Consider the following 125,327-nt stretch of genomic DNA (forward strand, 5'->3'; position numbering starts at 1 on the left):
AAACGAGTCTTCCAATCATTCTCATTGCACTGTTTATGCTGTCGTCGTTCCCCTCCACCGCACAGTTTTATATTCTTTAATATTTTGGTCAGAAGCCTTTTTTATTTAAGTGTTTATCTAAGTATTAATTAGGAAGATTAAGGGTTTTTTTATGCATGTAAATCTGCTTTTTCTTCTTTTTTCTGTATTTTCTTCTTTTCTTTTTTCTTTCTTTAATTTTCTTTTTGTAGTATGAGATTGTAAATTCTTTGTATATGTGTGTAATTTAAATTAATAAAGATTATTTTTAAAAGAGAGAGAGAGAGATCCACAAGCAGGATTCGAACCCACGGACCCTCTCCCCTGCTGCGGTTTCTGGGTTTCAGAAGCATTGCTGCCCTGGACTGTGGAGCCAGAGCACAGCCCCCTTGGTTAGCAGCCATCCATAGTCTTCTCATGTGGCAGCAGGTTCCATAGGCTAACGTTGTGCTGCGTGAACAAGGCCTTTCAGCTTCACAGGGTGTGGGTGAGTTTCAGCATCACGAGAGCCAGGCCAGGTTTCATGAGCTCCAGACGTGCTTTGAAGGTACCCGGCCTGAGGACGAATCCGCCGGCTGCCAAAAACTGCTTCGCTGGCATGGCCCATATTTATTTACTGGGAGGCAGCCTCTGAACTCCTGGCTGCTCTCTGAAAACAAAAAGCTTCCTTTTTCTCAATGGAGAAGCCAAAGCAGAACCCAGGGATGCCTGGGAGCAGGAAGAATCTCCAAATATTGCAGCAGTCTAACCGTGAAGGTGGAAGGCAGGTCGCCCACATCCCTCTGTTTATCTCTGGCGAGTAAGATTGTCTTCCATAAACACGGCCTTAACAGGGAGTGACTGTGGAGGCCAATTCTGGATCCACACATCCTTCCACAGTGGGGACATTGGTTTCCAGGCAGGAGTTGATCACGGTGTGGATTTGCCAAGTGTGCCTTCCTCCTAGCACATTTCTCCCTCGCGTCCTGAGTTCGAGTGTCTTCAAAGCCCATGACACCTTTGGTAAAGGCTGTTCTCCAATTGCAGAACTCGTAGGCCAGTGTTTACCAGTTGCCTGTGTTTATACTACATTTTTGCCTTGAGGCAGTCTTTAAACTTCTTTTGTTGACCACCAGCATTACGCCTTCCATTTTAAAGTTCAGAATAGAGTACAGTGGTACCTCGGGTTAAGAACTTAATTCGTTCTGGAGGTCTGTTCTTAACCTGAAACTGTTCTTAGCCTGAAGCACCACTTTAGCTAATGGGGCCTCCTGCTGCAGCCACGCGATTTCTGTCCTCATCTTGAAGCAAAGTTCTTAACTCAAGGTACTATTTCTTGGTTTGCGGAGTCTGTAACCTGAAGCATCTGTAACCCGAGGTACCACTGTAGTTGCTTTGGAAGAGGATCATCAGGCATCCGTCCAACGAAGTTGATGTTGAAGAATCATTGCTTCCACACTGGTGATCTTTGCTTCATCCACTACACTGATTTTAGTTGGCCTGTCTTCCCAAGTGATGTGTAAGATTTTCCGGAGACACTGTTGATGGAATCTTCCGAGGAGTTGAAGATGGCGTTTACAAGTGGTCCATGTTTCACAAGCATATAGAGAGGTTGGTAGTGATCTTTGCTTCTTCCAGTACATCCAGACAGGGGCTGAGCCCCCAAGAACTCACCCCCCAGATCACTATCCAGCTCCTTCCTCCCTTTGGCCGAGCAACAGAGATGAACCCCCCGCCAACGTCGCCTCTGTCTTGTCTGGATGGATCTCCGGTTTCCTGGCCTTCATCCAGTCCCTTGCCAAGGTCAGGAACCAGTTCAGCTTATCCTCCGCCTCCCCTGCTTGTGTGGGCAATGCAGAATCGCAGAATGGGAGCATTGGAAGGGACCCCGAGGGGTCATCTAGTCCAGCCCTCAACTGTCGCAAAGGAAGCATCCCGGATAGGGGCCATCCATCTGTGTGTCATCTGTGCGTGGATGACAGTGCATCCCCAAACTGTAGAAGACCCCTGCCCAGTGGTTTCACACAGATGCCCAACAGAATGGGGGGGGAGCTGTGCAGAGAAGGTGCAATCCTGCGGAACTCCCGCCCACAGGATCCTAATATCAAAACAGCCTCAAAACACCACCTTCTGGAGCTGACTGCAAAAAGAGACACCCCCCCTCACTCCTAACCCAGACAGAGGCTCCAGATTCCATATTGGCTGATGGCCTGGAAAGTTGCTGAGAGATAATAATAATAATAATAATAATAATAATAATAATAATAATATGCAGGGTGGGTGCAATCATCCCAGTGCTGAATCCAGATCTAAATGGGACCTCCTCCAAGATCCCAGATCCGTGTGTCTGGATCCCAGCACAGAGGTTCTGGGATCTAGTGGGGCCGTCAGTTAAGCAATTCTTAAACTGCTGTGAGCTAATGAGCATAAAATCCTTCATTAGATTAAGCCCTGCTTGTGTGACAGGTGTTATTTATTATTTATAATTAATAAATAAATAATAAACATTATGATAATAAATAATAAATATTAATATTATTAATATTATTAATATTATTAATATTATTAATATTATTAATATTATTAATATTATTAATATTATTAATATTATTAATATTATTAATATTATTAATATGGCTACACTAGATTGTAATCGTGAGATGAGAGGCAGCGTATTTAGCTATAAACCTGCTCTAAGGCAGCCTCCGCCCACCTGACGCCGAGGACTGCAGTTCCCACCAAAGAACAAGTGGGGGGGGCAGAGCCACTGCAGGCCTAGTGGTTAGAGTGCTGGGCTAGGACCCGGGAGACCCAGGTTCAAATCCCCACGCGGCCACGCAGCTCCCTGCCTCGCAACCTCAGCTACTCCCCTGGGCTGTTGTTGTGGGGAATAAACGCTGGGGGAGAGAAAGGCGTGTGAGCTGCTTAAAGCTCCTTGCGGGGGGGGGGTGGAATGTGAGCGCAATAAATTACGGTAATAAACCTCTCTGCGATCCCTGCATTGCAGGGGTTGGACTAGATGACTCCTGGGGTCCCTTCCAACGTTACATAAAATGAATACGCCCCCCCCCCCGCCCAGAACATGACAGAACATGACCCCGCCGACTGTTGTCATTCCCACGCGCTGTTTTTGTTCTTTCCTGGAAATATATTTCGCCTCTTCTGTGCCTCCTATCCTGAACTTTCCCCACTAACACCACTGCCTCCGCCAGCCCCAGCTTTCTGGGGGGCGCCGGCTTGGCAAAGGCTGTTCTTTCAGCCGGGTGGGGGGGGGCGTCCGCAGCGCGCCATCCGGGGGCCTCTTTGGCTCTGCACTGGCCCGCCGTCGGTTTTGTCCCCCCCCCCCGCGCGCGCTCCCCGTCCCGCATCTGGCCAAGCCATCATCCCCCGGCGTGTGCCTCCCCCCCCCGACTCCCCCCCCTCCAGCTCCTGATGGCTTCCCCAGACTTGTTATTGTTCCGAGGGAAATCCGAGCCGACGCCTTTGGGTGCCAACTGGAGGGGAGGGCGGGGGGGGGAGCGGCTGGGCGCGAAGCTGACCGCTGAGAGAGACGGGGGGGTGCAGCTGAGGGCGCGAGTGGGGAGGGACGCACATCCCACACCCCACACCTTCTCGCCTCTCCACCTCCCCAACTCCTCTTGGCGCAGGAGGCAACTCCCAATAAAACATTTTAGGGGCGGGAGGGGGGCAAAGCCAATGGGCATCGCCTTTCAAAAGGGGTGCAGGCATCACGTCATGTGATCGATTAGGGGAGCGGGGCTTACCTGTCCTGTCCCCCCCCCCGCCCCGATATTTTATTCAAGTTGGCATCCTTGTCCCGGGGTGGGGGTCGTCCTGCTGCTGCTGCTGCGACGGGGGGGGGGTGAGAAGAGGGCATACAAGAGGCTCCCCCCATCCCTCTGACCTCATCGCCTGTTTGAGCCCCCACACCTCTCAGTCCTTGCAGGTTATATGTACTGCCCAAAGGAAACTTTCGCCAAACGTCCCCTCCGCACTGCACAGAGGCCCCTCAGTAGCAGTTAGAATGACAGAATTGTAGAGTTGGAAGGGACCCCCAGAGGTCATCTAATCCAGCCCCCTGCAAGGCAGGGATCTTTTGCCCAAGGTGGGTCTCGAACCTGCGAACCTGAGATTGAGAGTCTCGCGGTCCGCCGACCAAGCTATTTTGCTGTTTTTCATTATTCTTCCATTCTTGTTCAAACTTGCATCCAGGAGTCGGACTGGATGATCCTTATCCCTACATAGAATGCTAGAACTGTATAGAATTGGGCACACCAGTGGTCATCTAGCCCAGCCCCCAGAACCACAGATAAGAAATCCTCAAGAGACGTGTCTTTCCAACCCTTCTATTTCTAGGATCAATTTCCCTGCCCAGGAGTTGTGGGTTACGTGCACGCTTCTCCCCAGCCATTTCATCAACACAACATCCCTGTGAGGCGGGAGAGAGGCTGAGGGCAGGAGGTCCACCTACTACTACTACTAATAATAATAATAATAATTAATTAATTTTATTATTTGTACACAGCCCATCTGACTAGGTTGCATGAAACTTGTCACAGCTCCACTCTCTTCACGCCTCTCCTGGTACGCCAGGTTCTGCACAACTTTATGGGGGGGAGGGGGGTCCGGCTCATGCATGTGATGTCACGTGGCGGGGTGATGCTTGTGCTATTGTGACCCAAGAAAATCCTTAATTAAAACAATAACAAAAGCAACAATTATAATAGAGAATATTGGGGCTGACTGACCCCCTCCTTGAAATATTAGGGGGGCACCCCTGGGAGTAGGGGAGCTTGCTGCGGCAGGAGAGGGAGACCCCCGTACCTCTTCCCCAGCCTGACTCCTCTCTGCCTCTTGGTCTCCCTCCCTCCTCTCCATCTTCAGCTTCTGCTGCTGAGTCTGGACTGCTCTCTGCCACCAACTCTCCCCTCTCACTAAGCCCTGTCGCCTCTTCCGCTTCCAACATCTCCTCTTCCCAGTCTTCTCCCTCTTCTCCCTCCTCCCTCCTCATCCCACCACCAAGCTCTGGGCTCTGAGCCTTCTTCCCCTTTGGGGTTCCCCAGCTGGTGCCCCCCGCCATTCCTCTGTGTCCAGAAAGTGCCTGACACACACACCCTCCAACATTTCTCCAAGGATGTCCAAAGGGGGACATTCCGGGATTGGATCGGAAACCAGGATGGCGTCTGTAACTCCAGAGCTGTTCCTGGAAATTGAGTACACATGGAAGGACAGAGAGTGGAATATAAGATGATGATGGTGATGGTGACGATGATGATTACTTTAATTAATTAATTGTACCGCCCTATACCCACAGGCGGATCATTTGTTGTTGTTGTTTAGTCGTTTAGTCGTGTCCGACTCTTCGTGACCCCCTGGACCAGAGCACGCCAGGCACTTCTGTCTTCCACTGCCTCCCGCAGTTTGGTCAAACTCATGCTGGCACCTTCGAGAACACTCTCCAACCATCTCGTCCTCTGTCGTCCCCTTCTCCTTGTGCCCTCCATCTTTCCCAACATCAGGGTCTTTTCCCGGGAGTCTTCTCTTCTCATGAGGTGGCCAAAGTCTTGGAGCCTCAGCTTCACAATCTGTCCTTCCAGTGAGCTCTCAGGGCTGATTTCCTTCAGTATGGAGAGGTTTGATCTTCTTGCAGTCCATGGGACTCTCAAGAGTCTCCTCCAGCACCAGAATTCAAAAGCACCCATTCTTCCAGCATGAGTTTGGCCAAACTGCGGGAGTGGAAGACAGGAGTGCCTGGCATGCTCTGGTCCATGGGGTCACAAAGAGTCGGACACGACTAAACAGCAACAACAATGAATTGTTGGAGGTGGGCATAAGGGTCATCTAGTCCAACCCCCTGCAATGAAGGAACACAAAAATGGAGTAGCTTTGAATAGAGCTCGAGGTGACCTCAAAACCTCAGTGCTCCACCATAGGATGTAAAAAGTGAGCCCTGCAGGCCTCTGCGTGGCCACACGAAGGAAGAGCTATGGAGATTCAATTGGTGTGTGTGAACACGCGCACATATGGAAAGGGGGTGTTCTGCAGCAAAATGTTGCAGTGCAGAGTCCTCATTTGATGACGCCCTGTCCCCTGGTTTCCCTTCCAGGTCCCTGACCCCCTCCTGAGCAGCCAGTCAGCAATTCTCAGCCCTCTTGGGGCAGGGTTACCAGACGTCCCTGGTCCTCGGGGACAGTCCCCGGATTTGCAAATCTGTCCCCGGGAAACGTTGGCAGCGGCAGCCTCGGCAGCCTGGCAGCGCAGTTGGCTCTGGCTGGCTTCAGGAGCTGCTCGCTGCTGTGGCGCCTGCCATTTTTCCTCAGAAGTCCCCATATGATGTGTCTTGTGTGCAACACATCATATGGGGACTTCTGGCAAGGAAAAATGGCGGGCGCCATGGCAGCAGGCAGCGAGCAGGTCCTGAATCCAGCCCGAGCCAACTGCGCTACCAGGCCCACTGCCAAAGGGGAACCGGGGGCGTCCGGCAGTACAGATCTCCTGCCTCCTTCCCCCTTTGTTTTGACTGATCAGGGGAGGCCCGGGAGTCGTGGCCGGCCAGCCATTGCCCAGTTTTTTAAAAACTCTGCACATTTATGTTTCACAGGGTGCGAAAGAAAGGCTTTGCAGCTCGCCTGGCAGAGAAACCTCGCACCAGTGCTGCACGCGACTCCTGAGCCTCCCCCAATCTGTCAAAACAAAGGGGGAAGGGGGCAGATCATCGGGGAAGGCTCGGGATATGCATGTGTGCTTGGGCCCAGGGTCTTTTGCCTCTCCATCCCCACTACTGACTCAACTGTTGCTACGAAGAAGAAGAAGAAGAAGAAGAAGAAGAAGAAGAAGAAGAAGAAGAAGAAGAAGAAGAAGAAGAAGAAGAAGAAGAAGAAGAAGAAGAGTGTCCCCGGATTCATTGGAAAAAATCTGGTAACCATACCTTGGGGGGAAACGCAGGGTGGTCGTACTTTCCACAATTTCCCCATCGATGTGATTCCTGCACTGCAGGGGGTTGGACTAGATGACCCTGAGGGTCCCTTACAGCCCCACAATCCCACATTTCTGTGATTCTCCCCCGGTGTCTCTGCGCAGCTCTCCCTTCCGGCCCTGGGAAGGGTGACCAAGAGTTTCCCAAACTGGTCCCTTTCCAAAGAGAGGGTGGGATGGATGGACCCCCGTTCCTGCGGCTCCTCCCCCCCCCCGGCTGCCACTGCTCCTGGGGGGGTGGTTACCCCGAGTCTGTCGGGGCTTCTCTCCCCCGACTACACTACCATTTTATTTTAAAAAAAAATCATTTGGCTGCCAAAACGGGAAGGGGAGGAAGTCCCATTAAATGTTATTGGGCTGCGCGGGGAGAGAAAGAAAGAGCTACTGGGATCCTAGAAACGCAGAAGTTGGAAGGGATCCCCAGGGGTCATGTAGCCTGACCCCGACCCCATGCAGGAATCGCAGCTGCCATTTTGCAAAACTTAGGAAAGAGGCGCGGGGAGAGGAGCGCCGGAGAGACGCGACGCGAGGCGACCTTCTCCCGGGAGCCAAAATTCCACTCCCAGAAATGACCCACATTCCCGCAGGGAGCGCACAGCTGTCAACGTTTCCCTCTTTTTTTAAGGGAAATCCCCTTATTCCGAATAGGATTCCTCGCAAGAAAAGGGGAAAGTCGACAGCTCTGATGGAGCGCAAAGAAGCGCGCAAGGCGCTCACGGAGAAACCAGCTCCCTCCCCAAACCCGATCCACGCTATTTTGGGAATGTCGGGGATTTGGGGAACGTCTTCTTACTAGGGCTGCATCGCGACCCCCGCAGCCAGCCGGGGAGGCGCTTGGCTGGCGAAGGAGGCGCGTTTTTCCAGCAAGGCGCCCCCACTGGATTCCGCTGGCTCCTTTCTCAAAGCCTGGAAAAACTTGGAAGCACCTGCCGCCTCCTCCTGTCTGGTACGACAGCCAACGCCTCTCTGGTTCCCCAGAGCAAACCTTCCTCTCTCTCCTGTGAGAATCATAGCATTGCAGATTTGGAAGGGGTCCCCCCGAGGTCATCCAGCCACCCCCCAGAGATGCAGGGCCAAAGAGTCCCTGGCAGGTGGCCGAGGGAGTCTGTTCCGCTGGGACGGCTCTTAGGAAATTTAGGGAATCTCCAGGACCAAAACCAGGAATAATAATAATAATAATCGGTGCTTTTGGGGTGTACGCAGGGATACGCATACCCATAAACATTTTGTGGATCTTTGTACTTTTGTGCATCTACTGTCTTTATTTTCCCTGATTTGAATGATAAAATGGTGGTTTTCTGGAGTCCAAATGAGAGTACCCCTAAACACTTTTAAGGAAAAAAGCACTGATAATAATGATGATGGTGGTGATGATGGTGATGATGATAATGATAATAATTGATAATGATAATATACCCCGCCCATCCGACTGGGTTGCCCAAGTCACTCTGGGTGGCATCCAACAAAATATAGATGTTAGATTAATAGACGCAATTCCTGCACTGCTGGGGTTGGGATAGAGGACCCCTAGGGGTCCCTTGCAACTCTATAAGAATATGATTCCATGACTATGATTCTCCAGCAATAGAAGAGCCACCGCTTCCTCCTCCTCCTCCTCCTCCTTATTATTATTAATTAGAAATAATAGAAATAACAACAACAATAATAATAATATACCGCCCTATACCTGGAGGTCTCAAAAAATATCACAACCAAAGGCCTGGTTCAAAAGGAACGTTTTTGTCTGGCACCTAAAGCTGTAATAATGAAGGTGAACTTCCCTGGGGAGAGCATTCCACAGACAGGGAGCCACTGCAGAGAAGGCCCCGCTCTCATGTTGCCACCCTCCGGACCTCTGGAGGAGGCGGCACAGGACGGAATGTCTCAGAAGATGATCTCAGGGTCCTGGTCTGTTCATATGGGAAGAGGCGGTCCTGGAGGTATTGCAGTCCTGAGCCATTCATGGCAGGTATGATAAATTTCAAATCGCTGTCCAAATGGCCCTGGCGTCTGCAAGGAACGCCAGAAGCTGCCACCACCCACTGAGTCAGATCATTGCTCCGGGGAACTCAATATAGCCTCCACTGGTTGGCAGCTACGGCTCTTTGGGGATGCTGTCAGGAGTGTGCAAGTCGGAGTTAACTTTTTATTAGCAAGCACACGATCCGCACAGGAGCGCCAGGCCCAGCAGCCCATCCCTGGTAGGTCTTCCCCATGGATCAGTGGCCAGAACTAAAGGTCCCTAATCCATCGGAGACTGCGCCCGTGTGAAGCCAACCTCTCCTGGCTTTGGAGGCAACTGCCCGGTTCATAGAACCATGGACCCCTCAAGTTGGAAGGGACCCCGGGGTCATCTAGTCCAACCCGCTGCGAGAGGGCAGAGAAGGCCTTTTTTGGGGGAGCGGGGTCCGATCCAACTTAGCAGGCCTTGGATTTTAAGCTTCGAAGGAGCTCTCAGAGGAAATAATTTGAGTGGGGGGAGAATTCCCTGCTCCGTCTCCAAGAAGCAGCAGCCAGAAATTTTGGGTAATAAAGGGATTTGGGAGCAAGCCAAGAGACTCACTTATTTTTATTAAGTCCTGAGCGAGGATCGTGATTCTGTTACGGATAGCAATTCCCCGAAAAAGAAACCTGGCCCACAAAATTTCCTTTTATCTTTAGCTGAGATTCCTGCACTGCGGGGGGGGGGCGCTAGATGACCCTTGTGGTTCCCTTCCAACTCTACAATTTTATGAATTAATTAAAATGCACTGGTCATTTTGCATACTCCTCCCACCCACCAGAACCCAGGTGTCCTGCTCAACAACACGCCCCCCCCCGCTCCCGCCAGCTGCGTCGGACGGCCAGCTGTTCGCAATTTCGCCGGCTGGAATTTGCAGCCGGAAAAAAACGACTTTTTCCAGGCGCGACCTGCTGAGGAAGGGGGGGAGGTGTTTTGAGGGGAGGCGCCGCCCCCTTTCTTAGGAAGCCAAGGCCTGGCGGAGTCATTTGCAAGGAGCAAGTGTGGGGTGGGAGTCTGGGGTCTAGAATCTGCTTGCAGATTCATTCCGGGGGGGGGGGAATCGGGGGTGCAGCCTTGCTGGGGGAAGCAAAGAAGGGGTGCATTTCATAATTCAGTTTTTAAGCTATAATTCTTGCACTGCCGGGGGTCGGACTAGATGACCCTTGGGTCTCTTCCAACAGTTCTATGATTCTAAAAGCAGACAAGGCGGGCGAGGAGGGGCGCCCCCTTTTTTAGGATGCCGAGGCCTGGTGGAGTCATTTGGGGGGAATTAATTCTGCGGTCCAGAGGCTGTTTGCACATTCCTTCCCAGGAAAAAAATTGAAGATGGGGATCCCAAGCTTTGCTGTATTGTGGGGCGGGGTGTGGGGTGGGCGAAGCAAAATCAGGCAAGGCTGGGGTGGGGAGGTGGGAGACGCATCCTGAACCAGCCAAGACTCCGCCTGCCCGGGCTGGAATTCCAAAGGGGTCACCATCCAAGCTCGAGTCCTAAACCCAAATTATTAAAAAAAAAAATTATACACACACACATCACAGCCTCCTTCTCCAGGCAACGGGCAGAGATGAGTTTAGCAGAAAGACCAGCCTCGGCTTCGGCCCCACAAACTGGATGAACGTGGAGGGGGGACGCCGCCTCGCCCGCGGTGCGCTGCGATGGGACGTGTGAACCGTGGCGCGCGCGTGTGCCGGCAGGGGACACGCGCGTGGGTGGCCAGGCGCGCCCCCGCCTTTGACGCGCGCCTCGGCGGCATTCCTTCCTATTATATATATATATCTATTTATAGGGCGCCCTCTCGGCGCGCGGCCCCTTTCCAGCCTCGGGGTGGGGAAGATGCGAGGGTCCCCCTCCCCCGAGGAACCCACGTCCAGGTGGGGAGTAGAGAGATTTGGGGTTTAGAGTTGGGAAAAAAGAGGCACCAAAACGATAAAGGGGTTGGAGTGACTCCCCTGTGGAGAAAGGGACTTTTTAGTTAGAGAAATGATAAGTAAGGATTTGAGAGAAATTTATACAACTATGTCTGGCCTGGAGAGAGAGAGAGAAGTTTTTCTCCTTCCACACCGACTGGGCCCCGGACACACTGACCAGATGCTTGGAAGCTGTGGCTGGATGGTTTCGTGGGAGCCGATTGAAACTAAATCCTTCGAAGACAGAAGGATCGGGATGGCATGGGGATGAGGGACCAACTCCCTTCTCTTGGGGGGCCCAATTAGTGCCATTGCCTTCTGTTAAGAGTTTGGGTGTAATCCTTGACGCCTCCCTTTCCATGGAGGCGCAAGTTACAGCAACAGCCAAGGCGACATTTTTCCACCTTCGCCGCATCAAGCAGTTGGTCCCTTACTTTTCCCGCCCCGACCTGGCCACAGTGATCCATGCAAAGGTCATCTCCAGGCTTGACTACTGTAATTCGCTCTATGTGGGGCTGCCCTTGAAGCTGCCCCAGAAGCTCCAGCGGGTGCAGAATGCTGCAGCGAGGCTCCTCACGGGGTCTCTGCCATGGGAGCAGATTCACCCAGTGCTTTTCCAGCTGCACTGGCTCCCGGTGGAGTACAGGGTCAGATTTAAGGTGCTGCTTTTGACCTTTAAAGCCCTTCACAGCCTAGGACCCTCGTACATACGGGACCGCCTCTCCCGGTATGCCCCACGGAGGACCTTAAAGTTCATAAATAGCAACACCCTAGTGGTCCCGGGCCCTAAGGAAATTAGATTAGCCTCAATCAGAGCCAGGGCCTTTTCAACTCTGGCTCCGGCCTGGTGGAACGCTCTGCCTCATGAGACCAGGGCCCTGCAGGATCTGATTTCTTTCCGCAGGGCCTGTAAGACAGAGTTGTTCCACCTGGCCTTTGGCTTGGAGCCAATTTGATTCCCTCCCTCCCTCTCTTTCTTTTTTCCTTTCTCCTCCTGTGATGAGGCTGCATTTTAATGTTTTAATGTTGTATTTAACCTTGTTTTTTAAGTTGTATTTCAATCAACTTGTTTTTATTATTGGTTGTTAGCCGCCCTGAGCCCGGCCTTGGCTGGGGACGCCAGGGTATAAATAATAATAATCATCATCATCATTCATAATGCTGGAACTGGTGGCATTCAAGGAAGCTGAATGTTGGAAGATTCAAGACAGATAGAAGAAAGGACTTCTTCATGCAGTGCAGAGTTAAACAGCGGAACTCCCTGCCACAATGGCCACCAACTTGGACGGTTTAAAAAAAAGGATTAGACAGGTTTGTGGAGGAGGAGAGGGCTATGGAGAGTTGTTCTTGCGCTGGCATCCCACATGAAGGTTTCCCATAATAGGCATCTGAGTGGCATCTGTGAGAACAGGATGCTGGACTCCACGGGCCACTGGCCTGAACCAGCAATTTCAAACACAGTAACTTCAAGAAAAGCACAGATCAAGTCACTCATTGATAGAAGCAAACCATTTGCCCATGTACAACGTTGCAATGCCTCCTTTAATATTAATATTATTACATTATTGTAAGGGTTGGTTTTTTTGGTATGCTCTTAGAAGGTTGCATAATGTTAAAAGGGTTAAAAGGCCGTGAGGGAGGCAGCTGCGACTCTCCAGAAGGGACCCTGCACTTCTGAACCTTAAACAGATCAGGACCGCAATACATCAAGGTCCTCTTCCCTACCCAGACCCTGAGTTCATCACCCAAGGTTGTCCTTCGTGTGCCTCCTCCTCTTGTGGCCTTCTCTGCAGTGGCTCCCCTGCTTGCGGAATGCTCTCCCCAGGGAAGTTCGCCTGGCCCCTTCATTGCACACCTTTAGGCACCAGGCAAAAACGTTCTTTTTGAACCAGGCCTCTGGTTGACCTGATGCAACACCCCACACTGTTTTAAAATGTGGCTCTTGGGGGGGTGTTATTGGGCTGCTGTTTTTATTCTGATTATATACGGTACATTGTGATCTTTCCTGTGAACCGCCTGGAGACCTCTGGGTATAGGGTGGTATATACCCTATATATACCCTCAATTAATAATAATATTAATAACCTGTCCCTGCACGACTGGGGACATGTTAATGTGATGTCCTTCTCCTTTTCTCCCCTCCCAGTTGCAATATGAGGAAAGGGAAGTGAATTTCTCTCTGGCCACTCCTTGGGCACCATCCGAGGCCCTCATTTTATGAACCACAAAAAGGAGGGTCAGAAACAGCGGCCAGGAGGGATGCAGCCAACACCTGTAGATGGAAATGGCCTGCAGGACCGCTCTTCCTGGACCAGCCTGCTGGGCTAAGGCAGCCCTGAGGCGACTCTGGTTCCTGGAGAGACAGTTGGCCTGGCTTTCCAACCGGGTGAGGCCGGTGGTTCTGCCAGGAGACGATGGCAAGTGTGGCAGGGAGACCCAAGGGCAATCGAAGAAACATTTAAACTGAATCGCACCGTATCGTCTGGTTTTTTAAATTTGCAGAGTATGGATAGATCTTTTCAAAACGAGAGCACTGGCTATTATTATTCTACAGTTCTCCATGACATACTGTTGTGTGAACGGGGATTTTCAACTCTGGAAAACGTGGAGTTGAGAGTTTGCCTCAAACTAGACAAAAAATAAACGAGATTATGCAGCCAAAGGAAGCTCACGCCCCTCGCTGAGTTTGGATGCCGACTTATAAACACCCTTCAGCTGGCCTCGGATGCAGATTGGATGTGGGTTAGAGTAGATGACCCTTGGCGCCCCTCCCAACTCTGCAGTTCTGTGATCTGAACAGGCCTGGATTGCTCTGGCTGGGCGTTGCATCCTTCATGACTCACAACAAGCGCAAGTTTGTGGAGTCACACAGAGCTCTTTGTCAGGGACATTGCTGGGACCTGGAGCCAGCAGAAGACAGCTCAGTGAGGTGGAAATGTGTTTTTCTCCCTGATGTCATTGTCTCCGTCTGTGCGCATTTCCTCTTGCAAGCAGCTTGGCTCTGGGTCTGGAGGGAAGGGCCTTCCACTATCCTTCCTGACAAAGAGCTCTGTGTCAACTCCGAAGTCTGCACCTCCCCACTGAGAGATGGTTGACCTGGTGTTATTCGTATATTTGTCTAGTTTTCAATTAGCTATTTTTAAACTCTCTGGTGACGCCTGGGCAGCAGGCTTCCTGGGAGTAAGGGCATGCTAATGTCCAACCACAGGCATGCATGGAGATTTTCCTGCCAGTCTCCCCATTACAGGCAGGCATTCAACAGGAAAGCCTTTCAGAGTTTTGCCTCTCATTTAGCCGCTCCTCCTTCACACAAGGGAGAAAGGTTAAGGGATCCCAAGGGTATATATATGGGTGGAGTGGGGGCTCAGCGCTGCTTTGCCCCCCATCAGAGGGCCAAAATGGTGGGTTTTCAGGCCTCCTGTGGGGAAACTCAGTCCAGATTTCAACATGGGACACCTAGGGCCTCAATGGTGCCATTCCATCAAATGGGTACGGTAGAGTTTTCAGGTGGCTGTCAGAAAGGAGGTCGGTGGGTCTTGCAAACAGGCTTGGCAGAAAGATGAGCCACTTATTTCTGGAGTCGCCTGCCGGGCATAAACCCAACAGGTGAAGTCCCCCCTACGCTCTGATTTTATCACTTGGTTTATCCCCATAAAAACATCCGTGTGACAGGCAGGAGACCAACAGGCACAGTTCCCACCCACCCCCTTGGCCAGGAGGAAAAGTTTCGCCGCGACAGCTATTAAATGCACAGGAGCTCTGCCCGGAAGAAAACATGGCAACCCAACCCTCTCCTGACACAGCTCATCCTGAGCTCTTTTTGGAGTCGGACCCTGGAGGGGGTCCAACTAACGGGGTGGGAGGGGAGGGGCATATTTTCCTGCCTGTCTCTTCCATGCATCCTTTTGCTAAGGGGCAAATTTGCATTTTGGCATCAACAACCCGGCTTAGACTATTCTCTTTGCCAGCAGAGTCCAAACCTTTCCCTTCCTTGAAACTCAACAAAAAGGGGATCTGTGGCCCCCAAATCCCCCCCCCAACAATCCTGCTTATACTCAGCATTCTGGGTCCCTGTAGGCTGCAGGGGGCGGGGCTGAGAGCCCCTGAGCTGCCCAGACCAGGATCTATTATTTCCTGAAAGCCCCATTGCAGCACATACGTTCAAGACGACGCAATTGTGGAACTGGGACCACCAGCGGTCATCCAGCCCAACCCCGGTTTAGAAAGAAAAGCCACCGTTGAGCAGCTCTTAGGTGATGACGGGTGACAGTGATGAAATCATTAGCCAATGAGTTCCGAAGGTTGCTCATGGCATCCCAGGAGCAAGGAGGGCCTCGCCGGCCAGCTGCTCCCGCGCGCGCCCCCTTCCGGTTGCAGCGAAGCCAGCGCTAGTGCGCCCCCTGCAGGTAGCTGCCCGGGAGACCTCCAGTGCATCCTTGGCTCCTCTGAGTTCAAAAGGGTCCCTGGAGGTCAAGCGGCCGGCAAGACCCTCCTCAAAGAAGGAGCTGTCCAGCCTCTCTCTGGGGCCGCCTCCCGCAAGGGGGAGCCAGCACCCCACCTCTCCTTTGCTCCCAGGGACCAAGCCTGATGACAGCAACACCCCTTGCCCCCCCCCCCTCAGAAGGAGGTCCGGGGCAAACCGTAAAATACTTATTAAGGAGGAGAAGGAAAGGGACGGAGCAGGGCACCTGTTAGAAAGGGGGTGCATCGCACAGCCCCACTGCAGCCCGCCCCCAATTTAAGTGGTGGAAAGCAGGAAAAGTCGCTGCTTTAGTGCAGGGGGGGTCGCTTTAAAATGCAGCTCTTGTGCACTAGAAACAGACATAAGTCCGGCAGGTGCTGCGGGCATCCCCACACCTGGGACTGCACCGGTTGATCTCCCGCCTGTCTGTTCCCCGCAACGCGCAGAACGCGCAGAAGAGGGAGCAATTCTTCGAAAAGTGGGGAGGACCCACTTATGGGGGGTTTTTTGTGGGGGGACAGGCGTCCATACCCCCCCTCTTGCCTTCTCCTTCTTCTCATGGTGCCTTTCAAAGGCAGCTCTGACGCCTAGGAAGCAGGCAGAAACCCGCCCGGTGCCGTACGGCAACCCCCCCGTCCGTTTTGCGGGGAGGCTGCACCGGTTGGTCTCCTGCCTGCCTGTTCCCAGGGTCGGGCAGAATGTGCAGAAGGCGGGGGATAAATCCGTCGATTTAGGGGGGCAGGGGTGCCCATGCAAGCGCCTCCTCGCCCTGCGGGGGTGTGGGGAGCGGGGGGGGGGTCTCGGCGGCCAAGGAGCTGCTTCGGGGGCCGCCGCCCAAAGGCAAACAACCTCCGCCCGGGCGGGCGGCCGCGCACACTCGCTCACTGTTCGGGCGCACAAAGGCCGCCCTGTCTGGGCAGGCGGGGGGGGGGCGAGGTAGACCGGGCAGCAGCGGAGGAGGAGCAGCAGGAGCGAGGCAGCGGCGGCCGCAAAGACCCCCCTCCCGCTGCAGAAAGGCCCCCTCGCCTCTTCTCCAAACTGGTCTTCGGAGACCCCCCAAAAAATCCCCACTGCTGAAGGGGGCTCCTGCGCAGTAGCCAAAGGAGACTGACCCCCAAGCCAACGCTGGAGGACACCCGCCCCCCCCCCCCGCAACAGCAAAAGGTGACTGCTTCCCAGAACTCAAGACTGAAAGGAGCCCCCGGCAGAAGGGAAAGGGGACTGACACCCCCCCCAAAAAAAAAAAACAAGGGGGGATGGGAGGGTCGCATTAGGAAAAAAAGGGAACTGACAGCCCCCCTCAGAAAAAATCCGAAGGCTTAAGGGCTCTCCCTCTGCAATAGCAAAAGGGGGTACCCTCCATACAGGCACATTTCAGCAACAGCCCCCCCAAAAAATCAGCGGGGACCCTCAGACTAACTCGGAGCTTCTCCAGCGCTGAGATTTCGGATCCGCACTTTGGAGGCGACCCTCCTCTAATCTCTTTCCCGGCATGGTTCTTTGGGAAGGGGAGAAATACAGTAAACAGACTCCACAGGTGTTTTTTTGGGGGGGGCGAATGAAAATGGCGCAGGTCACCCCGTCACCCCCGTTCCCAAAAGGTAATTGTTTATGGCGAGATGGGGGTTCATGAAATGTACACCCGACGACAGCCCATACCAGGGCCACCTTTTTTGGGGGGGGATAGACGGAGCAACAGAGCCAGATCACCACGTGGCGCTGGGGGGGCACTGCCACCTGGTGGGCGCGGGGCGAGCTGCATAAATTAGGGGGGGCAGAGATAGGATGAGTGACAGTCGGGGAGCGTGTCCCCCCAAGTCACACCAGCGCTTCCTCGAGCAGGCTGACTGTAGGCCAGGTAAAGAGACCTCTTGCGCCCCCCAGGAACATCTTGCAGCTCCCCAAAACTTGGGCAACCTCCTCTGCAGTTAAAGCCGCCCCCCAAGTGCCCCCTTCCACGTCCTGGCAGCCTGTTAAACTTCCAGCCCCGCAAGAGCCTCTCGGTGCGCGGCTGCAGCGACACCTGCAAACGCTCTTGGCGCCGGAGTCCTGAGCGCAAAAACTCGCTAGAATCCGGCAGTGGGGAGTTTGGTCCGGCTGCGGCGCCTCACCTGCCCTCCTGGGCGGAGGGACCCCAACATATCCCCCCTTTTCACCGCCACAAATTCGCCCGCCACCGTTTCCAACGGGAGGTCTCCGTGCGCCCGTCACCCTGGCCTCCTGGCTGCTATCCTCACCTGCGCGCCATCGCCCTTCTTCCCGTGGGGGACCCCAACACACACAGCCTAATTCCAAGAGGGGTCTGCAGAAGAACCGTCAGCGCCAAGTCCCCCCCAGCCGGGGTCTTCTGCTGCGCCAAAATCCGGACCTCCGTCCTAGACGGCGCGGTCTCCCCAATTCACATCCATCCAAATTGCAACCCCCAGGACTCTAAGCACCGACCCCCCCCCACTCTGTCCAAAGAAGAGGGCGCCCCCAATTCTGGAAGAAGAAAACTGACTCCTTCTTCCTCGACGGGGCGCACAAGCCAGGCCCCCCAGCCGGCGCAGGAGACCTTCGGCGCGGGCTGGAAAGCGCGCCGCACCCGCCACTCCGAAGTGCCAGTCGGACGGTGCGTCCGGCGCGCTCTTACCTGCTCGGGCGGCCAGGCAGGGCAGCAGCAACAGGAGCAGCCGCGCCACCTCCATGGCGAGCGGGCGAGCGGGCGGGCGAGCGAGGGGCGACGGTCAGCAGCGGCCCATGCGGACGGGGCGGGCGCGGGAGGAAGGCAGGCAGGCAGGCAGGCAAGGCCGGCGGCGGGCGGCTCGCTCCGTCGGTCCTCTGCGCCGTCTGGCTGAGGGAAAGGGAGGCGCGGCCGCTCTCTCGCTCCAGCCCCGACCCCGCCGCAGCCCCAGGCAGCCTGGCTCCCCCTCCAGCCCTGCCTCCGGGCCGCCTGGACGGCCCCCGACACGCCCCGGCCGCCAGCCCCGGACGGCGCGGCCACTCCCTCCCGCCACAGACCGATCGGAGCCGGCCAGGTGTTCCATGAAGCTCCACCGGTTGGATTTCTCCCCGGCCTGCGGATATCAAAGGCAGGCAATGTTGGCCAACAGCAGGAACCCCCACCAATCCTAAGCCTGGCCTGTCCCCTCCCCTCTGGGACCCCCTGGACTTCCAGGGGTCGCCCCCCTCCAAAGTCCTCTGCATCAGTTTATAAATCTCCGTCGTGACGCCCCTCCCCTCCCCGTCTATCTTGCCAGCTTCAAACGCCTCCTCTGGTAGGAAAGGTTCTCTGGTCGGCTGGGTTTATCATTAAATATGGTTTAAAATAACTTTGCGCGTCATTCTTTTACCTTTATTGTGCACATACTTGATATTTTCATATGCCTGCTTCTGTGTTTGTGTGTGTCATTGCTTTGGAGAAAGCACTCTGCACATGCCCCGGGGTGCCCTTATTGCTCATGCCTCACACCCGCTGGCTCCTGTCTTTCTCTACAGACCAGCAACATTCCCTCGGGGCCCTGGGCAGAGTGAGGTCGCCTCCCAGCCCCAACCTCCTGAGATCCTTTTCCTGGAGCTGCTGGGATTCGAACACAGGACCTCCTCCCTTGTGGGCACAGCTGGTTCCCTCTGTGGCCTCTGGACTCTCACTTGCAGCTGGCCTGGGAATGCACCAAGCCGGCCCGGGTGTCCAGGCAGGACTGTCGACCTGGCAGCCCCTTCCAGGCGTTTTTGGACTGCAACTCCCATCAGCCCCCAGAAGGGCAGTGCCTGATGGGAGTTGTAGTCCGAAAGAGCTGGAGTTGGGCAACCTCCAGGCTCTCTGACTCTGAGCTGTTAGCAGTGGTTCCTGGGGGGTCCCTCCCAACTTGACAATTCAATGCTTTCTCTCTCCGGCTTCATTTAGGCTCCCTCAAGAGTCTGGGATGGGCTTTTATTTTATTTGCTATTTATTACATTTGTAATAATCAGACAGCATCTTAAAAAGCAGAGACATCACCTTGCTGACAAAGGTCCGTATAGTTAAAGCCGTGGTTTTCCCAGTAGTGATGTATGGAAGTGAGAGCTGGACCATCAAGAAGGCTGATAGCCGAAGAATTGATGCTTTTGAATTCTGGTGCTGGAGGAGACTCTTGAGAGTCCCATGGACTGCAAGAAGATCAAACTGATCCATTCTGAAGGAAATCAGCCCTGAGTGCTCCCTGGAAGGACAGATCCTGAAGCCGAGGCTCCAAGACTTTGGCCACCTCATGAGAAGAAGAGAAGACTCCCTGGAAAAGACCCTGATGTTGGGAAAGATGGAGGGCACAAGGAGAAGGGGAAGACAGAGGACGAGATGGTGGGACAGTGTTCTCGAAGCGACCAGCATGAGTTTGACCAAACTGTGGGAGGCAGTGGAAGACAGGAGTGACTGGCGTGCTCTGGTCCAGGGGGTCACGAAGAGTCGGACACGACTAAACGACTAAACAACAATAAGCAAAGCACAAAATGGAATCATAGAATTGGAAGGGGTCCCAGGGTAATCTAGTCCAACCCCCTGTGATGCAGGAATCTCACAAAGGATCTCTGACAGACATCCACCCAACCTCTACTTAAAACCCACCTCTGGAGGGAGACTGTCCCACCATCCCAAAGCTCTTCCTGTCACAAAGTTCTTTCTGATGTTGAATTGGAATCTCTCTTCTTGGCCCTTGAAGCCACGGGTTCGAGTCCTACCCTCCAGAGTAGGAGGAAACCAGCTTGCTCCGTCTTCCCTGGGGCAGCCCTCGAGAGATGGGAAGAAGACTCTCCTATCTCCTCTCACCTGGAGATATATATATTTATATATCTCTGACTGAACTTCAGGAAGAACTTTCTGGTGGCAAGAGCTGTTCCACTGTGGCAAGAGCTCTAGCATCCTTGGAGGTTCTTAAGCAGAGGTTGGGAGGGCATCTGTCATGGATACTTTATTTTTTTTTAAACATAATTGTTACAAAATATAAGCAAAATATTGCAAATACATACATACCTATTTCAAATGAGCACATATGTATGAAAAAAGGAACAAAAGAGAAAAGAAGAAGAAAAGGGGGGAAATAAAGAGAGGAAGAGAGGAAGAAAAGTTGGAAAATTTTCTTCCAAGTTTATTCTACAAATATCTCAATACAAACATAATAATAAAACTTCATTGATTGACTTCCATGGCTTGCACTGCACTTCCTATATACATTTTAAGCAAGGTTGTTATCTGTTATTCCGTATTTTTCCCATACAAGGTCACACAAATACTCTAATCGATAAGTTTTCTAAATCTTTCCTAAATCTGTCACCGGTACTTTAGTGGCGATTCCTGTGTTGCAAGGGGTTTGACTAGATGACCTTTGGGGGGTCCCAACTCCAACCATTGTATGAGTCTTCACGAAGGGCCTGCCACAGAGCAGTAGGTGCCCGTTTGGGAACCACCGCTCCCCGCAGTGCCAGGGGCCGTATTCCCCCAAGTGAGCCTATGGGTCTCAGGGAATGTGGGGTGGGTGGTCTCCCAGAACCTTCTCCTTGCCCAACTCGGTCACACTGCCACATCTGCCAGGCAGGAGCGCCTGGGTTCCACGGTGCCTGGCACAGAGTCCTGCCCTGCCCTTGACCACCGCTTTTGCCCAGGGAAGCCATCTCTGGGCAGGCTGGGCGTGGCTCCCTCGCGGTGGCTTCCCTGGCCAGCTCCTAAAAATGGCACTATAATCAGGGTCCCTGTAATTAGCCTCTCGGCCTCCTCTCTCTGCGGGAAGCGCAAGGAGCAGCTCAGCTGGGAGGGGGGCAGCGTGTGGGATGCGAAGAACAGAAAGGAGGTGCCAATGGGGCACATTTGGGGGCGGTTGGGCCCTGAGGACTCTGCAAGGTGTCAAGTCAATCTGGTTCTGCATATCGGGCCCCGGAGCCCATCTCTGACGACGTGCAAGAGAGGCCCAGGGGTATTTGGTTTCATTGACTGAATTTCTACAACACCCTTTATGTGTATATATATATATTTGTGTGTGTGTGCGTGTATAGATATATATAAGGGACGCGGGTGGCGCTGTGGGTTAAACCACAGAGCCTAGGACTTGCAGATCAGAAGGTCGGCGGTTTGAATCCCCGCGACGGGGTGAGCTCCCGTTGCTCGGTCCCTGCTCCTGCCAACCTAGCAGTTCGAAAGCACACCAGTGCAAGTAGATAAATAGGTACCACTCCGGCAGGAAGGTAAACGGCGTTTCCGTGCGCTGCTCTGCTGGCCACATGACCCAGAAGCTGTATGCCGGCTCCCTCCGCCAATAAAGCGATATGAGCGCCGCAACCCCAGAGTCGGCCACGACTGGTCCTAATGGTATATATATGAAAACCAAAGTTTCACAATCACATATCCAATATACAGTGGTACCTCTGGTTGTGAATGGGATCTGTTCCGGAGGCCTGTTCGCAACATGAGCAGAACGCAACCCGTGTCTGCACGTGCGTGGGTTACGATTTGCCGCTTCTGTGTATGACGTCATTTTGCGCACCTGTGCATGAGAGAGCGATGAAACCCAGAAGTAACCCTTTCTGGTACTTCCAGGTTGCCGCAGGACGCAAGCTGAAAATGCTCAACCTGAAGCAAACGTAACATGAAGTATGACTGTATGACTGGACACAGATTTGACCTGCGCCTCCATGGACAGCTGTGAGTCCAGACTGACTCCCAGGCTGCGCACCTGGTTCTTCAGGGGTACAGTTACCCCATTCAGGACCATGGAGTCCCCCACACCCGGCCGCCTCCTGTCCCCCCAAAACAGTACTTCTGTCTGGTCAGGATTCAACCTCAATTCCGAAGCGCATCTCTGCGCACTTGTAGACAGTGACTCGCCTTTGCCGTTTCGTGGCCCCTTCGCTCCTTCCCTCCTGGCCAGCCAGCCTGCAATTTCCACCCTGGCCTGGCCCTAATTGCAGCCCTTGAGAGCTGCCTGGATCCGGCCAAGAGACGTCTATCTATATCTATTCTATGGGCCCACCTATTTTCTCTCCCTGGGTAGCTCTGAGCTGCAGATGCAGAGGGGAGGGGCAGCCGATCACTGTTCAAGGCAGCCCGAGGCCTGGTTGTGGGGCCGGTCAGCTTGGGGTGGGGCTGTGATGGAGAGGGGCAGAGAGCAGGCACCCCACCCACCCCACAGCTGCCCAGATGGAGGGAACTGGCCAGAGAAAAGCAGGGGTCCCTCCTGCCCAGTGCTAAAGTCAGCCGGAGTTCCTTTGGCGAGGAGAAGGCGGCTTCAATTCTGTGACCTCTGTTCACACAGAATTGCAGTGGCCTATTAAAATGTGGGGTTTTTTATATTTTGATTATGGATTTTGTGGTTTTTATATTTTGATTTTATTCTGCAAACCGCCCCGAGACCTGCGGGTATAGGGCGGTATATAAATTCAATAAATAAATAGAGTTGGAAGGGACCCCGTGGGTCATCTAGTCCAACCCCTGAAAGTCAGGAATTGAACCCACAACCTTGGCGTTTTCAGCCCCAGGACCTCGCCTGCTCTGCTCTTCCAAGCCCACATTTCCAGCACTTAGGGGAGTTTTTAATTTCTGATGCTGTGTTGTTTTTAATATTCGGTTGGAAGCAGCCCAGAGTGGCTGGGGAAACCCAGCCAGATGGGCAGGGTATAAATAATATATTATTATTATTATTATGTGAGAGGCAGTGTGACACAATGGTTAGGGTGCCTGATAAGGACTCGGGAGAGCAGGGTTCGAATTCCCGCTCCATCCTGACAATCTATGTCAGGGTTAGGCAGCCCAATCGCCTTCTCAATCCGGCCCACGGATGGTCCAGGAATCAGCGTGTTTTTACATGAGTGAAATGTGTCCCTTTATTTAAAATGCATCTCTGGGTTGTTTGTGGGGCCTGCCTGGTGTTTTTACATGAGTAGAATGTGTGCTCTTATTTAAAATGCATTTGTGGGGCATAGGAATTCATTCATCCCCCCGCCCCAAATATAGTCCGGCCCCCCACATGGCCTGAGGGATGGTGGACCGGCCCACGGCTGAAGAAGGTTGCTGACCTCCTGTTCTTACAGTGGCCAACCAGAGGCGCCCCCCCCCCCAGGGAAACCCTCGAGGAGGATTCGAACCCAAGAGCCCCGTCTCCTCCTGGGGTTTCCAGCAGCCGAGATTCAGAGGCATTGAGCGTCCCGGAGAGCTATCCTAGCCAATAGCCACTTCCTCTTCTGCCACCTCGAGAGGCAGTGTGGTGCATTGGTTAGAGGCCAGGGGTTCCAGTTTGCACTTGGAGACCCGGAACACCCATGGGTGAGCATGGGACCTGCCCAACTTCTCAGGGTCGCTGTGGGGCTTGAAGGAGGGCGGCGGGACATGAATGCAACAAACGCGTAATAGGTCGTGGGAAGGAAGAGGGGCTGCCTTGGCACATAGAGACTGCGGAACTCCCCGCCACAAGGGGCAGCGAGGGCCACGAAGGTGGCTGGCTGGAAGAGGAGCCTTCGGCGCATCTGCAAGAGCCAGGACACTTCGGTATCCCTGCCCCCCTCCCATTTTATGTCTCTGGGGTGGAGTCCCCCAGGATGGCGAGGCCAGGAATGTCCTCTCGGGAGGCGGCCAAGCGCCCGGGCTATTCCTGGCAGCGGGCGGGGTGGGAGCGAGAGGCCGCAGAGCCGCCCGGAGCCAAGTGGGACTCAGCGGAGGAGCGCCTGAAAAAGAGAATTTTTTTGCGTGCGGGGGAGATGTCCAGGAGGGCCGCCGACTCTCCCCGCAGACGGGATGAGGGTCTGATATCTACATTTTTAAAAGAGCAAAAATCTGTACAAGCCAGCCGATTCCCCCCGCCCCGTTGTGTCGACACGCTCTGCACATGTTCAGAGGCAGATTACGCGAGCGCATATATATATATCAGGGCTGGAAACTCGATCTTAAATGGGGCCCGGGTCTCCTAAATGCGTGGACACGCTCTGCACATGCTCAGAGGACAGAAGCTAAACCCGATTGCGTGCGCGCGTATATATATAATCCATCCTAGTTGTTGTTGTTTAGTCGTTTAGTCGTGTCCGCCTCTTCGTGACCCCCTGGACCAGAGCACGCCAGGCACTTCTGTCTTCCACTGCCTCCCGCAGTTTGGTCAGACTCATGCTGGCAGCTTGGAGAACACTGTCCAGCCATCTCGTCCTCTGTCGTCCCCTTCTCCTTGTGCCCTCCATCTTTCCCAACATCAGGGTCTTTTTCAGGGAATCTTCTCTTCTCAGGAGGTGGCCAAAGTATTGGAGCCTCAGCTTCAGGATCTGTCCCTCCAGTGAGCAGTCAGGGCTGATTTCCTTCACAATGGATCAGTTTGATCTTCTTGCAGTCCATGGGACTCTCAAGAGTCTCCTCCAGCACCAGAATTCAAAAGCATCAATTCTTCGGTGATCAGCCTTCTTTATGGTCCAGCTCTCACTTCCATACATCACTACTGGGAAAACCATAGCTTTTACTATACGGCCCTTTGTTGGCAAGGTGACGTCTCTGCTTTTTAAGATGCTGTCTAGGTTTGTCATTGCTCTTCTCCCAAGAAGCAGGCGTCTTTTAATTTCCATCCCAAAAGCCAGCCAGCGGGCCAGCGAATGCAGGGACACGCTCTGCACGCGTTCAGAGGGGCGCGTGTATATTTTGGATGGAAGCTCCCATTTTAGAAGGGGCGCGAGGCTTTTGATGCGCCCCCGAACGTCTTTTGGGAATGGTGAGTGGGGGGAGATAAGGATATTGGGGGGGGCTTCCCTTTTTTGCCCCCCCCCACTGAACAGCTGCTGCTGCGTGGTTGCGCTTTGAACGGTGTTTCCTTGGGTTTCTCCCCTTGGAGAAAAATATATTCCTTTTTTTTTCCTGGGTGGGGGGATTTCAAAGGAAGGTGGGGGGGTCCCTCTGCACCCACCGGCGCCCCCTCGCTCTCCTCCCCGCCTCCCACCCCCTCCTGCCAGGGTCTGCGTGGCCTGCCGGGCCCGCCAGGTGAGAGGGGGCAGGACAAGGCCCCCATTGATGGGGCGGAACAAGACCGGCTTTGTGCCGCCTCCTGGCGGGCGGCGGTTTGCAGGCCGGCCTGTGAAAACAGCAGCTCGGGGAGGGACTGAGCGCCATTCATGAGCCAGGATGGAGCCGGGGGGGGGCGGTGAGGCAGCAGCGAGGGGGGGGCCTGGGGGTCAGCCCAGGCCACGATTCCAAGCTGCGGGGAGGGAGAGGAATTGCGCCAAGGGAAGCCACCAAAAGACCATTTTGCATTTTATTTTTTCTAAAGGTGGGGGTCCTGCGGATTTAGGCGGGATGCTTCCTGCTGAGGTCTGTTTTGGCGAGGCGGGAGGAGCCGTATCCATCCTTGGGAGGTTTAGAAATATGTCAGGAATTTCGAGGGGAGGGAGAAAGGCTGTTCTGCAAAAGAAAAAGCAACTTTCCCTTCCAACTGGGAGACGTAATTTTGGGGTTGGGAAAGAGGTGCCTGTCCCTGGAAATGGGAACCCTTCATCCTGCCCCCCCCCTCCGTGTCTTAAATCTGCGGGAGGCAGGCTGCGGTGAATTGGGCAGCAAAATGCTGCGGCGCTCTGCGTGCGCTCAGAGGAAGCAGTCTAGGCGCTGCTCCGCGCAGACGAGCCAAACTTTCTTTCGAACCTGTTGCGCGCCAGTTAATGGTTGTGGGGCACACAGGAAGAAATTATAGAGTAGTGGGGCAGGGAGCGTGCCCCATAGACTGAAGGAGGGCGATGATGATGATGATGGAGAGAGGAACTAGCCCAAACCCCTGAATAAAAAGTAACCAGTGTTTCCCATCACTCTTTTTTTTCGGCGGCGAGGGGAGCCAAATAAAGGACAGGAGGGGAGAGAAGCAAGCCCACCCCCCGCCAGTGGACGAAATTCCAGGTGTTTAGGAGCCAGGAATGGGGCAGGGCTCTTGGAGAGGGGGCGATCTGGTGACACGGAGGAGGCGTCCCCTGGAATACCCTCCTTTGCAGGGTGGGGAGAGGAAATGAGGGTGGCAGGTGGGAGACCAGACAATGCCGCCCCCCACCCAAAAAACCCTCATACGCAGCTCAGCTCATGGGGCACGGCTGCCCCCTAGTGGCGGAGGGGGAGACTGCTTTGAGAAAGCCAGACTGTGCTGGACTTGCGTTAAGACGGGGAGGGGCTCAGCGCAAAGGGACTCTGGGAAGGGCCGAGCAGATGCCCTCAGCTGAAGCCCCCCAAGGAGGATTCAGGCACAAGACGCTTCTCCCCTCCTGCGACTTCCAGAAACCGAATTTCCTAATCTCTTTTCAAGCAGTTCCTATTGGTGGCAATCCTTGTCTCCTGTGGCAGGGAGTCCCATGCGCAGCACTAAGGGCTTTATTTCACCTGAATCTTCCAGCATTCTTCTTCCTTGAAAGTCCCCAGTCCTGCAACCTTCCTTCCAAGAGGAGCCACTCCTTCACCCCAGGGCAGCCCTTTCCTGAACTTTTCCTAGCTCTACAACATCCTTTTTAGGCAAGGAAACCAGAAGAGAACACAGGACTCCAAAGGCAGTTGCACCGCAGATTTAGAGAACAGCATTAGGATATTGGCAGATTTGGAAGAGTCGAGGCCATGAGGGCAACTTAGTCCAGCCGCCTGCAATTCCCCCCACCAACATGGGATTCGAACCCACAACCCTGGGATTAAGAGTCCCGTGCTCTGCAGTCTTCTTTCCTAATGATCTCCAGCACAGGGGCTGCCCTCTTATACTGCCACTCTGCCTGAGGAAGAGGTCTGCAAGAGGGAAGGTTGGCAATCCCTTGCAAGACCACCACGGTCAGGTTGTGCATCCGTAGGAGTGACCAGAGGAGGAATGGCTGCTGGGAGGAGCAGAGATGATGGCGAATATTAATTGAATTTGTTTACCGCCATATGCCCATAGATCTGAGGGCGGTTCACAACTTAAAATTATGAGGAATGCCCTGGTTGCTTCTCCACACCTGGATGCCTTCGTCTCCCCCAGCTGCAACAAAACATGTCTCTCCCATTTCTGTCTCTACTACAGCAGCTCTTATTATTAAATATACCAAATATACCAAGAAAAAAGCACACCAGGAACTCTGGCCAATATAAATTTCAGTAGTGCGAGTGGTCCCTAATCGCAAATCAATTGTAACAAAAACTAATCCATTCAAAAGTATGTATTCTGACAAGGATTCCAAACTCAAATAGAGATTACAAACTCAAACTCATAAGGACATGTATAACACAATAATTCGCTACAGAATCAGAGATAAGAGTTTATGAGTAGAGATAAGTTCACGTAGGTCCATAGTCAGATTCGACATGAAGGTCTTAGTTTCAATCATTGAGCAGAAGTCAGAAGTCAATTATGGATCAGAAACCAGGGCAGGGCCCTGTTTCGATGTATTCACCTTCATCAGCTAATTTTAAGGGGTTGTGTAAGTTTTTAAGGGGCAATATAAGTGTGGGTAGATTGACTATCGATGTGCGAGTAGGGACCACTCCCATTACTCAAATTTGTACTGGCCAGAGTTCTTGGTGTGCTTTTTTCTTGGTCTACTACGGCAGCGACAGCAGCAGGGACTGCAGCCTGCCAACCCTTTGAAGGCGCACTCCATTGAGAGACAGACGCCCATCAACTATGACGTCAGCTCTTGCCTTTTTGCTAAACTAGAAACTCTGCCTCCTTTCTTCGTAAGGGGAGGGGGGGGGTCTCTACCCCCTCGGTCATTTCGGTTGCCCTTGCCCCACCCTACAATATCCTCCCTGAAGCGAGGCAACCAGAACCGGCACAGGATTCCAAATGAGGCTGCCCCATAGATTTGGAGAATGGCCTTATTAGATGGGCAGATTTATTCCCAAGCCCTTTCCTCAGGTTTCCTTGCATGGGGGGGGGGGTTGGCCCCCACCCAGAGGGTCAACCCATTTACTTTGGCCTCACTACTGGTCTGCCAGCTCAGGTTCGGACCCCACAGGCATTATATAGGGTGGGCCTGCGAGCCACTGCGCCCCCCCCGATGTTTCTGGGAAGCCCGTGGTACAGAGAGGGCCAGCCCCCCCCCCGTTCCCAAGCCCCCTGCCTCTTTCATGCATGTTCGCAGGCTCTCTGTGTGCGCTCAGAGACTCTGCTACTCGTTGGCATGCAATCCCATAGAAAGGGTCTGGGGAGCAGTTTTGTTGCTCCTACGCCAGAGTCAGGGCATGGATGGGGTGGGGGGAGAGACTGATAAATTAGTGGAGAGCACACACACACAAATGGAGAGGGGGAAGAGGGAGCCCCCCCTCCGGAAAGAGCAGCTTTTATTAAAATCAACATGTTCCAGAAGCAGAGATTCAAGTTGGGGGGTGTGAGTTTAATAACAGAAATAAAATTAATGGGGGGGGGGGAAGCAGCGAATGAATATGGGCATGCTGAGGGAGGGAGGGGGGAGGCCAAATAGAGAGCAGAGCCATGCATGTGGGTCACCGCCAGCCCCCCCTGACCAGGACACCCCAAGGAGAATGGAGGAGGAGTAGGGACCCAAAGGGATATGGGGGGGGGAGCACTGGGTTCCTCCCCACCGACCTTGAGGTCAGATGTCTGGGTGGGGGGTGGGCACATGAACCGCATCAACCCAGCTCTGCCCCCCCAATAATAATCATAATTTTATTATTTATATGCCGTCCATCTGACTAGGTTGTCCATGATATTCTTGGGGAGGAGGCCAAATGGGAACATCCTCAACCATTTTTTGCGGGGGTGGGGGAGGGGTTCCTGGCATAGAGAGAAACACATGCATGGGGGGCTCTCTTTTGTCCCACCCTCCCTCCCTAAACTCCACACCTCCTTGCATAGATGAGGAACAGGGCCACGTCCAAAGTGCTAAACCAGAATTTTTTTGGGGGGTGGGGGGGAAAAGAGAGGAGAGGGAAAGGGGTTTGCTTAGGCCTCTACCTGGGGGGTGTGGGAGGGACAAGAATCTAGGAAACCGTATTTTCTGATAACCATTATTGAGGTAAAAACTCGACCCCTTCCCCCTACAAGCTTAGCATTCCCCAAATACCTTAGAAACCATTTTTTCTTTTTTTAAAAAAAGTGCCTCTACTTTGGGGGTGAGGGGGCTGTCGGCGGGAGGTTACAGTGCCCCTCCCCACATTCTCTAAAATAAAGTCTGTCGTGGGAATCCTCTTTGGGGTCGGGAGCTGCGCCCCAGAAGCCCCCCGCCCGGCCCCTCACAAGCACTGTTTGTCTCCGTGGGGCAGAGGGAAGACCTCACCCCAAAAGCCTGCAAAGCTCAGAGGTGGGCAGGGGGGGCTGCGCAGGAGACCCACGCCAAACACAGTACCATGCCTTTAAAAACCCCGTCGAGGGAGGGGCAAGGAGGTGCTCCCCCAAAGGTAAACTGCCCCCCAACAGCCCTGGAGTGTGTCTGGGAGATCTGGCCAGAAGGCGACCCCTCCCGTGTCCCGAACCCCTAAAAATCCATCACAGGAGGAAGCCAACATCACCTCACTTGGGGGGCTCTTCTGGAGGCGGTGTGGGGGGTGTGGGGCAGGCGTGTCGGGGGGGGGGAGTGGCAGCTGATGGGATGGCCGTTGTCGTGGCGAAGAGAGAGGCGAGTGAGGGCCACCCAGTCCAGCCCCTGCCGCGATCCCCACAAAAGCGCCCCCTTTCTTTCTGTCGGCAGGAGTGACTTGGGGGGAGGAGGAGGAGGGCGGTCAGGACATCTGGTGGGGGGCTTCCAGCATCTCCATGAGGAAGGTGTCGATGGGGGTGTCCCCAATCAGCTTGAAGAAGAAGAGGTGCTCCAGGCACTTCAGCCCGATGGATCGCAGCGCAGGAAGACGCAGGAGCAGTTTGGCAAACCTGGAACAAGCGGGGAGAGGCGTCAAAGTCCCCGGCTGGCAGCGGCGGAACTCCCTGCCACAGGACGCAAGGGGAGCCTCCCTCGACGGCCGCCCTGCCCTCTGCAAAGGATCTTTCCACGGGAGGGGAGCGAGAATATTCCGGGGGGGGGGGGGGAGAAGTTATGGAACTGAGATTTGAAATTTACAGTATGTTACACGCCAAAAGAAAGCTATGTGAAAATGATGAGCCGCTGGTATTTAACTCCCAGTGAATTAGCAAAAATGCATAAAACAGGGTCAAATGTATGTTGGAAATGTAGGGAAAAAAGAAGGCAACTTTTATCACGTGTGGTGGACATGGAGGGTATGTGAAAATGATGTACCATTGGTATTTAACTCCCAGTAAATACCTGCCAACCTAGCAGTTTGAAAGCACGTCAAAGTGCAAGTAGATAAATAGGTACCACTCCGGCAGGAAGGTAAATGGCGTTTCCGTGCGCTGCTCTGGTTCGCCAGAAGCAGCTTAGTCATGCTGGCCACATGACCCAGAAAACTGTGGACAAACACCAGCTCCCTCGGCCTATAGAGCGAGATAAGCGCCGCAATCCCAGAGTCGGCCACGACTGGACTTAATGGTCAGGGGTACCTTTACCTTTTGCCTTTTAATTAGCAAAAATGCTTAAAACGGGGTCAAATGTTTGCTGGAAATGTAAGGAAAAGAAGGCAACTTTTATCACATGTGGTGGACATGTAAGGTAGTAAAATAATATTGGGAAATGATATATAATGAATTGAAAAAAAAATGTTTAAAATAACTTTTTCTAAAAAAACCCAAAGCTTTTCTTTTAGGAATCCTAGGTGCTGAAATGACAAGGGAGCATAAAAGACCATTTGTGTATGTGACCACAGCTGCACGGATGTTACTGGCCGAGAGATGGAAAGAAGATAAAGTTGCTACTAGAGAAGAATGGCAGGCGAAGTTGATGGATTATACCAAATTGGCAAAAAATGACCGGAAGAATAAGAAACCAGGAAGGCCAAAATTTCAAACAAGGAATGGGGGAAATTTATAATTTATCTCAAAAACCATTGTAAGCAAAACTGTTAGCAGGACTGGAATAACACTTGCGGCATGATGGTGAACTTTGGACATAATGGAGATGTAAAATATTTGTTGTTGTTTAGTCGTGTCCGACTCTTTATGACCCCATGGACTAGAACACGCCAGAATATTTGGATTATAATAAAAGATGCAGGAGTAAATGATTAACAACAGGACCCACAAAGGGGGGGATTGAAGTCCAGGAGATTCCCTGGAATCGTGTTTTTATGTATTAGGTCCAGTCGCAGACGACTCTGGGGTTGCGGCGCTCATCTCGCTTTATTGGCCAAGGGAGCTGGCATACAGCTTCCGGGTCATGTGGCCAGCATGACTAAGCCGCTTCTGGCGGACCAGAGCAGCACACGGAAACGCCGTTTACCTTCCCGCCAGAGCACTTTGACGTGCTTTTGAATTGCTAGGTTGGCAGGAGCAGGGACAGAGCAATGCGAGCTCATCCCGTCGCGGGGATTCAAACCGCTGACCTTCTGATTGGCTAGCCCTAGGCTCTGTGGTTTAGAGCACAGCTCCACCTGCGTCCCTATGTATTGGGTATGTGATTGTAAAATTTGGTGTGAAAACCGAATAATAAATATCCCGGGGAACTTTGCCACAGGCGCTGTCTGCGGGGCCTTCTCAGCGCAGCCCCTCACCCCAAATCCCCGCCTGCCCGTACCTGCCCTGTTGCTCAGGATACTTCTGTTTGCAGTAGGACTCGAGGGAGGCGTAGACCTTCTCCCGCAACAGCTCCACCTCTCCGGGGTTGGAGAGACCCTTCGCATCTGCCGGACAGGGAGACGGAGGCGCTCAGGAGAAGAGAGGGATGAAGACCCTCCCTGGATGCAGGCCTCTTGCAACCCACCCCCCAGGACGAGGGGAAGGAAGGGGGCCGTGCACCCCCCACCCCTGCTGCCCCCAGGCCCCTCCCCTGCCGCTCACCTGGATTGAAGAGGATGATGGCCCTCAGGCAGCCCAGCTCCGTCTTGTCCATGCGCATGTCTCGCATCTTGGACACCAGCTCTGTCAGGACCCTGGCGGGACGGAGGGAGGGCAGGGGGGGGTCAGCAGCAGGAGATAAAAGCCCCACCTACCCACCCCCATCGAGGGCGGCCGCCGGCCCCCTCCCGCCTGGATGGGCACCTGTCAAAGATGGCCCCCACGCCGGCGCTGTGGGCGCTGTTGCGATGGACGTGGAGGCCGGTGGCCAGAAGGATGCCGTCCTTCACGGAAATTGAGCGGTGGGAGAAGGAGGCAATGAGCAGCTCGTTCCAGCCTGGGGAGAGAAAGGAAGGGGGGGTTAGTAATGATAATAATAATGATAATAGTAATAATAATTTTTATTTATACCCCAAATACAGCATTAAAACATTGAAAACATTGAAATGCATTAAAATGCAGCCTCATTTCAAGGGAAAATCAATTCAAAAACGTTTTTGGGGTTTTTGGGCCAGAAAAAAAGCCAGAGAAGGGCGGGGGATTCGCCTAATTCAGGGGTGTCCAACCAGGTGACTGCGATCGACAGGTCGATCCCCAGGTCACCTTGGTTCATCGCGGGATCCTTATCGCTTGCGTTGTTTAGAATCATGTCTCCGCTCCCTCACTCTTGTCTCCTGTAGCATTGTGTTCAGATTTATTGCAATTCTTCACACTTACTGGTTTTTTTAAAAAAACCTCAACAACTTTGGGACCCCCCCCAAAAAAGTCAGTAAGTCAACTCTGACCTGCTCCCCTAAAAAAGCTTGACAACTCTGAACTCTCCCCAAAATATTGGGTGGATCACTGCCTTTTTTTCTGGGAATAGATCACAGTTTATTGGGAGTTAGACACCCCTGGCCTAATTCAAAGCATTCCAAGATGGCGGCCATCCCCGTCTCCAGTGGGAGTGAGTTCCATAAGGCCATAAGTTGAGACTTAACACAACAGAAAATACTATTTAGAATCTATTGGACTCCACATCTAATGTAGCCCGTTGCAACTTCCGAAAAGTTCGACAACTGAGGCGCAATTGCAGGTCGGCAAAATCCATTGAAAAAATGGAGAAACGAAGCCGTTCGACTTTGGAGGCGCACTTGGAAAACGGAAGAATTCACTTCTGGGTCGTTGGTGTATGAAAGCCAAAAGGTTTGACTTCCAAAGTGTTTGATAACTGAGGTTCCACTGTATACCCATTGTATGGAAACTGACAATGTGGGACAGGAAAAAGGGATTCTCCATTCGCTAATATGCAGCGTTTATCAACCACAGGCCATAGGGCCCCCAGTATATTCCAAAGGGGCCACAGGTTAAATTATATAAATTATATAATAATAATAAAAATAAAAAATAAAACATGTTCTGTTTACAAAGAGAATAGTGCCCACCTTCTGGTGGTTCCCTCCCTGTGAGAAGCAAAGCTACAGGGAACCAGGCAGAGGGCCTTCTTGGTGGTGGCACCTGCCCTGTGGAACGCCCTCCCATCAGGTGTCAACTATCTTTTCCCCTTTCTCCTCCTGTGATGATGCTGCATTTTAATGTTTTCATGTTGTATTTTAATCTTGTTTTTTAAGTTGTATTTCAAGCAACTTGTTTTTATTATTGGTTGTTGGCTGCCCTGAGCCTGGTCTTGGCTGGGAATAATAAAATTATTATTACAGTTGTGCCCCGCAAGACAAACGCCTCGCAAGACGGAAAACCCGCTAGACAAAAGGGTTTTCCGTTTTGGAGGCGCTTTGCAAAACGAATTTCCCTATGGGCTTGCTTCGCAAGATGAAAATGTCTTGCGAGTTCCTGCGGGTTTTTTCCCCTCCCCCCCCTTTTCCTAAGCCGCTAAGCCGCTTATCAGCTGATCGCTAAAAGCCGCTAAACCGCTAATACGCTAAGCTGTCAATGGGCTTGCTTTGCAAGACGAAAAAACCGCTATACGAAGAGCCTCACGGAACGGATTAATTTCGTCTTGCGAGGCACCACTGTACCTGACATTTGACATCAGAAGGCAGCCTCGTTTAGTATGGTAGGATGGGGGGAGGCAACAGGAAGGAAACTAGGTTGGGAAAAGGTTGAGAAACTCTGCCCCAATGGTGGCAAGAGAGACTGAAAGGGATGAAGGGGGAGAACAGGAATGCAATTCCCCATCACCCAGGGCTTGGCAGCTTACAGAGGCAGACTCTATTTGGATAAAATGCAGTGGTGTTTGGCAGAGGGTCCCCCGCCACTCCCCCCCGACTCACCCGCCCGCAGCAGGATGACCTGGTCGTCGAGGGGCAGCTCTGAGAAGTGGGGGATGCGCTTGGCCCACTCCACCAGGGTGAAGAGCTGCTTGTCGGCCGCCTGGCAGATGTTGGTGACGGGGTCGTTGGGCTGCAGGACAAGAGAGAGGGAGGAGGCCGGGACGGTGGGTGGGCAGGTTTCCGTCAGGAGAAACGCCACTCCCCCCCAAAAAAGACACCCCCGCTGCGCAAGAGACCGGGACCCACCCCTGCTCAGCCCCTCATACCCACTCCCCAACCCAGCTGGGTGCCCCTCCATGCCCTTCCAGCCCCCCTAGTCCAGCACCCTATTTATTAGATTTAAACACGGCCCTTCATCACAAGAGCTCAGAGGCCAGCATGAAAGCAGCACTCGAACCCAAGACCAGCGCCCTCCTGCGGCTACCAGCAGAGGGGTACTGGGTGCATTTGGTGCCACTGACAGTGGAGGCCGAGCATGGCCTTTGGGGACCCCCCCATGAACCCAAATCTGGCGGCAGGCAACCCTCTCCCCCTGCGGCAAGGAGTTCCGCAGCTGAACGATGCACTGCCAAAGTATTCCCGGCGAACCAGCTCCCCTCCACTGCCCTGGGGCACCGCAGCCGCCCCCCCTGCCCCCCACCGCGCCTCATTTCCCTCTCCCCCCGGCGGGTATTTACCTCGTTGACGTCAAACGTCCGGGGCGAGCGTTCTGATCCCGCAGCACCACCACCCCAACTCACCGAGCTGCCCCCCGTGGCGCCGCTTCCCTCGACCCCCTGGTCGGACTTCTGCTCCACGGCCAGCTCCGCCTCCAGGATCTTCTCCACCGGCATGTCCTCGTTGGCCCCGCCCCCGGCCAGGTCCCCCTCCCCGTCCTTGTCCTTGCCGCGCTGGCGCTCCTCCTGCACCGCTGTGGGGGCACCGCGGGGGGGGGGGAGAGAGAGAGAGAGAGAGAGAGAGAGAGAGAGAGAGAGAGAGAGAGAGGCGCAGGGGTGAGGGACGAGACGAGGGCAGGTCCCAATCCACCCCCCCAGGAAAGCAGAGAGAGAAGGGAGAGGGGAAAGTCGAGGAATCACCCCAAGCACAAACTTCATCCCTCTCTCTCTCTCTGCCTCTGGGTCAAACCCGTCAGCTGAGAGAGAGAAGGGGATTCTGGGTAGGCGGGACGGGAGGCGCCACCACCAAGGAGGCCTGGTGGGGCGAGGCAACGCGACCCCCGCCACTGCTCCCCCCGAACCCAAAGGGAGCACAGGCGGGGGTCCCTGCCGAGGGGGAAGGGGTGGAGGACGAACACAGAGATCAACCGCTGCCGCCACTGGGCTGTTGGAACTGCTACCCCTGGGCTGCCTGGACCACTCCCCCCCCCAACCCAGTACCCTGTGGGGGTTTGGTTCCACGGCTCCCGTCAACCTCTGGGTTGCGCTGGCCAGAGTTCGAGTCCAACCAAGTCTGGATGATGCTGATTTGAGGGACGGAAGGCTCTCTCCCCAGCTACCTCCGGGCCCCACGCTGTTCCGCTATGCCCTGGAGCCCAGCGCTGCCTCAGATGGTGGGCTGCAGCTGCCTGGGGGCTCCCACATCTGCCCTCCTTCTCCTTGACCTTCTGCAGTCAAAGCAGCTGCCCGCTAGCACAAGACAGGAGTAGGAGCAGTGAGAGAAAGGAGGGGGGGCAACTGGTTCACTGCACAAGCCCTCACTCAAGGAAGCTACCCTCCGGCTAAGAGTCGTCAGCAAGCGCTATGATCTGGCAGGCGTCGATCGTAGAACAGGAAGGGACCCCAGCCCAACCCTCCGCAACGCCAGAATCACAGCTAAAACAACACGGCAGAAGAGTCAACTCATGAGAAGGTGGCGCTGAGCCGCCCAGGAATGGGCACAGCATTTTTGGTCAGTCCCGTGTCCAGTTCTGGGCATCCCAGTTAAAGAAGTGAGGGGGCAGCTAAAGGCGCAGAGGACAGAATTGGGATTCAAAATGACCTCAACAGATTGGAGAATTGGGCCCAAGCTAACAGAATGCATTTCAACAGGGACAAACGTCAGGCTGTGCACTTAGGCAGGAAGAAGCAGATGCACAAATAGAGGATGGGGGACACCTGGCTGACTAGCAGTACATGTGAGAAGGATCCAGGGGTCTTGATGGACCACAAGCTGAACCTGAGTCCACAGGGTGATGCAGCAGCAAAAAAAGCTAATGCGATTCTAGGCTGCATCAAGTCTAGTGTCCAGATCAAGGGAAGTGATAGTCCCACGCTATTCTGCTTTGGTCAGAGCACACTAGGAATACTGCATCCACTTCTGGGCACCACAATTCAAGAAGGATGTTGACAAGCTGGAAGGTGGGCAGAGAGGGAGACCAAGAGGATCAAGGATCTAAAAACTAAGCCTTATGAGGAAGGGTTGAAGGAGCCGAGTATGTTTAGCCTGGAGAAGAGGAGACTGAGAGAAGACATGAGAGCCTTCTTCAATTATCTTAAAGGCTGTCCCATGAAGGAGGGAGCGTGCTTGTTTCCTCCTGCTCTGGAAGGGAGGACTTGAACCCGTGGCTTCAAGGAGATTCTGACTAAACGTCAGGAAGAATATTCCGAAAGAAGGAGCTGTTGTACTGCGGGACGGCCTCCCTCGGGAGATGGGAGGTTCTTAAGGAGAGGCTGGGTGGGCCATCTTTCAAGCTGCGATTCCGGCAAGGCGGCGGATTGGTCTAGATGACCCCCTGGGGTCCTTTTCCCACTCCACGAATCTACGAGGAAGCCGACTCCCTCCCTGCGGCCCTGCCTCTCTCCCCGCCCCCTGCAGCCTGCCTGCCTGCCTGTCCCTGGGAGGCCCCTCCCTCTGCTGCAGCCCCCCCTGCCGCCCCCTCCCTCCCTCCCGCTACCTTCGCGCTTCATGCCGGTGGCCAGGCATTTCTGGTAGCGGCAGTACTGGCAGCGGTTGCGCTGGCGCTTGTCCACGATGCAGTCCTTGTTGTCGCGGCAGGTGTAGCTGAGGTCCTTCCGGATGGTCCGCTTGAAGAAACCTTTGCAGCCCTCGCAGCTGTAGACCCCGTAGTGCTTCCCTGGAGGGAGGGCGCCGGACGGACGGGGTGAGCGGGGGCAGCAAGGGGGCCGGGCGGGGCGGGGGGTGGAAGAGGAGGAGGAGGAAGGGCCAGCTCCTCACCCACCCACCCACCCTCCCCACCCCCAGGACACCTCCAACGCCCTTCGCCTCCCCACCCAAGCCGGAACCCAGGCTCAGCCCATATTGCAGGGTCACAGAACTGTATACAGGGGGGAGGCACCTAGGCCCTCGCCCTAAAGGGCAGGAATTTCCTTGGTCTCAAAATCTACCCCCCCCCCCCGTTTCCCAAAGCATCACGCCCCCCCCCCCACAGCCCTTGGCCAACCCTTCCTTCTTCCTTAAATGTGCCACAAATCCAAGACTGTATTAAAGGTAAAGGTAAAGGGACCCCTGACCGTTAGGTCCAGTCATGGCCGACTCTGGGGTTGCGGCGCTCATCTCGCTCTATAGGCTGATGGAGCCGGCGTTTGTCCGCAGTTTTTCTGGGTCATGTGGCCAGCATGACTAAGCTGCTTCTGGCGAACCACAACAGCACACAGAAACGCCATTTACCTTCCCACCTTCCACGTGCTTTCGAACTGCTAGGTTGGCAGGAGCAGGGACCCAGGAACAGGAGCTCACCCCGTTGAGGAGATTCGAACCTTCTGATCAGCAAGTCCTAGGCTCTGTGGTTTAACCCACAGTGCCACCTGTGTCCCTAAGACTGTATTGCCCCCCCTAAAAAAACAGCTTTGCCCAGTTTGGAGACCGGGAATCCCACACGAGGCAGCAGGGCCAGAATACACCCAACCCTACTTGTCTTCCTCTGGCAGGACCTCACCCGGATCCAGTCCCTGTGCAGAGCCCAGAGTGACAAAATATCTCCCTCCATGACTGTGGGGACACAGAGAGACCCGCCCCTTGCTTGCCACCCCAAACACTAAGGCATTTTTGCATTATTATTATTATCATCCTTTTGCTATCCCTAAAAGCAGCTATGATGATAATGTCACAATATTATTTAAATCCCACTAATAATAATAATACATTATTTAAACACCCACCTATTATTATTAATAATAATAATAATATGGGAATGCAGGGGCTGTTCCTGCTCCCTCTCTCGACTCCCCGGCTTCCCCGTCCAAACAAGCTAGAGACTTCTCCCCCGCCACCCAGCTGTCTCAAGCCCAGCCCCCACCCACGCCAGAACTGACTGACCGCCCTGCCCCAAGCCCCCCCCCCACACCGACTCCGCCGACTGGTGCTCCCGCGAGGTCCGCACGCACACCTGACGACCGGTCGCCGCAGATGGCGCAGAGCCTCTTCCCGGGCATGATGGCTCCGTGGGGGTGGCCGGCCACCACCCGCATGCCCAGAGGGGGCTTCACGTCGTCTGAGCTGCTGACCGAGTGGAGTCCCGACAGGTTGACCGTGGAGTTGATCTGTGGAAGGGCCAGAGAGGGTGCTCAGTCATGCGGCCTGAAGACTGGCCTGACCGTTCACTCAAGGATGTAAAGCGCTTAAGAAGTGAGGTCTCATTACTCGCCGAATCGCCTCCCCCCCAATGCGCCTTAGTTCTTAGTCTATAATAATTTATAATAATAATAATTTATTATTTATACCCCGCCCATCCGGCTGGGTTTCCCCAGCCACTCTGGGTGGCTTCCAACAGAACACTAAAATACTAAACATTAAAAGCTTCCCTAAACAGGGCTGCCTTCAGATGTCTTCTGAAAGTCTGGTAGTTGTTCTTCTCTTTGACATCTGCTGGGAGAGCGTTCCACAGGGCGGGTGCCACTACCGAGAAGGCCCTCTGCCTGGTTCCCTGTAACTTGTTATTCTAGTTTATTGACAGTCTGAAAGTATTGCTGTCAATTTCTCTTGGCGAGAATTTTGTTGTTACTTCTTTCTTTTAAGTCGCTTTGAGACTTGATTGGGTTTTGCTTTTTTTACAATCAAGCAGGATATGTGAACAAGAGGAAATGAAATAATTTTTCATTTTATTACTGACATATTGAATTCCTTGTTTGCATTTTCTGCCATGGCAACCCAAAGCAACTTACAACCCCACAGTAAAATAAAAGTAAAAAATAAAAGTCAAAGGCCTGGTTGGAGAGGAATGTCTGTCCCCTCGGGAGCCTGAAAACGTGTAACGAAACTGCCAGGTGAGCCTCCCGGGGAAGAGTGTTCTGCCATGGGAAGCCACCACTGAAATGCCCCGTTCTCACACTACCACCCTCCTGCCTATCCATCTGCCTGCATTTAATTCTATTAACGTTGTTTTTTTATGACAGTTTTCCTTTTTCCTAGGCTGTTAGCTGCTCCTTCTTTATCCGTAAGCTGCCTTGATTCCCATCAGGGAAAAAGGCAGGGTATAAATAAATATTATAACAACAACAGCAATGCTTTGTAGGTCAAAAACAGCACTTTGACTTGGGCACAGGGACTAAGTGGTCACCAAGTTTATTTACTTGTTCTTCTGTTTACTTATTTTTCATTAGAATTTGTATACTGCGCTCCATCTGTAGCTCTCAGGGAAGCCCACAGCACACAATTGTAATTTAAAACACACACAAATCATAATAAAAACAATGATGGGGGTGGAGATGCTCCCTCAGATATACAGGACCGAGGCCGTTTAGGGCTTTAAAGGTCAGCACCAACACTTTGAACTGTGCTCAGAAATGTACTGGGAGCCAATCATGGCACAGAAGGCACAGATCTTGGCTCCCAGCCCGTTTGCTCCCCTTCACCCAGCTCCCGGAGGGCGGTGGTGGTGAGCAGTCTTACCTGGGGGCTGCTGACAGGTCCGTAGCCGATGGAGGGTGTCGCCGGGAGTCCCGGGGACCCCATGGAGGAGCTGATGACGGGGAAGGGAGAGCCCAGGCCGCTGATGGAGGTGGTCATGGCGGAGCCGATCATGGAAGGGTGCAGGGGAGCCGAGGGCTCTGGCAGAGGGGACGCTCCGGTGCCTCGCAGCGGTGGGGAAGAACTGAGAGAAGAGCTATCCGGACTCCGGCAGCCTGGAAGGGGAGAGAGAGCGTTAAAGGTGACTCTCACCCCTCTGTGCTCGTGAAGACACACACCGGAGAGAAACCCAAGTCTGAAATGAGCCCCCGCAGCCTCCACCCCTTCTGTCGTTTCCCCAGAACTGCTCACTCCGGATATTTTGCAACCCCGCAAGAGGCGCCACGAGACTCAAGGGCTTCCTGGCCGCCCGCCTCTGGTGGGGAAGGAACCCAGGAGACCGGCGCCCAGGCGCCTTCCCTCCCTCCCTCCTGTGCACTGTCAGAAGCTGGCGCTCAGAGAGAGCCAAGGAACCCAAACGCTGGGAAGTTTAGAACAGATTGATTCTTTTTATGGAGCCTCCAGTCCCAGAGGCAGCCTATCTTGATTCCTAGATTCTCAACGCGCCCTTGGCCTGATCCTGCAGCAGACTCCTCTTACATTCTTATGTTCTACTCTCTTCACAAACAGCTTCCCAACCATCAAGTGAGAGGTGAGCAAATCCTGCGGGGATAAAAGCCCCCACACTGGGCACAAGACTCCTGCATTGCAGCAGGTTGGACTAAATGACACCCCAGGGTCCCTTCCCGCTCCACACTTCTATTGTTCTATGCTTCTTCACATGGCCTGCTCTGAGTAACCGCAGAGGCTCGGTGAGAGAGGAGAGGGAGCTGGTGGATTGAGCAACTGCCACTTCCTCCTTCCTTCAAAACAAGCTGCCACTTCAGGATCGTTCCCACACAACTTGCGCCCCCCCCCCCACGCAGCTTCCTCCCCGCGGCAGGGCCCATCTGCCCCGGACTCTGCCCCCTTCTTGTTCCCAGTAGTGCGACTCACGCAACACGTTGGCGATTAATATACACAGAACAATAATTATACATACTTTATCAACCTTCTGAGAAAAATACAAAACATTCCACAAAGCCACAAAGACTTGCGAACTACCCAGCCTAAAATGAACTTGTAATGTCAGGTTTCAATAGATTTTTCAAATGCTTAACTCAGTCTTCTAGATAAGTTCATGAAGATACCAACAAAAGGTAAATTCGGTGATATCCACAATACCGAGAGATGCTAATAGAGTTGTAAATAGAGACAGGCCGCTGTTCTGTACTACAAAATTTTGGTTTTATGTATAATGAACATGTATTTTTGATTTATTTGATCATTTAGAAGTGCATTAAGCTATTTCTAATAAGATTTGGTTTGAATTATTATCAGTGAATATCAATATACATATCAAGACTTTGAGATTAGACCACTGAACAAGCCCGGAAAACTATCTTGGGAGTGTGCTACCTGCAAGCCCAGTTAAAGGGCCCCATCGGGGGTGAACAGCAGCCTTTTGACTACTTGGACTGCCAGGGCGAAACAGCTGCAAAACCCTTCCTTTTCCTGGCAGGAGAGCACAGCCCTTCTGCCAGGAGCCACCTGCGCAGCAGACAGTCTCCAAGCGTCCTGTGGTGGTGAGTTCCAGGGGGCCCAGGATCTCCTGCCCCTCACAGGGATCGGCACAAAGTTATTCAGAGCAAGGTGTGCGTTCCTCTTTTGAAAGCCCTCCCTGCTTTGGGGAGCATGGGCGGAAGGAAATGGGGCTGGGCTGCTTTGAGGCAGTCCAGGTCCTGAGATGGGGAACTGGGGTCCGGCCGGGCAGAGCAGCCATTGGGACCTTCTCTGGAGGCCACTCAGACCAGAAGGACATCAGCAGAGCCTGGCTGCTAGACCAGGCCAAAGGGGGCCCATCTATCTTGCCAGCCTCCTGTTCTCACAATGGCTGATCAGACGCCCCAATAGTTAAACCAGCAAGCACCTCCAGCAATCAGTATCGGATCACAATGTTCACAACTCACAGATAATTGCCAAATGGCACCTTAAATCTTGGTTATGGTTGCCACAATGGAATGTCCAGGCACCTTTTATTTTTTCCCAACGAGGTTTGTTTTTTATTATTATTCATTTCATTTACAGTGGTACCTCGGGTTAAGTACTTAATTCGTTCCGGAGGTCCGTTCTTAACCTGAAACTGTTCTTAACCTGAAGCACCACTTTAGCTAATGGGGGTCTCCCGCTGCCGCCGTGGCCCGATTTCTGTTCTTATCCTGAAGCAAAGTTCTTAACCTGAAGCACTATTTCTGGGTTAGCGGAGTCTGTAACCTGAAGCGTATGTAACCCGAGGTACCACTGCATTTACATTCAAAAGAACAAATCTCAAAGGCGGCTTGCAGCACGTTCACACATCAGACAAAACCATCCAGGATAAAACTAATTCAATCTTCCAAGGGAAATGTTTCAGATCCTTCTCTAAGTGACATTTGGCTTTCTTCATATTTATTTATCTACTTAATTTACATAGCTGCCCCACAGCAGAAGGACTCTAGGAAGCCAGTGGGGGGTAGCACTGAGAGTTTCAGGCGAGGGCCTGGCTTGGGGAGTGAACTTGGGCCAGTCACCACCTCTTTCCCCACCTCGCAGGGTCGTTGTAGGGAATAAGGGTGCACCATGTACTCCGTGGAGAAGAGAGTGGGATATAAATGTAGTAACTACACCCCACAGTCTTCCAAGAATACTTTAAAATATAAACGGATATAGAAATGAATTGAAGGGGGGAAATAGCGCCTAGACAATCCCTTGTGTGGCAACCAAAACCTAAGTTTAAAGGTGCCATTTTGGTGATCAGCTTATACACCTGAGCTTCTAACACTGGTGTTAGGGTGACTGAACTCTCCCCCCACCTTCTACGTACGCACCCCTCCCCTCACAATCTCAGTTTGGGTTTTTTTGCTTCTCTGGTGGCAGAAAGGACCTTGGGCTGCAGTTAAGTCTTGCCTCAGGGACCCTGTGCGTCTATGTTGGTGCAACATCAAACTGCCTGGGAGAGCTCAAGGGGTGCAGAGCAGAGGCCCACCATGGCCAGATCCTGCTCCTCCAGCATCTTCTGCAGCCCAAAAGGAGGGGCAAGGCGAGGGGGCTGCTCTGAGAGAGCTTCCCTAATCCCACTCGAAGGGGGTTGGGCTAGATGACCCTCTGGGTCCCTTCCAAGGCGGCAATTCTAGGATTCTTGATTTTAAGCCAGGGAAGCGAGGAGGAGGAGGAGGAAAACTGCACCGCTTGGGTCTCTGCCTAATGCTGCTGCTGCTTCTCTTAGTTGCAACCCTTGTGCAGACAGGGCGGGAGTCTGAGAAGACATCTGAAGGCAGCCCTGTTTAGGGAAGCTTTTAATGTTTAATAGGTTATTGTATTTTAATATTTTGTTGGAAGCTGCCCAGAGTGGCTGGGCAAACCCAGCGAGATGGGTGGGGTATAAATAATAAAAAAATATTATTATTATTATTATTATTATTATTATTATTATTATTATTATTGTTGTTGTTGTTGTTGTTGTTGTTGTCAGAAGCAGCAGCAGCAGGACTTCCCAAATCATTACTATTATTGACGTTATCAATTAAATTTCGCAGCTTCGCCCGGAGATCACAGGCAAACAACGGAAAGGCAAAAGGCATAATAATACAGAAGGGGAAACAGAATCAAAGCAAAGCCTTCTTATTCTCTGCACACGCGAACACGGCGCCCCAAATCACACCACCAGCCAGATGCCCCCCCCGTCCCTAATCTCCTTTTGGGGTGCGAAGTGGGGGGGTGAGAGGACCCCCCCTTCTGTTTTTGTGAGGCTAATCCGTGAGTGGGGCGGGGCCCCCCTTTACCTGCTCCGGCCCGTCCCGGGTCTGCCATGGCTGCTCCGCGGGCGGATCCCGAGGGAGGCCGCGACCCCGACCCCGCCGCCGCCGCCGCCAGGGGCTCCGGGCCTCGTCCCGACGACGCGGCCTCCCCCCTCCTCCTCCTCCCTGGGCCTACCCACAATGCCCCTGGCGCGCAGGCCCAGGCGCCCCCGCCGCCCCTGCCTCGGCCTCCGCTGGGCCTCTCCGCCGGGCGCTGCCCTCCCCGCAGCCGCCTCCTCACCCACCATGCACCGCGGGGCCGCCGCCGCCGCCTCTTCCTCCTCCCGGGCGAGGGGGCCTCGGGGACAGGGCCAGACTCCCAGCAGGCACCGCGCGGGGCCAGGAGAGCGGGACGTCGATTGGACGAGGGAGAGGGGTTACCCGGCAGGCACCGCGCGAGGGGGCGCGAGAGAGGGAGGGGGCCGCGCTCCGCCCGCCCGACAGGCGCCGGGCCAGCCTCCCACAATGCAGCGGGGCCTCCCGGATGCGAGGCGTTTCCCGGCAGGCGCCGCGGCCCCCGGGCCCTCAGCGAAAAGGGGCAGGGCGGGAGGGGAGAAGGGGCGGGGCCTCTCACATCTATAATACAATCTCATCATATATAGAAACATTTGAGTTATATCATATTATTTTATATATATGCATATTATATAATGTAGTTTATATATATATATATATAGAGAGAGAGAGAGACATGTATAAATATGATATGTATATCGCATTATAAATACAGGCCCGTATATAATAATCTATTCGAAGCCGATTTCTCAGAACGGCGACGCCTCACTCTGCCCTTAACAATCATGGCGCCGCTCGTCCGCGGAAACGGCCGTTAAACCCCCAAGCGGTCGCCATCTTTGTTGAGGGCAGGGTCCGTCGCCACCGGCGGCCGCCATTTTCCCCGTCCCTACAGTTCTCGCCGGAGGGAGGAAAGAAAGAAGGTGCGCGGCCGCCATCTTTGTCGCGGGCAGAAACGCTCCGTGGGCGCCATCACAGGGATGGGCAAAGGGGGAATTATTACCACTTCTTTTTGAATGGAGGAAAGAGGCGGGGGAGAGGAGGGAGGAGTTCCCGCGATGTTTGGGGCTGGTGGGCGGGGCTCTGCTGCCACGTCAGGCTTCAGGCAGGAGATAGCGGATCCGGAGAGAGCCGGGTGAGAATCCTGCTCGCGGGGGGGGCGGGAGGGATTACCGGGGGGGGTTTCCTCTTGGCCCATAGGGGGTGGGGGGCCTAGGGTGGTTGGGGGTCCCTCTGGTAAGCTCCCCCCCGTTTGGGGGGCGGGTGGGGCAGCGGGAGGGACCCCCCCTCCGTGGCCCCCCGCGAGGGCCGCTTGCTGCCCCCCTTCCTTGCGAGGGGGTGGACTAGATGCCCGCTAGGGTCCCTCCCCCCTCGCAGCCTCTCCCTCCCCTTCCTGAACGAGGACCCCCCCCAGTCTCCCTGCGCTTGGGGGTCCCTTTTCTTTGCTGCCCCCTCCATCTCCTCCCCCCCCGTCTTCTCCCATCACGTGTTTGCCCCTCTCCCTTCCTTCCTGAAAAGCCAGCCCTGGGGCAAAAACGCAGCCGCCCCTCCCTTGGGGGACAGGAAAGGGGGGGCTGAGCTGGGGGTCCCAAGCCAGGGCATGGCTGCAGGACAAGCATCCTTCGCAGGCTCTCCAAACTCCGCTGCCCCAGGGATGGGCCTCGCCTGGGTCTGATCCTGCAAAGCATCTTGAAAAGGGTCCAGGTGATAAATCTGAGTTTCTGGCATGTGGGTCGACCGGCTGCTTGAGACACCCCCCCCCCATCTGGGTCAGTGTCGTTCCCTAAAACAAGTCACCCCAACAGAAAGTCTAGTTGCCGTTTTGGGGGCAAGGCGGCTCTAAACTCTTGTTTTTCAAATGACGAACTGGGATTGAATCTCCGTTAAGCATCTGGCTAGTTTAGAGGACAACCTGAAGATCTTTGAGAACTTAGAGGAGGAAAGTCTCTCAATCCCTAATGGTGACACGAGTCATTCACAACACAGGAATATTATTCCCAACAGTGAGCAGGGCGGAGGGGTGGTGGTAAGAGAAGACGAGCGACAACAGTTAACTAAGACATCCTTCGCTCCTCCCGCTCAGGCTGCACATAAAAAGCCATTTGGTTCCAGAAATCCATTCAGATCGTACAGTTAAAGTATAATGGATGGAATCCTACAGGACGGGGTCTGAGTGCGTGAAAACAGACCAGATCCAAGAATCCCCAAATGCTGGATATGTTCGGTAGCATCCTGGCACACTTGGTGGCCGAAAGCCAGGGGCAAAGTGCGCCTGGCTCCTGGCTAATTTCGAAGGCTGGTGTGGTTGTGCAGCCCTTGACCTTCCTTCTCCCCACAGATCCGGCGCCATGGCTGCTAGCAGGTTGTTCGCGAGCCCCCAGCCCACGGACGTGGCCACCGCCGTGGTGCTCTGCTTGGCGCTGCTGTGGGGCGCCTCCGCGCAGCACGAGGGCTTTCACGGCCACGCTCACGAGGACTTCCACCACGGCCACAGCCACGCTCAGGGCCATGGCCACACGCACGAGGATATCTGGCACGGCCACGCACATGACGACGGCCACACGCACGAGCATATCTGGCACGGCCCCGATGACGGCCACGGGCACACGCACGAGGGTATCTGGCACGGCCACGCTCACGAGGACCACCACGGACACAGCCACTCGCACGGGGGCCACTCGCACGAAGGCTTGCACCATGGGCACTCGCACGAGGATTTTCACCACGGACACAGCCATGGGCATGAGGGCCACCACCATGGTCATGGCCATTTCCACGACGGTCCTCACCACCACAGCAACTCGCACGAGTCTCCTGCTGGCGGCCCCAGCAGGGCCCAATCCTTCCCTGGGAACGAGAAGCCTTTGCCAAGGAGGGAGAAGTTGGAGCCACTGCAGTTGTGGACTTACGTGAGTGGCTTCCAGCATCAGACAACTCAGGGTCTTTCTGGATCCCTTTCCCCGGGCTCTGGGTGGGACGGGGGTCTTTTGCTCTTTCTGGGAACGGGAGAGGCTGGCAGCACTTTCCCATCTGTGTTGTCTTGGAAGCAAGTTCCACATACCCAGTGGTGTTTCTTTCCTCATAAGTGCCTTTAGCAGGGCGGCCGTACAGAGAGCTGCCATTGGGTTGATGGTGAATTCCGTGCCATCCCTTTTGCCCATTTTTTTATTATCCAACGTTATCTCCCGGGATGCCCCACGGAGGACCTTAAGGTCCATAAATAGCAACACCCTAGAGGTCCCGGGACCTAAGAAAGTCAGCTTAGCCTCAAGCAAAGCCCCGGCTTGTTGGAACGCTCTGCCTCATGAGACCAGGGCCCTGCAGGATCTGATTTCCTTCCGCAGGGCCTGTAAAACAGAGTTGTTCCGCCTGGCCTTTGGCTTGGAGTCAATTTGATTCCCTTCCCCTCTTTCCTTTTTCCTTTCTCCTCCTGTGATGGAATTCCTATTTGGGGACTTCCCTGGCTTTTTTCTGGCCCACGTAGGACCAGTCTGGATAGTTGGCCTTGGTGAAGACCTGATGTTTTCATCCCCCAAAAAGTTTTTGAGTTTCCACTGATATGAGGCTGCATTTTAATGTTTTAATGTTGTATTATAATCAACAAATTTTTATATAGGGTTTTAGTCTTCCTGAGGAAGGGAGGGGAGGGTGGGGTATAAATAAAATTTAATATTATTATTATCTTTTCTCAGTCTGCAAAAGAGACCCCCAGCCTTGACGGGGGTGCCCTCGCGAGTCCCGCATTGCAGGGGCCTGGGCTGGATGGCTCAACAAATGTGGGGTTTGGCCAAGGGGCCCCTGCTGGCTGTGGGGGTGACCCTCTCTTTCTCTCCCCCCACCCGTAGGCCATTGGCGCCACTCTCCTCATCAGCGCTGCCCCGTACTTCATCCTCTTCCTCATCCCGGTGGAGTCCAACACCTCCCAGCACCAAGCCCTCCTCAAACTGCTGCTCAGCTTCGCCTCGGGCGGGCTTCTGGGAGACGCCTTCCTGCACCTCATCCCTCACGCGCTGGGTGAGTTGAAGGGCAGCCCCCCCTGGTCCTGCCCCCTCCACCCTGCCTCTTCCCTCCCCCCCTCTCATCCGAGGGAGCTGCGATTCCGGTGGGTTGGACTACATGGCCCTGAGAGGTCCCTTTTACTCACCTGTTCCTTCTCCCCTCCAGAGCCGCACTCCCACCACGGGGAAGGCGCAGGACACAGCCACGCGAAGCCGGAATCCCACGGCCATTCTCACCAGGGTAAGAACTCGGCGCTGGGGGGGGGAGCTTTTGCACTACAATTCCCAGCAGCCCTAGGGAGCCCAAAGCAGCGGCCGTGGGTGATGGGTGTTGTAGCCCAATGACATCTGGGGAGCTCAGGTGGAGAAAGGCTGAGTCATTGCAGGAGAGAGCAAACATTTATTCATTTATGATACGATAAAATAATCTTTGTTGTCATTGTCCCATACAGAACAACGAAATTGAAAAAATCTACATCATTCAAAAACTGACAGGCCTGCTATCCCAGCCTGGTTAGCCCCCTAAAACTTCTGATACCCCATAATTAAATACAATATACTCCCACAGAGACTACCTTGCACTGTGTTTAAAACCAGAATTGCATTTGGGTAGAAACTGTTTCTCCGGCGGCTAGTCCTAGTCTTTATAACCCTGTGCCTTCTTCCAGAAGGCAGAAGCTGAAAGAGATCAATTCCAGGGTGCGCACTATCCTGCGCTATCTCTGCAGGTAGTTTAGTAGTTTACCTGGACAATTTGCACTCCACTCTTGGTTGAAAACGTGCCGCACCTGAGCTCAATTGAAACAAGACAGTCTTACAATTTAAAGGATGGATGGTGGTCAATAGATTGAGGTTGAATCCTGACAAGACAGATGTACTGTTCTTGGGGGACAGGGCGGGTGGGGGTGGAGGACTCCCTTGTCCTGAATGGGGCAACTGTGCCCCTGAAGGACCAGGTGCGCAGCCTGGGAGTCATTTTGGACTCACCGCTGTCCATGGAGGCACAGGTCAATTCTGTGTCCAGGGCAGCTGTCTACCAGCTCCATCTGGTATGCAGGATGAGACCCTATCCGTCCACAGACTGCCTCACCAGAGTGGTGCATGCTCTGGTTATCTCCCACTTGGACTATTGCAATGCGCTCTACATGGGGGTACCTTTTAAGGTGAGCCGGAAACTACAACTAATCCAGAATGCGGCAGCTAGACTGGTGACTGGGAGCGGCTGCAGAGACCATATAACACCAGTCTTCAAAGACCTACATTGGCTCCCAGTTTGTTTCTGAGCAAAATTCAAAGTGTTAGTGCTGACCTTTAAAGCCCTAAACTGCCAGTATATCTGAAGGAGCATCTCCACCCCCATCATTCAGCCCAGACACTGGTGTCCAGCTCTGAGGGCCTTCTGGCAGTTCCCTCCCTGCGAGAAGTAAAGTTACAGGGAACCAGGCAGAGGGCCTTCTTGGTAGTGGCACCCGCCCTGTGGAATGCCCTCCCACCAGATATCCAGGAAATCAACTTTCCTTTTCAACTGTATTTTTGTTGCGATGTATCAATAACAACAACAGCAACTTTTTAATATTAAATAATTATTTATACCCCACCCATCTGACCTGGTTTCCCCAGCCACTCTGGGCGGCTTCCAGTACATATAAGAACATGGTAAAACATAAGAAACATTAAAAACTTCCCTATCCAGGGGTGTCTTTGAATGTCTTCTAAAGGTTGTGTAGTTATTTATACCTTTCAACATAAAATACAGTGAAAACTGGAGACGAGAGATCAGAAACAAACCAAGAGAAAAGTCAAAAAGGAAGGGGAAAAAATAGTTTTCAAAGACTTTTGAAGGCAGCGCTATTTACGGAGGTTTTTAAGGTTTTAGCTTTCATTGCGTTTTTATAAAAATTTTGCTGGAAGTTGTCCAGAGCAGCTGGGGCAGCCCATTCAGATGGGTGGGATATAAGTAATTAATAAAGTTTTTATTGTTATTATTAAAATAGAACCCACCAGGGTCAAGGGCCTGATCCTTCTGCAGTCTCTTCTTTCTCATCATCTTCTGCTCATCTCCCCCGGCCTCCTTCCAGGTTCTGAGCACCAGCACATGATGTCGGTGGGCCTCTGGGTCCTGGGGGGCATCGTGGCCTTCCTGGTGGTGGAGAAGTTCGTCCGGCACGTCAAAGGAGGCCACGGACACCACGGACACAGCCACGGTGGGTGCGGCCAAAGCCCCGGGGCCGAATCTGCCCCTTGCGCAAGTTCCTCATTTATTCAGTTCTTTGTTCGATTTATACACTGCCATTTGTCCAAAGATCTCGGGGCGACGGGCAAGATAAACTTGCAAAAGGATGAAGGAACAACGAGCTAAAAAAAACCATTTTAATTAACCTTTCCCCCAAACCCGGCAGCCTTTCTTGTGGGGATTATGGGTGTGGAGATACCGAAAGATTTAAGGAGATTATTTATGTATGGCAGCGAGAATGTTGTTAGCCCTGCGTGGGAAAGGAGAGAACATACCGACAAAATTGGAAGGGCAGACGAAACTGTTAGAATATGCCGAGATGGAAGCATGTAGATCAAAAATTCAACAGAGAATGGGACAATTATATCTAAAAGATCACTGTAAATATCTAAAAGATCATGGTAAACATGTAAAATCGTTGGCAGGCTTTGAATGATTCCTGCAACGTGTCCTAATCCTTGGATGCATTGGATAATTGTAAAATAGATTATGTTTAATATGCAGTCGGTATAGAAACAGGTTGAGGAGGAGGGAAGTCTCAATATGGGAACAATTTAATATATTTCCAGCTTTTCTGTTCTACTTTGTTTATCTACATTATCAACGGAGAGTTGCAGCTGTGATTCATTGCATGAAATTAATAAAGATTAATTGAGGTGGGGGGAGATAAACTTGTTGCCGTGGCTTTATCTGTTGGGGGGCAGGGGGTGTCTTCCTGCCCCCCTAAAACTTTCCTTTCTTCCTCCCCAGTTCCCAAAGCGAAAAGCAGCGACGACGAGGCAGAGAAAGAGCCTTTGCGGGGAAAGACGTCGGAGAAAACCGCAGCCCCCTCCCAGGGGAAGCAGAAGCCCCCCGACTCTGGTGAGGTGGTGCGTTTGGGCGAGCCCTGGATTTTTTGGGGGGGAGCGATTGGGCTTTTCTAAAATGGGGGTCCAGGGACACAGCCCCCTGACTCACTTTCTCTCCTCTCCCCCCCCCCAGCCATGCGCGTGTCTGGCTACCTGAACCTGGCCGCTGACTTTGCCCACAACTTCACGGACGGGCTGGCGCTGGGGGCGTCCTTCCTGGCGGGGGGCACGGTGGGGGCCGTCACCACCCTGACGGTCCTGCTCCACGAGGTGCCCCATGAGGTGGGCGACTTCGCAATCCTCGTCCAGTCCGGCTGCAGCAAGAAGAAGGTAACAGATCTCCCTGGCGGGGAAGGGTTGATATACATATATAACAATAATAATAATTTATTATTTATACCCCGCCCACCTGGCTGGGCTTCCCCAGCCACTCTGGGTGGATTCCAACAAAATATTAAAATGCAAACATTAAAAGCTTCCCTAAACAGGGCTGCCTTCAGATGTCTTCTAAAAGTCTGGTGGTAGTTGTTCTCTTTGACATCTGGTGGGAGGGCGTTCCACAGGGCGGGTGCCACCACCGAGAAGGCCCTCTGCCTGCTTCCCTGTAACTTGGCTTCTCGCAGTGAGGGAACCGCCAGAAGGCCCTCATCACTGGGCAGGTAGGGTCTCATCCTGCTTACCAGATGGAGCTGGTAGACAGCTGCCCTGGACACAGGGTTGACCTGCACCTCCATGGACAGCTGTGAGTCCAAAATGACTCCCAGGCTGCGCACTTGGTCCTTCAGGGGCACAGTTACCCCAATCAGAGCCAGGGAGTCCTCCACACCAGCCCGCCCCCTGTCCCCCAAAAACAGTACTTCTGTCTTGTCAGGATTCAACCTCAATCCATTAGCTGCCATCCATCCTCCAAGCGCCTCCAGGCACTCACACAGGACCTTCACTGCCTTCACTGGTTCTGATTTGAAAGAGAGGTAGAGAGGTTGAGCCTCCTTAGAGAGGGGCAGTCTACCTCTGAGCACGAGGCGCTGGGCAAGAAGAGCCTTAGGGGGGTTTCCCATCTGGCATTTCGGGCCGCCCTGAGTGAGACTGTCCCCCTTTTCTCCCCCCCGCCAGGCGATGAAGCTTCAGCTGGTGACGGCACTGGGCGCCCTGGCGGGCACGGTCTGCTCACTGCTGGCGGAAGGCGTGGGCGAGGCAGCCACGGCCTGGATCCTGCCCTTCACGGCCGGCGGCTTCATCTACGTGGCCACCGTCTCGGTCATTCCCGAGCTGCTGCAGGACTCGGGGCCGGTGCAGTCACTCCTGGAGGTGCTGGGACTGGTCGGCGGAGTCGCCATGATGGTCTTCATCGCCCAGTACGAGTAGAGCAGGGGGGGGGGACGGGGAGGGGGCCTGGCACTCGTTTGGGGCAGCGGAGGCGGGACCAAGGAGAAACGGACAGCCCGGCCCCCCACTCCCTCTCCAGCTCCATCTGGGGTCCAGACATTTCAGCCGCTGCTGCGCACCTCCCTTCCTCCAGGGGCGCTGTGTTGGTGCTGCAGGAAGAGGATGTGGAGAAAAAAACGACCAGTCTGGGATTTCCTGGGAGGCCAGCTCTTCTGCTCTGCTTGGAGATAGCAAAATGCCCTTTTCTATAGGGCACAGGGTGGGGGGTAGGAAGAGAATTTTAGGTTTCTCGTGTGTGTGTGTGTGTGTGTGTGTGTGTGTGTGTGTGTGTGTGTTTGCGTGTCCGTCCTCTCGGCCCCGAATTGTTGGGGTTGGAGGCTCGGAAGCAAGGACCAGGAACCTGGGGGACCAGGGTGTGGGATATGGGGGAGCCATGATTTGGGGAGGTTTTGGGTCAGGAGAAATCATGCTTTTTTTGCTGGAGGAGCACAGTTGCTGGCAGCCAATAATGGAATATTTGGGCGCAGCTCTGAAGGGGGGAGCTGAGGGCGTCACAGTGGGGACCCCCCTCTGCCCCCCAAAAGGGAACCAAACTGCGCCCCATAGGAGAATTTTCCAAGGGGATCTTTAGAAAAGCGTTTCTGCTACTGTAAAATACGACTCCTGGAAGTCTGTTCTCGCGGCCGAAGCCGGGGCAGAAATCCTGATTTATACTCCATGGAAACGGTGTGGGGGTTTAGGAACGGACTTTCCGTGTACAAGTCATTTATATATATATATTTCTTTTTGTCTCTTTCTTTTTGCAATTTCTTTTGTAGGGTGGAGGGGTCTTACTTTGGGGCGACGGTTGTACCAGGGAGAAATGTGTAAAGGACAGAAATAGTGGCGCCTGCAATTAAAACTGACTTCTGCCCTGGAAAAAAGGGGAAAAGGTGTTGTGTATAGTTCCTGGACTTGGTCATCAGGGGGTGGAGGTTCCCCAAGGCCCCACTGGGTCAGCCTTGGCCACCCTCATTGAAACACCCAGGCGCTGTGAACTACAACTCCCATCATCCTGCTCGGGCTAATCTTGCTCAGGCCGACAGAACACGGTTGCTTTCCTGCTTTGCAGCGGGTTGGGCTAGATGACCCACAGGGTCCCCCCCATTCCTACCACCCTGTCATTCCTCACCAGCCCCTGAACATCTCGACCAGGGAGCCGTCGAACTGGGATTTTATTTTAAAAAATCGAAATGCCCTTTTTAGGGGGGGGGGGAGCAGGATCCCACCTTGGCAGCGGAGTAAACACAGAGGTAAAGGAATATTTTGGGTGGAGGGAAGCAAGGAATGATGCCAAGCACCTAACCACTGAGCTCTAACCACTGAGCAAGATGACCCTTTCCCAAACGTTGGGGGCTGGCTGACCATTAAGCAGGTAGGGCGTCTTGCATGCCCAGGAAAGACACAGGAGACTGGAGCGGTCATCAATTGGCAGTCCATCACCTGCTTTGCCAGGGCCAGGTTCGATTTCTGCCGGCATTTCCAGGTAGGAACTGCAAGTCCGACACCTCAGGGTCCCGAGAGTCATCTAGCCTGACCCCCTTTTCCCTCTGTCCCCCGTCCAGTTTGAAGCCATCCCAGTCCCTGCTTAGCTTTGCGAGCGTCTCATTGCCGCAGCGCTGGGGGAGCAGCTGCCTGGCATGGAGAAGGGCCCAGGTTCAATCCCCAATGGCAGGGCTGGGCAGAGATCTCAGGCCGCTAGTCCTTGTGGTGCAGAGCCAGTGCTGCAGCAATGAATGGAGCAATGGCCTGTCTCAGGTGTGCATATCGCAGGTGTTTCTGTTGTCGCTCAAACCGCCCAAAAGCTCAGATCTGAGAAAACCCAGCCTGATTGCATCCCTGCCTCTGGCGCTGGGGTGGGCTTGAGATGCCCACTCAGAAGGCAGAAATTCAACAGGGGAAGGTTCAAATGCTGAATGCCTGTGAAAAGGTGGAGGGAGGGACACCTATGTTCCTGGTAAAGCTTGCAAAAGACGCTGGCTGAGTCTCCTGCAACTTGAGCACTTGAGAGGCAGTGGGGTGCAGTGGTTAGAGTGCCGGACCAGGACTTTGGAGACCAGGGTTCGAATCCCATGCTGGGCAAGTCTCTGCCTCTCTCAGCTTAGCCTCCTTCACAGGGTGGTTGTGGGGGTGCAAGGAGAAGCATGCGCCCCACATTAGCCAGTGGGATAGACATGCAGTAAATAACTACTACTACTACTACTACTACTAATAATAATAATTTTTACTATTTATATCCTGCCCGCCTTACTGGCTTTCCCCTGACACTGTGGGCCCCTTACGGTACATACAAAACGTATGATTAAATATGTCTCTTAAAAAAATAAGTGCTTGGGTGGAAATTCAACAGGTGCAGCCCTGCAAGAGCAGCACCTGTTGGATCCCCTCCTCTCCTGCTGCTGCAGAGGATGGGGGGGGAGAACACACACATCCGCTGTCCCTCCCCAAGGACCCAGGAGTCCTGGCTCCTCCCCCACCCCTGGAGGACTGCGGCCATAGAGACGGCGGCCCAGAAGGGCCTCCGCGCCTGAACTTCCGGCGCGGGGGGCGGAGCTTCTTCACTTCCGGTCCTTCCCCCACAGAGCGATGGCCGCCCACCTGCGGCTGCGAGGGACCCTGGCCCTGGTGACAGGTCCCTTCTCCTGGGGGGGGGGAGGGAGGCAGGCAGGAGTTCAACAGGGGCAGCGGGAGGGGGGTATTTGGGGGTGGGGTCTGCCAATGGGGAAAGGCAGCATATTTCAGGCATCAGTTCAACAGGTCGAGCTCACGCCTTGGCTGCCTTTCTGCTCCCCACCTTTCTCTCCACCCCCCATCTAACCACAACAACCTGTCAGGAGTGACCTGCCAAAGGCCAAACTCTGGACTTGAACCCAGGCCCCAGCCCCAAAAACACAATTGATGATGGAGAGCAAAGGGGGGCTCTACCTGTTGGATTTCCGCCTCTCGGGTCCTCCCAGGAGCCCTGACCTGTCAGCCGTCAGCTCAAGCTGCTTGGCAGTGACAAGCCCTGAATGTAGCTTCTTTATTTAGAAGAACTGCACCCGTTCCATTTCTGCCTGCCATGGAGCAGTTGAAGGCAGAGGGGTTGCTGGGGAAGAAGCCCGTCCGGGGAGGGTGACCCAGGCTCCTCTTCCTTCTTTCTCAGGGGGTGGCAGCGGCATCGGCCGCGCCATCTGCGCCCGCTTTGCCCGCGAAGGGGCCCAGGTGGCCATAGCGGACTGCGATGAGGCCGGTGCAGCCCAGACGCTTCGGGGGCTCCAGGCGGGGGACCACCAGGCCCTGCGCGTCGACGTGGGGTGCGCCAAGAGCGTGGCCGACCTCGTGGCCCAGATCCAGGTGGGCATTCGCGGGGGGTTGGACTAGATGAGCTCTGGGGGTCCCTGCTCTGCCAAGCCTTGCCCTGAGTAAGCATTCGGCCTCGGCACCCTGCGTTCATTGGCTGCCTTCGTATCCCGCCTTCCTTCTTCTCCATCCTCACAAGGGCTCTGCAAGGTAGGCCAGCCTAAGGACCTTCAGGGAGCTTATCATGGAATGCTAGAATTGTTGGGTCAGGAGGGACCCCGGGGTCATCCATCCCAACCCCCTGCATTGCGATGTTGAGGCCCGAATCCTTTTTACCTCCTGGGGTCGCGACAGAGCTTCTGGTGCTGATTTCCTCCCTCTGGCCTCCAGGCCCGCTTCTCCCGCCCGGCCAACGTCTGCGTCAACTGCGCCGGCATCACCATGGACGAGTTCCTGCTCAAGCAGACGGAGGAGGCCTTTGACGCCGTCCTCAGGGTCAACCTTAAGGTACTTGGCCGGCAAGGGAGGCGTCCCCGGGAGACCCCCCTCCCTTGGTTTCCAGGCCCTCGATCGCCTTGCTCATAGGCTCATGAAGGAACCCAGTGGTCATGCATCCCAACCCCGTCCTGTTCCATCTGTTCCTTCTCCGCAGGGGACCTTCCTGGTGACGCAGGCCGTGGCGAAGGCGCTGGTGGCAAGCGGGGCTTCGGGGGGCTCCATCATCAACCTGGGGAGCATCGTGGGCAAGGTGCAGTGACCCCCCCTCCTAATGACCTCCTTGGCCTCTGCCCCCCACCGCCAATAATTCAACGCAAAATCCGTTGCCCAACTCCTGTACGCTGCAAATGTCTGGCATAATGGGGACCTGCCTAAGCTAGATGGCTTTCAGACCAAATTTATACGATCTCTGCTGCAGGCACCCAACTGCGTCCCCAACTCCATACTGGAGTTAGAAGCTGGAGAATGCCCAGTTTCACCTGCCCTAAAACATTGGCTCAGGATTTCAGTCTTTGGTCTAGGGAAGGGTTTCTACCAACACCTAACAATGAGGAGTTTGTCAGCAAATGGCAGGAAACCATGGCTAGAAAAGCCACCTCTATTGGTCCATCACCGCCCAAAAAAGCTTTATTACCTGGGTTATTTATTATTTTTAAATAATGTAATTAAATATTTAAACAAAACACATTATCCAAAAACAGGTCATCCCTAATTCCCCCCCCCCATTTTTCTCCCTCCCACCCACCCCCACTTCCCTCAGTTCCAGTCTTTGGTTTATCTCAGAATGCAGTTTTCTGCATCTTACAAAGTTGTATAGATCCTTAAATTGTTTAGCTGATTATTGTCAATAAAAAAATTGTGAATGTTTATTCAAAACCTGCCAAGGAGTCCAGTTTGCTTTTTTGCTTCTTCAGATACTTTGTAAAGGGTTCCCATTCATCTTTAAAGTCACAGTTATCCTTGTCCCGTAGCTTATATGTCAGTTTTGCCAGTTCTGCATAGTCCATCAATTTTTCTTGCCATGATTCTTTAGTTGGAATTTCCTCAGTCTTCCATCCTTGTGCTATTAGGACTCTCGCGGCAGTTGTCGCATACATGAATATGTTTTTCAATTTTTTTCCCCTACAATCCCTAACAAAAATGCTTCAGGTTTTTTAACAAATGTTAAGTGGAACATTTTCTTCAATTCATTGTATATCATTTCTCAAATTTTTTAAATTACATTACAGTCCCACCACATATGATAAAACGTCCCCTCCTTTTCCTTTTATTACCTGGGTTATGAAGGCACCCTAAAGACGTTAAAGCAAAGATTATGGGATAATGCACACAGTGACTTGTGATCTCGATCACACGCAGTCTGTAGTCCGCTGGCAGTAGGGTACAATATGGGCATGTCTTTGAGTTAACATCTTACATTAAAAACCTGACGGTACCAAACTATCGAAGGCTTTTCATCAAATCCAGACTAAACGTCTTTCCTTCTGCAGTGTTGGATGGCAGGTTGAGAGGAGTTCCCTACCAGGACAGATTTTGCTCGTGTGCTCAAGACATTGATTCTATAGAACATATTTTGCTGCACTTTGCGAAATGCGAGCAAGCCAGGGCTGAACTGATACTACCCTTGCTGGTACCTTTCCCGGGAAAATCAGAGGCTCACTATGTCAGGTTCCTATTGGAAGACCAGACAAACGCTAGAACATTAGCAGTGGTGACGTTTTTATGGGTGGTTGCAAGAACCAACAATCCCTATCTTTAAGTCTGAACAAAATGCTTGTGGTTCCCCCCCCCCCAATTTTTTTATTCAAATTTTCCACATTTATAACAAATATATCATCATCATTTTTCATTTGCATACTGCCTTTCTATCTTACAATACTCAAGGCGGTTTACAAGCTGAAGAAACAAAAAATGTACATCTTATAACAATCTAATGCAATGCAAAAATGTGATAATAAAACATAACTTTAAAATAGGCAACCTCCATCAAAAAAGTAACATTCAACAATCATTAGAATAGTATTAAATAATAATATCAACATATAAATGTTAAACAGAAATCCACTTAACAGTTACAATAATATCTAAACCATAATTGATAAAACAACGGCAAGCCACAGCACATAAAGCAATACAATACACATTGAGAAGCAGAATATAACATAGAAAAGACACAAAACAAAACACATTACAATACTAAAAGAAAAAAACCAAATAAAAACACTTATTACTTCTAAAATCCAAAACGCTTGTTTAACCTGGAGGCAGGCTGTCTGAACTGTGCATTGCTTTGTAACGATTTGTTGGGTCTCTGGACCGTAATAAAGATTGATTGATTGATTGATTGATTGATTGATAATTCAGTCCCTGTGCCTCTGCCCTTCTTCTCTTCTTCCTGCCCAGGTGGGGAATCTGGGGCAGGTGAACTATTCAGCCTCCAAGGCCGGGGTAGAGGCCCTCTCCAAGACGGCAGCCAAGGAGCTGGCCAGGTAAGCCAGGCTGGGGGGCAGAGGGAGAGATGGGGGTGGGGGTGCGAAGGAGCCCCCCATTCGCCTGCCCTCGTTCCACCCCCACAATGACCCTGCGAGGTCGTCTGTGCCGAATAGTCTGCTGCCAGTAAGCGTTGCGGATTTGAACCCTGCCCTGTCCCTGGTCCAACCACTAAGCGACGCTTCCTCTGCAGGTACGGGATCCGCTGCAACACGGTTCTGCCTGGGTTCGTCCGCTCTCCCATGACGGACAAGGTCCCCCAGAAAGTGCTGGACAAGGTGGGAGTTTTTCAGGGTGCACCATCACCCTCCCCACAATTTCTCTGGGGTGAAGAAGTCACCTGCCCCAATCCCTCCCTGACCCCTGTCCCTTCTTCTCCCCAGTTTGCCGCCATGGTGCCGCTGGGACGCCTCGGGGAGCCCGAAGGTCAGTTCAGCGATATAGTTGCGCTTCCTTTGAAGGGTGGGGAGGGTGCCTCTGAGCGCCTGCAGAGTGCCCTCCCTCCTCCTGCTGGGCGGGGAGTGCCCAGACGTCATAGAACGGAGGAATCGTGTTGCTGGAAGGGACCCCAACGAAAAATTCGAAAAATATCTGGGGTTTTTTAGCGATGCCTCTCAGGCCCTCTCAGCTGCTGCCTGTTAGAGATTTATTACGGTGTTTTTATGTTGTGAACCACATGAAGGGCAGTACAGGATGCAAATTTAATAAATAAAAATAATGCATTATTTTCCCTGAGCTATGGCCCTGCCCCCCTAATGTGGGGAATAATAATAATAATGATAATGATAATTTTTTTTAAAAAAAAATTAACAACCATCAAAACACAAACAGTTAAACCCCCCAGGCAGCTGATACATTGGGTATATATAATCAATAACAACATATTCAAATCAACCATATGTACACTTCTATGTACCTTAACACTCCTCCTTCCACAAGGTTTATTTAACTTTTAACATTTTAATTGCCCCAAATTGCTCAGACCTACCCAAATAATTCAATACCTTCTCAGTCCAATCCTCCTCCTTCTCCCTTTCACCCTTAAACCCTTTCATTTTGTGAATCTTCACAGTTAGATATTCTAAAATTATAATATTTTTTTCAGCTTTTCCCTCCATTGGTTCACCCCTCGCTCTTCTGCATTTTTCCAATTACTCACTGTAGCCTGTCTGGCTGCAACTCCCATCAATTTTACCCATTTGCATTCCTCTTTTGTTTCTAACTCGGTGCTACCCGGGCTAATAAGAACCACTAATTTAGATATTTCCACCTTCCTACCCACGATTCCGGATATTTCTATACTAATAATATAGCCTAAGGGAGTTTGGGGGAGGAATGTAGCTTTGCCGCGATTCCTGCCTTGCAGGGGGTGGGCTGGATGACCTTACGGGGGGCCCTTCCAGCTCTAAAAGGCGGTATAGATTGTACAGGAAATAATAATAATAGTAATGCTAGGAGAAGGTCCCTGGATCCGTCCTCCCCACCGGCAGCTGGGGAAAGACCTGCCGACAAGACTGGCTTCGCCGGCCTAAATCTCTCTGAGGCTGCGGAGAGAAAGGGGCAGGTTTCTTTACCTGGGAGGGGGCTGAGGGCGTCTGGGGGGCTGCAGGCGTTGGGAGGAGGGGGCTTCACAGTCTCCTTCGTCTCCTGCCAGATGTTGCCGAGGTTTGTGCTTTCCTGGCCTCCGATGACAGCCGCTACATCACCGGCGCCAGCCTGGAGGTGACCGGTAAGTGGGGCGATGGGGGGCTGATTTGGTGACCCTTTGGGGTGGGGGGCTCCCCTTGGATGCCGGTGCTGGTGGTGGGGAGCAGTGAGAAGGGACCCCAAAAGGTCTCCCCGTATTTGTGACAACTCCGATCTTTCCACGTGGACTTTGGAACTCCCTGCCACTTGAAATCGGCCAGGCGCCTTCTCTGTACTCCTTCCAGCGCCCACAGAAAACATTTCCATTTTAGACAACCCTACCCACCCAAAGTAAAAAACACAGAATGTTTGTTCTTTAAAGAGTTTGCATAGCTGTTTCCCACCCTGTATAAATTTTACGAAATAGATAAATTCTCCCGTCAGACACGTAGAATAGCTGGTGCATGTTTGGAACTCCCTTTATAGCTCAGGGTTTTTATCATCTGAACATTTTTGCAGAGAGTTTGATTGCTTTTTTCCCCTCTGGGAATGCGTATAAAAGTTATGGAACAAAATTAAGTGAATTATTATTGTTGTTGTTGTTTTGTTTTGTTTTGTTTTTTGATACCCTGCCTATCTGAATGGGTTACTCTTTAGCTCATGGTTTTCATCATCCGAACATTTTTACAGAAAGTTTGATGGCTTTATCCCCTCTGAGAATGTGTATAAAGGTTATATAAAGTGAATTATTATTGTTATTTTATTTTATTATACCCTGCTTATCTGAATGGGTTACCCTGGGCAGCTTCCAACCATCTCCACAAGGTCAGCCGCTGACCCCTTTTCTTTCTCTTCCTCCAGGGGGTCTTTTCATCTGATGCCTTTTCCTGCCTCTGGAGAAACCCGCCCCCACCCACAAGGAAACCACACTCCCCGATGCCCACCCCCCCTTTCAAAGGAAGGACTTGGGGGCAGGTTCCTCCTTCACTGCGGAGCCGGCCCTGTCTTGGACAAGCTCCCAGCTAACATCTTTGAATGCAAGGTTTGGGGAGGGGGCTTAGAGGCAGGGGGGCCTCTCCCCCCCCCAGAAGAAAGGGGGGGTCTTTTGCACAAGGAGCGAGGCTGAGATCTCGCTGGACGGAGACCCCTGACTTCCACTCTGAGGATTTCTGTGCCTTGTTTGGGGATATATATCACTCAGTTAAATCAACGGCTTCTACAAATGCGCAGGCGATCAAAGTACCGCTTTGAGAAACACTTGAATGCTGTGAGCCACCTTGAAATAGGGAAAATTAAGGGAAATGCAGAAATTGTTGCTTGAGGAGTGCGGGAAGAGACACTTTATCACTCTGAACAAACACTGACAGGGTTACATAGCCTCAAATATATGTGAATGGGAACAAGATATATAAGAGTCGTTTTACAATCGACTCTCTCCCATGTATTCTGCCAAGTTGTCCCCCCACCCACCCAGGAAATATCCCTGGGGGTGACTCTTCTTGCAGCAGATATGATCTTACATCCACGAAAACATCTTCCATAGTATGATGGTCTGATTCTATGATAATAAATATGCAGCGTCTGCTCAGTTTTCTTACACATTTATTGCATTTATCAGCTCAGGGGTGGTATATCTGGTTATCCTGTCGCGCATGCCCCCCAATTTAATCCTCACCCCAACCCTGCAAGGACTGGCCCGGTCACCCAGCTTCATGGTGGCTTGCGTTTGTGTAAGAAGCGCCCCAGGAAATCGCACACCCACAAGCACACGCACTCACCTCCCCCAGCCTGGAGTGGTCCAGTCCAGCACGATCTGTACCACGTGAGCCGTTGGGGTCTCACAACACCCCCCCCCCAAAATGTAAGCAGCCCTTCGTCTCAAAGCACTTTAAAACCTGAGGGACTAGTGTGCCTTTATCATGTGCAAAGTGCCTTTCCTACAGCAGCTGCAATGATCCTGATTTAACGTGACTCTCAAAAAATATTTTGGTCCAGGTTTGCCCATCTCATGGGCAGCAAGCGGGGGGGCGGTTGTGATCCCGGACGCCTGGGTCCCCTTTTGCCTGCTAATCCCAGGGGGGGTTATTGGTGGCTGCCCAGTTGTGAGCCTGCACTAATGAATGTTTGCCCAAGGGATTATTGGGGTGTGCTGGGAAGGCAGCCCTGATTCCTCTGGGGGAGAAAGAGGATTAGCCGCTGAGCGGGTTGGGGGCCCCTGTCTGCACCCCCTGACCCAAAGGCGGCCCTGCTGGGCCTTCCCACCCTGTCCGGGGAAGGAAGGGTCAGCGGACAATGCGGAGGAGACCCAGCAGACCCTTCTCATGCCTGGGAAACCGATTTCAGTGCAGGATCTGGCCCACAAACTCCCAGCGGAGGTGCGCATGAAACACCCGTGTGCAGAGGAACTAGGAAGTGCCTTCTCTGGGGAGGCCCAAAGGACTCCCGGTAGACTGCCTCTGGACGTGGAGGTTCTAGAAAAACCTGCAAACAGGATTCGAACCCGAGCCCTCTCCCCTCCTATGGGGTCCGGCAGCTGGGATTCAGAGCCGAACCATCCTGCCTAGTAAACATCTTCCTCCCTGAATTTGTCTCATCCTCTTCGCTGCCTCATGTGGCAGGGAGTTCCAAAGTTTAAAAGCAAGTCCTTTCATCTGCCCCAAATCTTCATGGGATGGGCCCGAGTTCGAGTCTTACGAAAGAGGGAGAACATCTCTGCCTGCCTTCTCCTTGCCATGCGCGGTTCCACAAAATTCTATTGTGTCTCCTGTTTCCCTGCCTTTTCTCTTAAGCTAAAAAGCCGCCCCAAAAAACACATTTCTTCTTCAAAGCGGAGTCACTCCACTCCCTTGATCATTTGGGTGATTCTTTTCCGAACACTTTTTCCAGCTCTAGAATATCCTTCTGTAGATGGGGCAACCAGAACTGCACCTTGGGCTGATTAATATTCTGTTATTTTTTTATTCTGAATAAATTTCACTAGGTTTTATGGAGAACAATACAAAAGTTAATATCCAACATATTTTTCCTTTTTTGGGGGGGGGGGTTCCAAACCAATACTTTGAATATTCTACAGCCTTTGAAATGTTTGTTACTCTTTCATTTTTCTTCTTACTGTTTATTTTGTGCTTTTATCCTAAATTTCTATCTTTCAAACCTTCCTCAGATCTTTGGACAAAGGGTGGTATATCAATTTAAGAATATAACGTATATGTATCATTATGTAAAGATTTCATATATGTATTACAACGTTAATAATAAAAAATTGAATAAATGGAATAAAAATAAATTTAATACATAAGATGCTGTTTCACCAAAGTCTCCTCCTTGGCAGGTTTTCAAGCAGAGCTTGGACGGCCCTCTGCTATGGATACTCGAGCCCAGATCCCTGCATTGCAGGGGGTCAGACTAGACCACCCCAAGGATCCCCCTCCAACCCTGCCATTTATGATTCTGCTCTGTCAGTTTGCAGAGGTCCCTGCCAGGGGTGCTGATCTGGAGCCAGGGGTGCCAACTTGAATAAAAGATTGTTGTGCTGGAGGGGGCGGCGGAATAAGCGACGCCGTGCGTAATCCGTCCCATGACGCGCGCTATTTGAATGGCAAATCCTATCAACTTTTTGGGGGGCGGCCCCTTAAAATATTTCCTTGGGGGGCGAGCAAAGGGACCTCAGCCCCTCGGAGTTGGCTGCTATGTCTGCAGCTAGCGAAACGCGCTCGAGTCGCACAGGAATGGATGGTGTGGTTTTTGGGGGGGGGGTCCCAACGTTGCCTGATCCTGCGCGCGAATTCCTTCTGCGGAGACGCAGAGATGCGTTTTGCAGAGGTCGGAATTGCCCCCCCCCCGGCAGCCGCAGCAGGATCAGGCCAGGGGGGGGGTCCCATCATCACCCGAGAAGCAGCGGCAGCAAGAGCCCCCCCCCGCGTGACACCCCCCCCCACAACTGGAATTATTCAGGGGCTCCTCCTGACTCAGCCAGAGGAGTGGGAAAGGTGGGAGGGGGCATATTCACAACCTCTCCCCCCTCCTCCGTCCAAAGCGAATTTCTCTTGCCGGGCAGCAAAGCCCCTCCGCTGACCCCCCCACCCCCCATCGGAAAGGGGTTTGCGGGGGGCGGGGGTCTTCCCTGACGCTTCTTTCTGCGCGCGAATCTCTCCTCTGGGGAAGTTTTATAATTTAGGGGGGGGGAAGGACGTTACACAAGAACCTTGAATGAATAGATCTCCCTTTCCTCCTGGGCCATTTCATTTCCTTCCTGGGGGGGGGGGACACCTTCATCTAGTGGTCCAAGGCAGGAATCGCTGCTGTGGGGGCGATTCTTCCGCTGCCTTGCGGTGGGTTGGGCTGGATGACCCGCGGGTCCCTTTCCAGCGCTCCAGTTTCTGTGATTCTGCCCAAGGCGCAAAAGCCTTTTTGGTGGGAACTTTTCCCCAAAACTTTGTGTGTGTTGCGTGACGCGGGTTCCTCGCAAGCCTCGCTGAGGGAAGAGCTGTTCAGAGGCGCGGGGGGGGCAGAGATCTTGCCCCCACCCCGGTGAGAGCCTGCCCTGGTCTTTGCCCATCGCGCTGCCACGTGGTATCTGGGAGGGGGTCCGAAGGCCACTTTCTGCGGCTCCCCCACCCCACGGGCTCGGTTCTTCATTCCCTTTGAGGCCGAGGTGGGGAGTGGGCTTCTTCCTCCCCCCCCCACTCCCCATATTCTCCCCCCCTAAGACGGGCCTGTGTGCGAGAGAGACAAGCGCTTTCTTCTGTCGCCTGAATTGAATTGGGGATGGAGGAGGAGGGGGGATTAGGGTTAAGGGGAGAGGGGGAGGCAGGAGGGAGGGGGATTAGCCGGGGGTCTCACTCTCCACCCCCCAGCCCAGCCCAGCCCCTATTCTCCGGCCTCTGTTTGAAGCCTCCGGCTCCTGCTACCTCCCATTGAAAGGCGCATCACCCCGGGCAACGGAGTGGGGCGGGGGAGCGCAGGCGAGGATGGAGAGACCAGAGGCCGCCAGGGACCCCCGCCCCACACCCACCCGACCCCCCACCCCCAGCTGCAACGCGGGCTGGGTGCTCCCTGACCCGCTGGGGGGTCCTGGCCTTCCTCGCCCTCCTGCCCCCCACCACGGCCTTTCCTCGCCATCCTTCGGCGTCTCCGTGGCAACTGCATCCGCCCCCCATCCTGGCCACGGTGACCCCCATCGCCCTGGGTGGCTCTCCAGCCCACCCCCTCTTTTCTACCCTGCACACGGAGGGAGGGGAGGGGGCTTTTCCCCATTGAGGCGGCCGCCCCCTATTCAACCTCCTTCTCTCTCTTCCCCCACCCCACATAACTGGGGCCTATTGTGGGTCCAGCTGCACAGACAGGGAGAGGGCGAGGCCGGGACGCTTCGCCCCCCAAAGGCCGGCCGAGGGGGCCGGGGAGCCGGGCAGGCGGCTGGGCCGGGCCGCGGGACCCCCGAGAGGAGGAACTGGGGGCGCAGAAGTGGGGCAGAGGGAAGGCAGGGAGTAGGTCCTGCCTCACCCCAAAATCTCGCTTCGGGGTTGCCTAGAATAACTCTTGCCCAGCGAGAAGAGAAAAGTTAGGGTGAGTTTAGGGGACAGCTGTGGGGCAGGATTGGGGTCCCTGAAGGGTTGGGGGGCGACGGGAATGGGGGAGGAAGGCATCCTCAGCAGAGGGACCCCAGAGGATCGGGGCCCACGAGGTTGGGGGGAGAGGAGAGACAGAGTTGGGGGTGCGCTTTGCTTTCTCAGGAGTTTCCGAGACTTCAGAGATGGCGCCAGATGGGACCGGGCGGTGGGGAGGGGGGAGGGAGGGAGGCTGGACCCCGAGCGCCATCTGGGACACCGGACCAGCCCCCCCAAGTCTGTCCTGGGGGCGGGAGGGCAGGGAGACCCCCCTGGAGTGACGCAGCAGTCCCTCCGAAGCATCAGAAAGAGATGGAAGAAGGAGGCGGAGGACGAGGAATAGAAGCGCCTGGACCGAGGGAAGGAAGGAAGGATGGATTGGGGTGAGTGGAGCCGGGGGGCTCTTGCATTTCGGGGGGCAGGGGGGCAGAGAGAGAGAGAGACCACCCCGTTCCTCTGACGGGAATTCGGTTTCTAACGGGATTAAATTCCGAATGGTTGTAGCCCGCCCTGGGAGCCGCCGGCGAGGGGCGGGTGATTAGCGATTATTTTAAAACAATTAATAGCTAGTTCAGTAACTAAATAATAATTAACTAACGATTAGAGAATCAATTTAATGATTGAAAATGAATTGGAAAAGTGGCCCGGTATTTTTTTTAGGAAAATAGCCGGTTTATAATTAATTAACTATTAATTAATCAATCAATTGATTGATTGATAATTAAATGAAAAGTGGCCTTATTAGAACTCCCGGCGTTTTAAAAAGTTAATAGCTAGCTCATAACTAATAATTAATGAACGACTATTCAATCAATTAACGATTCGTCGATTGATAATTAAATGAAAAGTGACCTTATTGGAACTCCCGGGTTTTTCCATCTATCGCCGCGTCTCTAAATAAATCGCCCCGCTCCTTCTTTCTGGCGCAAATGGCGAGGAAGCAGCGATCTCGGGGGGGGGGGCTGGGAGCCCCCTTTGCAAGACGCCCCCTCCCCAGTCTGCACCCCCCCCGATAAAGGCGGCCTCTTCTTGCATCGGAGAGGCGCGAAGGGGGACAGAGGGGGCGTCTGAAGCCCCTCGCCAGCCAAATGTCCCAAGGAGGTTTTTAGGGGGGGGTTGAGTTCCCTAAAATTGGGTGTGAAGTCGGGGACCCCTCACCGCCCTCCATGAGCTTTGAGAGGGTTTTCACCCGAGAAAGCCGTAGAGTCCGAAAGGGGTCCGATGGTCATCCAGCCCACCCCGTGCGTGGGGGGGCGGGGAAGGAGACCCCCCCGCAAAAAAACAGCTCCCACCAGAGAGAGGATTTCTGATTTTACCAAGACCGGGGGAGAAATGGGGTTGGGATGCTTTGCATTCGGGAAAAGTCCCATTTTTAATTTTTAATTTTTTTTGCAAAGTGGGGTGGGGGGCATCCTATGGGGGGGCGCTTCTCCTCCCCACACTTTCCCTTTTAACCAATTCTTTGGAGAAAGGAAGTTTATTCATCAGCTGAACCGGCCTTTCAGTCCCAGCAGGGTCTCCCTCCCGCTTTGATCGCTCTTCCAGGCAAACTCGGATCCATCGGGTGCGTAATACGGCTTTTTGAGGGGGCGGCTTGCGCAGGGAGTGGGGGGTCCTATCCCCGCCGCGTGGGGGAACCCCAGGCCGCAGGGAAAGTGTGAGCCCCCCAGCAAAAGTAGGAACCTCCTAGATCGGGGGGGGGCGGCGAAGGCCAGCCAGATGCGCGAGGAGGGGGCGCGCTCAGTCCGCGCCCATCCCTGGCGTTGCGCCTCAGTAGCTGAGACTCAGAGGTAGACTGCCCATGGACGGGGAGGCTCCACAGGACTCGCCGGGTGGGTGCGGGATTGCACAGCCCCCCAAAACCACCGCCACAACTAGGAGTAGGGAGTTCCAGAGTCTTACGACAGCTGTGGCTCTCATCCCTGGTGGCTCTCATCTTGTGGCAGAGAGTTCCAAAGTTCCACGGGAAGAAGGGAATGATTTTATCCGTCCTGAATCTTCCAGCGTTCAGGATTCCGCGATTCTAGATCCCCCAAGTGACCTTTGAGGACCAATCGCTGCCTCCTCGCTGAGCTGCGGTGCGGAGGGAAGGAAGAGGTGGGGAGAAACAGGACTCGAACCCAGAACTTTCTGAGGGTAAGAGCTGCTTGACTAAGGCGGCGATGGACTCTCCTTCCTTGGTGGTTTTTAAGCAGAGCTTGGGTGGCCCTCTGTCCCCGATGCTTTAGCCGAGATTCCTGCATCGAAGGGGGTTGGTCTGGATGACCGCCAGGGGTCCCCGCCAACTCAATTTCTCCACAATTCTACGTGATTAATCTTGAGCTCCTTGCGGAGGAAATGTTGGGATATACAGCAAATGCAACAAACGGATAAATATATAGCCCCTTGCTCCCTTCCCAGGGGCAGATTGAATTAATGGGATTTCCCATTTGGGAGGGAGGTCAAAGTTCAGCCCTCAGAGCAGCCTCTGCGGATGGGATTTCCCGAGACCAAAAGCGGATCCATTTACTTCTCACACTCGGTGTCTATAGATCTACGTAATCTCCTGCCCGTTTAGAAATTACACTGCTTTTCCAGATTAAAAACTTCCTTCTTTTACCTGATTACCCAGTTTATATCCCTCCCTTCTTCCTACGGAGCCCAGGGCGGCAAAGAACAAGGGCCGCATAGAATACTGTAATGGAATCGTGGAATTGCAGAGTCGGATGGGACCCTGCGGGTCATCTAGCCCAACCCCCTGAAACGCAGGAATCTCAACGAAATCATCCAGGACAGATCTGGGAAACCTTCCGTCGGCCACAGGCGGGGGACGGACTCTCCTTCGCTGGAGGTTTTTCAGCAGAGGGGGGGGGGCACCTGCTGTGAATTATTCAGCTGTGATTCCTGCCCTGCAAGGGGGTTGGGCTAGATGACCTTGGGGGTGCCCCCCAACTCCACAATTATTTTTATTCTGCGATGTTCCTCCATGCTCCAGCACATGGCACCTGCCCTCCACCCTCCCTGGTTAGTAATACGTGCCGGGGATGGGTGGCAGGAAACGATGCCTGGGTCTCTCGTCCGGTGACGAGACTCCCATAGAGCATGTGCGAAAGTCACAAAGTCTGCGTCTTCCTCGTTCTCACCACCAGGCCGGCTTGTCTCAGGAATGATGTGTGTGTGGTGGGGGCTGCATTGGCGAGACACCCCCCAGACTCCCAGGGGCTGGCTGACTTACATTTCCCTCTCCCTTTTTGTTATATACATATATACATATGTATATATATATGTATATATATATCCCTTTTCTTCCTAATGTCTCAAGAATTGAAACTGATTTGTAAAAATGTTACATGGAGAGGGGAATACGAGAGAATACATTGCACACACTTTTGTAAATCAAGAAAATTATATATATATGTCTTCCCGTGTAAAAGTTGGGGTGTCTAGGCGACGTTTCGACGAGGTCTCACTCGTCATCTTCAGGCTGGTGCTTTCGGCTTCTTGTTACTGGAACAGAGCTCTGCCGTCCCCCGCCTGTGGCCGACGGAAGGTTTCCCAGATCTGTCCTGGATGATTTCGTTGAGATTCCTGCGTTTCAGGGGGTTGGGCTAGATGACCCGCAGGGTCCCATCCAAATAGAGTATAAGTCTTCAGAAAACAAAATCTACGAAAGCATATATATATATATATATACACACACACACACACACACACTAATATTATATTATATACTATATTATATACTATATACAATTATATATATATACAATAATATATATATAAATATAATATATGCTTTCGTAGATTTTCACGGGTACAGGAATGCAGGTTTTGGTGTCCTCGGGTGTCTTCCCGTGTAAAAGTTGGGGTGTCTAGGCGACGTTTCGACGAGGTCTCACTCGTCATCTTCAGGCTGGTGCTTTCGGCTTCTTGTTACTGGAAATATAATATATCTATATATATACAGATATATCGTTAACATTTTTCAACGTATAACACTGCGTCTAAAGAGAAATAATGAGAAGAGACAATAGAAGAAAAAAGAAAGGAAAAGGTGTAAGAGGAGAAGGAAAGCGGGAGGGAGAGAAAAATAAAAGAAAGGAAATAGAATAGCAGAATTATAGGAAATGATAAATTATTATTGTGTATTAGTAGTAGCAGTAAGGATGATAAATTACAACATTATATATGGATAGCCCTCTGCTGCCATTATATCCTAATTCTAAACCCACCCACCACCTGAGAAAGCCCCTCCGGCCTGCTGGCCTCTCTCCCGGGGTCCTTCCTCTTCCCACCCAACTCTTCTTCTTCTCCGTCTTTTTATTCCAAATAGAGTATAAGTCTTCAGAAAACAAAACATTCCTACCTGCTGGGGTTTGTACCTTGGGGTTCCCTTCCAGCTCTACAGTTCTGGGGTCCTATGACGCTATGATATGAATAAAACGAAGAGAGGCTTCTCAAAAATTAAAAATCCCAAAAGAACAAAGAGCATCTTCCGCTTGTCTCCCACATATGCATATAGCAATGATTCAAAAGACTTAAATTGTCCAGAACAGCTCCTAGCTGTCATTCATATCCAGCTCCCCCCCCATCTTGCTAGATGGTGTTTCCCCAAATTTCCCTCCCAGGGACCCAGAATTCATCTTTAAGTCCAATATAGCTCTTCATATAGTCTTTAACCCCCCCCCCAGTTCCTTGAGCTGAGTTTCTCCCCAGTGTTTCTCTCTTGGATGTGGGTCAGGAGGGCACGTATGGACGAGACACCCCCAAAATAATAATAATAATAATAATAATAATAATAATTTATATAATAATAATTTATTATTTATACCCCACCCATCTGACTGGGCTTCCTCAGACACTCTGGGCAGCTTCCAACAAAATATTCGAACCCTGGCCCCAGCCCAGCGCTCTAACCACTATGCCACACATCCTGGGAGCAGTAAGAGCCCCATCGGAAACATCCAACACCGAGGCAGATCTGCGAAGCGTCCTTCTGAATCGCCTTGTGTCCATCTGCAGGGCACTTTTGGAGCACGCAGCTGCCCCTGGGAGAACCCTGGGAACTGTAGTTCACCATTCGCGGAACTATAACTCCCGACACTTGCAACAAACTGCGGTTCCCAAGGATCTTTGGGTGGGTGAGAAGGTGCCTTTAAATGTAGGGTGTGGAAGAGGGGCAGACAAGGCCAACTCAGAGGCAGAACCTGAGAATCGTCGAATCATAGAATTGGGAGAGGCTCCAAGCGGTCATCTAGTCCAGCCCCCCAGAAATAATCCCTAACAGTTGGTGACCCAAAAGGAAATGGGTTGAGAAGGAAGAGCTTTGCTGTCCTGCCCGCTGACAAATCCCCCTGCCGCAGTCCCAAAAACCCTGCAGGAGAAGCACAGATGTGAACTGGATTATTTATTTCCTTCTATTTATTATTATTATTATTATTATTATTATTATTATTATTATTATTATTATACCACACTATATCTGCAGGACTATTTATTCCAGGTATTTATGCATTGCTGAATACTCATCATATTCTAAGTTTAAAAAAGGGAATTGCAGAGCTGTCGATTTGCAAGGGACCCCAAGAATCAATGCAGGAATCTCAGAGCAAAAAAATTTGCCAAGTTCCCCAGAGCTCATCCATCCCAGCCCCGCCCGCGCTCAATGCAAGATGCAGCCACAGCGCCCCCAATGGCTCCTGCAGTCCCTTCCTTTAAATGCTTCCAGAAAAAGGGGAGTCTCCCCCCCCTTCCCCTCTGCTGCCCCACCAGAAACTCCAGCTCCCCCCGCCCCCCCCCCGACGCTCCTGAGCCCCGGGCCGTGATTGTCCAAACGCAATTCTTGTCTCTCGGCCTGAGAGTTGAGTCTGGACATCGCGAGCCGGAGGTTTGATGCCGACAAAGGTCATGGAAGGACAGAACCGCAGAGCTGGAGGGGGACCCCGCGAGGGCATCCATCCCAGCCCACTGAGTTGCGCGGGTCTCAGGGGCAGAGAATGCCGGTTTTGCAAGCTGAAGGTCGGGCGGGGGAGGGGCCGCGTTGCTGGTCTAGAGATCGTCCTTTCGTTGGGATTAACAGTTTTAACTGGATTTTGAATAAACGTGCAAGCAATCGTTACCTCTCTTGGTTTGGTTGTGTTATTATTTTACTGAGCGGAATGTGCAAAACGATGTTTCCGAAAATGTTAATAAAAATAAAAGGATTACAAAAGCAAACAAACACGCAATCTCTCTCTCTCTCTCTCTCTCTCTTTAGGGTGGGGGGCACTAGCTATGAACCGCTCAGAGGGGCTGGAGAAACCCGGTCTGATAGGAGGAGAATAAATAATAATAAAATTAAAAATGAGCATGATTACTGCGGAACCCAAGCGCCTATGGCCCCCCAAATTTAGGGGACTCCCCTAAGTTGTCCTAACTCGTGTTTACCTCCGCGTCAAACTTGCTTTAGGGCCCGAGAGCGTTCAAGATGGGGAGCAACGGACGGCCTCTGAGCATGCACAGAGTTCTTTCCCCACAGGGCTGAGGAGCCCCACCAGCCGGACCCACAGCGGGGAGAGGGAGAGAAGCCCTTTCCAAAAATGCCGTCCCAAAGAGGGGTTTGCTTTCCCGAGGCCCAACTCTGCGCCCCCCTGAGCAGAGAGGGGGCTGGGACCTTTGGGGAGGGGTGGGAGCCGCACAAGGCAGCGGACACCCCCCCTTCCCGCCCCCTATAATCCCTGCCCAGGCCCCTTTCAGTGGGGACAATGGGGCAGGCAGAGCCTGGGTGGTCTCCCCGGCCCCTTTCAAACTAGCTGTCAGAGTTGGCCAAAGACGCCCTGCCAAGCCTGTCAGACCCTCCCCTCTCGGGGGCTGCGCTTCCTTCCCCACAGATCTTTCTCTGGGGTCGGGGGGGGCGCCTGTCTGTCTTCCTCCCCACAACCCGCCACTTGCGCTCTTTTTGGAAGCGATGATTTCCCGCAGACGGTTTCTGTTATTGCCGCGGAATAAGGCGCAGGGAAATGGGCAAGCCTCCGGGTGCCACAGGTCTCTTCTTCAGCCAGAGAGAGAGAGAGAGGATTTCTGACCAGACAGAGGCCGGCCCATGCCTGCACCACGCACCCACTACAGGCTTCTGGGAACCCTAGTTCATTAAGGGCACTGAAAATGGCAGCTCTTCATGAGGAACTACAGTTCCCAAGATTCGTGGGGTGAAGGTTTCAAACAGGACGCTGCGGGGCTTGTGTCCAGATTGGCCAGGCCAAATCTCCCCAAACCCCGGCTGCCATTTAACCAAGGACTGGGAAGAAGAAGCTCAGCTCTTGCCTCCCCCTCCTCCAAAATGGGACCCCCCCCGCCGTTATCCGGTTCCATCAGAATGAGAGACGCACACAAATCTGCGAGCTTTCGGATGCCACAAGTCTCTTCTTTAGCCGGGATATTCCGGAACTGGAATATTAATAGATCATGTGTGAAACGTGCAGGGCAGGGGTAAGCAAGGAAATAATGAAAGAATCAACTGGATAATTATTAAACTACAGCAACACAACAACAAGATGGAAGAAGTTAAAAAAAATATTGAGATCACACATGGGTGAAGGGGAGGGGGGAGAGGGGAATTTATAAAAATGTCTAATATGTCTAGCTTTCTAGTTGCGTTGCATTTATATATAGCAAAGGGAAGTCTCTAGCAATTAGGTATATTTTAATCCGGTCAGCTATGTAATAGGCTTATGTTACAAAACGAATGTTTTCGGTTTTGGTAATAATAATAATAATAATAATAATAATAATAATAATAATAATAATAATAATAATAATAATATGTCTCTTCTTTAGCCGAAAGAAAGGAACAAGAGGATTTCGCATCGGACAGAAGCCCTGTCCTTGCCATGCGTCTCAAGAATATTTCTGACACTCTTATTTGGGGAGGGGGGTGTTGCCAAGGTAATCACCCCCAGCCCAGTTTGACCTCCCCATATTTCCCTCCCCCTCTCCCCCCCCCCAATCCTCTGCAACAGTGCTGGTCTCAGGCTTGGGTTCAAATCTTCCCGTGAAGTTCTCTGGGTGTGTGACTTTAGGGCAGCCGCGTCCGCTCAGCCCACCCTACCTGGCAGGGTTGCTGTGACAATAGCCGTGGGGATGCCGGGAGCCCCATGGACTCCGGGGCGCCTGAGGGTCATCCAGTCCAGCCCCCGGCAAGGATCCTAATTATTATTATTATTATTATTATTATTATTATTATTATTATTATATTTGTACCCTTCTCATCTGGCTGGGTCACACATCAAAATCTTCCCTGAACAGGGTTCCTTGTCCAAACGATTCCATTCAGGCGAGCCTGCCCAGATATTTAGAAAGTGGGCGTGATTATTATTAATTACAGATAGGCAGCCGTCTTGGTCTGCCGTAGTCGAAACAAACAAACAAAAAATTCCTTCCAGTAGCACCTTAGAGACCAAGTTTGTTATTGGTACCTGCAGGTCTCAGGGCGGTTCAGAAGATAAAATTACCCAAAAAACCCCAAAACCCATGCAGAATACATAATCAAAATAAAAACAGGAACAACCCAATAACCCGCCCCAAATAAGTCTTAATCTGTTTTTGGCCGACTGTTATTTCAACTTTTCAAAAATGCCAAGTTGTCACAGTTGATTAACTTCGTTGATCATCTCATTAACCTTATTGATAATCAATTTTCTTCTTTTTGTGTGTCTGATCTGACTCTGTGCACGATTGTAATTACGTGCTTTTTATTTTTCCAGTAAAGAATATGTATTTTAAAACTGATAATCTTATGGTCTTTTCCTGTAAGCCGCTTTGAGGTTTTCCGCAGTCAAGCGGTTTCTGGGTTTTGCTAAATAAATCGCAAGCACGTAAGTAATTAAGCAAGTAAAAATAAGTAAGTCAAAGCACATCTCTTCTGCTTTTCATTACGCTCAAGGCTTCTCCATCCTTTTCGCCGGTCATGTAAATATTTGCGGCGAGCATCTCGAAGGCTGAGTCACAAATCGAGCGGAAAAAGCAGCAGGGGGAGATTGCGTCGCGAGGGGTTGGGATGGATGACCCCTGGGGGTCCCTTCCACCATTCTGCGATTCAGTGAATAGCGTCGCTTTAAATCTGCCCCAAGTGACCCGGGACGGATCCATCAGCGGCGCAGGCTGCTGTCCACCCGGGGAAGCTGTCTTGGGGGTGGGGGGGTCCGCTCCCTTGAAGTGGGGGGCGGTGTGTGTTCCCTCCTTCCTCTCTTCTGGCCCCTTTCCGCCCCCCCAGCCAGCCACCCCACCGGTCCAGCTCCCGGGCTTCACCGGACGAGCAGCCGCCTGCCTGCCTGGCCCGCGCGCGGACGGGCGGGGGAGGCGGGGCGGGGGGTGGGGAGACCCCCTTCTCTCTTTCTGCGCTCTGTGACGTCAGCGCGGGGGCGGGGAGAGGAAGTGACGCGTCCTCGGAGGTTCCCACCCTCTCCCGCCTCCGGAGGAGGAGAAGGAGGAGGAAGAAGACGGAGAAGGAGACGGAGAGGCGCCTCCGGGGATCCCGGGGATCCCAGCAGGTAGGGGGATCCCCCTCCCGGAGTGGGGAGGGGGCAGAGGGAGCCCTGGAGCCCCTCCCTGGGGGGCGGAGGGGTCTGGGGGGCGCCCCCGTCCTGCCCCAAAGGAGAGCCGAGCGCGCTTCCCTTCCAGCCCCGGAGCCCCTGGGCTGCAACGCTGCTCCGATCCGGGGCTGGTTCGGTTTTTCCATCCCCTTTGGCAAAGGACTGGGGGTCTCTGAGCACGTGCAGAGTGCAGCTCCCAATCTTCCCGCGGAACAGCCCCCCCCCAGTCCCGTTCCTCCGCTTGGTGAAGTTTGAGGGAAGGGGCAGAGGGGGGGGGTTGCCCCTGAGCACGTGCAGAGTCCGAGTGCGCGCGCTTATCTCTCCTATACAGACGTATCACAAGAGTTCGTTGCCGCTTAATCTGTAGACAGAACGGCGGCGGCGGCAGCAACCTCAGAATGGTTTGCGCAGAGATGAATAACAACATCCCAGAATAATCATGGAACGGTATAGCTGGAAGGGATCCTGAGGGTCATCTAGTCCAACCCCCTGTAACGCGGGGGGGGGGTTGGTCCGACGTGGGGCTGGAACCCGCAGCTCTGAGATCTGTCAAGCAGAAGAGGGAACAGCGCTAATCTGAGACCTCCAAAAAGTCAGAGTAGCAAGAGATTAAAACTCGTTTATAAACGAGGAGGAGCAGTGCCTCTGAGCATGTACGGAGGACCAAGGGGTTAGGGGTAAGCCCCTTTGTGATCTGCGACGGGGGTGGGGCAGAGACACACATACACCGTAGGAGAACCCTGCTTTGCACACACACACACAGCTGCTTGTATCGCGGGAGAAACCCCCCTTCCCGTGTTTGGATGAGTCCAAAGAAACCCAGAGGGGCTGCCAGGCTGGCAATCCCCCCCTCTGCCTGTCTTGGTACATTCCCAGCCCTGTGCGCTGGTGCTGCTTTTGCACTCAGCTCCCTTCCACTTCTGGGCTTTTCCCCCTTTGGGGCACCCGGTTGGCCCCTGGGAGAACGGACAGGGCTGGGCGGGGCTCTCATGGTGCCGGGGTTGGACTGGATGACCCTCGGGACCCCTTCCGACCCGACAGTTCTCTGAGAATTTAAACTGCGCTTCTCTTGCCTGCCTCGAACCCGCAGCCCGCCATGGCGACGCCGGCCAACGTGCAGAGTGCCAGCAAGACCTGGGAGCTCAGCCTGTACGAACTTCACCGGACGCCGCAGGTGAGGAGGAGGAGGAGGAAGAGCAGGCCTGACGCCAGGGGGGTGGGCCTGGGTTTGGGGCAGGGGCCACGAGGGACCTTGGAAGAGCCCCCTTTCTCTTGATCTTCCCCACCCCACAAATATCCGGGTCTAGTGGGGAGATCTTCTAAGTCCCTCTCCAGGTCCCAGATTTTAAGGGGATCACAAATTCGGTAGCTGTGGTGGTGGGAGTTTTTGTAATTTATTTATTTTTTAATTGCCTTCAGTTTGTTTCCTTTTAGGTATTTATTTGTACTTTGCTAGAGGAAAAAACACAATTGGAAGGGTATCTTGCGCTAATGTGCTTCCTGCTAAGAAGTTTTATTCCTTCTTACCTTTAAGAGTTTCTACACTATTTAATAAGTTGTCGATAATCGATAAGACTCTCTGAGTTGTCCAAATCCTTTGTTTTTATTTATTTCTCTGCTCACTGCTGTTTTTTTTGTTTATTGTTTACTCATTCTCCATTGCATTTTTGCGCTCGTGCTGATCGTTTTCATTATCGTCCGCTGCCTGGAGATTTTGGAAGCATTAAATTAAGTGGTTCGCAAATGCTTTGGCATGAGTAGATTCATAATAATAGATTCTCGAGCTTTTCCAGCAAAAAAACCAGGGTGGTTGCCGGTGGGCTTCTGGAATCACAGAATCGTAGAGTTGGAATCTCAGCTGAATTGTAGAATTGTTGAGCTGGGAGGGGGACCCCAGAGGTCATCTAGCTCAACCCGCTGCAAGGCCGGCCCCACTCCCATTTTGCTCCCTGGAAGCTGAGTAAGGAAGCTCTCTCTTTTTCAGGAGGCCGTGATGGACGGGACGGAGATTGCCGTCTCCCCGCGAAGCCTCCACAGTGAGCTGATGTGTCCCATTTGCCTTGACATGCTCAAGCACACCATGACCACCAAGGAGTGCCTGCACCGGTTCTGCTCCGACTGCATCGTGACGGCCCTGCGGAGCGGGTGCGTGGGGCCCTGGGGGGTGGCGGCATTCAGGGGGGCGGCAGAGAGGCAGGTCCCAGGAAGGCCCGTCCCGAGTTCCCGCAAGTGAGCTGGTCCCAAGCTGTCCGGGGCTAGTGGCGAATTTGGCCCGACTACAAATGGGTACCTGGTCCGAAATCCATGACTGACCATTGAAGCAACAGTTTTGAAATATATACAGTCATACCTTGGGTCATACCAGTGTGGTGTAGAGGTTAAGAACGGTGGACTCGTAATCTGGGGAACCGGGTTCGCGTCTCCGCTCCTCCACCTGCAGCTGCTGGGTGACCTTGGGCCAGTCACACTTCTTTGAAGTCTCTCAGCCCCACTCACCTCACAGCGTGTTTGTTGTGGGGGAGGAAGGGAAAGGAGAATGTTAGCCGCTTTGAGACTCCTTAAAGGGAGTGAAAGGCAGGATATCAAATCCAAACTCTTCTTCTCTTCACAGATACTTCAGGTCGTGTTTTTTCAGGTTACAGACCCGCCAAAACCCGGAAGTACTGGAACATATTTCTTCCGGGTTTCAGGGGTCGCACATGCACAGATGTGCTAAATTGCGCTTTGCACATGCCCAGAAGTGCCGAGTCATAACCCGTGTGTGCGCAAGACGTGCCGCTGCATGTTGCAAACCTGCATTCTGCACAGATCGCGTTCGCAACCCGAGCATCCACTGCAAATTAAAACTTAGTCACTAACATATAACCTAAAGTTATCATTTAAGACCTTAATTATTATGATAGCACAGCTTGTTCCCCAAGTTTTATGGCAATCGCACAGAATTTGGGCACCCTTAACATGGCCTCAGGATCCTTGTCCCCTACCAGGGATTTTAGACGTTGAAGTTCGGATTCATTTGGAGATTTTTCATAAATACCGAGCGTATCTCCCCGTAGAGTTTCTACCTCCATCCAGCCGCAGGGGCAGTCTCCTTCCGCGTATTATGGTTTACCCTCGAATCTGCCCTCAATAAGGCAGATGGCAGCACGTTGAATCTAGCGAGGGTAAATGACCGTCTGTATTTGGGTATTTGTAATTTTGACAAATAATTTGCTGGGAGAAATCCTCTCCCATTATCTTTTATTGCTGGCTGTTTATTCATCTCGCTCACGCGGCATGAAGCAACGAGAAGCAGCAGCTCTTACCGCCAGAAAGTTTTTCCCTGGTGTTGCGCAGTAGTAATAATAATAACAATAACAATAATAATAATAATAATTTTATTTATACCCCGCCCTCCCCAGCCAAGACCGGGCTCAGGGCGGCTAACACCAAATATAAAAATGATTGATTAGAATACAGCTTTAAAAACAAGAATAAAATGCAACATTAAGACATTAAAATGCAGCCTCATTTTGGTAGAACCCAATCAAAAACTTTTTTGGGGATTAAAAACCAGACTGGTCTACATGGGCCAGAAAAAAGCCAGGGAAGTCCCCAAATAGGAGTTCCACCACAGAAGGAGAAAGGAAAAAAAGAAAAGAAATTCCCTTTCTTTTAACTCGAAGTCACGGGTTCAAGTCCTACCTTCTCTAAAGCAAGGAGTTCCAAGTGCTGCAGCCCCGCGACCCTTTCCTGCTGCTTCCTCGCGCTCGGCCCACACCTTGATTTTTGTTCCCCGGTTTCCTCCGCCGCAGAAACAAGGAGTGTCCGACCTGCCGCAAGAAGCTGGTCTCCAAGCGCTCCCTGCGCCCCGACCCGAACTTTGACGCCCTCATCTCCAAGATCTACCCCAGTCGGGACGAGTATGAGGCGCACCAAGACCGTGTCCTGGCCAAGCTCAACCGCCTGCACAACCAGCAGGCCCTGCGCAGCAGCATGGAGGAGGGGCTCAAGATGCAGGCCATGAACAGGTACGGGGGCTCAGGAAGGGGGGGCCCTGAGAGAGAGATCCACCTCCTCTCGAGATTAGCAGCCAGATCCCTTTCGGATCTCCTCTGGGTCTTCCCAGCGCAACCTTGTTCTTTGGGACTGGAGGCTGTTGGAGGATGGATGGCGCCTAACAGATTGAGGTTGAATCCTGACAAGACAGAAGTACTGTTTTTGGGGGACAGGGAGCAGGCAGCTGTGGAGGATTCCCTGGTCCTAAATGGGGTAACTGTGCCTCTGAAGGACCAGGTGCGCAGCCTGGGAGTCATTTTGGACTCACAGCTGTCCATGGAGGCACAGGTCAATTCTGTGTCCAGGGCAGCTGTTTACCAGCTCCATCTGGTACGCAGGATGAGACCCTCCCTGCCCGCGGACTGTCTCACCAGAGTGGTGCATGCCCTGGTTATCTCCCGCTTGGATTACTGCAATGCGCTCTACGTGGGGCTACCTTTGAAGGTGACCCGGAAACTGCAGTTAATCCAGAATGCGGCAGTTAGACTAGTGACTGGGAGCAGCCGCCGAGACCACATAACACCGGTCTTGAAAGACCTCCATTGGCTCCCAGTACATTTCCGAGCACAATTCAAAGTGTTGGTGCTGACCTTTAAAGCCCTAAACGGCCTCGGTCCAGTATATCTGAAGGAGTGTCTCCACCCCCATCGTTCTACCCGGACACTGAGGTCCAGCACCGAGGGCCTTCTGGTGGTTCCCTCACTGTGAGAAGCCAAGTTACAGGGAACCAGGCAGAGGGCCTTCTCGGTAGTGGCACCTGCCCTGTGCAACGCCCTCCCACCAGATGTCAAATAGAACAACAACTACCAGACATTTAGAAGACATCTGAAGGCAGCCCTGTTTAGGGAAGCTTTTAATGTTTAATAGCTTATTGTATTTTAGTGTTCTCTTGAAAGCCACCCAGAGTGGCTGGGGAAACCCAGCCAGATGGGTAGGGTATAAATATATATATATATAAAATTCAATCTGCTTTTACATTTGGAAAGCTAAACAGGGTCCAGTTTGGTTTCTTATTGGATTGTGGTGGGCTGTGTGTTGAGATCCCTGCTTTATAGGGGGTTTGAGTAGATGACCTTTGGGGTCCCTTCCAACTCTACGATTCCATGATTCTATAGGAATACAAAAGCAGCTGGAACCTCCCCCCCTCCTTTTTTTTTTGCAGAAGTGGATGGAATTTGCAAGCTCGTTTATTTATTTAATTTATTTACGATTTATTTCTTCCGAAAGGAGCTCCAGAGGGTGGGGGAGAGGGAGGGGCATCAGAATGGCAAAAACGATTCCGGTTAAAACGCCATAAATAAACACGTAGAAACATTTCTGCACATTTCGGGCATCCGGAATAATTTAAAAGCAACCCCACCTGTTTTTGAGGTTGACATGCTGCAGGCAGATGCTGAAGCCAGCTGCTGACAGGATGGCAGAGTAGATGGGGGGGCATATATTTAATTTCATTTAGCAGGATCTATGTGCTTCTTAAACGGACCCGGGTGGCGCTGTGGGTTAAACCACAGAGCCTAGGACTTGCCGATCAGAAGGTCGGCGGTTCGAATCCCCGCAATGGGGTGAGCTCCCATTGTTCGGTCCCTGCTCCTGCCAACCTAGCAGTTCGAAAGCACGTCAAAGTGCAAGTAGATAAATAGGTACCACTCCAGCGGGAAGGTAAACGGCGTTTCCGTGCGCTGCTCTGGTTCGCCAGAAGCGGCTTAGTCATGCTGGCCACATGACCCGGAAGCTGTACGCCGGTTCCCTCGGCCAACAAAGCGAGATGAGCGCCGCAACCCCAGAGTCGGCCACGACCGGACCTAATGGTCAGGGGTCCCTTTACCTTTATGTGCTGCTTAATGAATAAAAGTCTCTTACGTCGTCTTCATGCAATAGTATGATGCATTCATTAAAAATAAAAAACCAGTGGCTGGGAGTACACAGGGTAAAGCTGACAATAATATTATGAAAAGAGAGACTAAAAGCAAAAGACAGGCACATTTCTGCAATTGCTATAGGGGATTATTTCTTAAAATGCCGTGCAGATTATTTCTTCGTTCACTTTAATAAATGCTTAAGTATATCCTCCAGAGAAAACAATTCCCAGGGCGTCTGGAGTGAAGATTATTAGGTGTGTTTTCTGCCAAGAAACTCGACTTCTTCTGCTTCCGGCTGTAAATTGCTTGATTTTAATATTTCTATGCTGAGGCCACTTTCCCTGGGATCTAGTGCTGAAAGGAGGTGCTTAGGAAATCTAATAATAGAGGAATTATTATTATTATTGTTGTTGTTATTATTATTATTATTATTATTATTATTATTATTATTATTACCCAGACATGTAGAATCATGGGATGGTAGGCTTGGAACGCACACCAGGGTTCATCCATCTGGAATGTCAGCTATCAACAGTAACAGCAGCAGCAATAATACTAATAATAATTCATAGATTTCTTTAAAGGCGTTGTAAGTGGGATCATGTGGTGATGTTTTGATTGAAATTACCTGTATTCTTAATCTCTCTCTCATACACACACACAAACACACACACACAAGTTTTTAATAGCTTTTTCTCTATTGTCTTTTCTATGATGTTTTCCACTTTTTCTATCTTATCTGTAAACTGCCCTGAGTCCAGTCTGGGGAATAATAATAATCATCATCATAATTATATATATATATATATATATATATGCAGGTTTTGGTGTCCTCGGGTGTCTTCCCGTGTAAAAGTTGGGGTGTCTAGGCGACGTTTCGACGAGGTCTCACTCGTCATCTTCAGGCTGGTGCTTTCGGCTTCTTGTTACTGGAACAGAGCAGGATCTCAGTGTTTGAGTTCCTATAAATACTGTTGAGGGGGTGTGGTGTATAGCCTCCAATGTTCTGGGCAGAGAGGAAGTTCCCAGGCTAGTGTGCCTTTTCTTCTTTTGTTCCTTAATTACTTGAGGGATATCTTGAGTGATATCTATCTATCTATCTATCTATCTATCTATCTATCTATCTATCTATATCCCGCCCATCTGGCTGGGTCTCCCCAGCCACTCTGGGCAGCTTCCAACAAAATATTAAAATACTGTAATGCATCAAACATTAAAAGCTTCCCTAAACAGGGCTGCCTTCAGATGTCTTCTAAAAGTCTGGTAGTTATTCTCTTTGACACCTGGTGATATTATTAATATAATTAATAATAATGCAAGATTAATAATATGCAAGAGAAATGCTTGTTGTCATTTGGCCACACTTTCTTCTTCCAACCAGCTTTGGAGAATCCTATAAACCTGTGTCCTTTAATAGACCATATATTTATCCTTTTAATGCTTAGTTGTTTTTTAACGGCAGCTCTCCCACCCCAATGTTTTTTTTAGCTCTTTCTGCTTTGGGTTTGAGCTGCCCTGAGTCCCTGCCAGGGAAAGAGGCAGGATACAAATGAACATAACCATAACTGTACAATGGAATCATGAGGCAGGGAGTTCCGCCGGAGCTTTTGCTAGTTTAATTCGGTTGGTGGCTGACGCTCCCGCCTCTTTCCTCCAGGGGGCAGCGTGCCCGGAAGCACCCCCAAGAGTCGGACAACACCACCTTCAGCGGGGCGGAGGACAACTGCGACAGTCGCTCCCACCTCAGCAACGCCTCGGCCCCCAGCCAGATCGAGGCCGGGCCGAGCTGCAAGCGCTCCCGGGCCTCGGACGAGTCGTGCGCCGAGCCGGAGACCTCGCACGAGGGGGGCCGCCGGAGCCCCGAACCAGGCGCCGAGCCCGGCAGCAGCGAGATCGAATTGGTCTTCCAGCCTCACCCCGTCCTGGTGGAGAAGGGAACCTACGCCCAGACCAGGTGAGCGGCAGGCAGTGGGAACACTCCTGATCCGTCCAGGGGGGCTCCCGAGCACACCCACCCCAGTGGGAGGCCACCTCGGGTGTTGGGGAAGGTTTCCGGGGGGTCGTTGGGCTGGAAGGGACCCCCGGGGGTTATTCCAGTGACTGGGGAAGCCCAGCCAGATGGGCAGGGTATGTTAACGGAGAAATCCGACGGCAAAAAACAAGGGGACCAGCCAAGAAGACCAGAGCAAAACAGCAATCAGTAGGCTTGGTCTTGATGGAAGACTGTCACAAGAGAACTCCCACCTGCCACCAGGTGGAACAAGATGGAAGCCCCGAACAAGAGAGAACCCAAACTTTTATTAGCTGCTAATCCCCATGTTATGGGACGCGGTTGGCGCTATGGGTTAAACCACAGAGCCTAGGACTTGCCGATCAGAAGGTCAGCGGTTCGAATCGCCGCGACGGGCTGAGCTCCCGTTGCTCGGTCCCTGCTCCTGCCAACCTAGCAGTTCGAAAGCACATCAAAGTGCAAGTAGATAAATAGGTACCACTCTGGTGGGAAGGTAGACGATGTTTCCGTGCGCTGCTCAGGTTCGCCAGAAGCGGCTTAGTCATGCTGGCCACATGACCTGGAAGCTGTACGCCGGCTCCCTCGGCCAATAAAGCAAGATGAGCGCCGCAACCCCAGAGTCGGCCACGACTGGCCCTAATGGTCAGGGATCCCTTTACCTTAATCCCCATGTTACACCCCCCCAAACTACATCACGGTTACATCATGAAAGGGGAGGTCTGGTGGCAGTAATCTGAGCATCCTAGACCCTGCCCCATGGTTCTCCTTGCCCTCCACCAAACACCCATCAAGTGTAACAAAAAATATATTTACATTTCCCTGTTTCCCAGCCAAGTTTGTCTTCAACTCGGTTTGTTATTTCTGGAATGGCTCTCAGGTATCAGGATGCCAGGAATTATCACTCAGGCAGAGGGGCTGCTGAGGAGCTGAGCTCACCTGTCTATATGAATTTCTGAAGTTTTCCCAGTGAGCCAGTACAGAGATACATTGATCAGTGAATTCTTACACTTGGTATCGTGCAGCAGAGGCCCTTTGAATAGATAGGAAGAAACTGTGACGAAGTGTTTTGTGGGGACAAATCACAAAAGTCACAGAAGCGATTGTGCTGGTTTTGGTAGTGGGCTGCATGTGCAAGATATCTGCTGGAGGGGCAACCCCCCCAACCTGTACATAAATTCCTGCAACAGGTATAAATAATAAATAATAAATTATTATTATTATTATTAGTATTACAGGGAAGCTTTTAATGTTTGATGTATTTTAATATTTTGTTGGAAGCCGCCCAGAGTGGCTGGGGAAGCCCAGCCAGATGGGCAGGGTATAAATAATATATTATTATTATTATTATTAATAATAATAATAATAATAATAATAATAATAATAATAATAATAATATCCAGTCCAACCTCCAGCCCAGCCTCTCGTTCTAGCATCTCCAAGGAAGGGGAACCCACCGCCAAGTCCTAAGACCCCCCCTCCACCCCACAACTTCCTCCCCGTGCCCCTAACTCTGCCTCCCCCTCCCCGCCAGGTACGTCAAGACCACAGCCAACGCCACGGTGGACCACCTCTCCAAATACCTGGCCCTGCGCATCGCCCTGGAAGAGGCTCCGGGGGCCGGGTCTGAAGCCCCCGCCCTGGAGGACGTCAGCGAGAAGCAGTACACCATCTACATCACCACGGCCGGGGGGGCCTTCACGGTAATAGCCGGACGGGGGGGGGGTGCAGGACATTGACGGGGAGGGTCTCCCCCCACCCCCGAGGGATGAAGGGTGCTGCACCCCACAGGCTGAGGGGGTTCTGGGTTCGAGGCCCTGTAGCAGAGACAGAACCGGTTGCTGCCTGGTTGGGCAAGTTGAACTTCCCTGGGGGAGGAGCTTTTTTTGGGGGGGGGGTCCCAGGATCAGGGTTTTTCTTCTCCTATATGGGCTACTTTATTTGATACGATGCAATAAGAGCATAGAAATATATTTCGCGGTTAATCCATATACCGTTTGCTTGCTGAAAGGGCTTCTAAGCTGTTTGCAGGGGTAAAGATCAAATGGCGCATCATTCAAACCCACGACGGGAGAACGGCTCCGTCCGAGCCTTAAAATAAACAGGGGATGCAATGATTGTTTTCACTATCAAGGGTCAGCTGGTCCAACCCGCTGCCATTTGCCCTGCACCGCACTCGAACCCGCAACCCTAAGATTAGGAGTCTCTTGCTCTACCCACCGAGTTGTCCCAGGCCCACAAAACGTGTAAAAAGTAATGGGGTTAAAAGACATAAATGAAAAGGAATCTGTAGGCTTATTTTATTTTATTTCTATCTTTTTCCTTTTTTTCCTTTTTGTCTTTCTCTCCTCTTTCACTCCATTATTATTATTATTATTATTATTATTCATTAGACTAGTTCAGTTTTCTTTGTTTCATATGACATAAATATATACGAGAAGCTCCAGGCGAGGCTGAACTTTTGCCTAAGCAGGTTTCTGTTCAGCTGCCGGCGGGTTGCCAGTGCAGATGGGGGAATGTCATATTTTGCCAATCTCTTTATATTGGTGGTGGTGAAATAATTTTTATTTAAAGAATTTTAACATTACAAAACATATATCCATATTTAGAGATTTCTCTGAACTCCCTGGGTTCTTTCCTCAGCCTTTCCAACTGCATATTATCCCATGAAACCCATCTTTTACATCTCTCCCTCTTGCCCATGATAATTACATTTTGCCAATCTCATTATGTTGCGAACCCCTCCTGAGATCTACAGGCACAGGGCGGCATGCAGATTTAATCATGAAAATAAAAAAAGAACGTTTCTGCGGGGAAATGGCCTGCCTCGCTGCAAGGTGATAGCCATAGCTGTCCGCTTTTCCCTTTCCTTGCGAGGAATCCTATTGGGAATAAGGGAATTTCCCTTTTAAAAAGGGAAACGTTGACAGCTGTGCTGATAGGCCCCCCCTTCGTCTGTGGTGAAAGGGGGCAGGGGGGGGCTTCTCTTAGTTCTGCACTCCCAACGCCACCGCCTCTCCTTTTTCCTGCAGACCCTGAACGGATCCGTCACGCTGGAGCTGGTGAACGAGAAGTACTGGAAGCTGAGCAAGCCCCTGGAGCTGTACTATGCCCCCACCAAGGAGCAGAAATGAGGGCCGAGACCCCCCCGCACAAGACTGTTGGGGTAACAGCAAAAGAGGGGGGCACCGGCATGGCCCCCCCCCACCGCCACGGGGACTCAGACGACGAGGAGGAAGAAGGAAATGAAAGCGCTTTGCAAGGGGTGGGGGGGTGCCGAAATGGCTGAAACTGCTCCCCCCCCACTCCACCGCTTCTGGCACACTTAGCCCCCCCACCCAGAAAAGGCTGATGCCCCCCCAAGAAGGCTGGGGGGTAGGGGAGCGTGATGGCATCCCACCCCTCTCTGTTTTGGCTTCTCCAAAGGACGGGTGCCCCCTCCCTGAGCAGGGAAGATTGAGGGGGGGCGCCTTGCAATGGTGGGGGGGGCAAGATGGGGTGCTGCTGCTGCTGCTTGGACCAGATGTTTCTCTCTGGCCTTTTTACAGCTGTTATCTCCCCCCCCCTTTTTGTGGAATTTAATTCATCAAGGAGTTTTTTTGCCTCTTTGAAAGACTGGAGCCTCTCTCTCTCTCACTAGGAGGTGGGGGAGGGCCAGGTGGGCACGCAGACCCCACAATCCCAAAATTGCAGGTCTGCAAGGGAACCCCAGAGGTCCTCTAGTCCCACCCCACGCAATGCAGGAATATGCAGCTGTTCCTTAAGGGGCTGGAACCTGCGACCTCGCTGTATCTACCTTGAAAGCCTTTGCCTTACCTGGGCGCTTGGAGCCCCTGGCCCTGCCTCGTAATCCGGCAGGTATCTGCCGTGTGAGGTTTTGAGCAAAGGGCCCTCCTCACCCCTTCTCTCTCTCGGGCCTCTGGCAAACCCGGGGAAATCTCAAGTTGCTAGATCTCAAGGAACTGGATTTTTTTTTTCTTCCTGTGCGCGCTACTCCAAAAAGACCAGGGGTGTTTTGTTGCCACAAACTGAGAGGTATAGTCAGATCAGTGACAACACAACACAGGAGACGGGTCGCCTTTTTGTGTTTCCGCACCCCAAATGCTGTGTTAAGGTGTGGGAAATTGCAGTTTAACTCTGCAAAGGCAGCTGTGTTGGACACCTGCTTGGAAGGGCGAAGGGTCCGGCAGGGACGCAGCCCTGTGGCTGAGGGGCCCGACATCTATTCTGCACTGCAGAACAGAGGCCCCGGGTTCAAACTCTATCGCAGACCTCAACACACACTCGGTGCTTGTGAGCTTAGCAGCCGCAAAGGTACATTTCTCCCCCCTAAAAAAGAATATTTTAAAAACTGAGCTGCCCGTTTGGTTCTGGACACGGCTCTGGGACTCCTTTTAAAAACCCCTTCTGCTTAGGATGCAGTTGGTTGAGGGTGGGGTGGAGGCCTCCGTAGCTGGGTGGTTAGAGCACCTGGAGGTTCTGGGTTCAAATCCTGCCGGTGGCATCTCCAAGCAGGGCTGCCGAAAGCACAAAACTCGCCTGGAATTCTAAAGTCAGAATCGGCTGCCGGTCAGAGTGGGCAGCCCTGGGCAGCAAGGACCCCGAAGGCAAAGAGAGAAACCACACTGCACGCCCGAAGGCATTTTGCCCTTTATTTTTGTGTCAATAAATTTCCTTTAAAAAATGAAGCCCGAACGCACGACGGCAGGCAGGTTAGGAAGAGGACGGCGGAAGGTCCTTGGAGAAAAGGGCTTGCTTTGCGAGGGCAGAGTTGGAAGGGGCCCCCAGGGGCCATCTAGACGGACCCTCTGCAATGCAGGAAGTGCAGCATAAGAAAAGCAAGTAAGAAATGGTTTGAATGCAAAGTCCTCTTTTGCAGGAAAATCTTGTCCCACACACAGGAAGGTGAACCCGCCAAACCCGTACCCGGGACCTTCGCTTTCTCCTTAGTTTTTATTTTAATGAAAAGTCTTAATAAAAGCATATATACAGATGTGCACACAACCTCTCTTTAAAAACCTGGAGAGAAGGAGCCCCACGGGTGGATTTTTAAAAAAGAGTTCCTCTCCCACAGAATCAAAGAATTGTACAGCTGGGACCCCCAGCGGTCATCAAGCCCAACCCCGGGCAGTGCAGGAATCCCAGCTCAATTGTACCTGATGACAGGCAGGGGGGGGGAATAGAGGAGGGGCATCTTTGCACAATGCGCTGCAGCGGGTTGGTCTAGAGAACCTCCCGGGGTCCCAGCCCCACAGTTCTGTGGTTCTAATCAGCTGCTGCAAAGGAGGAAGAGGAGGTGGCGACTTAGACAGGGGTGAGAGGAGGAGGCAGGGTGTGGGGAGGGTGCTGGGCTCAAGGGACCCCCTTGGGGCTTTGGGGTGGGGGTCTCTGGAGGGTCTTTGAAGCAGCAGCAAGCCCAGGGTTGGTGGCATCCCCTTCGATAGTTTGGGTTCTCCCCAATGGATCCAGGATGAAATCACCAACGAAGGGAGTTTGGGGAGAGAGGCATCTTCAGAGTCGGGCTAGCGACCTGCAGAAAAGGAGGGTGTCGGAATTTAGAGGTTCATGGCAGGAAGTGGGGAGTAAAAGCTTTTATTCTGCTTGGCGACCCCCCCCTTTGTGGTTCTCTGTCCCAAGCCAAGCCCCCCCTGCTGTCACATCTGGGGGGCACTCTTGTATAACATCTGGCTCTGTAGTCCTCCCTGGCAGGGTTGTTGTGGGAGACAGGGTGGTGTAATAATAATAATTTTTTATTTATACCCCACCCTTCCCGGTTCAAAAACCGGGCTCAGGGCAGCTAACAACAAATTTAAAACACTTGATTGTAAAAGCAGCGTAAAATACAGTGTTAAAACATGGATAACAATAAAATTCAAAGTTGAGAAAGTTAGGACCTGCGAGAGACCAGAGTTCAAATCCCCACTCAGCTGTGTAATTCACAGGGTGACCTGGGGGGGCCACAATCTCTTTCTTTCTCTCTCTCTCTCTCTGCCTACCCTACCTCACAGGGTTGTTGTACGGGGTGAAATGGGGGGGGAGAGAGACCCCTGTGTGCTGCTATAAATGCAATAGGGAGAGGAGGGAAGGAGAGATTTCCCAGAAGCTTTTCACTTTGCTGACTCTGAAAGCAGGGGGCCCGAGTGGACCCAATCCTTGGAATAACTGGAGGGTGGGGGACTTGAAGGCTGGCTGTGGGATCTTTGCTGGAAGGGAGACCCCTCCCCTTTCCCCTCCAAACAACTGCCCTAACCCTTAAAAAATTACCCCGATGCTCAGCCAGAATTTGTCGTCCTAAGAACGCGAGCAGAGCCTGCAGGATCAGGCCAAGGAACATTGCAAGGCTGCCCAAGTTGGCTTCTTGTGGCAGGTAGTTCCATAGTTTAACTAAGCAGGAGAGAGGGAGGGAGCAAAGGTGCTCTTACCATTTGGGTAGGTGCTGCCATCAATGGGGGCGTAGCCTGGAAGTGGAGAGAGAAAGAGGGAGTCAGCAAAAAGAACGGCCCCCAAGAAAACCCCACCCAACCGCCCACCTGAGGGGTCACCCATCAATGGGGCCCAAGCTGACGGGAGCTCAGAGGTTTCAGTGTATAAATCTTAAGAAATCTGCAAAAAGCAAGTTATAAATCTTAAGGAGTCGGCAAAAAGTGGTGTATAAATCTTAAGGAGTCGGCAAAAAGCAGTGTATAAATCTTAAGGATTCGGCAATAAAGCAGTGTATAAATCTTAAGGAACTGGCAAAAAGCAGTGTATAAATCTTAAGGAACCGGCAAAAAGCAGTGTAGAAATCTTAAGGATTTGGCAATAAAGCAGTGTATAAATCTTAAAGAACCGGTAAAAAGCAGTGTATAAATCTTAAGGATTCGGCAAAAAGCAGTGTAGAAATCTTAAGGAACTGGCAATAAAGCAGTGTATAAATCTTAAGGATTCGGCAAAAAGCAAAACCCCATCCCCCCAGCTCATGTTCTCCTCTGGCCCATACCTTCAGGGAATCTCCTCTTCCAAAGGCCCGTGCCCACGGCAAGGAGAAGGATGCCAACCCCCAGCATGCCCGCTGAGACCCCCACTTTCCACCGGAGGTCCAGAGCCAGGCCTGGCGCTGAGGGAGAAACAGAAATGGCAGGGAACTGTTAAATGTGGGTCGCCTTCCTCACCTGTGGGGCGGGAGGTTTTCTGACCCCCCACCCACCCACCCTCTTAACCGCTTGGATCTGTGGGGCTGGGGCTGCCACCTAACACCCGTCCTGACTTCATAAGGAATCAGCATTTCAGTGTGGCAGCTCCCGAACCCTGTGGAACTCCCTGCCTCTTGATACCAGGCGCCTGCGAAAAAGCATTCTTGTTTCTGCAGATGTGGGTGGGTGTTTCAATCTGCTTATCGCTCATCACAGATTTTTACTTGTTGTTCTATTCCCCCCCCCTTCCTTGGGGTTTTTAAAGCTGAGGTTGGTTGGCCATCTGGCAGGAAACGCTTTACCTGAGATTCCTGCATTTCAGGGGGTTGGTCTAGATGACCCTCAGGGTCCCTTCCAATTCTACAATTCTATCATTCTTACTAACTGCTTGGAGTCGTCCCCCCCCTCAAAAAGCGACATATAAATTAAATTATATAAATAAATGAGGTAATAATAAATAAATAAATGCTTGGTGTGCAGAAGGAGAGCCAGTGCTGCCAGTCTGTGCGGACAAGGCTCAGCGAGATCATAGAATCCTAGGCTTGTGGGCTTGGAAGGGACCCCCAGAGGCCATCTAGGCCAGCCCCCTGCAAGGCAGGAATTGCAGCTGGACCTTTCCTCCAGATCTCAAGTTAGTTGGTGGCTCATTGTGGTCACTTGGAAGGGAGGGCGAAGAGACATTCTGCACATGCACAGAGGCATTTGGGGAATCCAGTGGGAGGCTGCCATTCTCTTTCAAAGCCATCCACGTCGGTGGCAGGGAGTTCCATAGCTGAACTCTGTGCTGCGTGAAGCAGCCCAGCCCCGCCCCCCGCCGTCACTCACCCCAGTCCTTGGTGAGGGTTTCATTCAGGCTCACGTGGGTCACCTGGCAGGTGTAGGTGCCTCCCTGCTGGGGGTCCACGGGGAGGGTGAGCAGAGTTTGGTAGGTCCAGTCCCCGTTGCTGGAGGGCACTGCCGGCGGGCCCGTCCCGTTCTTCAGGGGGCCCCCGTTCCACAGCCAGGTGACGGTCACGTCTTGCGGGTAGAAGCCCCACACGACACACGCCAACATGATGGACTCCGGGGTGTTCTGAGGGATGACAGGGAAGACCCGGACCTTTGGGGGAGCTGTGGAGAGGAGGGGGGTACAGAATCAGAATCCGCATTAGATCCTTTGTGGGTTGGCTCAGCTGCATGCCTCCTGGTGGGATAATCACTTGCCACACCACTTGCCTTCACTAGCCAAGTCACTTGCCGCCACTTGCCACACCACTTAATAATAATAATTTATTATTTATACCCCGCCCATCTGGCTGAGTTTCCCCAGCCACTCTGGGCGGCTCCCAATTGAGTGTTAAAAACAATACAGCATTAAATATTAAAAACTTCCCTAAACAGGGCTGCCTTCAGATGTCTTTTAAAGATAGGATAGCTGCTTATTTCCTTCACATCTGAAGGGAGGGTGTTGCACAGGGCGGGCGCCACCACCGAGAAGGCCCTCTATCTGGTTCCCTGTAGCCTCACTTCTCGCAATGAGGGGACCGCCAGAAGGCCCTCGGCGCTGGATCCGTGTCCAGGTTGCACGATGGGGGTGGAGACGCTCCTTCAGGTATACAGGACTGAGGCTGTTTAGGGCTTGAAAGGTCAGCACCAACACTTTGAATTGTGCTCGGAAACATACTGGGAGCCAGTGCAAATCTCTCAGGACCGGTGTTATGTGGTCTCGGCGGCTGCTCCCAGTCACCAGTCTAGCCGCCGCATTCTGGATTAATTGCTGTTTCCGGCTCACCTTCAAAGGTAGCCCCACATAGAGCGCATTGCAGTAGTCCAAGCGAGAGATAACTAGAGCATGCACCACTCTGGCAAGACAGTCCACGGACAGGTAGGGTCTCATCCTTCGTACCAGATGGAGCTGGGAGACAGCTGCCCTGGACACAGAAATAACCTACGCCTCCATGGACAGCTGTGAGTCCAAAATGACTTCCAGGCTGCACACCTGGTTCTTCAGGGGCACAGATACCCCATTCAGGACCAGGGAATCCCCCACACTCACCCACCCCTGACCCCCAAAAACAGTACTTCTGTCTTGTCAGGATTCAACCTCAATCTGTTAGGCGCCATCCATCCTCCAACAGCCTTCACTTCATCCTCCACTTGCCACCCCACTTTCCCCACCTGGCGTCCTCCAGGTACCACCTGTTTGGGGCTGCTACTCCCCGCCCCCCCCCGGCCCCGGCGCCCCCCACTCACTCTTCCTGAGCGCCGTCCGTCCCCACAGCGAGTGGACCTGCCCCTGGCAGCGCTGGGCCTCCCCCTTCATCTGCGCCCCCAGGACGGCGGTCAGGTGGTCCGCGAAGTAGGCGGTCAGCTGGTCCCAGGGGCTGTAGGCGCCCAGGCCGCAGGGCACGAAGCTCCCGCTGGATCCCTCGAAGCAGATGAAGGGGATCTTGTTGAAGGCCACCGTCCAGTTGAGCCAGAGGGCGCGACCCCCGTCCGAGAGGAAGCAGTCCTCCTGCAGCTGGACGACGAAAGCCCCTGCGCCGGCAGGGAAAGGGTTAAGGGGTCGAGCGGTGGGTTATTTGCACCCCACCTTTTTCTCAAGGCCGAGTCTCCCCTCCCTCTTCCAGCCCCCCCCCCAACAACGACCCTGCGAGGTCGGTCGGGCTGCAACTTCCGCCTCCGACGACCCCCGGATCTCTCGATCCTTTCCGCCCCAGCCTTACCTGTTGGCAGGTAACTCAGCGCCAGGCAGAGGCCGGCCAAAGCCGCCCCGAGAGGCCGCATCCTGACTCCGCTGGGCGAGGAGGAGGAGGAAGAAGGAGGATCTGCTTTGCAGGCTCTGGATCTCTCTCCGCGCTCCTAGGGATCCACTTGGCAAGCGATCCCTGGTTTCGTTTCTGCGCTCTCTGGCCGGATCACCAGCTCTGACCAGCCTCCGGATCCCAGCGAGAGATCTGCTCTCCTGGATCCCTTCACTGTAGTTTTGGGGAATCTTTTTTTGCGTGGGGGGCAGTGGATCCCTTCCTCCCTCCAGAGGAGGGTCGCTGTCTCTGGATCCCAGCTGCTCGAGGGGATTCCTCAGAGAGAAGGATCTCCTCTGCTGCAGCTGCTGCTCTGGCCGCGTCCAGGGGAGCCGACTCTGCCCCCCAACCTCAGCCCCACACTGGGGGAAGGGAGAAGCCAGAAATCCCCCGTCCCGCGGGGAGCCAATGGGGAGGCCGCCCGCCGGCGCGTCATCAGTCGCCGGGCAGAGAGGAGCCGTCGGGGTTTTTCAGGAGGAAAGTCTGTGAAGGGGGCAGAGCACGGGTTGCATTTTATCCTGGGGCCACAGACTAGTTCCCTGTCCCCCTTCTGCCCCCCATCCCGGCTTCCCGGGGTTCAAAGCAGGGCCGGCGAGGGGCGTGGCCTGGATAGAAGGGGCGTGGCCTGAGCAGAGTCCCGAGGGCCGGGCAGCGAGGCCTGGAGGGCCGCAGTTGGGAGGTTTCTACACACGCCTTGCCCTAATAATAACAATAATAAAAACCATAGAAATTCGCTCCACTATTAAGTTGGATGGGATCCCCGAGGGTCATCCAGACCAACCCGCTGCGATGCAGGAATCTCAGGGCGCTCAGAGGGCCAGAACCGGCCCCCAGTTGCTTGAGCCAGAGCTCCTGTTTGGTCGTTGCTTTTTGCATTTTGCAGAACCACCACCAGCCAGAGGGGATCCGAAACCGCCCGGCGCCGCCACATATAGAATCAGGGCCCCCTCCCCCTCCGCCTCACGCTTCCTCTTTCCCTCCCCTCCCCCACGGCGCTTTGGCTCGGGTCCACTTTCACTTTCGCCCTGCAAAGGAGCCGGGCGAAGCGTCAGGAAGCTGGCGCTCGGGTTCCGGGGGTGGGGGACTGTGCGGGAGGTCTTTGGAAAAGATGGGACGGGTCTCTCTTTTTTTTAAAAAAAATGATTTTTATTAAATTTTCCACTTTGATCACAATCACATTTTGTTACACAATTCTATAACTTGATACATTACTCTATAAGAGCATCGACCTCCTTCCCTCCCTCTTTCTGACTTCCACACACCTTTCTCTAGTCTTCGAGTTTCTATAATCACCTTCTATCTTATTGTAATATTTCACCTTGTTAAATCAGTTCCTTATATTTACATTGCAAAACATTTCAAGCCTGCAAACGTTTTCAGGTGTTTACGATTTTCTTTCATATAAAGTATGAATTTGTTCCAGTCCTCCTGAAACAGTTCATCACGCAGATTACGGATCGTCAACTTGGCCATCTCTGCGTCCGCCACCATCTTAACCTGCCAATCTTCCAATGTTGGAAGTTCCTGATGTTTCCATTTTGAGCCAGAAGTATCCTTGCAGCCCTTGTGGCATCATAGCTGTCAACATACAGATTTGAAAATAAGGGACCAGCAGCCTCGAAAATAAGGGACTAGCAGCCAAAATAGGGGATTTTGCTAAGCTTATACGGAAATCCGGCACTGATGGAGCCGTGCTGCTTTGGCTGCGACTGACTGTGTTTTGCAGGGGGTTGGACAACGATGTCCAGATGGCAAAGCTTACAGGCAGAATTAGAAACCAGGAAAAGGACCTCTTTAATCAAGAATGGGGAAAGTTTATGTTACGGATAAAATCTGGGTGCGGAGCTACCCTGCCACCCAGCTCGTCAGACTACCGGTAAGTCCGCGGGTCCCTGTGGAAGAAAATGAGCTCAGCCGTAGACAGGAGCAAACTACAGAAGATCCAAGTTTATTGCGCAACAGGTTCAAGGCGAGATTGAACAGCGAGAAAGGGGTGACATGAGTTTTTGAAACTCCCACCATGTCCCAGAATACAGTGCAAAATACATCCCAGTTACATCATGAATACATTAAGGAAAGGTTGGGTTACACAGATTACATCATGAATACATTAAGGAGAGGTTGGGTTACACCGGATTAACATATGGAGGAGGGAGGGGGGATATGCAGAGCTGGAGATATGCGCAGATAAGCGCTTCCTGAGTGCCAGATGGGAAGACAATGGCCAATGTATGCATAGTTTGTCACCTGGCATTGCCCGGAGGAAAGGTTTGGCAGAGTGATTTGACAGGATTATGGTCTTGACACCTTACTTGAGGAATTAGGGAGGACAGGGGAGGGGTTCAATCTCGCTGTTCAATCTCGTCTTGAACCTGTTGCGCAATAAACCTTGGATCTCCGCATTTTGCTCCTGTCCAGCTGAGCTCATTTTTCTTCCGCAGGGACCCGCGGACATTTAGTCCGACGAGCTGGGTGGCAGTGTAGCCTCGCACCCAGATTTTTGCCGTAACAGTTGGCCGCCCAACGTGGGTTATGCGGTTCTCCCGCGTTGCTGACCGGGCCCCCCGAAATCTTCAGCCGGCACCAGGTCATTTTGCCTGGGAAGATCCTTTGGACCCCCGGCCATCTTCCGGGCGATAATCGAAAGCCCCAGGAGTTCAGCCGGGGAGCAAAGAGGGATCCAGCCAGCTTATTCATCGATCCCGGGATCATCATAAAGGACGCGTGAGTATAAGGAAGGAAAAGGAAAATCCAGTGCACTGGTGGGAAGGGGGTGGAAGTCTCCTGGCAACTGAATTCTCTGCCCTCCTCTCTATCGCTCCTTCTCGCGTATCTCTTGGTCCAATTGGTGAGAGAGACCGTGGATTGCTGCTCAACCGAAAAGGGGGGTTCTGAGCTCTATCACTTTCTCCTCTCAAACCCTCCAGTCAGCCGCACCAATTGAGAGTCCGAAAGTAAGACGGAGAGACCCGGCTTGGAAAGACAGCCGACTCTCGGCAACGGGCATCTCAGTTGAAAGCAAGGGGCTGGAGTTCTTCTTCCGAACTTCCCGAGCACCCTTATGGAGGGGGCAGGAAGGGGTCTGGCTTTCTATCCCAATCCCAGCCGCACTGGTCGGTGCCACGTAACACGTGTATCGTGCGTGAGCCTTCTTCCAAAAGCAAGGGGGATTTTCGGTTCAAAACTCTATCCAGGGTTCACCCGATCTGGCACCGCATGGTGCGGGCGTTCAGTAGGGCCTCTTTTCTTGAGATTGTGACGATAGGTAGGAGGTTGCCAGGAGGGATAGCCCATGAGGAATTGGGCGGGATCGGAAGAGTGGAAAAGGACCCCAGGTTATTAAATAGGAAATAGGAAAGGAATAGAAAAAGGAACCGAGTGGGTGAAGCTCGTTAAATTGTTAGGAAGTTGCCAAGCAACAAGGAAAAGGAAAAACCCTAAATAGCTCCCTGTACAAGTTACCCAAATCCAAATCAACCCCTCTCTTTCTCCCTTCTCTACCCCCCCAAAGAGAAAAAAACAACAAAAAGCAACAACAACGCATGCATATATAAAGGGGTACCCAGTCAATTAAGCATTGTGAGCCCTGCCAGTTTGGTTAACTGGTTGTGTTTGAAGAGGCAAGGAGGCTCTTAAAACCATGTGGGACCTTCCTACTAATTTCACTTAATGAAGCCAAAGGGAGCAGCCCAACTCCTTGCAATAACCAACTAAATAATGAGAATATATATGTTTACATGTTATCTGTTATGTGTGTTGTCTGTTGCTTCCGTCTCTGACAGACTGGCTTTCTTAAGTGTGCATAGTTTAAACTGCAAGCTTGCTTCAAAATTTAAATCTAGGGAACCAAAATGAGAATGAAAGGTGCAAATGTTTGTTATTTGAGAGAGGCTCCGAAGAGTCTTTCTCCGAGTAGCTTAAGTGAGGAGTATGATTTTAAGTTGATGGTAGATAATGTTATGTTGCAACCTTTGAGTTTGTGATTCTACATCCGTGTTCCAGTCTTTTTTCCAGTATTTTGAAATATGCTGTGAAGAAACTAATGTTTCTGCTGCAAAAGCCTAGTTGAGCCAACTGCTCTCTCAAGCTAAAATGCAGTGTATGTATTTCATGCCTATGAAAATAGGTGTTCCTTCTAATAAAATTGTTAATAAAAGGTAGAAGCTTTGATAGACAACAATTGTCTATCTATAGAGTCCAGTCCTGATACCAGTCTCTAAGATCAACCAGGGTTTCCTGGCTTCTTATTGGAAAATACCTCCCCCACTTGTTTCAGTCTCTTTCAGGTCCCCCCCCCTTACTTCTGTGCCAAGTGAATCTACTCCTGAGTAAGCTTCCTTCAACAAGGGAGGGGGGGCACATTCTTTGCCAAAAATACCCGACATCTCACTTTCCTATGTATCGTTATTTTAAAAATCGTAGTTACGCATACTATTCCTATGCAGAGACATTATTAACTTTTGTATCCCGTTTAAATCAAATCCAGGACTGGTTTTATTATTTGAGTGGGTATATCAACTGAAATAACCCTATGCTTATAAAATATTCTCTCCCAGATTCTCTTCCTATCTTATCTTAGGAAAACTGTTCTTTCTTTAGAGGGCTCTGCATAAAGCTGGATACTGTTATTTTTCCTCTTCCTTAGTACATGATAGGAGCATTGGTTGTGCTCTGTTCCCCAGTAGTGCCTGTGTACATAAGTATGTGTGTGTCTCTTTGGTAGTACAAACCTTGCTGTGAAATCTTGCTGTGAACCCTATATTTTGGAGGGTTGGACTAGATGACCCCAGGGTTCCTTTCAACTCTCCCAATTTGTGGCTGTGTGGAAGGACATGTGTCCGCAAGCATTGCAGGGTAATTCTTAAATTCTGGTGTGGTGATGGAGTTGAAATTCAGCCTAGCTTTGCTCTTTAGTTTTAAAAGGTGAGAGGTGAAGCTGTGATGTGATATTTGCAAATGACCTTAAGAGGCATGGCTTGCAAGCCCCCCTCAGGTTTGCATAAACCCACACATCTGGTATGGTAGATACCAAGTTATTATTTAGCGCACATCTATATAACACGCGTGTACATTGTATTGGTCCGTGTTGCTCCCTCCTTTGCTGCCCTGCTCAACCCACCTCCTTTTCCATTAGATCCTATTCCCATTCACAGGGCACCCATACCTTCATCGAGATTTAGGGTGCGGAGAAAAGATTTGCAAGTTCTTACAGAACTTTAATGCAAATCTATCTCCGAATGGGGGACTGTTACGGAAGGGGGGGGCATGTCTTCTTCACTACAATATATTTGCTCAATTTCTCTAGGATTCCATCACCCCTCCCCTGTCCTCCCTAATTCCTCAAGTAAGGTGTCAAGACCCTAATCCTGTCAAATCACTCTGCCAAACCTTTCCTCCGGGCAATGCCAGGTGACAGACTATGCATACACTCAGGAAGCGCTTATCTGCGCATATCTCCAGCTCTGCATATTCCCCGCTCCCTCCTCCTTATATTAATCCGATGTAACCCAACCTCTCCTTAATGTATTCATGATGTAATCTGTGTAACCCAACCTTTCCTTAATGTTACAGATAGGTAGCCGTGTTGGTCTGCCATAGTCAAAACAAAACAAAATTCCTTCCAGTAGCACCTTAAAGACCAACTAAGTCAGTTCTTGGTATGAGCTTTTGTGTGCATGCACACTTCTTCAGATACTGGGATGTATTTTGCACTGTATTCTGGGACATGGAGGGAGTTTAAAAAGTTCATGTCACCCCTTTCTCGCTGTTCAATCTCGTCTTGAACCTGTTGCGCAATAAACCTTGGATCTCTGCATTTTGCTCCTGTCCGGCTGAGCTCATTTTCTTCCGCAGGGACCCGCGGACACTTAGTCCGATGAGCTGGGTGGCAGTGTAGCCCCGCACCCAGATTTTAGCCGTAACAGAGTCCAAGACCACCTCCAGAAACATCATACATACATCACAGAAGGGGTGTAACCTAAGACCACCCCTCAGATACATCACACCTACATCTCAAAAAAGAAGGTCTAAAACAGAAATTTGAATGTTGTTTTTCTCCTGTCCTTGTTTATTTCCTGTCTGGCAGGTTACTTGATTGGATTGCCTGGGGAGCCTGGCCAGTCTTTTGTAATGATAAACACTTAGTTCCTGGCCAGGTCACAGGCTCACACCCTATTCATGTATTAAATGTGCCCTTTAGACAGGACTTGTGAGGAAAGAGACAATGGAAGGTTTCCCACTTTGACCTTGCAGAGAAAACTGTGCTCAGTTTAGGAACCAAAATTGTTCCAGGTCTGTGTTCCTGTGCTGATCTATGTTGGTACACTTATGAACATTACCATATATCTAAGACCTCAAAATTCCTATCACGGGGGGGGGGGAGGGAGAGACGAAGACGCGGCAGCTCATGCGAATGCTCTCTCTCGCGGCGGAGGAACCCTTGCCACTGCTTCGCTCCCGAGCCGGGCGAGCATGAAACCCAGGAAATTTAAGGGACATCATCAATCCAGGACCATGGCGGCAAACTGCGCTGGGATAAGGGAGTTTCCTGCCAAATAAGGGACGGTTGACAGCTATGTGTGGCATACATAAACATATTTGCATCTCTTTTATGTATTTCTTCTCCAATTAAACCTAATAAAAATGCCTATGGCTTTTTATTAAAGTTATATTTTAAAACCTTTCTCAATTCATTATATATTGTATTGGAAAAGGTGGGGCGAGTCTCAGCACCGCCTAAGGCAGCCTAAGTCTAGAACCTGACATTTGTCCCTGTTGAAATTCATTTTATAATTTCTCTACAATCCCACCTCATAGGATAAGAAGTCCCTTCTTTTTCCTTACATTTCCAACATATATTTGAGCCGGTTTTATACATTCTTGCTATCTGTACTGGTGTTATGTACCATCTATAATGAGTTGAAGAAAATTTTCCAATTCACATTCGTAAAAAAGCCTGAACCATTTGTTAGGGGTTGTACGAAAAGACCTGCCAAGGAAAATTAAGAACATATTTATGTCTGCGACAACGGCGGCAAGAGTCTTAATAGCACAAGGATAGAAAAATGAAGAAACCCAACAAAAGAAAAGTGGCAAGAGAAATTGATGGACTAAGCAGAACTGGCAAAATTGACGCACAAACTACGCGACAAGGACAACTGTGACTTTAAAGAAGAATGGGAACCTTTTACAAAGTACTTAAACAACAAAATGAGTTGGACTCCTTGGCAGGTTTCGAATAAACATACACAAATTTATTTGTTAACAAAATAGATAACTTAGAGATTTTTACTTAGCAGAGAACAATATGTGTTAATAAATCAGAAAGAGGAACTGAGGGAAGTCGTAGTGGGGAGGGAGGGGGGAAATGGAGGGGAAATATAATTATTGGAATAATTTGTTATGTGAGAATAGAAAGAAAAAAATCAAAAAAGAAGAAAAAAGAAATTCATTTTATTGATCTTCCTTGCGAATACAGTATGAAGTCACTCATTAAAAAACAACAACAACAATTTGTAAATCACAACTCTTTAAATAAGCTGAAATCAGCGCATTTGAATTTTTTGCAAAATAAACAGAAACCCCCACAAGTGAAGCTTTCCCAAATCTTCCAGCCTGGTCATGTTGTTGCATGAGAACAGCAGGGCCAGGAAACAAACAAAGAAGAAGAAAAAGTGCAGGTGTGTGTATAGCTATTTTTTTGAGACAGGGGAGAGGCGTCCCTCCCCCCCCCCGCCCCATAAGTGAAGGGGAGGAGACAGTCTTGCAGCCCTTTGCAAATTTGTAAAAAAAAAAAAAAGCCATGTACTGAAAAAAAGAGAGACGATACACGTACTTTGGAAAACTGAAAGAAACTTCAATAATTAAAAAAAAAATGCCACGGATTTTGTAACATAGCTGTCAACTTCTCCCTTTTTTAAGGGAAATTCCCTTATTCTGAATAGGATTCCTTGCAAGAAAAGGGAAAAGTTAACAGCTATGTTTTGTGACTTCTTGCCCCTCCCCCTACTCTAATTCCCCAGGCCACGCCCCCTCATCAAGCCCCGCCCCCAGCACTGCTCTACTCTCTCCCAGGGGAATTCTGCCTGGCAGGGAATAACGCACCTTCTTTGCCTGTACAAGTCCACATCCATGGACTCACTCCCCATCTTTCTGGCCCTGACCCCCCCTCGGATTCCCCCCCCTGCAAAGCCACCCCCCTCCCCCACCCCAGGGGCTTCTGCCTCAATTCCTCCTTGCATCGCCAGGAAGGACGCGAAAGAATAGTTCCAAAATCTGTTTGCTTTTTGTTTTTTCCCCATTTTATTTTTTGCACCCCTGGCTATAATTCCACCTGGCCCCCGGCGTCAGGAACGCAAAGGAAAGGGACACATCGCTGAGCAGGAACAATTGCAGGTGCAGCATCCGTAAGATCCGAAAACAACCCCCCCCAAAAAAAACAAATCTCCCCCCTACTTTTTTTTTTTTTTTTTTGCTCCTTCCATCTCTCTGCTCTCCCTCTTTTAAAAGTTGCAATGCGTCTTTAGTCCTGCGTGGACCTCCCAGCCTCCCCCCGCCCTTTTAAAACTAAGAAGATGCCCACTGCCTTTTTATCATGTTGTCCAGCACAACCACCCTGCAAAGTAGGGGAGTCCCGGGGATTATTCAAGGGCAGAAATTCAACTGGCGGTGATGCTCCCCCCCCCCAAATCTCCTGTGCTTCCACATCCCCAATAGCTCAGTTGGTAGAAGGACTAACTTAGCCAGCTAGCCCTGGGGATCATCTAATGTTTATTGGATGGATTTCCCCCCTTAATTGATTTCTGAATTCTTAATTTATTGTTATTCACGTTTTATACTGTATTTTATGCTGTTTTTTGTTGCATCAATTAAGTGTTTTAAATTTGTTGTTAGCCGCCCTGAGCCCAGTTTTCTGAACCAGGAAGCGTGGGGTATAAATAAAAATTTATTATTATTGTTATTAATCTCAGGATCATGGGTTCGAGACACACATTGGGCCAAATATTCTTGCATTGCAGGGGGTTGGTCTAGAATGACCCTGGTGTCCCTTCTATGAGTCTATGATGCTAAAACGTAGAAAAGGGAGAGGGGTTCTGGGGATTACTTCTGCCCAGAAATACCGCAGCTGCCTTCTGTAAGCTGAAAAGGAGCAATCTGCCCTTCCTTGCTGTAATGGACAGCACTCTCAACACGCTCAGAGGCACCATCACTTCACAAGTGCCTGGGCTCAGCCCTGCCACACACACAGAAGAAAAACTGCGCTGCAGGGCGCAGTTGCCCCAATGAAGAATCATGTGGTACAGTCCTCTCCTGCTGCAGCAATTAGCAGGTGATGGTCTCTGTACCTCCAAGAGAAGGTCCTGTTAAAGGGCCACTGACAGACCAGGAAGGTCTCTCATTCCCCTGGGAGGGGCGGAAAAGCCAGGTGCTGATGGACCAGAAAATAGATCTGAGGCCAAGGCGTGTCCCTGTCCTGGCAAGAAAGACTCGTAGGTGGGAGGAGCAGGAGTGGTGGTGCTAGCGATGTGAGCAGTGGGGTGAGTGATGGTTGTGGGGCTAGCAATATTCAGTCTATATAAGTTTCTTGTTGGGGTTGGTAGCGACAGCGGTGTCAGAAGTGGGGTTGGTGCAACAGAGGTGTCAGAAGTGGGGTTGGTGTGACAGCGGTGTCAGAAGTGGGGTTGGTGCGACAGAGGTGTCAGAAGTGGGGTTGGTGTGACAGAGGTGTCAGAAGTGGGGTTGGTGCGACAGAGATGTCAGAAGTGGGGTTGGTGCGACAGAGGTGTCAGAAGTGGGGTTGGTGGCGACAGCGGTGTCAGAAGTGGGGTTGGTGCGACAGAGGTGTCAGAAGTGGGGTTGGTGGTGACAGCGGTGTCAGAAGTGGGGTTGGTGCGACAGAGATGTCAGATGTGGGGTTGGTGCGACAGATGTCAGAAGTGGGGCTGGTACGACAGAGATGTCAGAAGTGGGGTTGGTGCGACAGAGGTGTCAGAAGTGGGTGTTCAGTTTCTGTTAATTGATTCTCATGGAAACTTACAGATTCTGGCTTCACACAATTAACTCAAGGCAGTGTCAATTTACTCTTGGCTGAAAGCCAAGGTCTGCTTGACCTAGAAACTACTTACTCTGATTGGTTAACGACCAGCACTCAACTCTGTTATCTAGGAATGCTAGCACAGTTTGTGTTAGGTGGGTGTGTTAGGAGTTGGAGTGCTGTGTATGGTTAAGAGAGAGAGAGAAAGAAAGGATTTATTTTGTTTTGTTTTGTATGCAGAAACTCTGCTGGTTTTATTTTTCCTTTTAAGAAATCCTGTAAATAGTTATTCTGAGTCTAGCTGACTAGTCATTTCCACCTCAACTAGCTTCTTCGCTGTGCAGGAAAACTCTGCTACGTTTGGGCTAAAGCCATTAGAGCTATGCCTGGCACTTCAAAGTTCCAAGAGTGGGGTTGGTGCGACAGAGGTGTCAGAAGTGGGATCTGGGCCAGCCCTGCTTCATCCAAACCTGGTTGGGCTCCTCTCCTCTGCTCCTTCCACCCCCTCATTTACCCCACTGCTCCTCTAGCAGCAAGAACTTTAACGGCAACAGAAGAAGCTCACTCACATCACTGACCCGCCTCACCCAGGACTGCCCACACTGACTGGCAGCAGTTTCTCTCCGGGTTCACAGACTGGACTCTCTCCCACCCCTGCCGGGAGCCAGTGGCAATGGAGACACGGGAACAAAGCAGGGCGGACAGATGTTTGAGGCTCACTGAATGCAAATGGGCACACATACACTCACAAACGTACACACAGATTCTGGCACCGAGGGGCAGTTCCCATGGTGGGGGCAAGGGGTGACTTTAAAGGTGATGCTCCTTCTCCTCCAAATCCCTCCTTCAGGTTGACTCTGGGGATTTCATTCTGGAAAAGAGAAAGGTCGTGGAATCACAGAACTGAAGGGAGGGCCCCCTAAAGGTCATCTAGCCCAACCCGCTGCAATGCAGGAATCTTTGACGGTTGCCATATTTCACGTCAAGCGGCGTACACGTTTCACCCAGCAAGGAAACAGATGAATGAAAAGGGAACCTGTGAACTTGCAGGGGGTTGGGATGGATGACCTCAGGGTACCCCCTTCCAACCCTACAAGCCTTTGGTTCCACCTGCCCCAGAGCTGCAGCCTCCTCCTTCCCCAAGGGGCCCGGGGGCCTCCTCCAGCTCTACCTGTGCTGTCGCGCTTGCAGGATACTGCCACCAGGACCACCCCGGCGATGGCAAAGAGGACGCCAACCCCAAAGGCCAGGCCACACAGGATGTTGTCCAGGAGCTCCGAGGGGGCGGGATCTTGGGGGACTGCAGGAGGAAGAGAGATGGGACCGAGGGTCAGTCGGGTGTGTGTGTGTGTGAGAGAGAGAGAGAGAGAGAGTACAAGGGTCATTTGGGGCAAGGTGTGGGGAGAGAGGGGGAGAGCAGGGCCTCACCCCAGAACGTCTGGATGCTGAAGGTGTCGCGGGGACTCTTGACGTTGCAGCTGTAGATGTCTCCTTCCTGGGGGGTCACCTCCAAATAGGAGAAGAGCTCAAACTCCAGGTCCTCCACAGGGACTGCCGGAGGGGTGGAGACCCCCTGGGTCACGGGCTGGCCTTGGTACGTCCAGGTGACCTCGGCCGCCGGAGGGAAGAGGTTGGTCACTGAGCAGACGAGCGTGTTGGACTGGCCCAGCTGCAGCGGCTGCAGGGGGAAGACCTTCACCTGAGCAATACCTGGGGGGGGGCAGAGGGTGGCAACGTGAGAACGTGCCCTTTTCAGTGGTGGCTCCCCATCCTTTTACTTACATTATTATTTGCATTTTTTATTTTACTCATTATTATTTTTATCATAGTCTTTTTATTGTAACATATATTCTACAATTCCTCGCTGGAGGAACTTTCTGGTGGCCCCCTCCCTCCCTCCCCCCAAGGCAAAGAAACCCCCCTCACCTTTCGCTTCCGGCATAATTGCGAAATAGTACGAAAAGTTGCTCAGCACGTCGTTGCAGAGCTGGTTCAGCACCCGGATGTGACTTTCGGGGGTCCGGGTCCGCACCCCCGGCTGGAAATCGGGGAGGCGGGGGTGCCAGGCGGACTCCGAGGAGTTGAACCAGAAGAGCTCCTCGTTGTCCAGAGTTTGGACCATCTCAGGGAGCAGGGAATCCTGCTGGCACAGGTAGACCTCAGAAAACAGGTGGGCAGGGTCCTCTGGACAAGAAAAAGAGGGAGGTTGGTCAACCGCCACCATCAAGGTGGAGATAAGAAGCCGCCCCAAATCATAGCTCAGTCAGTAAAAAATGAGGCTCATAATCTCAGGGACACGGGTTCGAGTTCCACGTTAGGCAAAAATTGCAGGAGAGTTGGACTAGATGGCCCTCGAACTCCGCAATTATTTTGATTCTGCGATGTGCCGCCATGTGCCCCTCCATGTGTCTGTCTTCTGCCCTCTGCCTTCTGCCCTTCACCCTCCCTGGCTAAGTCATATGTGCCAGCGATGGATGGCAAGAAAGCATGAACTTTTGATTTAAGTTTCTGCTGAAATGAGGCATGAGGCTGCATTTCAATGTTGCATTTTAATCTCGTTTTTAAATTGTATTTTAATCCATTGTTTTTATACCTGGTGTTAGCTGCCCTGAGCCCGGTCTTGGCTGGGGAGAGTGGGGTATAAATAAAATTATTATTATTATTATTATTATTATTATTATTATTATTATTATTATTATTACTAACCTGGAGCCATCCAACCTCTGCTTGAGATGGCCTTCTGAGGAAGCGTCTTCTGTTTGCAAACAGCAGTTACTGTCAGAAAGTGCTTGTGGGGTGAAACAGGGGTTATTGAGCTGGGGTTGGACTAGATGACCCTGGGAGCCCCCTTCCAAATCTATCGTTCTATGAGTCTGTGGTTCCGCCAGAGTCCTGGACTGACGGCGCTGCTACAAGCGGGGAGAGGAAGGAAGGAAGGAACTTCCTCAATGAAAGTAGAGGATTCTAAAGCACATTTCCCCCCTCCGAACACCATTTGCCCCTCCCCCTTCTGCAGCCCCCTCAGTTATGGGGGTTTGGGATTATTAGGGGATGGGGGAGAGAGGGGGAAACTAGGTGCCAAAATACTATTTACATAGTTGAGAGGTCCCGGGCCCTAAGGAAGTTACCTACTATCCTCCACCAGGGCTTTCTCAGTGCTGGCTCCGATCTGGTGGAATGCTCTGTCCCAGGAGACCAGGGCCCTGCAGGATTTAACCTCCTTCCGCAGGGCCTGTAAGACAGAGCTATTCCGCCTGGCCTTTAATTTGAATTCAGCCTGATCTTTTATTTCCCTTTTCTTCCCTCTCCTTCCCCTTTTATGAAGATCACCCGCTCTGAGACCCCACAGCTCATTCTCCCCTGGTCTCCTCGCTGGCCCAAGTAGGACCAATTCAGCCAGCTAGCCCTGGGGATTAGCTAATTCATTTTTGAATTTTATTGTTATTCATGTTTTTATACTGTATCTTATGCTGCTTTTATAATTAAGTGTTTCGAATTGGTTGTTAGCCGCCCTGAGCCCGGTTTTTGAACTGGGAAGGGCGGGGTACAAATAAAAAAATATTAGTAGTAGTATTATTTGGAAAAACGCTGTAAACAACTGTGCCTTCACAGGGGGTTGGATCCAAGGTCAAGTCACACCAACAGGCTGCTCGGAAGTCTCCCCCCCCAGTTTAATTGCAAAAGTGAAACTTGAAAGGGATTTAAAAAATAAAAATACGGGGTGGCATTTCTCTAGCGAGCCAAGGTCACCTGAAAGTCACAAAGGAGACGGCATCTTCTGGGTGGGAGGCTGCAGACCACCCACCCAGAAAAGAGTTTGGAGAGGGAGATAGCTGCACCGGTTGAATTTCCGCCTGGCAAATGTTAGCAAGTACACGGACGCGCTGCCAAGCAAGAACTCGCCAGGGCTAGGGAAAAAGCACACAACCTGAAAGCCCCCCACCTGCCCCCCAAAACCCCCCACCTTCGTTTTCACACCCCACGCAGGCAGGGAATATGGAGACGCATTTTTGTACCTTGCACTTCGGCCGCTGCAGCCGCCGCTGCCCCCCAGAGCCAGGCCAGGGCCGCCAGACCCCAGTTGCACCTCCCGGGACCCATCGTCCTCGCTGCCCCACAGCAAAGCTCCGAGCCCCACAGCTGAGTTTCCCCAACTCGCAGCAGCTTCGGGGAATGCCTCTCCCAGGTAGCCAATGGGGGTTCGTTGCGCTTCGTCGTCATCAGTTGCCAGGGAGAGCCTGCCCACTTTCGGCTCTGGAGCGCGGACGGGCTGCTTAGGCTGCGGGAGGAGAGAATCGCAGGGACCCCGGAGGTCATCCAGCCCAACCCCTGCAAATGCAGGGACCCCAGCTAAGAAATCCCCTACTCACGGCCCGTCTGACCTCTGTTTCAAAGCTCCCAGTGAATCGTAGATCCCTCTGAAGATGGTTCAGTGGCCAGGTTGCTGACCAGGGTAAAACGGTTTGGACGTCGCACTGGCTGCCAATTAGTTTCTGGGACACATTCAAAGTGCTGGTTTTGCCTTATAAGGCCTTGAATGGCTCAGGATAATAATAATAATAATAATAATAATAATAATAATAATAATAATAATAATAATAATAATAATATTCACTGGGGAACAAATTTTTTGTTGGATTGACACCTGCAGTTGTTCTAACCTAATTTCAACGTGCTGATTTCGTGTCTGAAGTTGGTTTTGTTCTGTAAGCTCTAGGGTTGTTGGGTTTTTTTTGCATTTTTCCACTTTTCACCATAATCTGTTTTTCACAATGCAAGTATTCAATATTTTATTAAACACATAGCCAAAGTAATACAATATGAGTATAAATGTGTAAGTGACTTATATAGCATTGAACACGACATGTATAACATTGAAAAGAACATATAAGAACAGTTGAAAACTCTCATGCAACAGAAAATGAAAAAAAAAATTGTTCCAAAGTGAATACTAATAATTATATCCTGCCCCACCTCAAAGTCTGCCTCTCCCCCCTATGAACCAACCCAGGCTCTGCAATGCTCATCTGGTCCCCTCTTTTTCTGTGCCCCCTAAATGGGCACGAGATCAGGGCCTTTTCTGCAGTGGCTCCCTGTTTGTGGGATGCTCTCCCCAAGGACGTTCGCTTGGCACCTTCATTAGACACCTTTAGGCACCAGGCGAAAGCGTTCCTCTTCCACCTAAGCATTGGGCTGACTAACATCCCATATGTGCTTGTGGAAGGGGGGGTGTTATTGTTTCATTCTTCTTTTCATTATATATCTTGTGTTGTTGTTGTTTTATCTCACATTTTTATGCTGCAAACATGTCCTGAAATGTATGCACAAAGGACGGCACACAAATTTAATGATGGATAAATAATAGATCATAGAACCATGGGAGATTTAAGGGTCACCCCAGGGTCATATAGTTCAACACGTGCAAATGCAGGAATCGGTGGGTGGGTGGGTGGGTGGGTATGATCTGGGGCATCACACAGGAAAATGAAGGAGCTCCAGGGACCATAGCTAAACAGGAAACCCCCTCTCCCTACCTGCCATTGTTCCCCAACAACTGACATTCAGAGGTAGACTGCCTCTGACGCTGGAGGTTCTATCCTCCATGAATTTCTGCAGACAAGCAAAAGGAGATCGTGCCTGGCTCCAGCAAGCTCTGACCCTCATCCCCTGCCCACTTCCCTATAGAAATCCACCACAGGGGGCTCAGGGCAGGGCCAGAGTTTCGCTTTCACTTCCCTGTCCTCTTCTCAGAGTTTCCCTTTTTGTCAGGCCCTGTCTGTGTGGGCCTGTTATAAAAGACTCAATGAGTCACACTCAGGAAGTGTGCTTGGGGAAATTCCCAAGCCGCCTGCCCTGCGAACCCCCTAGCAACTTACTCCCGAGAAGCCCCATAAGGGACCTTGTTGAGAGGCGAGGTAAACTTGCAAAGCTACAGGGAACCAGGAAGAGGGCCTTCTAGGTGGTGGCGCCCGAGATAAACAACTACCTCACATTTAGAAGATGCCTGAAGGCAGCCCTGTTCAGGGAAGTTTTTAATGTGTGACATTTTAATGTATTTTTAATCTTTGTTGGAAGCTGCCCAGAGTGGCTGGGGAAACCCAGCCAGATGGGCGGGGTACAAATAAATTATTATTATTATTATATTATTATTATTATTATTATTCCAAGAGGAAACCTGCAGGAAAACCCAAACCGGCTGCCCTTTCCTCTTCTTCTTATCTGCTCTTTGAAACCTATGTTCCTACAGAGAATTTTTGGGGAGAAAGTGCTGGGCTATATATCAATTATATGACTGTGCAGGGAAAAAGCTAAGATTTTAAGAAGAAAACATTCTTTTGAATTATATACCCGCCGTGTGGAAGTTGACAGCGGAAATGAATCCCACGTGCCCTTATTGTGGCCAAGAAACTGATATGGATGAATTGGAAGAATAAAAACAAAATCATCCTTAATTAATGGATTGGCGATAGGACGGAGGCGGACGGGGGGCACCCTGGGGCTCATCTAGACCAACCCCTCGCTGGCACAATGCTCCCAATTCCTCTATGCCTGGGTGCAGCGGGAGGACAGAGAGAAATTAAGGCAACCGCTGAGTGATGGGTGCAAATTGATTAAAAGCGGGGCTGCCCTACGCCCACCCACTCAGTCGGCCTTCAAGGGGGCGGGATGAGACGAATCTGTGGTCATGGTGGCTACGGCATTGATTTGTGGAGTTGGAAGGGACCCAAGGGTCATCTAGCCCAACCCCCTGCAACACACAGATCGCAGTGAATAGGACATCAAAATTACAAATACCTAAATACACACCCTCGCTAGATTCAACGTGCTGCCATCAGCCTTACTGCTGGGCAGATTCGAGGGTAAACCATAATATGCGGAACGAGTCTGCCCCTGCGGCTCGATGGAGGTAGAAACCATCTCTCATGTCTTGTTATGCTGCTGTTTCTACGGGGAGATACGCTCAGTATTTATCACGCCTGTTATACCAAAATCTCCCAATGAGTCCGAACTCCAATGTCTAAAACTCCTGGTAGAGGACAAAGATCCTAAGATCACGCTCAGGGTGGCCAAATTGTGTGCGACTGCCATAAAACTCAGGGAACTACCAAAACGATTTAGGTTTTAAATGACCATTTTAGGTTATATTTTAGTGATCAAGATTTAATATATATTTTTCACTGTATTGTCTTTGTTATACCCAATTGCAATTCAATGCATTCCTGTTGTGTTTTATGATTTCCCTGATATTGTGAGTGAGCCGGACCTGGTCTGTGACCGTAATAATAAAATTCAACTAGGACATCCATTGTAAGAGGCAGTCTACCCCGGAGGAGAGCAGCAGGTGGCTGCTGCTGCTGCTGGACTTCCCTCTCGGGACATCTGCTTGGCCATTGCTGCTGCTGCTGCTGGGCTCTTTGTAGGTTCTTTGTCCTTCTCTGCCTCTTAACCAACCAGACCCCTGCGGGAAACCCGCAAGCGGGATTCGAGCAAGCAGAGCCCTCCCTAGCCTTAGCCCCCTCCTCTGCATCTGTCTAATTCCCTAGCGAAGCCGTCCAGGGTGATGGGCAGCGCCGCCTCTTGTGGCAGGGAGTTCCATAGTTCAACTCCGTATTTGGCGCTCGGCGAGAGCAGGCGCTCGTGCTGCAGTCGCGCAGATGCATAAGTGCAGGGAAAGGAAAGCGCGCTCTTTATTCCTGGAAGTGAGAGCTCGCGCAGGACTAAATGGGAGCCCGGGACTCGCCCTCCTGCAACAGCTGCATCAGGCAGAGAAAGGGCTGGCCTGCTCCCGCGCATGCGCCGTGCCCGGGGCTCCCCTCGCTCCTTCCCCGCGCCATTGCGCCACCGCGCAGAAAGGGACTCGCGCCGCAGCGAAGCCCCAGCGCGCATGCGCCCCGGGCGGGAGGGGGAAGAGTCGAGGAGGGAGCGGGGCGCATGCGCAGTCGCCGTCCGCGGGCGTCGCGGGAGCCATGCTGACTTCACCCCCAAAGCGAGACCTCGGCGGGGGAGGGGGCGGCGCTCGATCCGGACCCCCCGCCAGGCGGCTTCGACGAGGCGGGTTATTTTTCTCCCTCCACCGGTTTGGCGCTTTCTTCTCGGCGGACGGGCAAAATCGCCTCATAGATTGACACCCCCTCCCCGCCTTGAAGGATCATCCGGGCATTTTTCTGATGGAACGGTCGCGTGACGGCGGGGAGCCAATCAGGAGGCGATGACGTGGGCGTCACTTCGGATTCCCGCCCGGCCATGGCAGCTGAAGCGACCGTTGAGGGGATTTTTTTTTTAAAATGGGTTTTTTATTTCTTATTATTTTGTCACGTCGCGGGGGCCTAAGTTTGGCCGGAATTTAATCAGGATGGACCTCGTCGCACCGGGGCCGCCAAGGTCGCGCGCCTTCTTCCTTCTCCCGATGGCGACCAATGAGGTGAGTCCCTTCTGCCCACGTGACACCTCTGGACGAGTGAAGGCTCGGCTGGCTGGGGGATGGGGAAGGAGAGGGATCTGCCTGTCAAGTCGCTGCTCCCGCCTCCGGTGGCGCAACCTGGCCAATCAGAGGCGGCGACGGGCGGTGGCTGTTTAAAGGGCCAGCTGCCTGAAATGAAGGGAGAAGTTGGCTGTCACGTGGCACCTGACAATGGGACCCCCATTTTTTTATGTGGGGGGAGGAGGGGCGTCTTCGGAAGAGGGGGGGAGAGGTGTCCCCCCCTCTGTCTTGTGGCTCATTCCAGGCTTCTTTAAAGCTACAATGATGCAGAAGCTTCTAGGAATTGGGGTAAATCTCAATATGACAGGTGGGGTTTTGTTTTGCAATGATGGGGGGGGCTTCTCTTTGCCTTGCTTAAGTCGGGGGTGTGTGTGGTTGCATAGGGGGGGATTGTTCGTCTTTTAAAGCAAAAGGGGGGAGTTTGGGGGCTGCCTTGCAAAGGAAAGGGGTGGGGCTATCCTTTGGGAAGGGGGGACGTGAGCCCTCTGCCCCCCCCCCGCGATATTGGGGGTGCCTGGGAGAGTGCCCTGGGCAGCAGAGGGTGGGCTTGACCTTGGCACCCGCCTTTGTTTGACCTTGAGCTGTTTTCTCCCTCCAAGCCCCCAGTCCCCACGTGGAGGAGGCCAGGCAGTCTCCCTAAGCAGGCGACTGGGAAGAAGCAGAATCTGGGCTGAAGGGAGCGAAGAATATCAATGTGGGGCTGGCTCTTGTTTTTTAGGTAGGGCTATGTGAGAGCAGGGCGTTTTCGATAATCTCAGAAACTGGAGGCTGCTGGAGGGGTGTCTGTGTGTCCCCTGAGCAAGCAGGGAGGTGAGTGGGAACAGTCCTGGAACAGCATTTCAGACATGGTGGGCGAGGGGCAGCTCTGCCTGGCATGCTTTCCTGCGCCTCCAAAATGGCTGCGGCGAATGTGCTGTGTCATTCCTGCCTGGTGATGGAGGAGGAGGAGGAGGAGGAGGCCTCCTCGCTGGAATAGGGCTGGGCGGGAGCGCAGTGGGGCTGGCGGAGGAAAAGGAGGAAGGGGCAGGATCTGGCGCTGCCCTCCTTCGCTAACCCTCCAGTTTTCTCCCCAGTTTTCTCCTCTTTCTGGAGGCTGCCAGCTGGAAGGCTCCGGGTGCCCCTGCAAAATGGCGGCTGCGGAGAGAAGCCCAGCATGCGGGAGGAGCATGGCACACAGGGGCAGGACAGGCCTCTTGAGCCCCGCGTGTGGGGCGGCTGGGGTTAGGGGGTGCTTCCTCTCCCCCTTTGGTGAACAGGCAGCGGGAGGGAGAAGCCTCCTTTCAGCCCAAAGTGGCGCTTGGCCTTTGCGCCAGGATGTGACTCATCTCAAAGGACCGTCCCCTGCTTCTCCTTCCAGAACAATCCAGGAAAAGGGGGGGGCTGAGGATGTGCCAGCAGTTTGACCCCCCCCATTTCCATTGGACTCAGGAAGTCGGCTGGTGGATCCCTGCAGCTGCGACAGCCTCCCTATTTCTGTCCTTGGCTGTGGAGAGAGATCCCCGCCTGGAAAGAGAAGCACCCTGGGACCTGCCCCCTAGATCAACCCTTTCCACGCCCTCTGGACAAGGGAAGCCAGGCGCTCTCCCCATTGAGCAGGGAGGAGGCAGGCGAGGGCCGGAGAGGCTCCTGGCCTGGCCCCTGCCTGGGGTGGGGGGCTGTGTGGAGGGCTCCTGCCAGCACCCCCAGAGCCTGGGGGAAGGCCACGCACCCCACACCCAGGGGGTGGAGGCCAACGCCAGCCTGCCTGCCTCCCAGGAAGGGCCTGCTGTCCTCCAGGCCAGGCACTTGCTCCAAGGGGTCAGGGGTCTGAAATTGGCTCCCCCATTTCCCACTGGCTGAAATGTTTCTGCGTTGGGCCCTGGGGACGCTTTGGCCCCACTTTGTCTATGGGCGAAAGCGATGGGCTGCTGCCTTGTGGGCCCTGGCTGGCGGCGGTCAGTGCAAAGGCCGGTCTGGCCTGGCCTGGGCTCCCCTCTGGCACTTGACCTTCGCCCCTGGCATGGCAAAACAGGGCCTTTGCTGTGAAGCCTTGGGGCGCTTTTTTAAAGGAAGCTCTGCGGCTGGTTTGGCTTCTCCTCAAGGTCCCCCCTATCTCTCGGCGCCTTGAACTCCTGCCTCGTTTCTCACGTGCAAACGGTGACGCGCGAGGGGGAGAAGTGGGGGCTCTGGGCGGCCAGGGCGCCATTTCTCACGCGCAGGGCCCGCCGTGGCGGCGCCTGGACCCTGCTGTGGGGGGCGTGTGTGGGGACCCCTCTCCAGGCGGCGTTTTGGAGTGCGCCTCGGGTGCTTCCGCCCCGCTGTGAGGGGTTCGCCCCTCGATCCCGGGCTGCTGCGCTGAGGCGACGGGGCTTTTCTTGTGTCGCTGTGAGGGGCTCTTGTTTTGGCGGGAAGAACGACCTGAGGGACAACGATGCTCTCTCTTTTATTTAAACGCGCCCTGCCCTCACTTTCGCGGCCGCTCTGCCCGTGCGGGGAAGGAAGGGCGAGGAGATTTTCCCGGGCCCGGGGGGCCGCTCGGTCGGCTCATTGTTCGCCCTCTCCGCGCCCTGCTTTCTCTGGGCTGCCACAAAATGGCGCTGCTGCCTCTCTCCCCCTCCCTTCCCCCCGCGGTGAGCAGAGAACCACAACAACCAACGGCCGCTTCCCAACCGCCGCCCCGCCCCCACGTGACAGGGCGGCCAATCGGGAGGCAACGAATGGCAGAGCCGCCCAATGCGCGAGCCGGCTGCCGGGGACGACGGAGCGGGGAGGCACAACAGGAGGCGGAAAGGGGGAGCGTGATGGATGGCGGAGTCGCCCAATGGGCGGCCGGCGTCGGCCTCTCCTCCGCCCAGAGGGCTCTCCCGAGCCGGCGAAGGGGCGTGGCTTGGCGGGATGGTGATGTCAGCTGCTCTGCGGGCCAATGGGAGCGCGGGGAGCGTCTCTATAAGGGCGGTCGGGGGCAGGCCGAGAGGCGCCATTTCGCTGGAGCGGAGGAAGGATCCTGGCCTGGGAGCGGAAGAGAGTGCCGGGCAGGGTGGGCGGACTCAATCCAGATCCATCCTCGCCGGGCGGCCCCCTAATCGCCGGTCATCGCTGTAGGCGCCAGCTCGGCGGACCCTCCTCCCGGCTTCCGTAGCGTCCTCTTCTCCCCCCACAACATCCGCCCCCACCTACGCGGCGGAGAGCAAAGGTGGAGTGCGGCCAGTAATCCCAGTACAATCCAGTGCCATCCGCGCCTCGGACCGCGACGACTCGCCGGGGGAGCGGCGCCTCCGGACGCGGCGGCCTCGGCGGAGACGGGCGCGCCCTATATTGCCGGCGCCCCTGCGCGGTGGGAGCCCGGCGGGGGGCTGGCCGCAGGGACCCCCGCCCGCCCCGCCTCGGGGTCCTGCCGCTGCAAAGGCCGCCATCTTCCTAGCTTCTGCGCCTAGTTGTTGGCGGCGGCGGAGGGGCGAGCGGCCCCCTCCCCGATGGGGGCCCCGCAGTAGCCGGGCTCGCCTGCCTCCGGTTCGGCGGGGGGAGGCGCGGCGGCGATGCGCCCCTGAGCCAGGCGCCGAGGACAGTTTCTTCCCCCCGCCAGGCCGAGACCGCCGAGCAAAGTGGGGGGGTTCCCCGAGGCCACGGAGGCGCCGGCGGCTGGAGCGGGACCGTCCCGGGAGAGAGCCGGGCCCCCGGGAGGAGCTGCCGCCTCTGGCGCTGGAGCCGCCCCTGCAGGCATGTTGCAGAACGTGAACCCCAACGGCAAGTACGTAATCGGGGGGGGGCGGCGGGGGAGAGGGCGGCCGGGCCGGGGGGGGATCGGGGGTCGCCCGGGGGGGGAGGGCAGCGAGCCGTGCGCGCGCCTGCCCGCCTTGATGGAGCATACCTGGCTGTGTTGTGTCACATGACGGGCGTCGCTTTTGAACTCGCGGTGCCACTTGCGGGAGGCTTCCCCGCCTGCGTGTGTCGAAAGGAGAAACGTTGGACATCGCCATTGCTTAGCAACAATTTTGCGTCGCCCGTCTTTCCTCTGGGGAGCCTTTGCAGTGCTGCAACTCCAGTGCCAGCTCTTTCCCCTCTTATTTCAACCCCCACCACCCACCCACCCGCTATTCACTGGTGTGACCCCCGCAGCAATGAGTTGTGTGAATTATTTGGATGGCTTTAAAGGGATTTGAGTTGCCCGTGAAGGGAATGATGATAGCATTGGGAGCTGTCTTGTCATGAGACCCTGTAACGCCTTGGGGGCAAGCGCTCCTCTCCCGGGGTGGCAGGGCTGCTGCCCTTTGATGCCCTCACTCTGTTTACCAACAGGCTCATTTCCCAGGGCTGGTGGTGGAGCCGCAGGTGTCCTGGGTGATGGATTGGCAGCTACTGTTGCACGCTGGGCTTGTGCACTAAGGCAGCAGCCTGTGAATCTGTGGCTCTGTATTCAGAATGTGCCACGGCTGGATTTGTGGGCCAGGAGACAGATCAGAATTCTGCATCCCCCCCCCCTGTTGGTTTTTCAACTCAGAACCCACCTTGGCTTAACTGCTCCTTGCCAACTGGCTGGCCCCATTGTGTGGAGGCCTGGTCAGCCATTCATTTTGTTGTCTCCCTCGCTCTGATTGGGCAGCACCACAGCAACCGGCAATGCACTCTGTCCTTTTCATCTTATGAGCATGTTGACTATGGAGGAAGCCTGGTGTCTCTGTTTTCCCAGATGTTTAACCCCCCCCATTGGTCCTGGGGGAAGAGTCCTTGTTCTCTGGTTCAAAACACCAATCCTGGGCATATTTGGAACTGTTTTACGATGTTGTCGCTGCTCTCCGGAGTGTGCCTAGTTTGCCTTGGTGGGATTCCTGCGACACCCTCCTGTTTACTGGGCTTCATGGCGGTACTTTAAGGGGGACTGTGTTTGTGGGCAGCAAGTGTAGTGTTGCAATCTGGAAATTGTGTGCCAGTGTGCTGAGGTTCAAGGGGGCAGTGGGTGCAGATGGGTCAGCACTTCGGTTGGCCTGGTCTCTGGAGTTTCCCCTGGCTCTGGTTGGGAGCTGGCTCCGCTGCCTTGCTGCCCTTAGGGATGTAATTTGGTGTTTCTCTTCCAAGAGGTGACAGAACGGGCATCTCCTACACTTTTGCACAGGTGGGGGGGGCAATGCTACCCTCCTCCATGTTCTACTTGCTGGCTCATGTGAGGGAGGAGAGCGTGGTAGGTGGCGAAATCCACCGCAGAATCGGAGCAGACCCGGCTCTTGCCTTAACAGCCCTTCTTCTCTCCCTGTCTTGCAGGATCCTTGGGGAGGGCAATGCAGGTCTGGTGGGTCTGGCAGTCGAGTCTGCGCCGGGGAAGCGGATCCGCAAGCCGTCGCTTCTGTACGAGGGCTTCGAGAGCCCCACCATGGCCTCCGTCCCGGCCCTTCAGCTGGCCCCAGCCAACCCTGCCCCTCCGGAGGTCTCAAACCCCAAGAAGCCGGGCAGAGTCACCAACCAGCTGCAGTACCTCCACAAAGTGGTGATGAAGGCCCTCTGGAAGCACCAGTTCGCCTGGCCCTTCCGCCAGCCGGTGGATGCCGTCAAGCTGGGTCTTCCGGTAATGAGCTTCCTCCTTGCCTGGGGGGGGGCTGGGGGCGGGCGGGTTCTGCTGTGTTAATAATGCCCTTGTTGCTATGGTTACTGGATCGCTTCCTGCCTCATCCCATGAACCAAGGTTCTTGTTTGTATCTGGTGTGCTGAGCTAGTCTTCTGGATTCCTGAGCTGGGCTGCTAAAATTCAGGGTGCTTTGGGGATCTCCATGGGTTGCTCACCCCAGTCAGCAGGCAAGGCTTTTCCATACTGAGGGAAATGTGCCTGTTGTCGCCTGTTCCCCGAGTTTGAGCTCAGCTGCGTCTCTTCCCCAAACAATCTTAAGGCTGTTGGTTTGGCCAGGGATTTCACCTGGGGCAGCTCCCCTGATCCCCGCCCCCCCATGTCCCCTACAAAGGTATGGATGAGACAATTCAGCCGCTTTTGCGCTCTCACGCTGCCCCAAATCTAATCTTGTGCCCTGAATGCGTTTTGCAGATTCCCATCCATGACTTTGTAGAAGACATCAAGTGACCCCCAAATTAAAGGCCAGCACCTGTGGCACCTAAGGAGTTAAAGCCCAGAGGTAAAAATCCACCTAGGTTTATCCTTGCCTAGCTTCTTTGTGCACAGTAGGGGTGCTGAGGTGGTGCTTTTTAGTCTCTTGACAGAAGGCACCCTTTCTGCACCCCAGGGAAAGAAGCGAGAATCCCCTCTCGGCCTAGCAAGCTGAGAAGCATTTATTTCCTGCTCTTTGTAAGGCTGCGCAAGAGTCCCTGCCCTTTCCCGACCTGTAGCCAAGATTTGGAAGGGACCTTTGGACGTGGTGTTGACCAGGAGCCTGGGTAGCCCAGTGGTCGGTGCGGCCTGTGTGCCGTGCTCTTTGGGGTGACCATGTGGGTTTGCTTGCTCTTCTCTGCCCCCAGGACTATCACAAGATCATCAAGCAGCCAATGGACATGGGCACCATCAAGCGGCGCCTGGAAAACAACTACTACTGGAGCTCAGCCGAGTGCATGCAGGACTTCAACACCATGTTCACCAATTGCTACATCTACAACAAGGTTAGGGTTTGCACGTGTGGCGGGAGAGGCAGCTGCCGCAAGGCTGGAGCATGGCTGGAGTGTCAGGGAAGTGGCTGCATAAATTGTGAGGGGTTTGGGGGGGGGGAGAGACTCCCAAGTGTGTGGAGCGTCTCCAAGTGACAAGGACGCATACACAGATTGTGCAGAGCAGCCTGCTGACAACTTCATGCCTTGATCACGGCCTCTCTTGGTGTAGCCCACAGATGACATTGTGCTGATGGCCCAAACGCTGGAGAAGATCTTCTTGCAGAAGGTGGCCCAGATGCCTCAGGAGGAGCAGGAGATTGTGATCACCGTGGCCAAGAACAGCCACAAGAAGGGGGCCTCTCGGGCTGCAGGTAATGGCGCGAGAGGGGGTTGGGGTGGGTGGGCTTTGGGGCAGAAGTGGCTAGGGTGCCTGCTGGCTTGCTTGGGTTCTGCTCCAGTTGGGGGCAGGCTGCCTCCAGTTTAACAAAGAGCCACTTTTCTTTTTTATCCCTCCAGCACTCCTGGCAGCAGCCAACGCAGCTGCTCAGCAGGTGCCGGCCATCTCTTCCGTGTCCCACGCCCAGCTCTACCCCACAGACATCCCCACCACCGTCATCAACATCCCTCACCCGTCGGTCATCCCTACGCCTCTCCTCAAGCCGCTACACTCCACTGCTACCTCCCAGCCGGTGCTGGCGGTGCCTGCCCCAACGCAGCCGGTGGCCAAGGTGAGCCTGTGTGAGCTGGCAGCCGAGGGAGGTGGGTGGGGGCCTTGAGCTGCCTGGGGTTCCCCCTCCAATCTGGCTTGGAAGCCTAAGCAGTGTTCTCTTGCCCCCCAACAGAAGAAAGGAGTGAAGCGGAAAGCGGACACGACCACCCCGACCCCCACAGCCATCATCGCCACCAGCGGCGGAGAGTCCTCTCCCTCCGCAGCCGTGCTGGAGACCAAGGCAGCCAAGATCCCGGCCCGGCGGGAGAGCGGGCGCCCCATCAAGCCCCCCCGCAAAGACCTGCCCGACTCCCAGCAGCACCAGACCTCCAAGAGGGGCAAGCTCTCGGAGCAGCTCAAGTACTGCAACGGCATCCTCAAGGAGCTCGTCTCCAAGAAGCACGCAGCCTACGCCTGGCCCTTCTACAAGCCGGTCGACGCTTCCGCCTTGGGCCTCCACGACTACCATGAGATCATCAAGCATCCCATGGACCTCAGCACCATCAAGGTAGGCGGGGGCTTGGCCACCACAGAGAAGAAGGGGAGAGGAGCAGTGGGGACGACGACTCCTGGGCACAGGAGAAGGGGGGTTTCCAGAACATGGTTGTCTGTGCTGTGGAATTTAGGTAAAATCCATCTGCTGACTTCTTGCATATTCACCATACAAGCAGGTGCTTCCACAGTCTAGATTAAATAGATTTGTTGGAGGTACGAGTGGCCTGTTTCTGTCCCAGGGAGAAAACGTGCCCTCTGCTAACCTTTCAGTGCCAGCAGTTGAACAGGCTCCTTATATCTGCTGCTATCTCTGCCCCAGTGGGCTTTGCAGTCAGTGTTGAGGGGAGGAGAGAGGCCATAGGGACATGAGGGAGCATGGAAGGGAAGTCATGTGACAATGCCAGGGCAGGCAAAGCAGGGCAAGCAGCGGTGGGGAGACCCCACCCAAGTCCCACTGGTTTTTAGCGTGAACTGGCCACGTTCTGCAGTCATAAGGGCAAACTAAGGAAACAAAACACCAGTCTTGGGGGGCTTGTTTGCTCCTTGCGTGTTGCAAAGCTCATGATCCTCCCCTTTTACTTACCTACCTTCGGTTTCCTTTTCTTTTTCTGTGGCTTCAGCGCAAGATGGAGAATCGGGAATACCGTGACGCCCAGGAGTTTGCTTCTGACGTGCGGCTGATGTTCTCCAACTGCTACAAGTACAACCCCCCTGACCATGACGTGGTGGCCATGGCTCGTAAGTTGCAGGTGAGTTTGATGGGAAGAAGAGAGAGGCTGGTAGCCCTCCCTCCCCCCCCCGTGACCCTGCCCCTCAGTAGCAGAGCTCGAGTCTTTGCTGCTCTCCCGCAGGATGTCTTCGAGTTCAGCTATGCCAAGATGCCAGATGAACCCATAGACATCAACCCCCCCTCCACGTCACTCCCACAGCCGGGCCTCCTGATGAAGTCCTCCTCAGACGATTCCTCCAGCGACGATGATGACGACGACGAAGAGGAAGAGGAGGGGGATGACGACGAGAGCAGCAGCGAGAGTTCGTCGGACAGCGAGGAGAGTTCCGACTCGGAGGAGGAGCGGGCCAACCGGCTGGCTGAGCTCCAGGAACAGGTGAGGCAGAGAGAGCTGGGGCTTTGAGCCACTGTTGATCACGGCCATGGATTGAGGAAAGGGCGCCTGCAGTTGGTGGGGTTGGGAGCCCCTTATCCATGTCCCTTTTGCCTCCCCAGCTGCGGGCAGTGCACGAACAGCTGGCTGCCCTCTCTCAAGGCCCAGTCTCCAAGCCCAAGAAGAAGCGGGACAAGAAGGACAAGAAGAAGAAGAAGAAGCTGGAGAAGCGCAAAGGGGGAAAGGCGGGAGGCGAGGAGGAGGCAGCCCGGCCCCACCAGGCCCAGCTCAAGAAGTCCAAGAAGGCAGCCGGAGGCAGCAGCGGAGGAGGTGGCAGCAGTGGTGGCGGCAAGTGAGTGGGGCAAGCGAGTGCGTGGCGATGGGGGTCGGGGTGGGGAGAGCAGGGCGAGCAGCTGGCTGATGACTCTCTTTCCCCGGCGGATCGACCGTGGCGAACTCCTTGTAGCACAAGCCAAGATGCCTGACAGCTGCCGCTGGCTGGGTCCCGCCCAGTGCGCAAGCGGTGGGGCCCCTGTCTCTAAGGCGTGTCTCCCCTTCCCAGGAACTCGAAGAAGGCCAGCGCCAAGGCCCTCCCTCTGCCGGCCCCTGTGCTCTACGACTCGGAGGAGGAGGAGGAGAGCAAGCCCATGACGTATGACGAGAAGCGCCAGCTCAGCCTGGACATCAACAAGCTGCCGGGGGAGAAGCTGGGCCGGGTGGTGCACATCATCCAGTCGCGGGAGCCCTCCCTGCGCGACTCCAACCCCGAGGAGATCGAGATCGACTTCGAGACCCTCAAGCCCTCCACCTTGCGGGAGCTGGAGCGCTACGTCCTGTCCTGCCTGCGGAAGAAGCCTCGCAAGCCCTACAGCGAGAGTGAGTGGGGGCGACGGGAGACAAGATGCATCCCTTCAGGACTTTGGGGTTTGGGCTTGGCTGCTAAGTGGTGGTATTCAGTAAAATGGCAATGAGTCCGGGACTGGGGAATAAGTGGTGCTGGAAGGGGAGGGGTGGGGTCTCCCCAGCCAGGCGCCCCATGACCCCAGGGATTCCTGCCAGGGGGAAACCGGGAGAATTGGAGGGCCTCAGCTCAACCCCCAGCCCTGCTTGGGGATGGGGATCCATGAAGACCCCCTTGGTGGGCTTTCCCTTCCCACCAAGTTCTTAACCAGAGGTACCGCTGTAGTGATTTTTGCAGCCATGTTCTGTAAAGGGATAATGGAGGTGTTCAGGGGTGTCAGCCAGAGGTCTGAGAAGCAGTTCTCCTTCTGTGGAGCTGGGTAGTGCTTGCCCTCCTGTTGTCCCAAATGAGAGCTGCATTGAGGGCGCAAGGGGAAGAGGAGCTCCCCAGTAAATTCCTTCCTTCTTCTTTCCAGCCCTGAAGAAGCCAGTGGGCAAGACGAAGGAGGAGCTGGCCCTGGAGAAGAAGCGGGAGCTGGAAAAGCGCCTACAGGACGTCAGCGGGCAGCTGAACTCTGCTAAGAAGCCCCCCAAGAAAAGTAAGCCCTGGCTCCTGATTCCTGGGCCTGGTTCTCTCCTGTCCTTGACCCTCTGGCGTCCTTCACCTTTCTCCTTTCTCCCTCTCCCTGTGCAGCCAACGAGAAGCCGGAGTCCGCGCAGCAAGTGGCCGTCTCCCGCCTGAGCGCCAGCAGCTCCAGCTCCGACTCCAGCAGTTCCAGCTCCTCCTCCTCCTCCTCGGACACAAGTGACTCTGACTCCAGCTAGGCAGGCTGGTGGAGGTGGCAGCAGCAGCAGCCGCCGGGGGGTGGCTGGCCGGCCAGCGATGGCAGCCTGCTCGGAAGAGGTTCTGCAGGACCAGAACTGGCAAGAGAGCGGCGCAGGCGGACGAGCGGGCTCCCCTCCACCCCCCCTCCAGCTGGGCGCCCGGGGCGGAAGGGCTGCGGCCGGCTGGCTGGCGGCTTCCCTGTCGTCCCGCCCCCCTTGGGGCCCTGGGGCGAGAGCTGGCGCTGTGGCATGGGGCACCCCGACTCTGTACAGTTGGCTCCAGCAAGCGTGAGGGGCAGTGTTTTCCTGTTTTGGTTGAATCTTAGGAAACAAACTTGTGGTTTTTATAAAAGCATTTAGCAAGTTTTGGTTTTGTGACGCTCCGTTCCTGGATGGGCAGCTTGGGGGCGAGGAACTGCGCTGGGGTGTTTGTGCCCCGCCAGCTTGGACTTGGAGCCCTGAGGGGGAGACAAGACTCTTGTGGGGAGAAGCTCCTCCTCTGACACTCCCCCTGGCAGGCACTCAAGAGGTTCCTTTATTTATTTTTCTTTGTTTCCCGTCGGTGGCTTTCCCTGGGATCTGGAGTGAGTGCGACCGTTGACGTCCCTGGGCAAAATCGAGACAGCATGTTCTTCGCCCCTCAAGGGAGGCTGGTTGAGGGGGGAGGGCAGCCCGCTTGAGGGGTTTTTTTATGTTGACTGTATATTTTTTTTCTACTGTTCCTTTTATTCCCCTTGCCCGTGTCCACCTTCCAGGGCTCTGTTCCATCTTATTGTATGTTAAGCCTTCTGGTTCTTTAAACATGTAAATAAAAAAACCTATTGTACAGGCTGGTGTGGCTTGAGTGGGGAAGAGGGCAGCGTTGGGGCACAGGCAGCCTTCCTGTCGAGGGTCTCGCTGCCACCAGGGCTTGGCTCCTCTGCTTTGTAGGGTCTCCTGAGCAGCCCTGCTTCCGGGGGAATTGGAGGAGACTCTCAAGGGCCATCTAGGACTGCTCTTGTAATTACCCCTGCTTGTTGACCATCACCCTTCAGTGGGGCTTCCAGATACGCCAGGGTGAAGCTTCCGTTTTCCTGGTGGGAAACCAGAATATCACAAATGTGCGGTTTCAAATCTTTTTGCCTGCTGGCTGCGCTGCCGTCACAAACCCACTTGAGTAGCTCAGCTTCCGCTGCGTAGGGGAGGGACTTGAAGATGGTTGTTGCAGAAAAACTACAGGGTCACCTGATAAAGCTGAGGGTCAGAAAACTGGAGCAAAGGTAGGTACTTCACACATCAAGCTGCAAGTCCCTCCTGCAGGGGGCAGTGAAGGCAGGGTCTCTTGGGCTTGCGTCCTGCTTCCTCGTTTCCCATAACTGGCCTCTGGTCAACCACCGAGAAGGGATGTTGGACCAGATCCGCCACTGGCCTGATCCAGCATGATTAGTTACGGCCTAGAGCACTTTTGTAAGCCCAGGGAGAGTCAAGAAGACGGGCAGACTGGACAATTCTCCCCCTTGCCCACAAATTAATGAGTGACACAGAGCAGAATTTTGAGGTTCCCCATCAGCTTGACACTTGCTTCCCCTTTCTGCTGAAGGCCAAAGGTGGCTGCATTTGTAGACCATCTCTGGCCATAGGGGAGAGCTTGGAGCCCCTTCCCTGGTGGTAACGCTGGCCACCACTGCTTTACTCATCCTGCTGCACACAGGAGGGCTTGCCTGAAAGCAATTCTTGCTTGACTGGGGGAGAGGAGGGCACTGTGGGGCATGGAGTTTGGCAAGGGAAAACAGGTGAGTGGTGGGTGGAAATGACACATGGAAACCGCTTTTCAAGAGACCCCAACCACTAGGCATGCATATCTGTGGTATGATAAGGTCAAAGCACATAAAGCGTTTAAAAACCATATTGTCAGAAAAGCACTGTTTAATATCTGGATAAGATATAAGGGCTTGTTAGAAAATAAAACCCCAAGATGGTTGTCACCAATGGAAGCGAAGGCTTAGAAAATGGCCGAATGGAGGCCAAATGGCCGAAACATGGGGAAAATAAATGTTGGAAATGTAATGAGACTGAAGGTACATTCTTTCACCTTTGGTGGACATGCCAAGGGTTAAGACTTTCTGGGAGATGATCTACAATGAATTGAAAAAGGTATTTAAATATACCTTCCTGAAGAAACCAGAGGCCTTTCTCCTGTGCATGGTCGGCCAATTGGTGCCAAAGAAGGATAGACCTTGCTTTATGTGTAGCATAAAGCAGCAAGAATACTCATCGCAAAGCATTGGAAGACACAAGATCTACCCACCCGGGAAGAATGGCAGATGAAGTTGATGGACTACATGGAACTGGCGGAAAAGACTGGCAGAATCTGAGACCAGGGAGAAGAGTCGGTGGAAGAAGACTGGGGAAAAAATTAAAGACTATTTACAGAAACACTGTAAAATTAATGAATGTTAGAAGGATGCTGGAATGAAGTTATATGGCTTTAGCAGAAATGTTATAAAGAATTAAGTAAAAATATATTGTTAATGGGCCAAAGGGGAAAAAGTAAGATTAGACTGTTTTAAGATAAATTACAGGACAAAAACTGAAAAAGATGGAAAGGATTTGCTGAAATAGCTAACTGAACTA

At 52.8% G+C, this 125,327-nt stretch overlaps 8 protein-coding genes across 10 annotated transcripts in view; 4 read left to right on the plus strand and 4 right to left on the minus strand.

Annotated features, from left to right (window-relative positions):
• Positions 1-18,081, minus strand: part of COL11A2 (collagen type XI alpha 2 chain) — a 96,606-nt gene extending 78,525 nt beyond the window's left edge. Inside the window, exon 1 of the mRNA XM_081901297.1 lies at positions 17,974-18,081. Coding sequence (XP_081757423.1) covers positions 17,974-18,028 — 55 coding nt within the window. The 5' untranslated portion in view covers positions 18,029-18,081. The remainder of the gene's footprint in view (positions 1-17,973) is intronic.
• Positions 18,082-29,845: 11,764 nt separating this feature from the next.
• Positions 29,846-44,391, minus strand: RXRB (retinoid X receptor beta). 2 transcript variants are annotated; one of them, XM_081898438.1, is made up of 10 exons: positions 44,163-44,391; positions 40,246-40,478; positions 38,744-38,897; positions 37,292-37,471; positions 35,160-35,329; positions 34,420-34,549; positions 32,354-32,486; positions 32,153-32,244; positions 31,890-31,995; positions 29,846-30,133 (listed from the first exon to the last, which is right to left on the minus strand). In XM_081898438.1, the coding sequence occupies exons 1-10, from the start codon at positions 44,188-44,190 to the stop codon at positions 29,986-29,988; spliced, it is 1,374 nt and encodes a 457-aa protein (XP_081754564.1). In that variant the 5' UTR covers positions 44,191-44,391; the 3' UTR covers positions 29,846-29,985. The 2 variants fall into 2 exon arrangements, with proteins under 2 accessions (XP_081754564.1, XP_081754563.1); XM_081898437.1 differs by having other exon boundaries at positions 35,097-35,329; positions 44,163-44,305.
• Positions 44,392-45,214: 823 nt separating this feature from the next.
• Positions 45,215-53,580, plus strand: SLC39A7 (solute carrier family 39 member 7). The gene is made up of 8 exons (XM_081899457.1): positions 45,215-45,327; positions 46,531-47,101; positions 48,038-48,206; positions 48,357-48,431; positions 50,269-50,394; positions 51,174-51,284; positions 51,405-51,601; positions 52,385-53,580. The coding sequence occupies exons 1-8, from the start codon at positions 45,251-45,253 to the stop codon at positions 52,634-52,636; spliced, it is 1,578 nt and encodes a 525-aa protein (XP_081755583.1). The 5' UTR covers positions 45,215-45,250; the 3' UTR covers positions 52,637-53,580.
• Positions 53,581-55,260: 1,680 nt separating this feature from the next.
• Positions 55,261-87,012, plus strand: HSD17B8 (hydroxysteroid 17-beta dehydrogenase 8). Of its 2 annotated transcripts, XR_014165922.1 has the most exons (10): positions 55,261-55,328; positions 55,842-56,032; positions 56,369-56,485; positions 56,631-56,726; positions 58,880-58,965; positions 59,160-59,244; positions 59,350-59,392; positions 60,621-60,695; positions 61,454-61,525; positions 87,000-87,012. XR_014165922.1 is itself a non-coding variant. In XM_081903287.1 (9 exons), the coding sequence occupies exons 1-9, from the start codon at positions 55,283-55,285 to the stop codon at positions 61,468-61,470; spliced, it is 756 nt and encodes a 251-aa protein (XP_081759413.1). In that variant the 5' UTR covers positions 55,261-55,282; the 3' UTR covers positions 61,471-62,180. The 2 variants fall into 2 exon arrangements, 1 of the variants encoding a protein (XP_081759413.1); XM_081903287.1 differs by lacking the exon at positions 87,000-87,012 and having other exon boundaries at positions 61,454-62,180.
• On the plus strand, positions 75,559-88,699 carry RING1 (ring finger protein 1). Its single transcript, XM_081903133.1, has 7 exons — positions 75,559-75,704; positions 76,837-76,920; positions 77,731-77,891; positions 79,541-79,756; positions 83,301-83,597; positions 85,186-85,354; positions 86,684-88,699. The coding sequence occupies exons 2-7, from the start codon at positions 76,843-76,845 to the stop codon at positions 86,783-86,785; spliced, it is 1,023 nt and encodes a 340-aa protein (XP_081759259.1). The 5' UTR covers positions 75,559-75,704; positions 76,837-76,842; the 3' UTR covers positions 86,786-88,699.
• Positions 88,285-94,047, minus strand: LOC309365109 (class II histocompatibility antigen, M beta 1 chain). The gene is made up of 6 exons (XM_081903270.1): positions 93,529-94,047; positions 93,056-93,340; positions 91,649-91,933; positions 90,631-90,747; positions 90,074-90,109; positions 88,285-89,181 (listed from the first exon to the last, which is right to left on the minus strand). Exons 1-6 carry the CDS (start codon positions 93,587-93,589, stop codon positions 89,174-89,176), a joined length of 792 nt encoding a protein of 263 aa, XP_081759396.1. The 5' UTR covers positions 93,590-94,047; the 3' UTR covers positions 88,285-89,173.
• A 10,029-nt stretch (positions 94,048-104,076) lies between these two features.
• On the minus strand, positions 104,077-107,802 carry LOC309363316 (class II histocompatibility antigen, M alpha chain). Its single transcript, XM_081899458.1, has 5 exons — positions 107,656-107,802; positions 105,566-105,823; positions 105,068-105,349; positions 104,811-104,939; positions 104,077-104,510 (listed from the first exon to the last, which is right to left on the minus strand). The coding sequence occupies exons 1-5, from the start codon at positions 107,738-107,740 to the stop codon at positions 104,506-104,508; spliced, it is 759 nt and encodes a 252-aa protein (XP_081755584.1). The 5' UTR covers positions 107,741-107,802; the 3' UTR covers positions 104,077-104,505.
• Positions 107,803-114,928: 7,126 nt separating this feature from the next.
• On the plus strand, positions 114,929-123,540 carry BRD2 (bromodomain containing 2). Its single transcript, XM_081900426.1, has 12 exons — positions 114,929-115,848; positions 117,357-117,657; positions 118,557-118,694; positions 118,912-119,053; positions 119,199-119,410; positions 119,525-119,899; positions 120,507-120,635; positions 120,738-120,992; positions 121,112-121,341; positions 121,552-121,865; positions 122,366-122,488; positions 122,584-123,540. The coding sequence occupies exons 1-12, from the start codon at positions 115,820-115,822 to the stop codon at positions 122,712-122,714; spliced, it is 2,379 nt and encodes a 792-aa protein (XP_081756552.1). The 5' UTR covers positions 114,929-115,819; the 3' UTR covers positions 122,715-123,540.
• The last annotated feature ends 1,787 nt before the right edge of the window (positions 123,541-125,327 follow it).

Source organism: Podarcis melisellensis (assembly GCF_964234715.1).
Source record: "Podarcis melisellensis genome assembly, chromosome: 2".
Lineage (NCBI taxonomy): Eukaryota > Metazoa > Chordata > Lepidosauria > Squamata > Lacertidae > Podarcis > Podarcis melisellensis.

Excerpts from the sequence above, each read along its gene's own strand:
- LOC309363316 (XM_081899458.1), bottom strand. The coding sequence starts at position 107,740 with ATGGGTCCCGGGAGGTGCAACTGGGGTCTGGCGGCCCTGGCCTGGCTC. Across the intron at positions 105,824-107,655 it reads TGCAGCGGCCGAAGTGCAAG|AGGACCCTGCCCACCTGTTT; the intron begins GTACAAAAATGC and ends TTTCTTGTCCAG. Across the intron at positions 105,350-105,565 it reads AATTATGCCGGAAGCGAAAG|GTATTGCTCAGGTGAAGGTC; the intron begins GTGAGGGGGGTT and ends GCCCCCCCCCAG.
- SLC39A7 (XM_081899457.1), top strand. The coding sequence starts at position 45,251 with ATGTTTGGGGCTGGTGGGCGGGGCTCTGCTGCCACGTCAGGCTTCAGG. Across the intron at positions 48,432-50,268 it reads CCACGGCCATTCTCACCAGG|GTTCTGAGCACCAGCACATG; the intron begins GTAAGAACTCGG and ends GCCTCCTTCCAG. Across the intron at positions 50,395-51,173 it reads ACACCACGGACACAGCCACG|TTCCCAAAGCGAAAAGCAGC; the intron begins GTGGGTGCGGCC and ends CTTCCTCCCCAG.
- LOC309365109 (XM_081903270.1), bottom strand. The coding sequence starts at position 93,589 with ATGCGGCCTCTCGGGGCGGCTTTGGCCGGCCTCTGCCTGGCGCTGAGT. Across the intron at positions 91,934-93,055 it reads ACGGACGGCGCTCAGGAAGA|CTCCCCCAAAGGTCCGGGTC; the intron begins GTGAGTGGGGGG and ends TCCTCTCCACAG. Across the intron at positions 90,110-90,630 it reads GAAGAGGAGATTCCCTGAAG|GCTACGCCCCCATTGATGGC; the intron begins GTATGGGCCAGA and ends CTCCACTTCCAG.
- BRD2 (XM_081900426.1), top strand. The coding sequence starts at position 115,820 with ATGTTGCAGAACGTGAACCCCAACGGCAA. Across the intron at positions 118,695-118,911 it reads ATTGCTACATCTACAACAAG|CCCACAGATGACATTGTGCT; the intron begins GTTAGGGTTTGC and ends CTCTTGGTGTAG. Across the intron at positions 122,489-122,583 it reads TAAGAAGCCCCCCAAGAAAA|CCAACGAGAAGCCGGAGTCC; the intron begins GTAAGCCCTGGC and ends CTCCCTGTGCAG.
- RING1 (XM_081903133.1), top strand. The coding sequence starts at position 76,843 with ATGGCGACGCCGGCCAACGTGCAGAGTGCCAGCAAGACCTGGGAGCTC. Across the intron at positions 77,892-79,540 it reads GTGACGGCCCTGCGGAGCGG|AAACAAGGAGTGTCCGACCT; the intron begins GTGCGTGGGGCC and ends CCTCCGCCGCAG. Across the intron at positions 85,355-86,683 it reads CGGCCGGGGGGGCCTTCACG|ACCCTGAACGGATCCGTCAC; the intron begins GTAATAGCCGGA and ends TTTTTCCTGCAG.
- RXRB (XM_081898437.1), bottom strand. The coding sequence starts at position 44,190 with ATGGCAGACCCGGGACGGGCCGGAGCAG. Across the intron at positions 38,898-40,245 it reads GACCTGTCAGCAGCCCCCAG|ATCAACTCCACGGTCAACCT; the intron begins GTAAGACTGCTC and ends GCCCTTCCACAG. Across the intron at positions 32,245-32,353 it reads GTGGGGGCCATCTTTGACAG|GGTCCTGACAGAGCTGGTGT; the intron begins GTGCCCATCCAG and ends CCGTCCCGCCAG.
- HSD17B8 (XM_081903287.1), top strand. The coding sequence starts at position 55,283 with ATGGCCGCCCACCTGCGGCTGCGAGGGACCCTGGCCCTGGTGACAG. Across the intron at positions 55,329-55,841 it reads GACCCTGGCCCTGGTGACAG|GGGGTGGCAGCGGCATCGGC; the intron begins GTCCCTTCTCCT and ends CTTCTTTCTCAG. Across the intron at positions 56,033-56,368 it reads ACCTCGTGGCCCAGATCCAG|GCCCGCTTCTCCCGCCCGGC; the intron begins GTGGGCATTCGC and ends TCTGGCCTCCAG.